This window comes from Cajanus cajan, chromosome 4 (genome assembly GCF_000230855.2).
Source record: "Cajanus cajan strain Asha chromosome 4, NIPB_CcT2T_4, whole genome shotgun sequence".
NCBI classification, from domain to species: Eukaryota; Viridiplantae; Streptophyta; class Magnoliopsida; order Fabales; family Fabaceae; genus Cajanus; species Cajanus cajan.
Window position 1 is genome coordinate 22586750 of NC_138520.1, and position 144179 is coordinate 22730928.

Consider the following 144179-nt stretch of genomic DNA (forward strand, 5'->3'; position numbering starts at 1 on the left):
AGTGTCTCCAATTATTTCCCCTATCCTTATGTAAGATATGTATTTCTTGTCATTAAAAAAAATCCATGTCATTAAAAAAAAAATCCAGGAAAGCTACACAATAGATATGACTAGGTCCTCGATCGATCCTTTTGCAAATCACCCTGGGTCGATCCTTATGCTAAAAAGGGAATTACACAATCAAGTAAGAAAATATAATCCCAATGAAACATGGAGAAATTCATGCCTAGTTCAATTTCTGGATTATAGTACATAATTCAACAAGAAAGTTGGAGTCATGTTAGTCAAATCCCTAACATTAGGCTAGATTTTACTTTTACTTGTATATATTAGCTAGAGAAGAAGGGAAAAAAATGATCTTCCTACAAACCAAGGAAAAAAAAAAACCTTCCTACAAATTAAGGGTGTGCAAAAAATCCAAATTGATCCAAACTGATCCACAACTGATCCGATCCACATTGAAAAATCCGATCCATTTTAAAAAAAAATCCAAACCGATCCACTTTATAAAATCGGTTCAAATATCCGATCCATTTTTACAAAATAGATTGGTTTGGTTCGGCTCGATTTTTTTAAAAAACCGATCCATATATGAGTAAAAAATGGATAACCGCACCGCACCGAACCGATCTAATTTCAAAAAAATCGATCCATATTTTAAAAAAATCAAACTGATCCACTTTATAAAAAATGGATCGGTTAACCAATCCACTTTTATAAAACGATTTGGTTTGATTTAGTTCGGATTTTTCAAAAAAACTGATCCATGAACACCTTTACTACAAATCAATAAAAAAGTTCACAATGACCGAGGTTAAAGTTTAATGATTCCTTAGAGTTCAAGTCTAAACTTACCTCTGGTGGGAGTTTGTAAGAAAAATTATGTATATTGAATATTATAAAAATTATATATTTAAAATGTTTATTTATTAAATAATTTAATTGTATAAAAAATATTTATTATGTACAATATTGTACAAATAAAATACTATTTTTTTTATAAAATTATTTGATTAACAAATATGACACAAGTCCTCAATAAAACTTGGTCAAATTCAAAATAAAAGCATATATCTTTTTATTTATTTATTTATGAATAAGATATCAACGATAATAATATAGATCAAATTCTAACTCTCATTAGTCTAATCAAACACTTAATTACTAAGCAAAACGTATCTCAACAAAAATTACATATATAATAGTTGATCGATTTATTTTAACAAAAACATAAATTATAAATTAAAATAAAAAAAATCACACACATATATATATATATATATATATATATATATATATATATATAACTATTGTACTATCATATATTTACTAATGTAAGAGTTTTAAAGATTTAATCTCTTTTTAATGTTTGAAATATAAAGTTGTTTTTTTTATTTTGATTCGCTGAATTATTTTTACTGACCCCTATTTTTTTCTTCTTTCGTTTCATTTTAGTTGATGTTACCATTTCAATCATTATAATATTATAAATTTTTAATATAAATATCTCATATCGAAAGATTTTATTTAAGTTCACATACTATTTTAGTCATTATATTTTACTTATTTTATCTTTTCTTATAATTTTAAATAGACATTTTTAATTTTTAAACTGATCTTTTTTAATTATATTTAATCCTTGTAATTTAAGATAAGCCTTTTTAATTTTTATGGTTTGTAATTTTATTATTTTTTAATATTTATCATTAATTTTTTTTAAAACATTGTTTTAGACACTTTGTGTCACCTATGATACATATTGCTAAGATACATTTTTTATATTCTCAGAAAATTAGAAACTTCTAAAACATCAACCCAAAATATATTATATTATAAAAAAATATTAACAAAAAGAACTAAAAGAATTAAAAAAAAAACTGTAAATATAGAAACTAAAAAAATTATTTCAAAGTATAGGGACTAAAAAGATTGAAAAAGATATAAAAATTAAAAAAATCTATTTTAAATTATAAAGAAAAAAAGATAAAGTTAATAAAATTATAGAAAATAAAAATATATTTTAAATTTTTCTTTAAATCAATACTATTGGGCATGGAAAAAACTATACTGGTCAATTTAAACTAATTTTAATTAAAATTATGTCATCATAATAAGAATTAATATTATATAAGATGAAATAAATAAAAAAATATGACCTAAAAGAAGAAAGACATTTAAAAGCAAGTAAACCAAAATAATTCTATATATAAATGCATAGAATCTACCTAGAGTTATGTTCCTATACTTTGCAATTGCAAAATAATAGTGGAATTGAGAATCCATCCTTTTAAATATCATCATATCTCTCCTTTCTAAATCAATATCAGCGCCCAAATTTATAAGATGTAATGTCATATAAAATGACAAACTATGATGTTACCATTTTTTTTACCGCTATAAAATTATAAACTTCTAATATATATATATATATGATATTGGATGATTTTTATTTTAAATCAATATTATTTTGAAAACATCAGACTTGTCTTTTTAATTGCTGTTAATTGTATCATCATAAATAAGAACAAAGATTATATAAAATTGAATAAAAGATATATATGAACTAAAACGAGAAAGATATTAAGTGAAACAAAACCAAAGTAATTCAATAAAAAAAAACTATAATGTTATATATTTAAATTATGACCTGAAGCAATTGCAGAGGCGCTGTGCAAAGTGCAAAGTCAAAAGATATATATTTATTAGTGATGGTTCCAATTGAGACCCAATCCCTCAAAACATTTCCATATACCAAATCACGGGTAAATTTAGCAATTTTTGAGAGTTGTTCAAAACCTCAGGTAATACATTAACCATAGACAATTTACTAAGGGAAAGTCCAACTACAGGTAATGCACTTAATGGAGGTTAAAACCTCTGGTAAGGCCAAATATAAACCTCATTAAACCTATTATTTTTCATAGTGTCTCCAATTATTTCCCCTATCCTTATGTAAGATATGTATTTCTTGTCATTAAAAAAAATCCATGTCATTAAAAAAAAATCCAGGAAAGCTACACAATAGATATGACTAGGTCCTCGATCGATCCTTTTGCAAATCACCCTGGGTCGATCTTTATGCTAAACAAGGAATTACACAATCAAGTAAGAAAATATAATCCCAATGAAACATGGAAAAATTCATGCCTAGTTCAATTTCTGGATTATAGTACATAATTCAACAAGAAAGTTGGAGTCATGTTAGTCAAATCCCTAACATTAGGCTAGATTTTACTTTTACTTGTATATATTAGCTAGAGAAGAAGGGAAAAAAATGATCTTCCTACAAACCAAGGAAAAAAAAAACCTTCCTACAAATTAAGGGTTTGCAAAAAATCCAAATTGATCCGAACTGATCCACAACTGATCCGATCCACATTGAAAAATCCGATCCATTTTAAAAAAAAAATCCAAACTGATCCACTTTATAAAACTGGTTCAAATATACGATCCATTTTTACAAAATAGATTGGTTTGGTTCGGCTCGATTTTTTTAAAAAACCGATCCATATATGAGTAAAAAATGGATAACCGCACCACACCGAACCGATCTAATTTCAAAAAAACCGATCCATATTTTAAAAAAATCAAACTGATCCACTTTATAAAAAATGGATCGGTTAACCAATCCACTTTTATAAAACGATTTAGTTTGATTTAATTCGGATTTTTCAAAAAAACTGATCCATGAACATCTTTACTACAAATCAATAAAAAAGTCCACAATGACCCAGGTTAAAGTTTAATGATTCTTTAGAATTCAAGTCTAAACTTACGTCTGGTGGGAGTTTGTAAGAAAAATTATATATATTGAATATTATAAAAATTATATATTTAAAATGTTTATTTATTAAATAATTTAATTGTATAAAAAATATTTATTATGTACAATATTGTACAAATAAAATACTATTTTTTTTATAAAATTATTTGATTAATATGACACAAGTCCTCAATAAAACTTGGTCAAATTCAAAATAAAAGCATATATCTTTTTATTTATTTATGAATAAGATATCAACGATAATAATATAGATCAAATTCTAACTCTCGTTAGTCTAATCAAACACTTAATTACTAAGCAAAACGTATCTCAACAAAAATTACATATATAATAGTTGATCGATTTATTTTAACAAAAACATAAATTATAAATTACAATAAAAAAAATCACATATATATATATATATATATATATATATATATTGTACTATCATATATTTACTGATGTAAGAGTTTTAAAGATTTAATATCTTTTTAATGTTTGAAATATAAAGTTGTTTTTTTGTTTTGATTCGCTGAATTATTTTTACAGACCCCTATTTTTTCTTCTTTCGTTTCATTTTAGCTGATGTTACCATTTCAATCATTATAATATTATAAATTTTTAATATAAATATCTCATATCGAAATATTTTATTTAAGTTCACATATTTTTTAATTAGTCATTATATTTTACTTATTTAATCTTTTCTTATAATTTTAAATAGACATTTTTAATTTTTAAACTGATCTTTTTAATTATATTTAATCCTTGTAATTTAAGATAAGCCTTTTTAATTTTTATAGTTTGTAATTTTTTTTTTTAATATTTATCATTATTTTTTTTTAAAACATTGTTTTAGACACTTTGTGTCTCTTTCCTACTCTCACCTATGATACATATTGCTAAGATACATTTTTTATACTCTTAGAAAATTAAAAACTTCTAAAACATCAACCCAAAATATATTATATTATAAAAAAATATTAACAAAAAGAACTAAAAGAATTAAAAAAAAACTGTAAATATGGAAACTAAAAAAATTATTTCAAAGTACAGGGACTAAAAAGATTGAAAAAGATATAAAAATTAAAAAAATCTATTTTAAATTATAAAGACAAAAAGATAAAGTTAATAAAATTATAGAAAATAAAAATATGTTTTAAATTTTTCTTTAAATCAATACTATTGGGCATGGAAAAAACTATACTTGTCAATTTAAACTAATTTTAATTAAAATTATGTCATCATAATAAGAACTAATATTATATAAGATGAAATAAAAAAAAATATGACCTAAAACAAGAAAGATATTAAAAAGCAAGTAAACCAAAATAATTCTATATATAAATGCATAGAATCTACATAGAGTTATGTTCCTATACTTTGCAATTGCAAAATAATAGTGGAATTGAGAATCCATCCTTTGAATATCATCATATCCCTCCTTTCTAAATCAATATCAGCGCCCAAATTTATAAGATGTAATGTCATATAAAATGACAAACTATGATGTTACCATTTTTTTTTACCGCTATAAAATTATAAACTTCTAATATATATCTATGATATTGGATGATTTTTATTTTAAATCAATATTATTCTTAAAACATCAGACTTGTCTTTTTAATTTCTATTGTATCATCATAAATAAGAACAAAGATTATATAAAATTGAATAAAAAATATATATGAACTAAAACGAGAAAGATATTTAAGAGAAACAAAACCAAAGTAATCCTATATATATAAAAAAAAATAAAAATAAAAATAAAAATAAAAATAAAAATAAATAAATAAATAAATAAATAAAACTATAATGTTATATATTTAAATTATGACCTGAAGCAATTGCAGCAGGGCGCTGTGCAAAGTGCAAAGTCAAAAGATATATATTTATTAGTGATGGTTCCAATTGAGACCCAATCCCTCAAAACATTTCCATATACCAAGGGCTTTGGATGACCATGTTTAATCTTACAACAGTAACAAGAAGCCAATAGAAGATGAGTTACGAAAACAATAAACAATTTAAAAACATTAAACTATTATTGTCAAATCAAGTCTGAAAAATTGGGACAAAGTCTTAATTGAACTTTGACTCAGTTAAGGAGCTTCCCATTATAAAATAATGTTAGGAATGGGTACAAAGTCAAGGTAATATATCAAAACACTTGCCTTTTCATTTTCTTGCGGAACATCTGCTTAATTAGTCTACTCTTTGATCAAGTAGGCATTAGTCGTTAAGGAATGGTTCATCATCAAATAAAGAATTCATGAGGGAAAAGATGAACTGCAAACCAATTCAATGCTTCGTCATTATAAATAGCAAGCTTCACAAGAATCAAAATTCAATTCTCACAAGCGATTACATATATACAGCACAATCAATCATTCAAGACTATTAGGAAAATATGAAGGTTGCTTACTTCATTGTTGCTATCTTGGCTTTGACATCCTCCGTTGTCTCAGCCTATGACCCAAGTCCTCTGCAAGATTTTTGCGTGGCAGTGAAAGAAACTGACGGTGGTATGTACAAATTAACATTCCTTACAACTCAAATTCTAAGAGCTTGTTAATTTCATGATATATATATATATATTATAATTTACTTTTTTAATTAAAACTCTTGCTTGTTAATATGCAGTGTTTGTGAATGGAAAGTTCTGCAAAGATCCCAAACTTGTGAAAGCTGAAGATTTCTTCCAACACGTCGAACCTGGAAAAACTGACAATCCATTGGGTTCACACGTGACTCCTGTATTTGTTGATCAACTTCCAGGGCTAAACACACTTGGCATATCTTTGGCTCGCATAGATTTTGCACCAAAGGGTTTAAACCCTCCTCACACTCACCCTCGTGGCACAGAAATTCTTATAGTCCTTGAGGGAACTCTCTACGTTGGATTTGTGTCATCCAATCAAGATGGAAATCGTCTCTTTACTAAAGTGCTAAATAAGGGCGATGTGTTTGTGTTCCCAATTGGTCTCGTTCATTTTCAATTGAATGTGGGGTATGGAAATGCAGTTGCCATTGCTGCTCTTAGCAGTCAAAATCCAGGAACTATCACTATCGCAAATGCTTTGTTTAAAGCTACTCCACCTATTTCTACAGAGGTTTTAACCAAAGCTTTCCAGGTGGACAAGAAGACAATTGAGTATCTTCTAAAGCAATCTTGGTATGACAACAACAACTAATTTCGAAGTGTCAATTATTTTGATTGGATAAGTGTCTTCAGTGTGTTTTTACCATCTCCAACTAATTATTATTGTAATAAGTATGTTGTTATATATGAGTTATATTGATATATTCTTCCTCTCTAGTGGATATTTTGGTTTAAATAAATTGATCGATATATTGATTTAACATAAGAAATTCTTTGAGGTACTTGTTCAATTTAACTTTTCTAGGTTGTGGGTGTTCTTATTTACCTTGATTTACTAAAAAAACCACGATAATACTCCATGGCCAAATTCGATATCTATTTGGTAGGATTCAAGGTTTTTCAACAAATTCTATTCTTGCAAAAAGATGATTCCTTATCATCATGATTTGAAACAAATAATAATCACTAATTCTTTTGTGATTTTTAAGTCTTTGATTTTTAATCCTTCAAATATTTTAGATTAAAAATAATCAATATTTTTTTTGTTGTTGATAATCTTGATCGTGAGTTTGTGCGTTGTTTTTGAAAATTGATAGAAACGAGTAATTTAATGAGAAAATGACATGAAAAATATTGGAATTGGTTGATACAAGTGATAACAACTTATATCCCTATCCCTTGATCAAATTGTCCTAAGTTTGAATCCCCACCTTGGGTTTTGAATAGAGTATATTGGAAAGGGAATACTCATTTTGTGTATAATCATGAATCTCGATTTAGATCACTACTTCTGATAGCGGATACTTTGTACCAATATCATGGTTAAAAACACAAAAAGAAAATAACATGGAGCATTGAACAAGATTTAGTGTTATGTTATTAATTAATTAAAATATATAACCAAGTTTATATCAAGTCAATAACATCTATCTCCAAAACCAAAAGGTCATCCCCATTTTATCAATCCTCCAACTAAGAATTCTCAATTTTTTTAAGTTGTGGTCCTTACTCGATTCTTCCAACGGCTGGGTGTCCTAATATATCGCATTTTCTTCCAAGGCATTTATAGGGCTAGTGATCAGTACTGCACCCAAGTTTAACTGATTCATTATTGTCGAGTTCGATTGATCACATTTTAAAACCTCTAGGGTCTTTCGAAAAGATTGATCTAGATCCTATATAACCTTTGGATTAAAGAACTCCCCATGTCCTCTGTCTACCAACATGGTGATAGTCTCCAAAGTTTGTTTCATTTTCTTGATGACCTTGTTTGTCGAAGCCTCCTCTTCAAGGTTCAAATTAGACCACTTCTTGGAGTCTTCGATAATAGTTCATTTCTTTTATGGCTTATATGATCCACCTTAGCATATGTGGATGGTTTTGATCGTTTTGCTAATATGAACTTCCTCATTATGAACGGTGATACAAATAGTATTTATCATGTTTTCCACGTGGAATTTAACAACCCGTTTCTTTTGTTAAGGTAAGAGATCATAGGTGACCTTCAAGCCGACTTTTGCTACTTGAATATGTTGTCTTAAGTCCTCAAATTATTAGTAGTCCTCCATGTTTGTCTTAGCTTGCCGCATGGCGATTAACTCTTGGCCAATGATTCTTTTTGGTTTAGGTATCACATCAATAAATGTTACATATAATAAAATATAAAAAAGTGTCACTATAGATACAAAATATATAAGCATAAATTTATTTGACATATAACTTCACAGAATTTTAGTATTAATTTTGAATGAGATTTAACAACATATATTATGTGGCACTATAGTTTATACCTACACTTTTTAATAATATATCAACATATATTGTATCTATAATAGGTAAAAGTAATTTTTAGTGAGAAGTATTATATCATTACAGTTTGTATTACTATATGACAAATTTTTTGTGGTATAAATCTTGTGGTCGATGGAAGCATTGTGTGGAACCCAAATCCCCCTTTTATCCAGCATTTGTATTTGGTAAATACTAATGTTTTTTTTGACTATTTTAAGGAATTTTCGATTTTACCACCTTTTCTCTTCACACATATTTCGCTTTGTCTTTAGAGGTGATCAAAACCATGTTAATGTCCAATTTGGGGAAAGGATCATTATCCACAGCCATGCCAATAGTACCTTTTTCAACTAGCTTGAAGCAACCTTGTTTCAAATCCTTATGTATAGCTTTTCAAAATAGTATGCAATTTGTTGTAAGATGGCTATATGTTGTGCCACTTACAATAATTTTTACCCATCAATTCTTTTGTTGATGGCATTTAATGGTTTTTCTTTATCCAAATTTTGGTGATCTTTTAACAAATGATCAAATATTTGTTCAACCTTCATAATGTCGAAATCGTATTTGGCTTTTTTATCAGTTGATACTCCTGTGCCACTCTGTGCCACTAGCCCTTATTTAAGTTAGGGATACATGTTATCGATTATCATTAAAACACATTCATTTCTAGTAGTTGTATTGAGGGATGACTTCCCATTTTTCAAAATCTCAAAATGAAATTCCCAACCAATTCATCCACCATTTGTATGGTGCTCATTAAGTCGACAGTCATGACTTTTAATTGTGGCTGATAAAATCAATCATGAACACAATATTCACATATTGGAAAGATTTTACACTAAATTGGGGGTAGATTCAGGTATCATGTAAAAGTTACTCCTATAAGTAACAAAGGAAATAGTTGGAGTTTATTTTTGGCTAGCTTCTTTACATTGTTCAATGCAATGGCCTACACTTTCTATAGTGGACTTGCCATCCTCTCCTAAAAAGGTGGCAAAACCTAAGGTATTGAATTCTTTTGCAAGCCATATTATCCTATCCACCCACTTTAGGTACAGTTTCTTGTACATCATCCTCTCTAAAGGTTTGAGTTCGAACTAAATCATTTCCTCACAGTTTCGGCTATGATCTTGATATCAATAAAAGATGTTGACATCACCTTTGTAGGTGGATAGCCAAATTAGCCTATTGTACTTTGTCCAACACATAACTCATTATAGATCCCTTCCCCATTTTTTTTTTGTAACCTCTTTCAACTTTTTGATAAGGAGGCAAACCATTATTTTCAAAAGCATTGGTTCGGCTATGATCTTGATATCAATAAATATGCGATTTTCTTTTGACTTATACAAACCAATCAAAGAGCACTACTAGAAAATTGCAAAATAGCGACCGAAATTAGCGACCAAAATTTATCAGTCGTTATTTAGCGACTGATTTAGCGACCGATTATGAAAAATCAAAATAGCGACCGGTTTAGCGACCAAAATAAGTCGTCACTAGAAAATCGGTCACTATTTCGGTCACTAAATAAATTTTTTTGATTTTTTAGCGATGGAATTAAATTCGGTCGCTAAATTATAAATTTTGATTTTTTTTAGCAACGAAATTAAATTCGGTCTCTATTTCAGTCGCTAAATTATAAATTTTGATTTTTTTAGCGACGGAATTTAATTCGGTCGCTAAATATTAGTTAAAATTAGCGACGAAATTGAATTCGGTCGCTAAATAGTAGTTGAATTTAGCGACAGAATTGAATTCGGTCGCTATTTCGATCGCTAAAGTATAAATTTTTATTTTTTTAGCGACCAAATTTAATTCGGTTGCTAAATAATAGTTAAAATTAGCGACGAAGTTGAATTTCGTCGCTAAAACGTAGTTAAATTTAGCGACGGAATTAAATTTGGTCGTTATTTCGGTCGCTAAATTATAAATTTTGATTTTTTTTAGCGACGAAATTGAATTTGGTTGCTAAATAATAGTTAAAATTAGCGACGGAATTGAATTCAGTCGCTAAATAGTAGTTAAATTTAGTAATGGAATTGAATTCGGTCGCTAAGTATTATTTAAAATTAGCAACCGAATTCAATTCGGTCGCTATTTCGGTCGCTAAATTAGAAATTTTGATTTTTTAGCGACGAAATTTAATTCGGTCCCTAAATCCGAAATTTTGATTTTTTTAGCGACGAAATTAAATTCGGTTGCTAAATATTAGTTAAAATTAGCGACGAAATTGAATTCGGTCTCTAAATAAGAAATTTTGATTTTTTTAGCGACATAATTAAATTCAATCGCTAAATATTAGTTACAATTAGCGATGTAGTTTTATTCGGTTGCTAAATATTAGTTAAAATTAGCAACGGAATTCTATTTGGTACCTAAATATTAGTTAAAGTTAGCGACAAAATTCTATTCGGTCACTATGTAAAACTTAAAAAAAGTATAAATTGCTTAAAAGTGATGATAATATTTTTGTTGAGTATCGATCCCATTTTCTTTTTTTTTTGTAAGAGCAAGACATTAATTTATATTAAACAAAATATTTATATGCACTCCTACATAATTAATACCAATAGTTATTTATGTGAAAAAATATTTAGAGGTTTTTTTTTACGATTGGATTTTTAGGCAGTTTTTTAATTAGAGTATATGAATTTTAAAATTTCTTATTTATTTTGATCCATATTTATAATATATATTTCTAACTTATGATAACGTTATTTTTAAATAAATTTTTATATTTAAATTTTAAATTAGTATTTTATTAATGGTTGATAATTAGAAAATAAAACAAGGATAAATACATTTTTTTGATTTTATATCTTAGATTTAAGATAAATAAATATATTAAGTTAATTAATAATTTATTTAAAATATTAAAATTTAATTTATAAAAATGATATTTTAAAAGAGAAGGGTTATAATAACATTGGTGTAACTTTTACTAAGTATTACATCGCTCAATAACTTTATATTAAATGTGAATTTTATAAATTTATCCGTTAGATTGAAAGTTTTTTACTCTTAGATCATATATACAAAATCTTATATGAATTCAAGATGATTTGATACTTCATTCTTGTAAAACAAAATTGACGTAATATATTCATTTCAAATAAAATATGAGCACTTTGATTACTTTTAAGTTGTTGTTTAATTTTAAAAAAAATTAATATAAACATATAAAGTGATATGAACTTTCAATCTATCAGTTGGATTTACAAAATTCACATTTAATATAAATTTATTGAGCGGTGTAATACTTAGTATAAAAGTTATACCAGTGTTATTATAACCATTCTCATTTTAAAATATATAAATTATTACTTAAACTTTTAAATTTATAATAAATAATTTAAATTGTATCATAAAATTAATTTTAAATAGAAATAAGTAGATTGTTAATTATAAAAGTAAGTATATATATAAATAAAGATTAACTAAGTATAATATAATTATTATTATTAGTAATATAATTATTATATATATTATTATATATTTATAACGGTCCAAATATACCAAAATGATAAGGATCCAAAAATAATATAAATATGAGATTGGATAGTTGAGGATGACTTAAATGAATTAATTTGTACTACTTATACTAACAACATGCATTTGGTTTTCGGTAGCTTATCTCATAAGAACTTCACAGTTAAGCGTGCTTGACTTGGAATAATGTAGGGATGGGTGACCTTCTGAGAAGTTTTCAAAAATTGTGTAATTAAGGACAAAACATGCTAAAAACTTAAGTATTGTGAAATAAAATCCTTAAGAGGCCAAATATGAGTGGTTCATAGCGACCAAATTTGCGACGTCTATAAAATTTAATAAAATAAAAAATAAATATTTAGCGACCGATTTAGCGACTGATTTATTCAGTCACTAATTTGGTCTCATACACTTCAATCATTTCAACCATTTAGCGACCGAAATTTTTGGTCGCTAAATAGCGACCGAAAATTTTTCAGTCGCTAAATAGCTTAGCGACCAGGGTTTTAGCGACTGATTAAATTCGGTCCCTAATTCGGTCGCTAAAGTAAATAGCGACTGATTTTTGCAATTTAGCGACTGATTTTGGTAGTCGCTAAATTGCATATTTTTTGTAGTGAGGTAGATTAGGTCAATGACACTTTATAAATAGATAGGTTAAATTATTCATATTATACACATATTTCTAAGAGAGAATCAAAAAGAGGTCTCTAAGGGTTTTTTGTGGGAGGCACAAAACCCTAACTCTATCCACCCATGGCTAGCACCAAAGTCATGCCCTCTATGTTTCTCATGTGATTTTCGTAGAGTGTCCATACCCTTTGGTGCTTAGTGATGGCATTTTTCCTTCAACCACATAGAGGAATCTTCAAAATCGATATAAATCATGCTACAAAGATAAAATTTTAACCATTAGCATGATTCTAGGCAATGTGTGATCCATGGAAAGGAGGTTTTTCACTCATGGTTTCTTCTTTTAATTAAATTTTATTTTGAAAATTACCTTGAAATCCCAACAGTTTCATGCTATGAAACCAATTAGGCAAAATCAAATTTGGCAAGTTTAAAGGTTTCCATATAACCTAATGAAGCAACCCAAACTTTTGGTACTCAGAGATGTTGTCTTTTGATCCAACTGTGTGAAGCATAGCTTGTTTATAACCTACTAGTAGATCTTAGCTTCCTTGGTGAGTTTGGCATACGTTAGCTCCCTCTTAGAATTGGCACCCATCAAGGCTTCATAGATCGTGTCCTAACCATCATAGTTAGAGGCCTAATCATGGTCGTATATGTTCTCGACCGTTTCACAACCAATCGTCATAGCCATAATAATGCTATGGTGTACTATGTTGCTATGATTAATGAATCTTATTGTAGAAAGTTGAAATAAAGTATGTTAAGATGATTTATGATGAATTGGATAACTTTCCGAGCATTGTATAATTTTTGTTGAATAAGTAAAGATGTTGTGTTAAGCTGAGTTGTGCTAAAATGTTGCATGATGAATGTTGTTGAGTTGTATTGTTATACTTAGGACTAGAGAAGAAAGTATTATTTTTTCAAAGTTAAAATATTTCATTATGTGGATGTGTTGTGATGCTCTAAAAAATCTAATGCTAAAACACCTTTCTTGAGTAAGTTTCCTCTTGAAGTGGAGTGTTGAGTATCCTCTAGATCCTTAGATTATGTAGTATGGGAGCAAGGTTAAGCCATACTGCTAATGAAGTGAACAATTAAGTAATGTGTGAAGTCGAGGGCTAAAATCCTTAATTGATTATTGTAAAGGTGTTCAATATTTGGAGGGTAGTCCATGTGTTAATTCCAATGTTGGCCTTTGCTTGGACTTTATAAAGAAATGTGAAATTTCAACATATGTGTCATTAGAACTTATTGTCCAATAGACAAATAAATCATTCATTCATCATATAGTACAAAATGTGTTTGTCCAACATATGAACAAATCAGGACACATGATAATCATTCTAATGTATTTATTTTCTATGATTTGAATGTTTTATGATGATTATTGAGTTTAATCAAGCTAAATTTTGTCTCTTTAAAAAATCCTTCATTAATGAAACAAATAATAATCACTAAAGAAACCACGATAATACTCCATGGCCAAATTCAATATCTACTTAGTAGGATTCAAGGTTTTTCAAATAATTTTTGTCTTGCAAAAAGATGATTCCTTATCATCATGATTTGAAACAAATAATAATCACTAATTCTTTTGTGATCTTAAGTCTTTGATTTTTAATCTTTCAAATATTTTTGATAAAAAATAATCAATTTTTTTTTATTGTTGATAATCTTGTTCGTGATTTTGTGTGTTGTTTGTGACACCCTCTACCCTACATACCATAATACAAATAACAGAAATTGAATAGCATAATTATTTCAAAATTGAAATACCAAACATGTTTAAATAGAAGGTACTACATTCATAAACTTAACCAATATTTTACTCAGTAGAATTACAAAGGAATAATATAAGGTCTCGCTGAATAATTTAATAAAACATCCTAATCTATCCTATCTATACCCCGATGTCACATGTCCTATCAGGGCAAGTCTCAACAGTGAAGCCTAAACTTCATCACCAACATTCTCAGCCTCATGCTAGTAATCACATGTAAGACAATAAAAAAAAACAACACAAAAAAGGGAGTGAGAAACATCTCACTCTGGCTCATAGTGTAGAAATATATACTAGATAACCAAACACAAACAAAAAAGATATAACATAGATAAATTGATAGTAATATCATCTCTCACTCATCCAAGACATAAAACATCACTTTATCATATAACATTAAAATACATAAGTATGGACACAAACTACATATTATCATGCATGTGGCACCAGTAACATATCACATGACATATTACCGCTATCAATACACGAAGAGTAGTCTAGGAGTACTTGTCGGGTCACACCTTCTACGCACTCTCACTAGAAGGACATACTACCAGAGTCTCGTCAGGATAGCTAAGTCGCGCAAGATACATCCCATGCACACAATGGGCAAGACTGGGACTTATAAACCAAGCTATCCCCAAGGATTGATCCCCAAAGCTTTTACACTAGAGGGCCTTCTCTGGCGGTGTATTCCATATCGTACCCATAAAACATTTATGCAAATGATGCATGTCAATCAAGACTCTATGCATTCTCATATCACATTATCATGTCTCATTATCATCATGTCTTATATTCACATTATCATTTCTCATGGTCATATCACATTATCACATTTCATCATCGTATTTCATTATCACATTTCATTCACAATTTTCACAAAGCACTTTATTCCGTATTAAAAATCATCTATTTGCAAAATTAACTACATATTTATACATCTTATACAATAAGGAATACAACAGAACAATAAGAAGGTAAAATATAAATTATTGAAAATATGCCTATTTCTCATAGGGTTCTCTCAAGAACTCACAGAGCACTCTAATTCATACAATAAGCATCTTATCATATAATTGTCTCTTACAATTACAAATGCATTCCCTTAGGATTTTCCATAGGAACCCATAGAGATATTAAAATTATACATTTATTTTTAAATAACAACAAACATAGGATTGGTGATGGAAAACTTGTTGGAGAATCCGGATTGATGTGAATCCTCTTCAAGTTCCTCCCTAGATCTTTGGCTCCTTGATTCTTCTTAAGCTTTGCTAAGGTCTCTAATGGAGGTAGAGACCTTAGAACCACCACGATTTGGTGGAGAACTCTCCCAAGAGACGCCACTCCTTGATGAAGAGATAAGTCTCTTCAATTCTCACCACACTCTTCTAGTGAAGGGATAAGAGAATTGGATGAATATCAAAGAGATTTAGGGACTTTTAGAAGAGAGAAATCTGAACAATTCTTCAGAAAATAATTTTCAATATCTCAAAAAGTGTTTTACAATGAAGGAAAAACGAAAATATAGGAGTAAGAAGCTTGGAGAACAAGCTAGCCTTAACCATGGTTCACTAGGAACCATGGTAAGGTCTAGCTAACCATCCATGGTCTAGAGGCTTGGAGAGCAAGCTACTCACTTAGCTTGCTTGGTAAGCAAGCTAAGGAGAAGCTTGTGCTTCAAGCTTCTAAGCTTGAGTGTGAACTGTAACAGCCCAATTTTCATTGGGCCGTAGGCCCAATTCGTTGCCCAGAATGGGCCGTTTCAAAAGTGAAATGGGCCGTTCTGGAATAAGTTAAAGGCCCAAATTTTGAGAATCAGAACGGGCCGTTCTGGAGGGAGAACGGGCCATTCAAGTTTGGAGAACGGGCCGTTCCAGAGGGAGAACGGGCCGTTCTGGTTTGGAGAACGGGTCGTTCCGGAGGGAGAACGGGCCGTTCTGCTGGGATTGGGAACGGGCCGTTCTGGTTTTGGAACGGGCCGTTCTGGTTTTGGAACGGGCCGTTCCAGTTCAAAAATTTGCGTAGGTTTGAAGGGCCTAGAACGGGCCGTTCCGATTTTGGAACGGGCCGTAGTGGTAGGTGGGCGAAAAATCCTATAAATAGGCCTCAAATCCTCTCATTTCTACACACCTCTCATTCTCACTCTCTCTTCTCTTCTGTTCTCTCTTTCGTTCCTCTTCCTCTCTCTGAAGACCAAGAGGAACTCACAGGATGAGGTTCTGTCCCAGATTTAGTTCCGATCCTTGTTTAAGGAAAAAAAGGAGGTTCTGGCCGAGTTCCTATTTATCCAGGTACGAGGGAAAAGGAGATTATTTATATGTAGAGTTACATGAGGAAATTGGGTAGAGGAAGAGCCTTTAGGGTTATGAATAATTTTATAATTATTTATGTTTGGAGAATTAATTATCTTATGTGATTCTATATATATTTAGGATTACGAATATATGTTTAACTTGTAAAAATGATGTTCTGGGAGAGAGAACGAAATTATAGAAAAGTTCCTGTAAGTTAGGTTGTGAAAAATTGGATTATTTCTGTTTGAGAAATTGAGGATCCCATTAGATTCTGTATGTGTTGAGGATTATAGATATGCTAATAATTTGTAAGAATGGTGATCTGAGAGGGAGAACGAAATTGTAGAAAAGTGTCTGTGAGTTAGGTTTTGGAACAATTGAGGATTTTACTGTTTACGTTAAAATTATATTAAATTGATAATTCTGTTGTTTGTTATATTAGTTTATGAATGTTATTGTTATATTATTTGATGATCTAGATGATGAATTACTTGAGGGGTATGTGAATCACCATTTTGTGTGGATTGTGTATATATTGTGGAATTGAGATGTGGATGGATTGTGTATATATTGTGGAATTGAGATGTGGATGTGGATGTGGATGTGGATGTGGATGTGAATGTGAATGTGAATGTGAATGTGAATGAGATGTGATTGTGGTTCTTCACACCTATGACCAGGGGTGAGCACGACCCGAGATTGTTACATGAGTATCGTGACCTTGGTTAACATGTCAGGGGTGAGCACGACCCTAGGTTAGGGATAACGTGACCTTGGCACAGTGTTATATCAGGGGTGAACACGGCTCTGGATTGTTACATGAGTATCGTGACCTTGGTTAACATGTCAGGGGTGAGCACGGCCCTGGAATAGGGATAACGTGACCTTGGCACAGTGTTATATCAGGGGTGAGCACGGCTTTGGATTGTTACGTGGGTATCGTGACCTTGGTTAACATGTCAAGGGTGAGCACGGCCCTGGGATAGGGATAACGTGACCTTGGCACAGTGTTATATCAAGGGTGAGCTCGACCTGAGATTGTTAAATGGGTAGCGTGACCTTGGCATAGTGTGAAGTGCAAGATTTGTGATGATTGGTGTGATTGAGAATTATGACGTGATGACGATGTATGATTGATTGAAATACGATATGTTGAAATATTTATGAATATTTAGTTATAATGAGATAATATGTTGTGTTTTCTTATGTGCTATATATATAGATGTTTTCTTTTCTCACCGTGAGATTTGTGGATATTTTAGGTGAGGAAGATCCGGCTACGAGTGACATCTAGAATGCTAACGGTTGAGTTGTGGTTATGCTCTGATATTGTGACATCGGGGCAGAGGATTTTCTTTAGGACATAGATTGTTATATGAAATTAGAATTGTAAATATTATTTTTGAAAATCATTTGTAAACTCTCACGTTTCATTTTTATCGTTGTGGTTATTGAAGAATAATTTTGAAGATTCTCATGTGAACCCTTTTACCGAAATTGAAAATTGTTTTTGTTAAGTTTTCATTATTACAATATATGTGTTGGGGTAGTAAGGGTGTCACATTTAGTGGTATCAGAGCAGGTCGATCCAATCGGCCGTGAGTTGTGAGTCTACTAGGCTTGTTCGATAGATGAATGATGGAATGCATTGAGTGTGAAGCTTATTGATGTGCTAATGTGATGATTGATTAAGTTGTTGTTATTTATTTATGTGCATTATGTTCTCAGGATTTGTCTTTTAGACATGATATAACTTAATGATGCTATTTTTGATTGCTCTTTCTTAATCTCATGATTGCTTAATTATTTTGATACTTCTTGCTTATGTAAGAAGTAGTGGTTGGGTGGCATCGCTCGTGTTGCGAGCATAGGTGCAAGTAGTGGTAGTAGACGAAGTATCTTGCTAACCAACTAGAACTAGTGGAAGCTTGGATGTGGGTAAAAAATTGACTTATCGAATGTATTAAGAGTTTACGATTGGTGGCGTTTCTGAAAGTTATAGTGGTAATGATTGAATCCAAGAGGTTATGTGTCGAGCATTAGAACTTTGAGTGTTCTTGATGAAAGGTCAAAGTGTTGGTGATTTCCTTAAGTTTTGATGCTTGCATATTAATCTTGTTAGGGGTTAGGTTGCATGAGGATTTGATTTCAGCTCTAAGTCTTTTATGGAATAGGTGAATTATTTTCGTTTAGGGATTGTAGTTGGAAGCTTGGATATGAGTTTAAGGTAGAAAGAAGTAAGTTTGGAAGGGTTGAGGTATTCTGTGGGATGTTAGTGCACTATTGTTGTCTAGTGTAGGAGATGTTTTCACTGTAGTTTTGTTATGCTAGTAGGAGTACCGTATTGATAGATTTGGATTCTGTGGTCTTCATGGAAGTTGTAGTCTTGGATGTGATCTTTTCAATGGCAATGGAATGAGGTAAAATGAAGGTTTAGAACTCCAGTTATAGTTGTTTTGGTAATTAGAGGCTAGTTATAAGCGTTAAATATATCTGTTGTGATTTTGAATTGTTAGCTGAGAAGAGGATCTATTCAGAATCTCATGTCTTCATAAGAGTTATAACTTATTCTTTTATCTTTCTTTTGAGATAGGATTGAGATCGTTGGACAAGTGTAACTCTCTAGGTATCATTTTCCTTGACAGTTATTGATGGGATATGTATGCTATCATGATGTTTTTGAGTTACTAGGCAATGCAAGGATAAAAATGATTTTGTTATGATGTTCTGAGGTGTTGTCATGTGGATTGTAAGGTTATTCAAGGTTTTATGATGCTATGTGGTAAAGTTAAGTTCATGCACATGTTATATGGTGTGAAATAGTGATAGATTTATATATATGATTGGGAAGGATGTATATATGAAGGTTTAAATAGGTATTCTAATATGATATCCATGTATGTGGATATGAGGATGGATGACCTTATGGATTAATTAGTGAATGGTTGTGTGTTTAGTGAGATTGACCTTAAGATGTGATATCATCATATTAGAGTTAATTTTGAAGATATATCTAAGATAGATTTAGGCCTTGTAATTTCTTGCGCGGATATAACATAGATCTACCTATGGTAGAAGTTTTGCTTAAGTGGGAGATATCAAAAGTCAATTTGTGAGGTTAGAAGTTTTATTGAGATAGTTTATAGGAAATTTATTGAGTAAATTTTTAAGATAGCCGTTCACGGTTTAGGCTGCTCTCGTTTATCTCGTCGCTACTATAGGAATTGCTTTTGCTTTCTTTTCTTCTAGCTACTAAGATGTTTCAGTTCACTAAGTTGTCTTTTGCCTACCGATGAATTCAACAGTAGTTCAAAAGGTTAACCTATATCGAGGATCCCCGGACCTATGCTTATTTTCAACTCCCCAAAGCATTTCGTCGCTTACTTCTCTAGGTTGCTTACTATTTGACTAGATTGACTAGGAAAGACTTGCCTTTGTATGGGATAATAAATGTGAGAGTATGTTTCAAACTCTTAAGGAAAGATTGGATAATGTTACCGGATTTTAGTAAGTCTTATGTGGTATACCGTGATGCTTCTAAGATGAATTTGGAGGTAGTGTAGATGCAAGGAGGAAGGGTAATAACTTATGTTTCTAAGCAATTGAAAATTTATGAGAGGAATTACCTTACCCATGACATTGAGTAAGCAATCATGATATTTACACTAAGATTTGGAGACACTATCTATATGATTCTAAGTTGGAGGTATTTAGTGATCATTAGAGCCTCAAATTTTGTTTGACCCGAAGGACTTGAATATGGGACAAAAGAGATAGTTGGAATTTTTGTGGACTAGGATTTCAATCTTAGTTGTTATTTGCATAAAGTCAATGTGATGGTTGATGCTTTGAGTAGGAACCCTCTACATTATTTTTTTTTTATGATTAGAGAGATGGATCTTTTTGGCTGAAATTAAAGACTTAAGTTTGACTTATGAGATTACTCTGAGTAGTATGAAACTAGGTAATACTTGAGTAACGAGTAAATTGTTGAAGGAAATTGGAGACGTATAATTAATTGATTAATTTTGGTGACAAGATATGAGACTATAGGATAAGGTGATGAATAAGAGTTTGACTTGGGTGTAGATGGACTGGTGAAATTAGAGATCTGATATGTATACCTAGTGAAATTACGCTTAGGTGCTTAATCTTTAAAGATGATCACAGAAGTAAAACCAATATTGTGGCAGATGCCTTGATTATGATGACCTCTAGTATATCATTTATGATGATTTAAGGGTTGAATTTGATTGAAGAATTTAGAGACTTATGCTTTGTGTGTGAGATTATCCTTAGGAGCATTGAATTGATTGTGTTAAAAGTGACTAGTGAATTAATGGATGAGATTAGAGAAGCCTAGGAGTCAGATCCTTTCTTAGATAACCAAGTGGAGAAGATTGGTAGAAGTATAGATAACCATTTATGAGTAGAAATCGACATTATTTTGAGGTGCAAGAACAAACTTGGGTGCATAGTAACCTTGAATTAAGGAAGATGATTTTAGAGGAAGGACATAACAGTACTCTTAATATATATATTTAGGAGCTAATGAGATGTATCGGGACCTTAGGAGGATGTATCTTAATAGCGCAGCGGAAGTGAAGTGCCCTAAGGTGAAGAAAGGAGTAGAGAAATTGTATACTTGTGTTTAGTATGCTAGAAGTCTTTAGGAATTTTGTAGCTCTCAGACGTCCCATTGTGGAAGTGAGATGATGGGTGGATAGGCCTTCATTGTAGGTTTGTCTGAGATGCTTAAGAAGTTGATTCTATTTGTGTTTTAGTGGATAGACTTGCCAAGTTTACTTGTTTTGCCCTTAGATATCTTTTGATAAAGTTGTATCTCATTAAGGTAGTAAGGTCGCATAATAATTAGAAAGTAAGAAGCGAGGAGTCTACCATTACAAAAATTTCGAGGACGAAATTTCATAAAGGAGGGAAGTATTGTAACAGCCCAATTTTCATTGGGCCGTAGGCCCAATTCGTTGCCCAGAACGAGCCGTTTCAAAAGTGAAACGGGCCGTTCTGGAATAAGTTAAAGGCCCAAATTTTCGAGTTCGGGCAGCAGGTAAAGGTCATACCTTGCAAACTTACTTTGGACCACAGTCATCTTCACATTCATCTGGGTCGGTGGACCAGTTGCTAGAATTGAAGGTCTCTCAGGTTGTAGTAACTTATGAGGATAAATTAAGCCAATTGAAAGAGGAGATGCAAAGGCAACGACAAGATGAGAATAGGCAATTGAAAGATGACATGCAAAGGCAACTTCAAGAGTATATGCAATCACTTAGCCAACAATTTCATCAGAAAACTCCAGCAATTGAACCAGTTGTTGCACATGTGAGTACAAAAGGTTCATGTGCAACTACAAATCCCTCTACTTCTGCCACTGACCATGGTACATCTAATAAGTGTGAGTTATTCGTTGATGGATCACTCGATCTTGTGGGCATAGGGAGGATTCACATGTTGGGGTTTGTTATGCACCATCAGACCATGGGAAATGATATGGTAAGGGTTTCAGTGTTGGATGTTAGAAACCCAAAGGCTAGAGTTCCTGTGCCCACACAAGAGGTTCAGACGATGGAACAAGCCCTAAATACCTTCCTTCAATGGCCTTATAAGTTAGTAAAAGTGATATCTACGGAGGTAAGTTATTTAACTATTTAATTTTAACTTGGTGTTATTTTATTATAATGTAGTATAACATTATTTGTGTACTTTATTTAATAGGATGTTGTTGCCCCACCAAAGGCTATGCTTAACCATTCTAGAAATCTAACTCCGATGAAAAAGCTATGGAGATTGGTTGCAGATATGGAAGATGACAATTGACCCAAACAGGTCCCTTGGGCTCCTGAAGTGTTTGGCTTTTGTAGTAATGTCCCCTTGTATATAAGCCAGAGCGACATATCAGAGATTACAAACGGGCACTGCATGCTGAACATATCAATTTTGCAATTGTGGTTATTGTAAGTATTTGAATTAATTTTAATTATGTTTTGTTGCTTTTTTCTAACTTTATTTCTAACCTTGTAGATTTATCCATAAATTGAGTGTGGATAAAGGAAATGATCACATTTATGGATTTTTGGAACCCGAGTTAATCCAAAAAATTGGGAACAAGACAGAAGAAATTCAAGCTTACATCCAAAATTGGATGTCTGAATCAAATAAAAAAGTTTACTTAGTTCCTTACTTTTCTAAGTAAGTATATTTGTATATAATTGATTATAAATTGTTAAAAAATGTATTGTTTATTACTGATAGTTTCTCAATGCAGTGCTCATTGGCAACTTCTGATTATTTGTCCTATGGACAATATATCTGTATGCATTGGTTCGATGCACAAACCTCCTCCTGTAGATTTTAAACATTTATTAGATAAGTAAGTTGTTTTAAAAAAACTAATTTATTTTATTTATCATTACATTTTATTTTAAAATATAATAATGATGTCCTTTTATTATTAGGGCTATGGAAGGATACCATATGCTTAAAGGTTCAAAGTTGAAGAAAATGCTTTGGGTCTCTCTTAAAGTAAGTTATTTTAGTAATGATATTTTTTCTAAGGTATTTTCTTTTGAATTACCATTACTACTAAAATTGGTTTTTATATTCTTTTTGTAGTCTCATAAGCAAAAAGGAAACTATGAGTGCGGATACTATGTAATGAAGGCAATGCATACTATTGTTGATTCACAAATAGTATCTGGGTGGACTGAAGTACGTTTTAGAATTTTAAAATTTTTTATTTTAAGTTTGCATTTTATCATGTTTTAAGAGTTACTTCTAATTGTTCTAAATTTTCTTAACAGATATTTATAGATCGATCACCATTGTCGCTAGAAGATATAAACACCATTAGGGAGCAATGGGCTACATTTTTCATTGAAACATTGGCTAGCTACGAGTTATGATTATAGTTTTACTCATTTTGTAGTTTAGGATGTACATAATTTGTAAGTTACTTTGATTACATATATGGTTGACATTTACCAACTCTTGTTATTTGTATGTAATTTGGTATATTAAAAATATATGAATTGTCTGGTATTTTATTAATTTGTAGGTTTTGTTCAGAGATCCTCTTAAAATAAGTCAAATATTTAAAAAAAATTAACAACTTTTAAAATCGGTCATGGCATGACCGATTTTAAAAGTGCTAGTTTTCAAAATCGGCTCTTTTAAAATCGGTCACAGAACCGATTTTAAAAGTAAAAAACGACCGATTTTAAAAGTGTTTTTTCCACTAGTGCATCTATACATTTTCCTCCACTTCATCCTCTTGTCGTAGATGAATTTAGTCCATTTTAGCTTCATCTTAATGAATGTGTTGCCATTCCTATTAGTGGTTTACTCTTCTCAAATGCTTATGTTTCTTATAAGGAGCCTTAACTTAATTTTTCTTAGTATGAACCTCATTCAAAGCTTTCAAAAGAGGCACCTGGCCTTTCCAAGTCTGCTTAAAAGAGGTCATCTAACGTGGAGAAGCAAGTTTATCTTGTGAAAAAGAACACCAACTAATCTTCTCCAATCAAGCCAAATTGTAGCACAACAACAATGATTTCCTTAACTTGTTCCTTTTGCTAGAAGAATGGTTGGCCACTCAATTGATTCCCAAGGTCATTCCTAAGGTTCCTCCACGACCTCATACTTCTCCACCACCATTTAGAGAGATGGATTATCACTCCTCAAAATCTTTAGAGAATTCCTCTCTATCCAAGACTATTTGAAAACCTTTTTTTTTATTCTAACAACTAGTTAGAAATCTAGTTTAGTTTAGGAATTGCAAATTATATTTTGATGGATGACTATAATATGACAATTTGTTGCATCAACATTATTTTGATGCCTACTCTATTGTAGGTTGTAATTTGAGAATTCTATTCTCTAAAGCTCGATTTGAATGTCATATATCTTATTCATTTTTTTTTATTGTTTGAATGGGAAATTATTTATCCATCTCTTATAAAATTATGACGAATAAATGAACCGTTGATATGAGTAATATCTACTGTGCTTTATTGTTTGATGCATCTCTAACCTAGATGATATCTACTATGTGTGCATGTTTGACAAGTTAATGCATGTGTTCAGGGGGAGTTATATGATATATGATTCTCAAATTAAGGGTAGTAAATTTGTACAATGTATGATAAATGAATCCATTGAGGGGCATCTAGACACCCAATTTCATTCGGACCAACAAAAGCAATGAAATGGACGTCCATTATCAAAGAAAACGAGCTCCCAAGTATAGAAACAACAGGACATGACATTAGAAGGCCTAAAGCCCAAACAAACTAGTTTTAGTAACCCAGCCATTCCCAACTTGGAATGGGTTGTTCCTAATCTGGAACGGGCCATTCCAAGTTCCTAAAAAAGTCTAAAACCCTAGTTTAGAACAGGCCGTTCCAAAACAGGTTGTTATGAGTAAAATTTGAACCTAGAACGGGCCGTTCCAGATTCATATTTTACCCATAACGAACTGGCCTAGAACGGCCCGTTCTAAATCCAGAACGAGCCATTCTGGTCAACTCTGATGTCTATAAATAAACAACTAGGGCACTGTTCTCTAGGCCGAGAAATTTTGTATAAGACTCCTTTGAGCTCGAAAATTCTCTCTCCCTCCTATTGTATTTCTTGAGATTTGTGAGGCATATTGTAGTGTGAAAGGTTGCCACAAAGCACCAAAAGATCTCTATATTTGAAGATTCAATAGAGCTCGTTTAAGAGGTATTTTCGTCGATTCTCTCTTCTTTTCTCTATTCCCTTATTTCAAATATTGTTATAATAAAAGCAATCATGTAGATGTTTTAGGATTAACCGTGTAATTTAAATTTCAAGCATATAAATAACGATTCATAAAGGGGATTAAATATTTAAATTATTAATTCTTACTATGCTAACTTCATCATAAGGGTACCGATTAAGGACGTTGTAGGGGTGCTTAATACCTTCCATTCATATAATCGATCCTCGAACCCAATTCTGGTTATCAAGGCCATTATTCGATCTTTAAAAACCTTTTCTTTTCCCAATGTTTTGAGTAAAACATTGGTGGCGACTCCATGAACCTATTTTCAAAACCACTAATCAAGGATTAAACTGGTATCCGGACATTCCTTAATTAATGAGATTTTTAAAAGGATGTCTAAACCATAGGCCGCAATATTGGAAATTTTCGGGTTGCGACAGATGGTGACTCCATTGGGAAAGTTTAAAGAGGGCCAAGCCCATATAAATGATGAAGTTGATAAAATAAGAATAATAATTTAAATATTTTTCCCCTTTACTATCTTTGTTTTATTTGTTTGGCTTTAATATCTATTTGCCTATTTAAATTCTGCACCTGTTTGAATAAAAATTGTATACAAACCTTTGCACACAACAGTCCCCCTACACCCGGGGCCATGAGGGTATTAAACATAGAGAGTGGTTGACGTACGACTGGCCCAAGTTTGGCCTTGGAGCCTGCGAGCCTTGTCGAAAGTCACACTCAAGGTGATAACCAGTTACTCTAGCCCGAAATACTACGACAGACCTTAGAGTTTACCAGGTGACGATGACAGAGATTGATACTGGGTCCTTATAATGGGGGCAACTTGGGGACCTTAAGACTAGTGAGATTAGAACTGTTCTATACAATGCAATTTTCTTACAGGGACCACAGACCAAGGATTTGAACGTGACTGTTCGCGGGTGTACATTTGTTTGAGCATATACGTGTTATATTTGTTGTGTTCTCTTTTTGTTCATTTCAAATAAAAAGTAATTATAGACAAACAAACAGATATCAATAAAAAAAAACTAACACTCTTCTGTATACCGTAGCTCTAAAGCATCATATAGGATAGTTTGTTTAGGAAAAAAAACAAAAAATATATAGCAAAAATCATGCATCATAACCTTTAGTAAAAAAAATAAATGATAAAATTTAGGTAGAAAACAATCATGCATCTCATAGGATAGTACATTAGCATACATTCATGACAAATGGGAGGCACACATAATAGTATGCAAAGATGTTCTCTAAACAAGAATCAATGAGAATGATATTCGTTGAAATTCTCAAGTGTCTTTGCATCCTATTTTACGTTTCATATAGATATCACGCCTTTCTTGTAAATAATAAATAAGAATAAAAAGGGAAACCTAATCTGTGTGTGTTAACCAGATAATGGAAATTACTGTAATTAAATGCGAACCCGACACATCAAATCGGGGAACACTTATCAGTACTTGGGGGCATCCCACGCCCAAATCAACGATTTAAACACCGAAACTTTCGCATGCAGAAACGACAATTGTCGGGATAGGAGGAATGATCAAGAATGGACGAATCCTTGCTTATAGGGAATTACAAGACAAAACCCAACTGAAGAATAAATGCATTGCATGATGAGGACCCGCTAGGATGAAAAACCACATGGGGCATTCTAGGGAAAAATTAAGGCAAAGAAAAAAGAATCAAAATCTCGATAGGATACATCTTATGCAAAAGTTAGGGATATAAAAATAAAAAATGTTTGTCTGAGTTGAAAACCGAAAGGCGGCTCAAGTATTCCCTTTAGAAAGCAAGGATTCATAAGGGTTTCACTCCAAATTCAAAACACCGACGTTCAAGTAAGTGGGAATGTGTTCCTAAAGTAGTCCGACTAATCATCAACCATGACTCTCTAGGGGGCAACCTTCGTCTATCTCTCCGTGTACAAATCACGAACTCGGGGCATGCTCGGGCCTTCGAGCTTTGATAAAGGGGAAGTGTAAATTGGAAGTACTATTTTTAATTCCATATCACTCTTTCATTTCTCTTCTCTCTAAATATTCACTCTAGGCCTCATCCACTAACCCCAAATAAACAAAGCTTATTTGCAATAGAAATATTATTTGGACAATAGCATGGAAAGGGTAGGAGAGAAGTAATCACATGAATCCATACATGACTACAGTTTGACAAAATAAAGACATCCCATACCTCACAAGTGCTGCAAAAAATGAAGGCTCGGTAGGAAACCCACTAAGGGGGCTGTGTAAAAGTTAGGGCAAGATCCGTTGGGCAACCCACAAGTAAAAAGGGGGTAATCTAGGCAAAAGTAAGGATCAAAAGAAAAAATGTCCGCTAGAGAACACCCCTCAAGTAACCTAGGAAAAAGTTAGGCGTCAAAGTAGCAACCCAAGTCGAAAACGGAAAGACGGCTCAAGGGGATCATCTAAGCAAAGCACAACCCTAGGTCATCACTCCACTTTCCAAAAACTATTAAAACATAATGATAACTTCCTTGTAGAAAATATGTTTTGTTTAATAGCCATAAATACTAAAGCCCACCTTGGCCAACCATTCTTCTAAAAACCCCTTTTAACAATCTTTTGAAAAAATACAAACATGCCCTTTCTTATTTTCTCTTGACCCTTATGGCATTAAAATGGTACTAAAAAGATACATGGAAAATGCACAGTGAATACTCATAGAGGGAATGTTGAGATGTCCCCGAACGGAGTTTAGAGATGTTTGACTACACACTGATAATTAAGGAGCCACTAAAACCTTGAATTCAAAAGAACATATGTCGGCAATAATCACAAACGACATGGATAGAAAGGAATCGTCAACATTAACCTTAACGCGCACATGTTAATTTCCTGACAAAAAAAAAATTTGAATTGCATGTTTATGAACAAACACATGAGCATAAACTGCATCGTATGCATATGAGGTAGGGGCATATGGAAGGGCATTACATAAAAAAGGGAATAAATAAAAATAATAATTCCTGTATTGCATTTTCATTGCATCCATATATCCATGAGTTATACTCTCTATAGATCAGAGGGAGTCATAGAGGTTAAAACACTCGCAAGCAGCTCAATAGCCCTAGCTAACAAAAATAATAGAGAATGAGAGAAAATCCCCAATCTGGGGATCCATCACAAAAAAAGGGGGGCAGGACCCCCTCATAACAAAGATCAGTTTAGACACTTCAACAAGGCCGATTGAGTTCACACTCGATCATCAAAAAAAGACAGTCATCACAATACTCACATGGTAGGGGCAACACCATAATTCATGTTAGCCATCTACTTCTCTACTCATCAACACAGGGGCACATCAAGCACCTCCTGCCCAACATCCTTGAGGCAACATCTACCACAAATCAAGCAAATCAACGAGGGCACTAACAGTTTCCTCAAATACAACAAAGGTCTGGAGAGACGGTACTCACATCCCAATCTGGTATACGACAAAGCCGTGAGGGAAAGGTCAGGAGGGACGGTACTCACATCCCAATCTAGTATACGACAAAGCAATGAGGGAAAGGTCTGGAGAGACGGTACTCACATCCCAATCCAGTATACGACAAAGCCGTGAGGGAAAGGTCTGGAGAGCTGGTACTCACCTCCCAATCTGGTATATGATAAAGCTGTGAGGGAAAGGTCTGGAGAGACTGTACTCACCTCCCAATCTGGTATACGACAAAGCCGTGAGGGAAAGGTCTGGAGAGACTATACTCACCTTCCAATCCGGTATACGACAAAGCTGTGAAGGAAATGTCTAGAGAGACTGTACTCACCTCTCAATCTAGTATATGACAGAGCCATGAGGGAAAGGTCTGGAGAGACGATACTCACCTCCCAATCTGGTATACAACATAGCCGTGAGGGAAAGGTCTGGAGAGACGATACTCACCTCCCAATCCGATATACAACAAAGCTGTGAGGAAAAGGTCTGGAGAGATAGTACTTGCATCCTAATCCGGTATATGACAAAGTCGTGAGGGAAAGGTCTAGAGAGACGGTACTCATCTCCCAATCTGGTATATGACAGAGCCATGAAGGAAAGGTCTGGAGAGACGGTACTCACCTCCCAATCCGGTATACGACAAAGCCGTGAGGGAAAGGTCTGGAGAGACGTTACTCACCTCCCAATCTAGTATACGATAGAGTCGTGAGGGAAAGGTCTGGATAGACGGTACTCACCTCCCAATTCGGTATATGACAAAGCCGTGAGGGAAAGGTCTAGAGAGACGGTACTCACATCCCAATCCGGTATACGACAAAGCTATGAGGGAAAGGTCTGGAGAGACGGTACTCACCTCCCAATCTAGCATATAGGACAGAGTCGTGAGGGAAAGGTCTGGAGAGACGGTACTCAGTTCCCAATCCGGTATACGATAGAATCGTGAGAGAAAGGTCTGGAGAGACGGTAGTCACCTCCCAATCCGGTATACAACAAAGCTGTGAGGGCAGCTGAGCTACGAAAATACTCCCTCTTCAAAAAGCTACAAATAAAAGAACGCACTATCACAAGAGAAACAATGGAGCATCTACTTGAAGACCGAAGATCAGGTGTACATTTTGTTAGTCTTGTTACCCAATAGAGTACATAACCAACACTCAACTGCTCTAAAGGGAGAGGATACAAGCAAATACACCTATCCAAGGAAAACAACACAGAAGCGCCAGCACCAAAGAGACGAGAAGAAGACTCGAACGAAATGTTTACGTCTTTACTTGGCTTTAGAAAAGCAACACATAGTTATTCCAAAGGACAAGTAAATAGGGGCAACTGTAGAAACCCAATTTCATCCAGACCAATAAAAGCAATGAAATGGACATCCATTATCAAAGAAAAGGAGCTCCCAAGTATAGAAACAACAGGACACGACATCAAAAGGCCTAAAGCCCAAACAAGCTAGTTTTAGCAGCCCAGAACGGGCTGTTCCAAAACCGGAATGGGTCGTTCCCAACTTGGAACGACCTGTTCCTAATATGGAACGGGCTGTTCCAAGCTCCTAAAAAGGCCTAAATTCATAGTTTGGAATGGGTCGTTCTAGAACAGGTTGTTATGAGTAAAATTCGAACCCAGAACGGGCCGTTCTAATTTTGGAATGGGCTGTTCCAGATTCATATTTAACCATAATGAACTGGCCCAGAACGGGCCGTTCCGAATCCAGAACGGGTCATTTTGGTCAGTTTTGACGTCTATAAATAGACAACTCGGTCACTATTCTCTAGGCCGGGAAATTTTGTAGTGTGAAAGGTTGCCACAAAGCACCTAAGGATCTCCATATTTGAAGATTCAATAAAGCTCGTTTAAGAGGTATTTAAGTTGATTCTCTCTTCTTTTCTCTATTTCCTTATTTCAAATATTGTTATAATAAAAGAAATCATGTAGACGTTTTAGGATTAACTGTGTAATTTAAATTTCAAGCATGTAAATAACGATTCATAAAGGGGATTAAATATTTAAATTATTAATTCTTACTATGCTAACTTCATCATAATGGTACCGATTAAGGGCGTTGTAGGGGTACTTAATACCTTTCCTACACGCAATCGACCCCCGAACCCAATTCTGGTTATCAAGGCCATTATTGGATCTTTAAAAACCTTTTCTTTTCCCAATATTTTGAGTAAAACATTGGTGGCGACTCTATGAACCTATTTTCAAAATCATTAATTAAGGTTAGTCTGGTACCCAAACATTCCTTAATTAATGAGATTTTTAAAAGGATATCTAAATCATAGGTCGCAAGATCGAAAATTTTTGAGTTGCGATAGGCCAATAATTCAAAATCTCTATAATTACTTAATAATATAAATTTGAAAAGCTTTTGAGATTACTAAAAGGTATATGCTCTTCTTAAAATTTACATCTAAGTTTTGTCATTATCAAAAAGGGAGATATTATTGAATCCTGCCTAAATTAAAGTTTTAATAATGACTAATTCTTAGTTTCAAAATTTAGAAAAGAAGAGTTCTCACTCGTATGTTAATAAGTTTGTTCAAGTGTTTCAACAATATTCAAATTTGATTAGAATGCTATATGAGCTCATGATTTCTTGAACAATAGAAAAAACTTACAAAGACATCCTTAAATAAGAATTCAATTATGTTGGATTGCCTATTAGCACTAAATACTTGTTTGTCCCAAGCACAAAAGTTAAGTATCCTATAAGTCTTTGATCTGAAAGATTGAAGTTAAACATTTCTTCTAAGGAGAAATGTCTTGAAAACTTTGTTCAAAAGATTATCATTTTGAGTTGATTATCAAAAGACTTTAATTAAAACCAAGCTTCTTAAAAGATTTGTATTGAAGACCTGATTTAAAAGGCTTGAAGTAATGACCAACTTAGAAGGCACCTTATTTATAAAAAAAGTTGACAAAGACTAAAAAAACAAAGTACAGGGATGTCATCATCTACTTAAAAATCAAGCAAGCCATAACAGATCTATTTTCTGTGGTTACAAAGAGAAGATAATGTTTGATTTTGAAATAAGCAAGATTAAAGAGAGAAATCAATTACACAAGCAATCAAACTATAATCCTTGCTAGCTTTATCCTTTGATTTTTTAGATATTTCCACTTCATATTTATATATCAATTTTGTAATAGTAAAAGAAGTGTGAAACATTTCTTAGTGGAATCTCCATCATAATAAAGTTATTAGTGATCTTAGCATTTTGCAAGAACACAAAAAACTTGTTATTGTAAACACTCCCTACCCAGAACTAAATGTGCAATGGTGTAAGAAAGTAGAAAGAAATCACAATAGGTGTTGTGTAGCCTCATAACAGGTGGCTGAGTGAAGAAATCTTAGTAAGTGGTTGAGTGTTTGCTACTAACAACATGTGATTGTAGTAGTGGTTTGTATCAGCATGTGGCTGAGTTTGTTGAATAGTAATCGGGTGTAATTAGTGAAAATCTCATAAATTTTTTTAGTTGACTGGATGTAGCCCAATTGGAGTGAATTGTCGATATTTATTAGGAGCTACTAAATCACGGGTAAATTTAGCAATTTTGGAGGGTTGTTCAAAACCTCAGGTAATACATTAACCACAGACAATTTACTAAGGGAAAGTCCAACTACAGGTAATGCACTTAATGGAGGTTAAAACCTCTGGTAAGGCCAAATATAACCCTCATTAAACCCATTATTTTTCATAGTGTCTCTAATTATTTCCCCTATCTTCTAATGCTTATGTAAGATATGTATTTCTTGTCATAAAAAAAAATCCAGGAAAGCTACACAATAGATATGATTAGGTCCTCGATCGGTCCTTTTGCAAATCACCCTGGGTCGATCCTTATGCTAAACAAGGAATTACACAATCAAGTAAGAAAATATAATCCCAATGAAACATGGAGAAATTCATGCCTAGTTCAATTTCTGGATTATAGTACATAATTCAACAAGAAAGTTGGAGTCATGTTAGTCAAATCCCTAACATTAGGCTAGATTTTACTTTTGCTTGTATATATTAGCTAGAGAAGAAGGGAAAAAAATGATCTTCCTACAAACCAAGGAAAAAAAATCTTCCTACAAACCAATAAAAAAGTCCACAATGGCCCAGGTTAAAGTTTAATGATTCCTTAGAGTTCAAGTCTAAACTTAGGTCTGGTAAGAGTTTGTAAGAAAAATTATGAATATTGAATATTATAAAATTTATATAGTTAAAATGTTTATTTATTAAATAATTTAATTGTATAAAAAATTATTATGTACAATATTGTACAAATAAAATACTATTTTTTCTAAAATTATTTGATTAACAAATATGACACAAGTCCTCAATAAAACTTGGTCAAATTCAAAGTAAAAGCATATCTTTTTATTTATTTATTTATTTTTATTTTTTATAAATAAAATATCAACGATAATAATATAGATCAAATTCTAACTCTTATTAGTCTAATCAAACACTTAATTACTAAGCCAAACGTATCTCAATAAAAATTACATATATAATAGTTGATCGATTTATTTTAACAAAAACATAAATTATAAATTAAAATTAAAAAATCACACATATATATATATATATATATATATAATTTTAAAAAAACATCTAACTATTGTACTATCATATATTTACTAATGTAAGAGTTTTAAAGATTTAATAATCTCTTTTTAATGTTTGAAATATAAAGTTGTTTTTTAGTTTTGATTCGCTGAATTATTTTTACTGACCCCTATTTTTTTCTTCTTTCGTTTCATTTTAGCTTATGATGTTACCATTTCAATCATTATAATATTATAAATTTTTAGTATAAATATCTCATATCGAAAGATTTTATTTAAGTTCACGTACTTTTTTAGTCATTATATTTTACTTATTTTATCTTTTCTTTTATAATTTTAAATAGACATTTTTAATTTTTAAACTGACCTTTTTTAATTATATTTAATCCTTGTAATTTAAGATAAGTCTTTTTAATTTTTATGGTTTGTAATTTTATTATTTTTTTAAATATTTATCATTAATTTTTCTTAAAACATTATTTTAGACACTTTGTGTCTCTTTGGTACTGTCACCTATGATACATATTGTTAAAATATATTTGTTATACTCTCACAAAATTAAAAACTTCTAAAACATCAACACAAAATATACTATATTATAAAAAAAAAATTAACAAAAAAAACTAAAAGAATTTAAAAAAAAACTGTAAATATAGAAACTAAAAAAATTATTTCAAAGTATAAGGACTAAAAAGATTGAAAAAGATATAAAAATTAAAAATCTATTTTAAATTATAAAGATAAAAAGATAAAGTTAATAAAATTATAGAGAATAAAAATAATTTTAAATTTTTCTTTAAATCAATACTATTGGGCATGGAAAAAACTATACTTGTCAATTTAAACTAATTTTAATTAAAATTATGTCATCATAATAAGAATTAATATTATATAAGATGAAATAAAAAAAATATGATCTAAAACAAGAAAGACATTAAAAAGCAAGTAAACCAAAATAATTCTATATATAAATGCATAGAATCTACATACAGTTATGTTCCTATACTTTGCAATTGCAAAATAATAGTGGAATTGAGAATCCATCCTTTGGATATCATCATATCCCTCCTTTCTAAATCAATATCAGCGCCCAAATTTATAAGATGTAATGTCATATAAAATGACAAACTATGATGTTACTATTTTTTTTACCACTATAAAATTATAAACTTCTAATATATATCTATGATACTGGATGATTTTTATTTTAAATCAATATTATTTTGAAAACATCAGACTTGTCTTTTTAATTGCTGTTAATTGTATCATCATAAATAAAAACAAAGATTATATAAAATTGAATAAAAAATATATATGAACTAAAACGAGAAAGATATTTAAGGAAACAAAACCAAAGTAATCCAATATAAAAAAAACTATAATGTTATATATTTAAATTAAGACCCGAAGCAATTGCAGCAGGCGCTGTGCAAAGTGCAAAGTCAAAAGATATATATTTATTAGTGATGGTTCCAATTGAGACCCAATCCCTCAAAACATTTCCATATACCAAATCACGGGTAAATTTAGCAATTTTTGAGGGTTGTTCAAAACCTCAGGTAATACATTAACCATAGACAATTTACTAAGGGAAAGTCCAACTACAGGTAATGCACTTAATGGAGGTTAAAACCTCCGGTAAGGCCAAATATAACCCTCATTAAACCCATTATTTTTCATAGTGTCTCCAATTATTTCCCCTATCTACTAATGTTTATGTAAGATATGTATTTCTTGTCATTAAAAGAAAATCCAGGAAAGCTACGCAATAGATATGACTAGGTCCCGGAACTTCAATCCTCCCAAAACAAGCTTCCTAGTCTGAATTTCAAGAAAAGCCAAAAGGCGTTAGTGATCTAGAGGAGAAAAGGAATCATACAGAGAAATTTGGGAGAGAAAGGAGCTCACAGACCCAGAGTCGTTCTCTCTAAAACTTCTCTCTAAAAACTCATTCTCCTCAACTGCCCCCAACCCCTATTTATAGACATTTTGGAGTGGCCAAAACGGCCTGTACCGAAACTAGAACGGCCCGTTCTTCCCTCCAGAACGGCCCGTTCTCCATCCAGAACGGCCCGTTCTCCAACCAAAATGGCCCGTTCTCAACTACGATTTTCAGTTCAATTTAATAGCTTGGAAAGGCCCGTTCCAGATTGGGAACGACCCGTTCTGGGCTACTAAATCAGCTACATTTTTTTTAAACCCACTACGTTACATAAAGGATTACACTAATGTTATATTCTTGGTATAAATTGCGTTTGTATGGTGGAACTATGAGCTCAAAATAGTTTAAGCAAGAGACAATTGCAAAAATTCTATTAATAAAGTTGCAACACCTTTTAAGATTTGATGTTTCAACGATTGCACTTCATGGTACTTCACACAATGACACTTTACTTAACTTCTTATTGGTTAAAATCCTTCATCAATTAGAATACTCTGTGGGTAGCTTTTTTTGAGTGTCTAACTTCCTTTAGGAACAACAATTGTCCTCACAAATTAACATAAGACTTTTCAACGTGTTATTTTTGTCATCTCTAAATTATTCCAAGTCAAGCACGCTTAATTGTGAAGTACTTAAGTGATGAACTATTGAAAAATATATGCATTTTTTTAATATAGGTAGTACTAATTAATTTATTTAAATCATTCTTAATTTTACATGTACACTCTCACACCTATACAAATCTCTAAATCCCTCTTATTTTAGTATGTTCGGATTGTTACAAAAGCTGAGTATATAGTTGCATTAGTTACAATAGGAGATTTTGTCCAAACCAACAAGTTCATTATTTTGGTTCATTATTTTGGTGTCATTTTTGACATTGTAGACTTAATAGACCTTTATTATGATGACAATAGAGCAATCACGCAAGTTAAGGATGTTAGATCTTACTTAATGATCCCTGATCTATATTAAAATGCTTCCATCTCATACGATACGAGAATCGATAGAGGAGATGTTAAAGATTTGCAAATTACCCACTTAAGGAATAATATTTGGCTTAAATAACTTTTTAACCTATGTAAAATATTTTTTTTTTTATTTTAGTCCTTTCAAAAAAATTACTTTCGTCCCTATAATTTTTTTTTTTGTTTTATTTTTTTCTTGCCATTAGATTGACTGTTAAATTTAGTGGAAAAAAGTTTTAAAAAATTGTAGGGACTTGAGTAGAAAAATGAGAAAATTATAGAGATAAAAAAAAAGGACTAAAATGAAAGCAATTAAAATTTAGAAGGGTTAAAACAAAAATAACTAAAATTAAAATAATTAAAATACAAATAATCTTATTTTAAAAGGAATAAACTTATAATTAAGCTAAAGTTTTAAAGTATTAATTTGCACTTACAAAGAGTACTAAAAATCTTAATTTTTAGTGATCAACTAAAAGCATTAAATCGAAAATATAACAAATAAAGAATAATAAGAAGAAGAAAAATGTCAAAGATGTCACAATGAGTGATAATATACAAGCATGAAATAATAAAAAAAAAATGTAATTTATTAGAGATCTCAATGTCATGTAAAAAAAATGTTATTAATGTAATTTTGTTTATTTCATCTTAAATTTTTTTTATTATTTCTTGATCATATATTATGATCCGTTTTGCTCTCCCATCCTTTATTTATGTTTAGTTATTTATTTATTTATTTGTTATATTTACTTATTATACAATTGTATAGATTGTATCACTATATGACTTTATCTTGATAATTTGTTTTTTTAATCACCAATTGCATTTAATTTTTTAATATTTTGTTAATTTAAACATAAAAAAAATAAGTAATATACATGTAATTAATTCCATGTAGGACTCGGATTAAATCATAAAATGTGATGTCTTAATTAATTTCAGAGGTACTACACGGCTATTTACATTTTCCTTTCTGTTATCGCTCCGGGGAATTATTTAAATTATGGCCTGAAGCAATATTTGCAGCAGACTGCCTAAAGTCAATGGATATATTTTAACCGTTAATTCCGTTGTTCATATCTCGAAAACTTTTAAGAAACCAAGCAACACAAAAATTTTCATATTCTATCAACTACTTTTGATGACCAAGTTTAAACTTACAACAGTATAATAGGAAGCCAATAGAAGATGAGTTAGGATAAGAAGTAACATTTTAATTATAAACTATCATCGTCAACAGAAGTTTGAAAAAATTGATAGAAACTCTTAATTTGAACTTTGATTCAGTGTACGAACTTTACGTTATAAAATAATGTTAGGAATGGGTACAAAGTCAAGGTAATATATCAAAACACTTGCCATTTCTTTTTCTTGCGGAACATCTGCTTAATTAGTCTACTCTTTGATCAAGTACGCATTAGTTGTTAAGGAATGGTTCATCTCATCAAATAAAGAATTCATCAGGGAAAAGATGAACTGCAAACCAATTCAATGCTTCGTCATTATAAATAGCAAGCTTCACAAGAATCAAAATTCAATTCTCACAAGCGATTACATATATACAGCACAATCAATCATTCAAGACTAAGAGGAAAATATGAAAGTTGCTTACCTAATTGTTGCCATCTTGGCTTTGACATCCGTTGTCTCAGCCTATGACCCAAGTCCTCTGCAAGATTTTTGCGTGGCAGTAAAAGAAACTGATGGTGGTATGTACGAATTAACATTCCTCACAACTCATTCTCAGATTGTTAATTTCATGATACATATTATAATTGCTTTTTTAATTAAAACTTTTTCTTGTTAATTTGTAGTATTTGTGAATGGAAAGTTCTGCAAAGATCCCAAGTTTGTGAAAGCTGAAGATTTCTTCAAACACGTCGAACCTGGAAAAACTGACAATCCATTGGGTTCACAAGTGACTCCTGTGTTTGTTGATCAACTTCCAGGGCTAAACACACTTGGCATATCTTTGGCTCGCATAGATTTTGCACCAAAGGGTTTAAACCCTCCTCACACTCACCCTCGTGGCACAGAAATCCTTATAGTCCTTGAGGGAACTCTCTATGTTGGATTTGTGTCATCCAATCAAGATGGAAATCGTCTCTTTACTAAAGTGCTAAACAAGGGTGATGTCTTTGTATTCCCAATTGGTCTCATTCATTTCCAATTGAATGTGGGGTATGGAAATGCAGTTGCCATTGTTGGTCTCAGCAGTCAAAATCCAGGAACTATCACTATTGCAAATGCTTTATTTAAAGCTAACCCACCTATTTCTACAGAGGTTTTAACCAAAGCTTTCCAAGTCGACAAGAACACAATTGATTATCTGCTAAAACAGTCTTGGTATGACAACAACAACTAATTTGGGATTGTCAATCATTTTGATTGGATAAGTGTTTTCATCATCTCCAAATAATTATCATTGTAATAAATATGTTATAAGCGGGTTATATTGATATATTCTTCCTCTTTGTTGGATCTATTTGTTTAATAAATTGATCGATATATTGATTTAACATAAGAAATTCTTTTAGTTCCTTGTTCAATTTAACTTTTATAGGGTGTTGGAGTTCTTATTTATGCTGATTTACTAAAGAAATCGCGATAATAATCCATGGCCAAATTTGATATATGCTTGGTAGGATTCAAGGTTTTTCAAATAATTTGTCTTGTAGAAAGATGATTCCTTATCATGATTTGAAAAAAATAATAATCACTATGTCTTCTATGATCTTAAGTCCTTATTTTTTAGTCCTTCAAATATTTCAAATAAAAAAAATTAGTTTCTTTTTATTTTTGATAATTTTGATCATGAGTTTGTGCGTTGCTTATGAAAATCGATTAAGGTAGTTAATTGAATGAGAAAATAACATGAAAAATATTAAAATTGGTTGACACAAGTGTTAACAACTTATATCTCTTGATTAAATTGTTTAGGGTACGAATCTTGACTTTGGGTTTGGAATAGACTATATTAAAAAAAGAATACTTTATGAATGGTCATAATCTCTGACCGAGATTAATCATCACTTCTGATAGTAGATACTTCGTACTAATATTATGATTTCCTAAAAAACAGACAACATGAAAAATTGAACAAGATTTAATGCTATGTTATAAATAAAAATATGTAATCAAGTTTATATCAAGTCGAAAGCATCTATCTTCAAAACCAAAACCAAAACCAAAGGTCATCCCTATTCAGCCAATCCTCCAACTACGAATTCTCAATTTCTTGAGTTTCGGTCCCTACTCAATTTCTTCCAAGGCGTTTGTAGGGCTAGTACTCAATTCACCCAAATTTAACTAATTCATAGTCGAATTTGATTGATCACATCTTGACACCTCTATGGTCTTTCCAAAAGTTTGATCTAGAGCCTTTGTAAATTATTGATCAAAGAACTCCTTATGTCCTCTATCTCCCAACTTTACGATAGTCCCCAAAGTCTATATTTCATTTTCCTAATGACCCTTGTTGGTCGGAGCCTCCTTTTTAGGATTTGAATTAAACTACTTTTTGGTGTCTTCAACAAAGCTCCCTTCATTTTTGGTATCTATGTCATTGATCCACCCTAGCTAATGTGGATGGTTTTGATCATTTTGCCGATATGTATCTCCTCATTATAAACGATGATAGTATTTATCTTGTTTTTCACGTGAAATTTGACAACCCTTCTTAAAATTAATAATATTAAATTTTATAAAATTATATATTCAAAATATTAATTTATTATAAATGTTAATTATATAAAAAATATTTGTCATGTTTAATATAGTAAAAAAAATTATAATTTTATTATAAACTAATTTGATTAATAAATACATTGCAAGTCCTTGACAAGGATTAACTATATAATACTTTATCAATTTCATAAATTATAAATTAAAACAAAAAAGTTATAAGAAGAATACATTTATTTCAAGAATAAATTTATTTAGACTTATTCTATTCGATAACTCATATTTTACATCAAATTTCAAGGACCGTTGAATTTAAATATATTGATTCTACCCATCCTAATAAATATGCAGTGGCTGCAATAGCTATTTCTGCAAATGTAAATCAGGATCTACTACAGCCAGAAGATGATGCTTTAGTCTAGGTTCAACATCTAAATGCAGCAGGTGCTAATCTAGCTAAGGATCTACAGCCGATTTGCAACCAATTAGTTTGGTTCTGGATAAAACACAAGGTTCTCCTTGTGTTCATTAGATGGAATGCCACCACTTGAAGACATATTTGATGAGTATGTCCAACAAGATCTGGCTGTTTTTGAGTAGGCTGCTGATCCTATAGCTGACCTTCCGTTTCAGCCTATTATTTCTAAAAGCAACAAAAGGAAAAAGGCCTCAATTAGGGTCTGACCTAGAACTACTAGGAATAGCCCAAAAGAGTCTCATCCAACTAATCTACATGAAAACATTGTTATGAAATATTAGGAGCATTGCCTCCAAAGAATCACAAATTGTTCTTAAATCTTTATGCTTTAAGCTCAAACTAGATTTCTTTTTGTTGCACCTATGGCAACGCTTGCTGATACTTCTTCTTTAAGGCAAAATCTTAATCTCAATTTTTTACGGAGAACCATAGTCGACCTAAGAGTTTCATATGGTGCTTTTGTTCTAAATCTGCCAACCCTTTAATCATTTCAGTTACCGATCAATTTATTACCTTATCAGTTTCTCTCGGCATGCACACTACTAATTTTATTGTTTATTATGCTCTGTTTATAAAAAAAACAAAGAATTCTATGGTCTGATTTGGCTTCTGTTTAGGCTACCTATCCGAGTGAATGGATATGTGTAGGAGATTTTAATGAGATCATTAGTTCTAGTGAATATAAGGCCTCTTGTTGGAAATATTTTGTGAAAATATAGAAAAATTAGATCTTGCAGATAAATTAAAATTAAAATTGTAGATGAAAAACTATCATTAAATTAACATTAAAATTCATAGAAGAGGATGCCTATGTATAGGCTTACAATCAATTTAAAATTCCTAACAAATCTCATCTACTAACAACTCTACTTGATGAGATTATATTGAATAACTGAAAATAAAATATAATAAATAAAACTGTAACAATAACAAATATCTTATCTAAAATTTATTCAAAATTCAAAATTTAAATAAAGGAAAATCTCATAAATCTAACACTCCTCCTTGAGATTTGCCATGAATATCACAAATTTTAGTTTCATGAACTCCAAAAATTGAGTTTTGAAATGCCATGTCATCAAGTTGTTGCACATCAATTTCTTGACCCATATCATTGTCTTCATAGTCATTCAATCTAACTCCTCCTCTTGTCTTTGAATACCATTTGTTGGAATTTGTCATATCAAATACATCATGCATAAAAGTGTGACCAAATCTTCCATGCCAAACATTACTCTCATCAATTTTAGCAATAAAATCATGATCTTCAACCAAATCAAATTTCAAATAAAAACTGTTTTTGGTCATCTCAATTTTTGCAATTTCTAAACCATGTTCATCCATAATAAAACAATAATTCTCTTTAAAAGAGACTCCATAACCATTCCTTAGCATTTGTGCAACACTAAGAACATTTTGATCCAATTTTGGTATGTAGAGAACATCTTTAACAATTATCATACCTTTCTTGGTTGCAATAGAAATTGTACCTTTTCCATTGGCTTGTACAATTTCACCATTTCCCATCTTGACTTTTGGCTTAATTGATTTGTCAATGGAGGTAAAAAATGATAAATATTTAATCATGTGACTAGTGCAACCACTGTCAATGAGCCAAGTATTCACTTCATGTGAATTGAATTCTTGAGATGCCATAAATAAATATTCATCTTCATCATCATTTTTTTCTTCAATCACATTTGCCTGTTTTTCTGGTTGTTGTTCAGGCTGATTCTTCTTTAATCTGCAATACTTGTCACTGTGACCATTTTTATTGCAAAAATTACAGTGAAAAAGTGGTTTATCTTTAAACCAACAATCTTCTTTAGAATGGTTGGTTCTTTGGCAATGAAAACAAGGCAAAAAATTTCCTTTTTTTGAAGAACCTTCATCTTTTCCTTTATTCTTATTGAAAGTTCCTGACTTTCCAAAATTCCTTCCATTGTGCTTTGCTCGAAAGGCACCTTCAACAGCTTCATCACTTCTAATGGAGACTCTTTGCTCTTGTGCGTGAAGCTTGCTGGTCAATTCAGTAATTGTGAGAGTTTGCAAATCACAAGACTCTTCAATTGTAGAAATCTTGGCTTCAAATCTTTCGGGTACCGAAACCATGATTTTTTCGACAACCTTTTGATCTGTAAATGATGTTTCACCAAGAAGTCGCATTTGGTTCACAACATCCATTAATCTGCCAGAATAATCTTTAACAGATTCATTATCCTTCATCTTCATCAATTCAAATTCTCTCTTCAATATGAGAAGCCTAACAGATTTAACTCTGCTACTGCCTTCAAATTCATCTTGAATCTTGTCCCACACCTGTTTAGGTGTTTCTAAGTCCATGATTTTAGTAAAAATATGATCTGCAAGTCCTGCATGTAGGCAAGTGATGGCTTTATCTTTCTTCAGCTTCTCCTCCTCATAAGCTTTGATTTGTGCAATGGTTGGATTTTCTCTCAATGGTGGTGGATCAGCTTCAGAAATTACAACATTCCATAAACCTTGAGATCTTAAAACAAATTTCATCTTGACGGCCCAAATATGATAATTTTCACCATTAAACATTGGAATTGCTGGTGAATTGGTGGAAGTAGACATCCTTGCACCAAAAATTGTTTGAACAATAAATCACTCAATTTAGTGTTTGCACTCAACCTCAATGTGTTTAGCGCTCAATAAATTTTTTCCTCACAGCCCGTAAGAAGCAAGCTCTGATACCACTTGTTGGAAATATTTTGTGAAAATATAGAAAAATTGGATCTTGCAGATAAATTAAAATTAAAATTGAAGATGAAAAACTATCATTAAATTAACATTAAAATTCATAGAAGAGGATGCCTATGTATAGGCTTACAATCAATTTAAAATTCCTAACAAATCTCATCTACTAACAACTCTACTTGATGAGATTATATTGAATAACTGAAAATAAAATATAATAAATAAAACTGTAACAATAACAAATATCTTATCTAAAATTTATTCAAAATTCAAAATTTAAATAAAGGAAAATCTCATAAATCTAACAAGGTCAGCCTTATCAGTCATCTATGCATGACTTTGCTGCATAAGATGATTATTGTTAATTGTCAAATCACTCTTGTACCCGTCCTCTTTTTACTTGGAATAACAATAGAATTGGCTCGGATAGGATTGACAAGTGATAAAATAGATTCATGTGTAATCACCTATTCATCTCCCAATGGCAGCATGTCTTTGGTCATGTATTGCCTAGGCTTAGATCTAATCACCAGGTGATACCCATGCACACTCTTTTAAATTTTTGTCTATGTGGTTACAACATCCTGGGTGTAAAGATGTTGTTGTTAATACTTGGAATTTAGATGCTCATCGTAGTCTTATGCAAATTTTAAATCCAAAGCTCAAAAATGTTAAATATCACATTAAGTAATGGAATAGGAATAGCTTTGGAAATATACATGAGGCTGTTAAAGCTGCAACCTCCACCTTAGATAATATCCAAACATTGATTTCCACTTTTGGTTATTTTGACACCTTGACAAAACAAGAACAACAAGCCATGGTAGGTCTAGAATTTGCCTTTTTTGGTGAAGAATCCTTCTGGAAACAGAAACCTAAAGTTAAATGGTTGACTGATGGTGACAGGAATACAATATTCTTTCATAGGAAGGTTAAGTTGAGAGTTGTTATTAATCATATTTCCTTCTTAAGGAAAGGAGATTTAATACTATCTAATCCAACTGATATTCATACTCATGTTTTGGATAATTTTAAATCAATCTTTTTTCTAATAATGTCCATGTTGTTGATTGTTCAAAATTTTTAAAGGTCATTCCTATATCCATTACTCAATTTGATAACTTTAGACTTACTATACTCTCCCATCTATTGTGGAGGTTAAAAGTGTTGTTTTTAATCTCTCTCCCAATAGCTCCCCTAGCCTAGATGGTTTTCCAAGATTTTTTTTTTCAAAATTTTAATTTGGGACACCATTTTATTGGATGTCTATAATTTTGTCCTTCGGGTTTTTTAATATGGTTGGATCATTCCTCATTCCTCATTTTTCCTTTGTAGTAGAGGTGTTAGGTATAGGGTCACCCTTTATCCCTTTTTCTTTTTTGTATTATAGAGGAGGTACTTAGTAGGGCCTTGTCTACCATGACTAACTTTGGTAAATTTCTAGGTTTGAGGGTGCTAATCAGGTCCGTTTTCCAACTCATACTTTATATGTTGATGATATTATGATTCTTTGTAAATGCTCACTTCAAAATCTATCCAATATTATGGACCTAATCCTTTTTTTTTTTATCTTGGGATGCCTATTTTCTAAACCCAAAAAATAGTTTTTATTACCTATTGCTACTAAAATAAAATCAAAACTTGCCATGTGGAAAGGTGTACTTCTTTCATATATGGGATGTGTTTTACATGTGAAATTTATTTTGCATAAAGTCGTATTTCTTTGATTAATAAAATTTAAAAAGTTTATAGATCCCAGGGAGTTTATAGATCCATAATAGACATATAGAAATTATATAGTGTCAAATAACACCAAAAGTATTGGTTTCAGAAGATGAAAATGTCTAATGTTTTTTTCCCGATAAACTAATTGGATTCTTGCAAACCGAACGAGCTAGGCATGCCTTAGAATCTCTTTTTAATAACTATTGTACTATCATATATTGTACTATCATACATTTATTGATATACAAGTTTTAAAGATTAAATCTCTTTTTAATATTTGAAATATAAAGTAATTATTGTTTTAATTTGCTAAATTATTTTTCCTATTCAAATCTCTATATTTTTTATCTTTGTTTCATTTTAGCCTATGATGTTACCATTTCAATCATGATAAAATCATAATTTTTTTAATATAAATCTCTCATTTTGGAAGATTTTATATAAATTAGTATTATTTGAAAAATAGCTTATTTGTCATTTAACCAATTTTAATTAATTATGTCATCAAAATAAGATCTAAACTTATATAAAATGAAATAAAAAAAATGAAGTAAAACAAGAATGAAATCTAATAGCAAGTAAACCAAAATTATCCTATAATATATGTAGCAACCTCATTCGCCATGGGATAACAAAATAATTTTTTTTAATAAATATGGAGTCGTCATCAATGTTTATATTTAAAAAAAATATTAAAAAAACTACAAAATAGAAAATAGTCTATGAAAATCAAATGTTGAGTTCAGGAATCGATTACGTGTAAGGAAGGTATTAGTACCTTATAAACGTTTGTCCTAAGACGAACCTTTAATTAATTAAACAAATTATGTATAACTTATAAAATATTTATAACAATCAAATGTATTTTATTTAACTAGTGTGTTTATTTTATAAAATATTAAAATTATTATTATTATAAAAAGGAAAGATAATATTATGTATATATGTTTTTTTTTTGGCTCGACAGGAGAGACGTCCTACTCCGATGTATTTCCATGCAAAATAGAGAATCAGAATCACTTAGTTCTTTTAAAAAAGTTTTTGATAATAATTTTAAAAAAATTATTTCTTAATTTAATTTAAGATTTCTGAGTTATCTCAACTCATACATCTTAAAATATAAAATTGACAAAAATGTACACCAAAGTCAACATTTAATTTTGATTGTAATTATTGTTATTATATTTACTCGTGGCGTCAAATTATCAATTCTTAATAAATTTGTTACAATGCCTTTTAGTATTTAGTATAATGTTATGACAATATTTTTAACACTTATAAATTGTATTTTGGTTAATTTGGGAAAGGTAATTAATAAGTTGTCGCAACTTATATCTTTAAACTCTAGGATTACAAGAATGTTATATTCAAGTAATTTTTATTCGATGTTATAATTTTGAATTATTTTCTTAATGGATTATAAAATTTGACTTAAAATAAAGAACATAATTTATATCATATATTATTTTTGAGGATCTTAAGACTATCACGTTGTCACAATGTGTGTCTCAATAATTTTAGAGTTCAAAAATACGTCACGTCTAATTAATCTCCTCCTTTTTATCGAAAATAATTAACCTAATAAAGGTGAAAACTAGATATTTTTAATCTGTTGATATATTAAATCTTGTTAAAACAATTAATTAAATACTAATTATTATTAATTTGTATCTTGAATTAATGAATATACAAAATAAATGTATTTTAGTCATTACTATTACCTAATTATCTTAATATGTCATATGTAAGGAGAGAGATAATTTAAATGAGGTCATGCATATGAAGAATGGCAAAATGAAAAGTTGTAATGTACTAGAGACTCACGCTTTCTCTCGGTTAATATTTAAATGTATGACAAGGGGTGATTTTCACTTACTACATCTAATAAGAAGGAAAAGAAAAGATGAGGAACTCTAGGAGGTAATAATACATTGAAGCAAGATTGTGTGTAGAAACATATAAGAAACAGTTTTAAAATAACTTACTACAACCACATATGCTTCAAGCTTTAAATTATTATGTTAAAGAAAAATAAGGAAAATCATTTATGAAAGGAAGGTTACATCCAGAAACAATATTTTATCAAACATAAACTTATAAAAGAAGAAGATAAATATTGCATAGTTTTACTAATTAGCATGAAAAAAAGGGAAAAGTCATACCTGTACCGCGTGAACTTAGTATTTGTGAGAAGATATTGAATGAGTGAGGGATCCTAATCCGTGAAGTGAAGAAATAATGATGTTTTGTCTTTTCACTCTTTCTGCAGTTGTTTTTTGCGGTGGCGGTGGATAATAATGCTTATTGAATCATGTATATAACATATAGAGTGGCGTCGCTAACAATTGCATATAACGGGTAGCAGTAGCACTTTCCAGAGGTTAATAATTTCTTAGAGTTCAAGTCCTAACTTAACATAAGTGTAATGGAGACTTGTAAGAAAAATTATGAATATTGAATGCTATAAAAATTATATATTTTTATTATATAATTGAATTATATATATATATATATAATATTTATCATGTAGAATATTATAAAAAAAAATACTAATTTTGCTATAAATTAATTTCATTAACAAATACAATGCAAGTCCTCAACAAGACTCGGTCAATATTAAAAGTAAAAGTGTACTTCCTTTTTTTTTCTTTGAATAAGACATCAACGGTAATAAAGCTCAAACTCTAAATCTAGCCAAACACTTAATTGCTAGGTCAAACGTAAATCAATAAATATTACCTATATAATACATGATCAATTTTATTTTAACAAAAACATAAATCATAAATTCAAATAAAAAAACAAAAAACCACACACACACACACTATATATATATATAAAGAACATCTAACTATTAAGAGTTTTAAAGATGCAATGTCTTTAATGTTTGAAATATAAAGTTTTTTTTTTGTTTTGATTCGCTGAATTATTTTTTCCTGTATAGATCGATCCCTATATTTTTTTTATTCGTTTCATTTTAGCTTATGATGTTACCATTTCAATAATTATAATATTATAATTTTTTAATATAAATATCTCATATATTGGGAGATTTTATTTAGTTCATATTCTTTTTTAGTCTTATCTTTTACTTATTTTTTTTTAGTTCTTATAATTTTAAATAGAATTTTTAGTTTTTAAATTTATCTTTTATAATTATTTTTAGTTCTTGTAATTTAAGATAAGTATTTTTAATCTTTATGTTTGTAATTTTATTAAATTTTTTTAGTATCTATCATTATTTTTTTTTATAATGTTGTCTCTCGACATTTTGTGTCCTTTTCATACTCTCACCTATTATACTCATTATTAAGTCACATTTTTTATACTCTCACAAAATTAAAGACTTCTAAAACATTAACACAAAATATACTATATTACAATTTTTTTTAACAAAATGGACTAAATCACTAGTACAAAAGAGACATTTTACGTCAAAAAAAAGTCTGACGTCAATGCGGGAGACGTAAATTTACGTCGAGTGTTTTAGCCGACGTAAAATTACGTTAGACATTCTCCACGTCCGACGTAAAATAGTTGACAGACAAAAAAAAATCTCAATCCGTGAACACGTCCAAAAAATACCCAAATACTTCAATACAATCGGAGAGATAGGTTCAAAATTAAAAATGGGTTTTATCATTGTTGTTATCGTCGCTCACCGTGACCGAAAAGCACCCAAAAGTCTCATACCACCATTTTCGGAAATCGCTAGAGAAAAACCCTAACAATGTATCCTCCAACCCAATCCAATCGCTGCCACCGTCGTCATCGTTCATCGTGACCGGAAACACTCAGGTTGCGTACAAACTCTTCGTTCACTGTGACGAATGGATGTCGCTTGAACTTTCTGCACTTAAAAAACCCTCGCGCGTGCGACGAAATGAATTAGGGGAAGGGGATATAACAAGGTTTTTACATTGAACACCATGAGGTCTGACGTAAAATTTGAAATCTACGTCAAGTCTCCTTGTAGTCCGACGTAGATTAGACTTTTTACGTCGAACCTCGTGATATCTGACATAAAAAACTTGGATATAATTTCAAAAATGTCACCGCATTTTTTTTTACGTCTAATTTTTCGTTTTTCAACGAGAATACAGTGACGTAAAAAACATATATTTGTACTAGTGAATGGATTAAAAAAACTGTAAATGTAGAAATTGAAAAATCTATTTTAAAGTATAGAGACTTAAAAAGATTAAAAAAGATATAAAGATTAAAAAATTATTTTAAATTATAAAGATAAAAAGATAAAGTTAATAAAATTAGAGAAAATAAAAATATATTTTAAACTTTTATTTAAATCAATATTATTGGGCATGGAAAACACTATACTTGTCCTTTAAACTAATTTTAATTAAAATTATGTCATCATAATAAGAATTAATATTATATAAGATGAAATTATATATATATATATATATATATATATATATATATATATATATATATATATATATATATATATATATATATATATATATATATATATATGACCTAAAACAAGAAAGGCATTTAAAAGCAAGTAAACCAAAATAATTCTATATATATAAATGCATAGAATCTCCATAGACTTATGTTCCTATATTTTACAATTGCAAAATAATAGCGGAATTGAGAATCCATCCTTTGGATGTCATCATATCCCTCCATTCTAAATCAATATCAGAACCCAAATTCATAATATGTAATGTCATATAAAATCACAAACTATGATGTTACCATTTTTTTTACCGCTATAAAATTATAAACTTCTAATATATATCTATGGTATTGGATGATTTTTATTTTAAATCAATATTATTCTTAAAACATCACACTTGTCTTTTTAATTTCTATTGTATCTGTAGGGCCCGATAGTTCACTTGTTACTCCACCATAGTATGTATCTGTAGGGCCAGATAGTTTTCCACCATAGTATGATATTGTCCGCTTGCGGGCTAGTCTCTACGGGATCTCTTCTCCATCGCGAGGCACAACACTTAGGGTCTTCCCGCATCAAACCCAGCCGAACTGTTGGCTCTGATACCACTTTTAGGGCCCGATAGTTCACCTGTTACTCCACCATAGTATGATATTGTCCGCTTTGGGCTAGGCCCGCACGATTTTGTTTTTGGGCTCCTTCCCAAAAGGCCTCATACTATATGAAATGGTGGACACCTTTATAAACTAGCCAATATTCCTTCATTATACAGATGTGGGACTTGAGATGAATCCCAACAGTATCATCATAAATAAGAACAAAAATTATATAAAATTGAATAAAAAATATATATGAACTAAAACGAGAAAGATATTTAAGAGAAACAAAACCAAAGTAATCCTATATATATATATAATAAAAATAAATAAATAAAATAAAATAAAAATAAAATAAAATAAAATAAAAAACCTATAATGTTATATATTTAAATTAAGACCCGAAGCAATTGCAGCAGGCGCTGTGCAAAGTGCAAAGTGCAAAGTGCAAAGTCAAAAGATATATATTTATTAGTGATGGTTCCAATTGAAACCCAATCCCTCAAAACATTTCCATATACCAAATCACGGGTAAATTTAGAAATTTTTGAGGGTTGTTCAAAACTTCAGGTAATACATTAACCATAGACAATTTACTAAGGGAAAGTTCAACTACAGGTAATGCACTTAATGGAGGTTAAAACCTCTGGTAAGGCCAAATATAACCCTCATTAAACCCATTATTTTTCATAGTGTCTCCAATTATTTCCCCTATCCTTATGTAAGATATGTATTTCTTGTCATTAAAAAAAATCCATGTCATTAAAAAAAAAATCCAGGAAAGCTACACAATAGATATGACTAGGTCCTCGATCGATCCTTTTGCAAATCACCCTGGGTCGATCCTTATGCTAAAAAGGGAATTACACAATCAAGTAAGAAAATATAATCCCAATGAAACATGGAGAAATTCATGCCTAGTTCAATTTCTGGATTATAGTACATAATTCAACAAGAAAGTTGGAGTCATGTTAGTCAAATCCCTAACATTAGGCTAGATTTTACTTTTACTTGTATATATTAGCTAGAGAAGAAGGGAAAAAAATGATCTTCCTACAAACCAAGGAAAAAAAAAAACCTTCCTACAAATTAAGGGTGTGCAAAAAATCCAAATTGATCCAAACTGATCCACAACTGATCCGATCCACATTGAAAAATCCGATCCATTTTAAAAAAAAATCCAAACCGATCCACTTTATAAAATCGGTTCAAATATCCGATCCATTTTTACAAAATAGATTGGTTTGGTTCGGCTCGATTTTTTTAAAAAACCGATCCATATATGAGTAAAAAATGGATAACCGCACCGCACCGAACCGATCTAATTTCAAAAAAATCGATCCATATTTTAAAAAAATCAAACTGATCCACTTTATAAAAAATGGATCGGTTAACCAATCCACTTTTATAAAACGATTTGGTTTGATTTAGTTCGGATTTTTCAAAAAAACTGATCCATGAACACCTTTACTACAAATCAATAAAAAAGTCCACAATGACCGAGGTTAAAGTTTAATGATTCCTTAGAGTTCAAGTCTAAACTTACCTCTGGTGGGAGTTTGTAAGAAAAATTATGTATATTGAATATTATAAAAATTATATATTTAAAATGTTTATTTATTAAATAATTTAATTGTATAAAAAATATTTATTATGTACAATATTGTACAAATAAAATACTATTTTTTTTATAAAATTATTTGATTAACAAATATGACACAAGTCCTCAATAAAACTTGGTCAAATTCAAAATAAAAGCATATATCTTTTTATTTATTTATTTATGAATAAGATATCAACGATAATAATATAGATCAAATTCTAACTCTCATTAGTCTAATCAAACACTTAATTACTAAGCAAAACGTATCTCAACAAAAATTACATATATAATAGTTGATCGATTTATTTTAACAAAAACATAAATTATAAATTAAAATAAAAAAAATCACACATATATATATATATATATATATATATATATATATATATATATATATATATATATAACTATTGTACTATCATATATTTACTAATGTAAGAGTTTTAAAGATTTAATCTCTTTTTAATGTTTGAAATATAAAGTTGTTTTTTTTATTTTGATTCGCTGAATTATTTTTACTGACCCCTATTTTTTTCTTCTTTCGTTTCATTTTAGCTGATGTTACCATTTCAATCATTATAATATTATAAATTTTTAATATAAATATCTCATATCGAAAGATTTTATTTAAGTTCACATACTATTTTAGTCATTATATTTTACTTATTTTATCTTTTCTTATAATTTTAAATAGACATTTTTAATTTTTAAACTGATCTTTTTTAATTATATTTAATCCTTGTAATTTAAGATAAGCCTTTTTAATTTTTATGGTTTGTAATTTTATTATTTTTTAATATTTATCATTAATTTTTTTTAAAACATTGTTTTAGACACTTTGTGTCACCTATGATACATATTGCTAAGATACATTTTTTATATTCTCAGAAAATTAGAAACTTCTAAAACATCAACCCAAAATATATTATATTATAAAAAAATATTAACAAAAAGAACTAAAAGAATTAAAAAAAAAACTGTAAATATAGAAACTAAAAAAATTATTTCAAAGTATAGGGACTAAAAAGATTGAAAAAGATATAAAAATTAAAAAAATCTATTTTAAATTATAAAGAAAAAAAGATAAAGATAATAAAATTATAGAAAATAAAAATATATTTTAAATTTTTCTTTAAATCAATACTATTGGGCATGGAAAAAACTATACTGGTCAATTTAAACTAATTTTAATTAAAATTATGTCATCATAATAAGAATTAATATTATATAAGATGAAATAAATAAAAAAACATGACCTAAAAGAAGAAAGACATTTAAAAGCAAGTAAACCAAAATAATTCTATATATAAATGCATAGAATCTACCTAGAGTTATGTTCCTATACTTTGCAATTGCAAAATAATAGTGGAATTGAGAATCCATCCTTTAAATATCATCATATCTCTCCTTTCTAAATCAATATCAGCGCCCAAATTTATAAGATGTAATGTCATATAAAATGACAAACTATGATGTTACCATTTTTTTTACCGCTATAAAATTATAAACTTCTAATATATATATATATATGATATTGGATGATTTTTATTTTAAATCAATATTATTTTGAAAACATCAGACTTGTCTTTTTAATTGCTGTTAATTGTATCATCATAAATAAGAACAAAGATTATATAAAATTGAATAAAAGATATATATGAACTAAAACGAGAAAGATATTAAGTGAAACAAAACCAAAGTAATTCAATAAAAAAAAACTATAATGTTATATATTTAAATTATGACCTGAAGCAATTGCAGAGGCGCTGTGCAAAGTGCAAAGTCAAAAGATATATATTTATTAGTGATGGTTCCAATTGAGACCCAATCCCTCAAAACATTTCCATATACCAAATCACGGGTAAATTTAGCAATTTTTGAGAGTTGTTCAAAACCTCAGGTAATACATTAACCATAGACAATTTACTAAGGGAAAGTCCAACTACAGGTAATGCACTTAATGGAGGTTAAAACCTCTGGTAAGGCCAAATATAAACCTCATTAAACCTATTATTTTTCATAGTGTCTCCAATTATTTCCCCTATCCTTATGTAAGATATGTATTTCTTGTCATTAAAAAAAATCCATGTCATTAAAAAAAAATCCAGGAAAGCTACACAATAGATATGACTAGGTCCTCGATCGATCCTTTTGCAAATCACCCTGGGTCGATCCTTATGCTAAACAAGGAATTACACAATCAAGTAAGAAAATATAATCCCAATGAAACATGGAAAAATTCATGCCTAGTTCAATTTCTGGATTATAGTACATAATTCAACAAGAAAGTTGGAGTCATGTTAGTCAAATCCCTAACATTAGGCTAGATTTTACTTTTACTTGTATATATTAGCTAGAGAAGAAGGGAAAAAAATGATCTTCCTACAAACCAAGGAAAAAAAAAACCTTCCTACAAATTAAGGGTTTGCAAAAAATCCAAATTGATCCGAACTGATCCACAACTGATCCGATCCACATTGAAAAATCCGATCCATTTTAAAAAAAAATCCAAACTGATCCACTTTATAAAACTGGTTCAAATATACGATCCATTTTTACAAAATAGATTGGTTTGGTTCGGCTCGATTTTTTTAAAAAACCGATCCATATATGAGTAAAAAATGGATAACCGCACCACACCGAACCGATCTAATTTCAAAAAAATCGATCCATATTTTAAAAAAATCAAACTGATCCACTTTATAAAAAATGGATCGGTTAACCAATCCACTTTTATAAAACGATTTAGTTTGATTTAATTCGGATTTTTCAAAAAAACTGATCCATGAACATCTTTACTACAAATCAATAAAAAAGTCCACAATGACCCAGGTTAAAGTTTAATGATTCTTTAGAATTCAAGTCTAAACTTACGTGTGGTGGGAGTTTGTAAGAAAAATTATATATATTGAATATTATAAAAATTATATATTTAAAATGTTTATTTATTAAATAATTTAATTGTATAAAAAATATTTATTATGTACAATATTGTACAAATAAAATACTATTTTTTTTATAAAATTATTTGATTAACAAATATGACACAAGTCCTCAATAAAACTTGGTCAAATTCAAAATAAAAGCATATATCTTTTTATTTATTTATGAATAAGATATCAACGATAATAATATAGATCAAATTCTAACTCTCGTTAGTCTAATCAAACACTTAATTACTAAGCAAAACGTATCTCAACAAAAATTACATATATAATAGTTGATCGATTTATTTTAACAAAAACATAAATTATAAATTACAATAAAAAAAATCACATATATATATATATATATTGTACTATCATATATTTACTGATGTAAGAGTTTTAAAGATTTAATATCTTTTTAATGTTTGAAATATAAAGTTGTTTTTTTGTTTTGATTCGCTGAATTATTTTTACAGACCCCTATTTTTTCTTCTTTCGTTTCATTTTAGCTGATGTTACCATTTCAATCATTATAATATTATAAATTTTTAATATAAATATCTCATATCGAAATATTTTATTTAAGTTCACATATTTTTTAATTAGTCATTATATTTTACTTATTTAATCTTTTCTTATAATTTTAAATAGACATTTTTAATTTTTAAACTGATCTTTTTAATTATATTTAATCCTTGTAATTTAAGATAAGCCTTTTTAATTTTTATAGTTTGTAATTTTTTTTTTAATATTTATCATTAATTTTTTTTAAAACATTGTTTTAGACACTTTGTGTCTCTTTCCTACTCTCACCTATGATACATATTGCTAAGATACATTTTTTATACTCTTAGAAAATTAAAAACTTCTAAAACATCAACCCAAAATATATTATATTATAAAAAAATATTAACAAAAAGAACTAAAAGAATTAAAAAAAAACTGTAAATATGGAAACTAAAAAAATTATTTCAAAGTACAGGGACTAAAAAGATTGAAAAAGATATAAAAATTAAAAAAATCTATTTTAAATTATAAAGACAAAAAGATAAAGTTAATAAAATTATAGAAAATAAAAATATGTTTTAAATTTTTCTTTAAATCAATACTATTGGGCATGGAAAAAACTATACTTGTCAATTTAAACTAATTTTAATTAAAATTATGTCATCATAATAAGAACTAATATTATATAAGATGAAATAAAAAAAAATATGACCTAAAACAAGAAAGATATTAAAAAGCAAGTAAACCAAAATAATTCTATATATAAATGCATAGAATCTACATAGAGTTATGTTCCTATACTTTGCAATTGCAAAATAATAGTGGAATTGAGAATCCATCCTTTGAATATCATCATATCCCTCCTTTCTAAATCAATATCAGCGCCCAAATTTATAAGATGTAATGTCATATAAAATGACAAACTATGATGTTACCATTTTTTTTTACCGCTATAAAATTATAAACTTCTAATATATATCTATGATATTGGATGATTTTTATTTTAAATCAATATTATTCTTAAAACATCAGACTTGTCTTTTTAATTTCTATTGTATCATCATAAATAAGAACAAAGATTATATAAAATTGAATAAAAAATATATATGAACTAAAACGAGAAAGATATTTAAGAGAAACAAAACCAAAGTAATCCTATATATATAAAAAAAAATAAAAATAAAAATAAAAATAAAAATAAATAAATAAATAAATAAATAAAACTATAATGTTATATATTTAAATTATGACCTGAAGCAATTGCAGCAGGGCGCTGTGCAAAGTGCAAAGTCAAAAGATATATATTTATTAGTGATGGTTCCAATTGAGACCCAATCCCTCAAAACATTTCCATATACCAAGGGCTTTGGATGACCATGTTTAATCTTACAACAGTAACAAGAAGCCAATAGAAGATGAGTTACGAAAACAATAAACAATTTAAAAACATTAAACTATTATTGTCAAATCAAGTCTGAAAAATTGGGACAAAGTCTTAATTGAACTTTGACTCAGTTAAGGAGCTTCCCATTATAAAATAATGTTAGGAATGGGTACAAAGTCAAGGTAATATATCAAAACACTTGCCTTTTCATTTTCTTGCGGAACATCTGCTTAATTAGTCTACTCTTTGATCAAGTAGGCATTAGTCGTTAAGGAATGGTTCATCATCAAATAAAGAATTCATGAGGGAAAAGATGAACTGCAAACCAATTCAATGCTTCGTCATTATAAATAGCAAGCTTCACAAGAATCAAAATTCAATTCTCACAAGCGATTACATATATACAGCACAATCAATCATTCAAGACTATTAGGAAAATATGAAGGTTGCTTACTTCATTGTTGCTATCTTGGCTTTGACATCCTCCGTTGTCTCAGCCTATGACCCAAGTCCTCTGCAATATTTTTGCGTGGCAGTGAAAGAAACTGACGGTGGTATGTACAAATTAACATTCCTTACAACTCAAATTCTAAGAGCTTGTTAATTTCATGATATATATATATTATAATTTACTTTTTTAATTAAAACTCTTGCTTGTTAATATGCAGTGTTTGTGAATGGAAAGTTCTGCAAAGATCCCAAACTTGTGAAAGCTGAAGATTTCTTCCAACACGTCGAACCTGGAAAAACTGACAATCCATTGGGTTCACACGTGACTCCTGTATTTGTTGATCAACTTCCAGGGCTAAACACACTTGGCATATCTTTGGCTCGCATAGATTTTGCACCAAAGGGTTTAAACCCTCCTCACACTCACCCTCGTGGCACAGAAATTCTTATAGTCCTTGAGGGAACTCTCTACGTTGGATTTGTGTCATCCAATCAAGATGGAAATCGTCTCTTTACTAAAGTGCTAAATAAGGGCGATGTGTTTGTGTTCCCAATTGGTCTCGTTCATTTTCAATTGAATGTGGGGTATGGAAATGCAGTTGCCATTGCTGCTCTTAGCAGTCAAAATCCAGGAACTATCACTATCGCAAATGCTTTGTTTAAAGCTACTCCACCTATTTCTACAGAGGTTTTAACCAAAGCTTTCCAGGTGGACAAGAAGACAATTGAGTATCTTCTAAAGCAATCTTGGTATGACAACAACAACTAATTTCGAAGTGTCAATTATTTTGATTGGATAAGTGTCTTCAGTGTGTTTTTACCATCTCCAACTAATTATTATTGTAATAAGTATGTTGTTATATATGAGTTATATTGATATATTCTTCCTCTCTAGTGGATATTTTGGTTTAAATAAATTGATCGATATATTGATTTAACATAAGAAATTCTTTAAGGTACTTGTTCAATTTAACTTTTCTAGGTTGTGGGTGTTCTTATTTACCTTGATTTACTAAAAAAACCACGATAATACTCCATGGCCAAATTCGATATCTATTTGGTAGGATTCAAGGTTTTTCAACAAATTCTATTCTTGCAAAAAGATGATTCCTTATCATCATGATTTGAAACAAATAATAATCACTAATTCTTTTGTGATTTTTAAGTCTTTGATTTTTAATCCTTCAAATATTTTAGATTAAAAATAATCAATATTTTTTTTGTTGTTGATAATCTTGATCGTGAGTTTGTGCGTTGTTTTTGAAAATTGATAGAAACGAGTAATTTAATGAGAAAATGACATGAAAAATACTGGAATTGGTTGATACAAGTGATAACAACTTATATCCCTATCCCTTGATCAAATTGTCCTAAGTTTGAATCCCCACCTTGGGTTTTGAATAGAGTATATTGGAAAGGGAATACTCATTTTGTGTATAATCATGAATCTCGATTTAGATCACTACTTCTGATAGCGGATACTTTGTACCAATATCATGGTTAAAAACACAAAAAGAAAATAACATGGAGCATTGAACAAGATTTAGTGTTATGTTATTAATTAATTAAAATATATAACCAAGTTTATATCAAGTCAATAACATCTATCTCCAAAACCAAAAGGTCATCCCCATTTTATCAATCCTCCAACTAAGAATTCTCAATTTTTTTAAGTTGTGGTCCTTACTCGATTCTTCCAACGGCTGGGTGTCCTAATATATCGCATTTTCTTCCAAGGCATTTATAGGGCTAGTGATCAGTACTGCACCCAAGTTTAACTGATTCATTATTGTCGAGTTCGATTGATCACATTTTAAAACCTCTAGGGTCTTTCGAAAAGATTGATCTAGATCCTATATAACCTTTGGATTAAAGAACTCCCCATGTCCTCTGTCTACCAACATGGTGATAGTCTCCAAAGTTTGTTTCATTTTCTTGATGACCTTGTTTGTCGAAGCCTCCTCTTCAAGGTTCAAATTAGACCACTTCTTGGAGTCTTCGATAATAGTTCATTTCTTTTATGGCTTATATGATCCACCTTAGCATATGTGGATGGTTTTGATCGTTTTGCTAATATGAACTTCCTCATTATGAACGGTGATACAAATAGTATTTATCATGTTTTCCACGTGGAATTTAACAACCCGTTTCTTTTGTTAAGGTAAGAGATCATAGGTGACCTTCAAGCCGACTTTTGCTACTTGAATATGTTGTCTTAAGTCCTCAAATTATTAGTAGTCCTCCATGTTTGTCTTAGCTTGCCGCATGGCGATTAACTCTTGGCCAATGATTCTTTTTGGTTTAGGTATCACATCAATAAATGTTACATATAATAAAATATAAAAAAGTGTCACTATAGATACAAAATATATAAGCATAAATTTATTTGACATATAACTTCACAGAATTTTAGTATTAATTTTGAATGAGATTTAACAACATATATTATGTGGCACTATAGTTTATACCTACACTTTTTAATAATATATCAACATATATTGTATCTATAATAGGTAAAAGTAATTTTTAGTGAGAAGTATTATATCATTACAGTTTGTATTACTATATGACAAATTTTTTGTGGTATAAATCTTGTGGTCGATGGAAGCATTGTGTGGAACCCAAATCCCCCTTTTATCCAGCATTTGTATTTGGTAAATACTAATGTTTTTTTTGACTATTTTAAGGAATTTTCGATTTTACCACCTTTTCTCTTCACACATATTTCGCTTTGTCTTTAGAGGTGATCAAAACCATGTTAATGTCCAATTTGGGGAAAGGATCATTATCCACAGCCATGCCAATAGTACCTTTTTCAACTAGCTTGAAGCAACCTTGTTTCAAATCCTTATGTATAGCTTTTCAAAATAGTATGCAATTTGTTGTAAGATGGCTATATGTTGTGCCACTTACAATAATTTTTACCCATCAATTCTTTTGTTGATGGCATTTAATGGTTTTTCTTTATCCAAATTTTGGTGATCTTTTAACAAATGATCAAATATTTGTTCAACCTTCATAATGTCGAAATCGTATTTGGCTTTTTTATCAGTTGATACTCCTGTGCCACTCTGTGCCACTAGCCCTTATTTAAGTTAGGGATACATGTTATCGATTATCATTAAAACACATTCATTTCTAGTAGTTGTATTGAGGGATGACTTCCCATTTTTCAAAATCTCAAAATGAAATTCCCAACCAATTCATCCACCATTTGTATGGTGCTCATTAAGTCGACAGTCATGACTTTTAATTGTGGCTGATAAAATCAATCATGAACACAATATTCACATATTGGAAAGATTTTACACTAAATTGGGGGTAGATTCAGGTATCATGTAAAAGTTACTCCTATAAGTAACAAAGGAAATAGTTGGAGTTTATTTTTGGCTAGCTTCTTTACATTGTTCAATGCAATGGCCTACACTTTCTATAGTGGACTTGCCATCCTCTCCTAAAAAGGTGGCAAAACCTAAGGTATTGAATTCTTTTGCAAGCCATATTATCCTATCCACCCACTTTAGGTACAGTTTCTTGTACATCATCCTCTCTAAAGGTTTGAGTTCGAACTAAATCATTTCCTCACAGTTTCGGCTATGATCTTGATATCAATAAAAGATGTTGACATCACCTTTGTAGGTGGATAGCCAAATTAGCCTATTGTACTTTGTCCAACACATAACTCATTATAGATCCCTTCCCCATTTTTTTTTTGTAACCTCTTTCAACTTTTTGATAAGGAGGCAAACCATTATTTTCAAAAGCATTGGTTCGGCTATGATCTTGATATCAATAAATATGCGATTTTCTTTTGACTTATACAAACCAATCAAAGAGCACTACTAGAAAATTGCAAAATAGCGACCGAAATTAGCGACCAAAATTTATCAGTCGTTATTTAGCGACTGATTTAGCGACCGATTATGAAAAATCAAAATAGCGACCGGTTTAGCGACCAAAATAAGTCGTCACTAGAAAATCGGTCACTATTTCGGTCACTAAATAAATTTTTTTGATTTTTTAGCGATGGAATTAAATTCGGTCGCTAAATTATAAATTTTGATTTTTTTTAGCAACGAAATTAAATTCGGTCTCTATTTCAGTCGCTAAATTATAAATTTTGATTTTTTTAGCGACGGAATTTAATTCGGTCGCTAAATATTAGTTAAAATTAGCGACGAAATTGAATTCGGTCGCTAAATAGTAGTTGAATTTAGCGACAGAATTGAATTCGGTCGCTATTTCGATCGCTAAAGTATAAATTTTTATTTTTTTAGCGACCAAATTTAATTCGGTTGCTAAATAATAGTTAAAATTAGCGACGAAGTTGAATTTCGTCGCTAAAACGTAGTTAAATTTAGCGACGGAATTAAATTTGGTCGTTATTTCAGTCGCTAAATTATAAATTTTGATTTTTTTTAGCGACGAAATTGAATTTGGTCGCTAAATAATAGTTAAAATTAGCGACGGAATTGAATTCAGTCGCTAAATAGTAGTTAAATTTAGTAATGGAATTGAATTCGGTCGCTAAGTATTATTTAAAATTAGCAACCGAATTCAATTCGGTCGCTATTTCGGTCGCTAAATTAGAAATTTTGATTTTTTAGCGACGAAATTTAATTCGGTCCCTAAATCCGAAATTTTGATTTTTTTAGCGACGAAATTAAATTCGGTTGCTAAATATTAGTTAAAATTAGTGACGAAATTGAATTCGGTCTCTAAATAAGAAATTTTGATTTTTTTAGCGACATAATTAAATTCAATCGCTAAATATTAGTTACAATTAGCGATGTAGTTTTATTCGGTTGCTAAATATTAGTTAAAATTAGCAACGGAATTCTATTTGGTACCTAAATATTAGTTAAAGTTAGCGACAAAATTCTATTCGGTCACTATGTAAAACTTAAAAAAAGTATAAATTGCTTAAAAGTGATGATAATATTTTTGTTGAGTATCGATCCCATTTTCTTTTTTTTTTTTGTAAGAGCAAGACATTAATTTATATTAAACAAAATATTTATATGCACTCCTACATAATTAATACCAATAGTTATTTATGTGAAAAAATATTTAGAGGTTTTTTTTTTACGATTGGATTTTTAGGCAGTTTTTTAATTAGAGTATATGAATTTTAAAATTTCTTATTTATTTTGATCCATATTTATAATATATATTTCTAACTTATGATAACGTTATTTTTAAATAAATTTTTATATTTAAATTTTAAATTAGTATTTTATTAATGGTTGATAATTAGAAAATAAAACAAGGATAAATACATTTTTTTGATTTTATATCTTAGATTTAAGATAAATAAATATATTAAGTTAATTAATAATTTATTTAAAATATTAAAATTTAATTTATAAAAATGATATTTTAAAAGAGAAGGGTTATAATAACATTGGTGTAACTTTTACTAAGTATTACATCGCTCAATAACTTTATATTAAATGTGAATTTTATAAATTTATCCGTTAGATTGAAAGTTTTTTACTCTTAGATCATATATACAAAATCTTATATGAATTCAAGATGATTTGATACTTCATTCTTGTAAAACAAAATTGAAGTAATATATTCATTTCAAATAAAATATGAGCACTTTGATTACTTTTAAGTTCTTGTTTAATTTTAAAAAAAATTAATATAAACATATAAAGTGATATGAACTTTCAATCTATCAGTTGGATTTACAAAATTCACATTTAATATAAATTTATTGAGCGGTGTAATACTTAGTATAAAAGTTATACCAGTGTTATTATAACCATTCTCATTTTAAAATATATAAATTATTACTTAAACTTTTAAATTTATAATAAATAATTTAAATTGTATCATAAAATTAATTTTAAATAGAAATAAGTAGATTGTTAATTATAAAAGTAAGTATATATATAAATAAAGATTAACTAAGTATAATATAATTATTATTATTAGTAATATAATTATTATATATATTATTATATATTTATAACGGTCCAAATATACCAAAATGATAAGGATCCAAAAATAATATAAATATGAGATTGGATAGTTGAGGATGACTTAAATGAATTAATTTGTACTACTTATACTAACAACATGCATTTGGTTTTCGGTAGCTTATCTCATAAGAACTTCACAGTTAAGCGTGCTTGACTTGGAATAATGTAGGGATGGGTGACCTTCTGAGAAGTTTTCAAAAATTGTGTAATTAAGGACAAAACATGCTAAAAACTTAAGTATTGTGAAATAAAATCCTTAAGAGGCCAAATATGAGTGGTTCATAGCGACCAAATTTGCGACGTCTATAAAATTTAATAAAATAAAAAATAAATATTTAGCGACCGATTTAGCGACTGATTTATTCAGTCACTAATTTGGTCTCATACACTTCAATCATTTCAACCATTTAGCGACCGAAATTTTTGGTCGCTAAATAGCGACCGAAAATTTTTCAGTCGCTAAATAGCTTAGCGACCAGGGTTTTAGCGACTGATTAAATTCGGTCCCTAATTCGGTCGCTAAAGTAAATAGCGACTGATTTTTGCAATTTAGCGACTGATTTTGGTAGTCGCTAAATTGCATATTTTTTGTAGTGAGGTAGATTAGGTCAATGACACTTTATAAATAGATAGGTTAAATTATTCATATTATACACATATTTCTAAGAGAGAATCAAAAAGAGGTCTCTAAGGGTTTTTTGTGGGAGGCACAAAACCCTAACTCTATCCACCCATGGCTAGCACCAAAGTCATGCCCTCTATGTTTCTCATGTGATTTTCGTAGAGTGTCCATACCCTTTGGTGCTTAGTGATGGCATTTTTCCTTCAACCACATAGAGGAATCTTCAAAATCGATATAAATCATGCTACAAAGATAAAATTTTAACCATTAGCATGATTCTAGGCAATGTGTGATCCATGGAAAGGAGGTTTTTCACTCATGGTTTCTTCTTTTAATTAAATTTTATTTTGAAAATTACCTTGAAATCCCAACAGTTTCATGCTATGAAACCAATTAGGCAAAATCAAATTTGGCAAGTTTAAAGGTTTCCATATAACCTAATGAAGCAACCCAAACTTTTGGTACTCAGAGATGTTGTCTTTTGATCCAACTGTGTGAAGCATAGCTTGTTTATAACCTACTAGTAGATCTTAGCTTCCTTGGTGAGTTTGGCATACGTTAGCTCCCTCTTAGAATTGGCACCCATCAAGGCTTCATAGATCGTGTCCTAACCATCATAGTTAGAGGCCTAATCATGGTCGTATATGTTCTCGACCGTTTCACAACCAATCGTCATAGCCATAATAATGCTATGGTGTACTATGTTGCTATGATTAATGAATCTTATTGTAGAAAGTTGAAATAAAGTATGTTAAGATGATTTATGATGAATTGGATAACTTTCCGAGCATTGTATAATTTTTGTTGAATAAGTAAAGATGTTGTGTTAAGCTGAGTTGTGCTAAAATGTTGCATGATGAATGTTGTTGAGTTGTATTGTTATACTTAGGACTAGAGAAGAAAGTATTATTTTTTCAAAGTTAAAATATTTCATTATGTGGATGTGTTGTGATGCTCTAAAAAATCTAATGCTAAAACACCTTTCTTGAGTAAGTTGCCTCTTGAAGTGGAGTGTTGAGTATCCTCTAGATCCTTAGATTATGTAGTATGGGAGCAAGGTTAAGCCATACTGCTAATGAAGTGAACAATTAAGTAATGTGTGAAGTCGAGGGCTAAAATCCTTAATTGATTATTGTAAAGGTGTTCAATATTTGGAGGGTAGTCCATGTGTTAATTCCAATGTTGGCCTTTGCTTGGACTTTATAAAGGAATGTGAAATTTCAACATATGTGTCATTAGAACTTATTGTCCAATAGACAAATAAATCATTCATTCATCATATAGTACAAAATGTGTTTGTCCAACATATGAACAAATCAGGACACATGATAATCATTCTAATGTATTTATTTTCTATGATTTGAATGTTTTATGATGATTATTGAGTTTAGTCAAGCTAAATTTTGTCTCTTTAAAAAATCCTTCATTAATGAAACAAATAATAATCACTAAAGAAACCACGATAATACTCCATGGCCAAATTCAATATCTACTTAGTAGGATTCAAGGTTTTTCAAATAATTTTTGTCTTGCAAAAAGATGATTCCTTATCATCATGATTTGAAACAAATAATAATCACTAATTCTTTTGTGATCTTAAGTCTTTGATTTTTAATCTTTCAAATATTTTTGATAAAAAATAATCAATTTTTTTTTATTGTTGATAATCTTGTTCGTGATTTTGTGTGTTGTTTGTGACACCCTTTACCCTACATACCATAATACAAATAACAGAAATTGAATAGCATAATTATTTCAAAATTGAAATACCAAACATGTTTAAATAGAAGGTACTACATTCATAAACTTAACCAATATTTTACTCAGTAGAATTACAAAGGAATAATATAAGGTCTCGCTGAATAATTTAATAAAACATCCTAATCTATCCTATCTATACCCCGATGTCACATGTCCTATCAGGGCAAGTCTCAACAGTGAAGCCTAAACTTCATCACCAACATTCTCAGCCTCATGCTAGTAATCACATGTAAGACAATAAAAAAAAACAACACAAAAAAGGGAGTGAGAAACATCTCACTCTGGCTCATAGTGTAGAAATATATACTAGATAACCAAACACAAACAAAAAAGATATAACATAGATAAATTGATAGTAATATCATCTCTCACTCATCCAAGACATAAAACATCACTTTATCATATAACATTAAAATACATAAGTATGGACACAAACTACATATTATCATGCATGTGGCACCAGTAACATATCACATGACATATTACCGCTATCAATACACGAAGAGTAGTCTAGGAGTACTTGTCGGGTCACACCTTCTACGCACTCTCACTAGAAGGACATACTACCAGAGTCTCGTCATGATAGCTAAGTCGCGCAAGATACATCCCATGCACACAATGGGCAAGACTGGGACTTATAAACCAAGCTATCCCCAAGGATTGATCCCCAAAGCTTTTACACTAGAGGGCCTTCTCTGGCGGTGTATTCCATATCGTACCCATAAAACATTTATGCAAATGATGCATGTCAATCAAGACTCTATGCATTCTCATATCACATTATCATGTCTCATTATCATCATGTCTTATATTCACATTATCATTTCTCATGGTCATATCACATTATCACATTTCATCATCGTATTTCATTATCACATTTCATTCACAATTTTCACAAAGCACTTTATTCCGTATTAAAAATCATCTATTTGCAAAATTAACTACATATTTATACATCTTATACAATAAGGAATACAACAGAACAATAAGAAGGTAAAATATAAATTATTGAAAATATGCCTATTTCTCATAGGGTTCTCTCAAGAACTCACAGAGCACTCTAATTCATACAATAAGCATCTTATCATATAATTGTCTCTTACAATTACAAATGCATTCCCTTAGGATTTTCCATAGGAACCCATAGAGATATTAAAATTATACATTTATTTTTAAATAACAACAAACATAGGATTGGTGATGGAAAACTTGTTGGAGAATCCGGATTGATGTGAATCCTCTTCAAGTTCCTCCCTAGATCTTTGGCTCCTTGATTCTTCTTAAGCTTTGCTAAGGTCTCTAATGGAGGTAGAGACCTTAGAACCACCACGATTTGGTGGAGAACTCTCCCAAGAGACGCCACTCCTTGATGAAGAGATAAGTCTCTTCAATTCTCACCACACTCTTCTAGTGAAGGGATAAGAGAATTGGATGAATATCAAAGAGATTTAGGGACTTTTAGAAGAGAGAAATCTGAACAATTCTTCAGAAAAAAAATTTCAATATCTCAAAAAGTGTTTTACAATGAAGGAAAAACGAAAATATAGGAGTAAGAAGCTTGGAGAACAAGCTAGCCTTAACCATGGTTCACTAGGAACCATGGTAAGGTCTAGCTAACCATCCATGGTCTAGAGGCTTGGAGAGCAAGCTACTCACTTAGCTTGCTTGGTAAGAAAGCTAAGGAGAAGCTTGTGCTTCAAGCTTCTAAGCTTGAGTGTGAACTGTAACAGCCCAATTTTCATTGGGCCGTAGGCCCAATTCGTTGCCCAGAATGGGCCGTTTCAAAAGTGAAATGGGCCGTTCTGGAATAAGTTAAAGGCCCAAATTTTGAGAATCAGAACGGGCCGTTCTGGAGGGAGAACGGGTCATTCAAGTTTGGAGAACGGGCCGTTCCAGAGGGAGAACGGGCCGTTCTGGTTTGGAGAACGGGTCGTTCCGGAGGGAGAACGGGCCGTTCTGCTGGGATTGGGAACGGGCCGTTCTGGTTTTGGAACGGGCCGTTCCAGTTCAAAAATTTGCGTAGGTTTGAAGGGCCTAGAACAGGCCGTTCCGATTTTGGAACGGGCCGTAGTGGTAGGTGGGCGAAAAATCCTATAAATAGGCCTCAAATCCTCTCATTTCTACACACCTCTCATTCTCACTCTCTCTTCTCTTCTGTTCTCTCTTTCGTTCCTCTTCCTCTCTCTGAAGACCAAGAGGAACTCACAGGATGAGGTTCTGTCCCAGATTTAGTTCCGATCCTTGTTTAAGGAAAAAAAGGAGGTTCTGGCCGAGTTCCTATTTATCCAGGTACGAGGGAAAAGGAGATTATTTATATGTAGAGTTACATGAGGAAATTGGGTAGAGGAAGAGCCTTTAGGGTTATGAATAATTTTATAATTATTTATGTTTGGAGAATTAATTATCTTATGTGATTCTATATATATTTAGGATTACGAATATATGTTTAACTTGTAAAAATGATGTTCTGGGAGAGAGAACGAAATTATAGAAAAGTTCCTGTAAGTTAGGTTGTGAAAAATTGGATTATTTCTGTTTGAGAAATTGAGGATCCCATTAGATTCTGTATGTGTTGAGGATTATAGATATGCTAATAATTTGTAAGAATGGTGATCTGAGAGGGAGAACGAAATTGTAGAAAAGTGTCTGTGAGTTAGGTTTTGGAACAATTGAGGATTTTACTGTTTACGTTAAAATTATATTAAATTGATAATTCTGTTGTTTGTTATATTAGTTTATGAATGTTATTGTTATATTATTTGATGATCTAGATGATGAATTACTTGAGGGGTATGTGAATCACCATTTTGTGTGGATTGTGTATATATTGTGGCATTGAGATGTGGATGGATTGTGTATATATTGTGGAATTGAGATGTGGATGTGGATGTGGATGTGGATGTGGATGTGGATGTGAATGTGAATGTGAATGTGAATGAGATGTGATTGTGGTTCTTCACACCTATGACCAGGGGTGAGCACGACCCGAGATTGTTACATGAGTATCGTGACCTTGGTTAACATGTCAGGGGTGAGCACGACCCTAGGTTAGGGATAACGTGACCTTGGCACAGTGTTATATCAGGGGTGAACACGGCTCTGGATTGTTACATGAGTATCGTGACCTTGGTTAACATGTCAGGGGTGAGCACGGCCCTGGAATAGGGATAACGTGACCTTGGCACAGTGTTATATCAGGGGTGAGCACGGCTTTGGATTGTTACGTGGGTATCGTGACCTTGGTTAACATGTCAAGGGTGAGCACGGCCCTGGGATAGGGATAACGTGACCTTGGCACAGTGTTATATCAAGGGTGAGCTTGACCTGAGATTGTTAAATGGGTAGCGTGACCTTGGCATAGTGTGAAGTGCAAGATTTGTGATGATTGGTGTGATTGAGAATTATGACGTGATGACGATGTATGATTGATTGAAATACGATATGTTGAAATATTTATGAATATTTAGTTATAATGAGATAATATGTTGTGTTTTCTTATGTGCTATATATATAGATGTTTTCTTTTCTCACCGTGAGATTTGTGGATATTTTAGGTGAGGAAGATCCGGCTACGAGTGACATCTAGAATGCTAACGGTTGAGTTGTGGTTATGCTCTGATATTGTGACATCGGGGCAGAGGATTTTCTTTAGGACATAGATTGTTATATGAAATTAGAATTGTAAATATTATTTTTGAAAATCATTTGTAAACTCTCACGTTTCATTTTTATCGTTGTGGTTATTGAAGAACAATTTTGAAGATTCTCATGTGAACCCTTTTACCGAAATTGAAAATTGTTTTTGTTAAGTTTTCATTATTACAATATATGTGTTGGGGTAGTAAGGGTGTCACATTTAGTGGTATCAGAGCAGGTCGATCCAATCGGCCGTGAGTTGTGAGTCTACTAGGCTTGTTCGATAGATGAATGATGGAATGCATTGAGTGTGAAGCTTATTGATGTGCTAATGTGATGATTGATTAGGTTGTTGTTATTTATTTATGTGCATTATGTTCTCAGGATTTGTCTTTTAGACATGATATAACTTAATGATGCTATTTTTGATTGCTCTTTCTTAATCTCATGATTGCTTAATTATTTTGATACTTCTTGCTTATGTAAGAAGTAGTGGTTGGGTGGCATCGCTCGTGTTGCGAGCATAGGTGCAAGTAGTGGTAGTAGACGAAGTATCTTGCTAACCAACTAGAACTAGTGGAAGCTTGGATGTGGGTAAAAAATTGACTTATCGAATGTATTAAGAGTTTACGATTGGTGGCGTTTCTGAAAGTTATAGTGGTAATGATTGAATCCAAGAGGTTATGTGTCGAGCATTAGAACTTTGAGTGTTCTTGATGAAAGGTCAAAGTGTTGGTGATTTCCTTAAGTTTTGATGCTTGCATATTAATCTTGTTAGGGGTTAGGTTGCATGAGGATTTGATTTCAGCTCTAAGTCTTTTATGGAATAGGTGAATTATTTTCGTTTAGGGATTGTAGTTGGAAGCTTGGATATGAGTTTAAGGTAGAAAGAAGTAAGTTTGGAAGGGTTGAGGTATTCTGTGGGATGTTAGTGCACTATTGTTGTCTAGTGTAGGAGATGTTTTCACTGTAGTTTTGTTATGCTAGTAGGAGTACCGTATTGATAGATTTGGATTCTGTGGTCTTCATGGAAGTTGTAGTCTTGGATGTGATCTTTTCAATGGCAATGGAATGAGGTAAAATGAAGGTTTAGAACTCCAGTTATAGTTGTTTTGGTAATTAGAGGCTAGTTATAAGCGTTAAATATATCTGTTGTGATTTTGAATTGTTAGCTGAGAAGAGGATCTATTCAGAATCTCATGTCTTCATAAAAGTTATAACTTATTCTTTTATCTTTCTTTTGAGATAGGATTGAGATCGTTGGACAAGTGTAACTCTCTAGGTATCATTTTCCTTGACAGTTATTGATGGGATATGTATGCTATCATGATGTTTTTGAGTTACTAGGCAATGCAAGGATAAAAATGATTTTGTTATGATGTTCTGAGGTGTTGTCATGTGGATTGTAAGGTTATTCAAGGTTTTATGATGCTATGTGGTAAAGTTAAGTTCATGCACATGTTATATGGTGTGAAATAGTGATAGATTTATATATATGATTGGGAAGGATGTATATATGAAGGTTTAAATAGGTATTCTAATATGATATCCATGTATGTGGATATGAGGATGGATGACCTTATGGATTAATTAGTGAATGGTTGTGTGTTTAGTGAGATTGACCTTAAGATGTGATATCATCATATTAGAGTTAATTTTGAAGATATATCTAAGATAGATTTAGGCCTTGTAATTTCTTGGGCGGATATAACATAGATCTACCTATGGTAGAAGTTTTGCTTAAGTGGGAGATATCAAAAGTCAATTTGTGAGGTTAGAAGTTTTATTGAGATAGTTTATAGGAAATTTATTGAGTAAATTTTTAAGATAGCCGTTCACGGTTTAGGCTGCTCTCGTTTATCTCGTCGCTACTATAGGAATTGCTTTTGCTTTCTTTTCTTCTAGCTACTAAGATGTTTCAGTTCACTAAGTTGTCTTTTGCCTACCGATGAATTCAACAGTAGTTCAAAAGGTTAACCTATATCGAGGATCCCCGGACCTATGCTTATTTTCAACTCCCCAAAGCATTTCGTCGCTTACTTCTCTAGGTTGCTTACTATTTGACTAGATTGACTAGGAAAGACTTGCCTTTGTATGGGATAATAAATGTGAGAGTATGTTTCAAACTCTTAAGGAAAGATTGGATAATGTTACCGGATTTTAGTAAGTCTTATGTGGTATACCGTGATGCTTCTAAGATGAATTTGGAGGTAGTGTAGATGCAAGGAGGAAGGGTAATAACTTATGTTTCTAAGCAATTGAAAATTTATGAGAGGAATTACCTTACCCATGACATTGAGTAAGCAATCGTGATATTTACACTAAGATTTGGAGACACTATCTATATGATTCTAAGTTGGAGGTATTTAGTGATCATTAGAGCCTCAAATTTTGTTTGACCCGAAGGACTTGAATATGGGACAAAAGAGATAGTTGGAATTTTTGTGGACTAGGATTTCAATCTTAGTTGTTATTTGCATAAAGTCAATGTGATGGTTGATGCTTTGAGTAGGAACCCTCTACATTATTTTTTTTTTATGATTAGAGAGATGGATCTTTTTGGCTGAAATTAAAGACTTAAGTTTGACTTATGAGATTACTCTGAGTAGTATGAAACTAGGTAATACTTGAGTAACGAGTAAATTGTTGAAGGAAATTGGAGACGTATAATTAATTGATTAATTTTGGTGACAAGATATGAGACTATAGGATAAGGTGATGAATAAGAGTTTGACTTGGGTGTAGATGGACTGGTGAAATTAGAGATCTGATATGTATACCTAGTGAAATTACGCTTAGGTGCTTAATCTTTAAAGATGATCACAGAAGTAAAACCAATATTGTGGCAGATGCCTTGATTATGATGACCTCTAGTATATCATTTATGATGATTTAAGGGTTGGATTTGATTGAAGAATTTAGAGACTTATGCTTTGTGTGTGAGATTATCCTTAGGAGCATTGAATTGATTGTGTTAAAAGTGACTAGTGAATTAATGGATGAGATTAGAGAAGCCTAGGAGTCAGATCCTTTCTTAGAGAACCAAGTGGAGAAGATTGGTAGAAGTATAGATAACCATTTATGAGTAGAAATCGACATTATTTTGAGGTGCAAGAACAAACTTGGGTGCATAGTAACCTTGAATTAAGGAAGATGATTTTAGAGGAAGGACATAACAGTACTCTTAATATATATATTTAGGAGCTAATGAGATGTATCGGGACCTTAGGAGGATGTATCTTAATAGCGCAGCGGAAGTGAAGTGCCCTAAGGTGAAGAAAGGAGTAGAGAAATTGTATACTTGTGTTTAGTATGCTAGAAGTCTTTAGGAATTTTGTAGCACTCAGACGTCCCATTGTGGAAGTGAGATGATGGGTGGATAGGCCTTCATTGTAGGTTTGTCTGAGATGCTTAAGAAGTTGATTCTATTTGTGTTTTAGTGGATAGACTTGCCAAGTTTACTTGTTTTGCCCTTAGATATCTTTTGATAAAGTTGTATCTCATTAAGGTAGTAAGGTCGCATAATAATTAGAAAGTAAGAAGCGAGGAGTCTACCATTACAAAAATTTCGAGGACGAAATTTCATAAAGGAGGGAAGTATTGTAACAGCCCAATTTTCATTGGGCCGTAGGCCCAATTCGTTGCCCAGAACGAGTCGTTTCAAAAGTGAAACGGGCCGTTCTGGAATAAGTTAAAGGCCCAAATTTTGAGAATCAGAAAGGGCCGTTCTGGAGGGAGAACGGGCCGTTCCGGTTTGGAGAACGGGCCGTTCCAGAGGGAGAACGGGCCATTCTGGTTTGGAGAACGGGTCGTTCCGGAGGGAGAACGGGCCGTTCTGCTGGGATTGGGAACGGGCCGTTCTGGTTTTGGAACGGGCCGTTCCAGTTCAAAAATTTGCGTAGGTTTGAAGGGCCTAGAACGGGCCGTTCCGATTTTGGAACGGGCCGTAGTGGTAGGTGGGTGAAAAATCCTATAAATAGGCCTCAAATCCTCTCATTTCTACACACCTCTCATTCTCACTCTCTCTTCTCTTCTGTTCTCTCTTTCGTTCCTCTTCTTCTCTCTGAAGACCAAGAGGAACTCACAGGATGAGGTTCTGTCCCAGATTTAGTTTCGATCCTTGTTTAAGGAAAAAGAGGAGGTTCTGGCCGAGTTCCTATTTATCCAGGTACGGGGGAAAAGGAGATTATTTATATGTAGAGTTACATGAGGAAATTGGGTAGAGGAAGAGCCCTTAGGGTTATGAATAATTTTATAATTATTTATGTTTGGAGAATTAATTATCTTATGTGATTCTATATATATTTAGGATTACGAATATATGTTTAACTTGTAAAAATGATGTTCTGGGAGAGAGAACGAAATTATAGAAAAGTGCCTGTAAGTTAGGTTGTGAAAAATTGGACTATTTCTGTTTGAGAAATTGAGGATCCCATTAGATTCTGTATGTGTTGAGGATTATAGATATGCTAATAATTTGTAAGAATGGTGATCTGAGAGGGAGAACGAAATTGTAGAAAAGTGCCTGTGAGTTAGGTTTTGGAACAATTGAGGATTTTACTGTTTACGTTAAAATTATATTAAATTGATAATTCTGTTGTTTGTTATATTAGTTTATGAATGTTATTGTTATATTATTTGATGATCTAGATGATGAATTACTTGAGGGGTATGTGAATCACCATTTTGTGTGGATTGTGTATATATTGTGGAATTGAGATGTGGATGGATTGTGTATATATTGTGGAATTGAGATGTGGATGTGGATGTGGATGTGGATGTGGATGTGGATATGAATGTGAATGTGAATGTGAATGTGAATGTGAATGTGAATGAGATGTGATTGTGGTTCTTCACACCTATGACCAGGGGTGAGCACGACCCGAGATTGTTACATGAGTATCGTGACCTTGGTTAACATGTCAGGGGTGAGCACGACCCTAGGTTAGGGATAACGTGACCTTGGAACAGTGTTATATCAGGGGTGAGCACGGCTCTGGATTGTTACATGAGTATCGTGACCTTGGTTAACATGTCAGGGGTGAGCACGGCCCTGGAATAGGGATAACGTGACCTTGGCACAGTGTTATATCAGGGGTGAGCACGGCTCTGGATTGTTACGTGGGTATCGTGACCTTGGTTAACATGTCAAGGGTGAGCACGGCCCTGGGATAGGGATAACGTGACCTTGGCACAGTGTTATATCAGGGGTGAGCACGGCCTGAGATTGTTAAATGGGTAGCGTGACCTTGGCATAGTGTGAAGTGCAAGATTTGTGATGATTGGTGTGATTGAGAATTATGACGTGATGACGATGTATGATTGATTGAAATACGATATGTTGAAATATTTATGAATATTTAGTTATAATGAGATAATATGTTGTGTTTTCTTATGTGCTATATATATAGATGTTTTCTTTTCTCACCGTGCGATTTGTGGATATTTTAGGTGAGGAAGATCCGGCTACGAGTGACATCTAGAATGCTAACGGTTGAGTTGTGGTTATGCTCTGATATTGTGACATCGGGGCAGAGGATTTTCTTTAGGACATAGATTGTTATATGAAATTAGAATTGTAAATATTATTTTTGAAAATCATTTGTAAACTCTCACGTTTCATTTTTATCGTTGTGGTTATTGAAGAACAATTTTGAAGATTCTCATGTGAACCCTTTTACCGAAATTGAAAATTGTTTTTGTTAAGTTTTCATTATTACAATATATATGTTGGGGTAGTAAGGGTGTCACATGAACAAGCAATGTGAACACAAATCAAGATGGGCGGCTCATGGACTTTATTTTACTCCAACCGGTTTTGAAAAATGATGATTTGGTTTAGTTAGGTACATCCAATGTGAATGAAACCTAGCTAAATCAAATCTATGAAAAATTAGGAGTAAAATGAGTCTAATATGTAAAATTTTTCCTAGGCCCATCTCTAGGCCCAATTGCTAGTAACACTCTCTAGCTTGCTAGTTACACTTTCTAGCTTGCTAATGCCACTCCCAATCCTACTACTAGAAAAATAAGGAAAGAGTGTATTTCTAGATTAGGTTAAATGGAGTCAAAGTGCCCAAGTAACCTACCCTAGAAACAATATACAATAGTTACTAAAAGGAAATAAAGTGCCTCACAAATACAAAGGTAAAAATAAACCTATACAAGTATCTACTATATACAAGGTACAAGAAATCAAACTATACAATGTATGTACAATAGAGACTATGAGACTAAAAAAGAGGAATCATACTCAATACTCATATTGAGAATAGTTCTAAGAAGCACCTCTTTTCTAGAAGGCTCCTCTAGCCTCCTAACCATGGACCTAGTTAAAGGCCCAATGGTCTTCAAGTGTTAGCCTCCTTGGATCAACCTTCACCCTTCTTGGTCTTACCTCTTCCAAAGGGATCCTTGGGGATTATATTTCTATCATACCCTCCCCCTTCGAAAGAATTTGTCCTCAAATCCCGTGGTCCTTCCACAAGGATAGCATTACCTACAAAAATAAGAAACAAAGTTTTAGTGATGATATATGCATATAATACATGTGGAAAGTGCACCCTATGAGGAATCCCTTCTACAATCCTAACAAGAGTTCTTAGACTAGGAAGGATGGGTTCTCTAAGTATAAGAATAGGATCCTCACTATAGTGTACTCTAAGTGTAAAACTAAATCCTATAAATGTTAAAGTACTAAAACTATAAGAAACTAGTGAAGTACTCCTATATACTAAGGTATCTTCCCTAAAGTACCCTATGTAGTAACCTAGGCTTCTATAAGAAAACAAAGTGAATATAATAAGGAAACCACCTAGACAATCATTGATCATATTATTTGTTAGATACAACATGGAAGAGGGTGTAAAGAGTTTAGAAAAGTCATAGAATCTAATTTGGTCTTGAAGGGAAGTAGTAAAGTTAAGTTCAAAGAAGTTTGAACTTCCCTTAAGATCAAAAATAGAAAATATGACACCATGAGATGTATCTAATAAACAATATAAACCAAAGGTTGGGTGCTTTATTAGAACAACTAAAGTAAGAGAAGTCCTAAATAGACAATGGCTGTCTACTTTGGGCACCACCAAAGTAGTAGCATAAGAAGTAGAACTAGGTGAAGTCCACTTCTTCTTCACAAGACTAAGAACTTGAGATCCTTTCTTTTCAAAAATATTTAGGTTGTGGATCTTAAGCTCTAAGTTTGTGGCAGCAATAGAAAAAGAGCTAAAATCTTTGTGAAGAATAAAAGTCTTTTTGCAATCATTTTTAATAGAAAAGTGACTTTCCTTTATCACAAGATTTTTGGAGGAGACACCATCCTCCTTACTCTTTTCCAAGAGTAGTGTCTTTTTAGCATTGAGAAGGTAAAAAGGTTGTTCAACTAGAAGACATTTTTTAATAGAATGTTCTATTAAAAATTGACTTCTAGGAACAACTTCCTTGGAGGAGACACTACCCTCCAACTCTAAAACCTTCTTCTTTTTTTCCTCTTTTCTTTTTTTTTGATTTCATAAATACTTGATCCCCAACACTTGTGAAGGTGAAAGAGGAGTCAAGGTGTGTTTCTTGCCTAGGTGGACAAGGCAAATTTTGTTTGTAACACCATCATGAATGGCCTTCCTATCATGTTGCCAAGGCCTTCCAAGTAAAATGTGGCTTGCATCCATTGAAATTATATCACATAAAATTTCATCTTTATATTTTCCAATGGAGAAAGGAACATTTACTTGATCCTTAACTTCTATAGGTCCATCTTCATTAAGCCATTGAAGTTTATAAGATTTAGGATGGGCTATAGTAGTTAGGTTAAGCTTATCAACCAACCTTTGGCTTACAAAGTTATTACAAGATCCACTATCAACAATGAGAGAACAAGTTTTCTTAAAAGTTTTGCATCTAGAATGGAAAAGGTTCTCTCTTTGTGATTGATCATTGGGTTGGTTGGTAAGTAACCTATGAGCAATGAATAGGTCACCTTCACATGGTGCTTCCTCACTAGAACTAAGGCTTTCATCTTCTTCATTTGAGGAGGATGAAGAAGATGAAGTGCTTTCCTCACTTAGTATCTCATTGCCCCTAATGATCATGGTCTTTTTTGTGGGGCATTGGGAAGCTATGTGTCCCCTCCCTAAGCACTTAAAACACTTTATAGAACTAGTCCTAGTTTCATTAGAAGGTTTTTCTTTTTCTTTTTCTTTTTCTTTTAGTGGCCTTTCTTTTGAATAGGAGGGTTGACCCTCCTTCTTGAAGTCCTTTCTAGGGTATGAGGTAGATTCCTTCCTAAGGCTAGGATTTCTCCTAAGTTTTTGTTCTACCCTCACACAAAGTTGAACTAGTTCATTTAGGTCTCTATAGGGTAATAGTTCAACCTTGTCCCTAATCTCTAGGTTTAAACCACTTTGAAACCTAGCAATGGTGGTTCTCTCCTCTTCCCTAATTCCAGCCCTCATCATAAGCAACTCCATTTGTTGCCTATATTCCTCAACACTAAGGTTTCTTTGTTGGAGTCTTTGGAGCTTGTCCATCAACTCTCTCTCAAAATATGGAGGAATGTGCCTTCTCCTTAAGGCACTTCTAAGCTCATTCCAATATTGAATTGGAGGCTCATGATGAGTTCTTCTTTCCCTTTCAAGGGAAGTCCACCAATACATGGCATACCCTTGAAAGCTTAGGGTAACCATGGGAACCTTTCTTTCTTCACTCACATTGTGGCAAGTGAAGAGTTGTTCAACCTTCATCTCCCAATCTAGATAATCATCAACATTGTCTTTTCCATAGAAGGGAGGAAGGTCAAACCTAGATTCTTTAGAAGAGGTTGTTTCATGCCTAGGCCTATGTTGCCTAGGGGGTCTTTGATAGTAGCCATCATCATGATGACTACTATAAAACCCTTCACTTGAGGATGAGTGAGTGTGTGAATGGTGACTATTGGACCTAGATGGTTCTTCTTCATGTTTATGTCTATGGGACCTAGAAGGCCCTTCACCATCATGTCTTTTGGGCTTAGTAGGCCCATGACCTTCATTGGCATGGGGTTTGCTAGCCTCACCCCCCACCACAAGCTTATTCAACAACTCTCTTATAGTTTCATTATTTTTTTCATTTTCTATCTCTTTTTTCCTAATATAATTCCTAAGTTCTCTAAGTTCATCTTTAGTGCTTTTATGACTCCTAGGAGAATGATGACCATTTTCATGAGAATGATCACTCATTTTTGCAAGGGAAAGGTTTTCACAAATCTTAAAGAATTTTGCAAATTGAGTGATAAAGAGTTTCACAAAAGATTTTCTCTTTTTGGTGCAATACTAAGTACTTGGAGGTCTAAGTATACAAGTTGCACTATCAAGGGAGGTGAGCTACAAGGAGCCACTTAATAGCCAAGCCTTTTCAAGTGGAAATTACTAAACCCCCTTATACCTTTCTTACAAAACAAATTTTTCACACAAGCATGTAAAGTAGTTGTGTGTGTGTGCACGAAACCCCTAGTAGGCAAAGGACGCCTTCTAAACGAACTTAGAAATTAAACAAGTAGAAAGAAAGCAAGTAAAGCATACACTAGTCGTAGGGTCCTAGGGTGGAAGTCCAAGTGACACTTGAAACCTTTTGGGACACTTCCACAAGTCCTAAACGTATTATGAAAGCAAGTAAACTAGGTGTATCCTAGTGAAAGCCCAAATGGCACTTGAAGCCTTTGGGGACCCTTCCACAAGTACTAAACGTATCTAGGAATCTTTATTTAGAACTATTTAGGAAGTGGTGGGACTTAATCAAAAGTTTTCCCAAACAACCACTCCTAAATGTGACTTTAACAAAAGGAAACTAATAGTTAACCCAAGGTAGGGTTAGAGAGTTACAAACAAGGAAACATTCAATTCAAGAATACTTGAAGAACTTCCACCAAGGGTGCTTGGAAGCAAGCTTGGACAACCTTGGAGTCAGTGAAACGTCCCAAATTGGTCTCAACCAATCCGTCTCTAAGTGTCCAAATCCGTCACTAAGTTCTTCAAATCCGTCTCTAAATTGCTTCCAAAATCTATCTCTAACTTTGACCTAAAATTTAAAACAAGTCTTGGCTGCAAAAAAGAAAAAACAAGTGAGCCTTTCCAAGGTGTTTCACTCAAGTAATCTGTACCTCAATCTCCTTCAAGTGTTGACCCCTTTGAGATTAACTTAACATGTCTCAATTAGCCCTTCCTTCCAAGTGTAATGGCTTGAAAAAGAATTATATCTCACCAAGGATTAACAATCAATCAAGAGAGAGTAGAGGCCAAGAAATTAAAATTGAAAAGCACAATTAGAAAAGGCTACACTCTTATAGGAATTAATGTGACAAAACAAAGAGAGCCATGAAGACACAAAGCAACAATTAAAGGCTAATTTCAAAAGCTAGCACACAAATGAATAATCCTAGGAATGGCTCTAGAATTGATTACAAAAACCAAAACAAAATTTGTGCAATTTTTTTGAGTGTTTAAAAGTATTTTTCCAACCACTGGACAGCAAGCAAACCTCAAGAAAAATCACACAAAAATTTCAAGGCCAAGTGCTACTAGTGATGTTTTGTTTTCACCTTTCTTTTTCTATGTTTTTTTCTTTTGTTTTCTTTTCTTTTTCTTGTATTTTTGTCTCTTTATTTTCTTTATTTTCTTTTAATACAGAGAATTAGCACTTAAAAACAGAGGCCACACAATTAATAAAGAGGTTTCCAAGTGGTGGAGAAAAGAGAAGTAAGAAGAGTAGAAGTGTAAGTGTACTAGTCAAAAATTTCAACACAAATTGTTACTAGTTTTGGTACTAGTTTGTTCTCATCTTTTGTACACTTTGATTTTCGTTTTTAATACACTTATAACTATTTTATTTTTTCAAAACAAGCACAAGACACACAAGGAATTGATGGTCACAAATTGCTAAGAAACAAATAGCAATTGAAGTTCACAAAAATTGACTCTAGAACATGTTAGGTCTAACAACATGCATTAGAATCATTTTATGAGCACTCTAAGAATTATTAATGTTCAACCAACAATGACACCATATATGAACAGAGGTTAACACATTTAGATTCAAAAATGAAAAGGCACAACAAGGATTTAATGACAAGTAAAACAACTACACATGACTCTAAGACAAAACTAGTAGATTAAGAAATGTAAAATGCTTGTATTCTTGTTTCTTTTTGGGAATTTCTTTTTAGTCCGAAATTAATAGGAGTCCAATGGAAGATAAAAGCAATCCTAAAACATTTAAAAAGACATACAAAGAATACCTAAGGCACACACAAAGATTGATTCACAAGAATTTAGAACATGAACCAAAAACAAACAAGACAAAGTGAGTGTGTTCTATAGATTTATAGATGTGACACAAGAACCACTCAAGGGACACAAGCACAAGACAATAAAAGGAAATACATGGAGGAACAGTATAGACACATTTTTATATGTTTTTGGACGAACAAGAATGAAAGACAAAAGCTCAAGAACGAATTTACCAAGGAGACCTAGCTCTTGATACCAAATGATGGAAAACTTGTTGAAGAATCCAGATTGATGTGAATCCTCTTCAAGTTCCTCCCTAGATATTTGGCTCCTTGATTCTTCTTAAGCTTTGCTAAGGTCTCTAATGGATGTAGAGACCTTAGAACCACCACGGTTTGGTGGAGAACTCTCCCAAGAGACGCCACTCCTTGATGAAGAGATAAGTCTCTTCAATTCTCACCACACTCTTCTAGTGAAGGGATAAGAGGATTGGATGAATATCAAAGAGATTTAGGAACTTTTAGAAGAGAGAAATCTGAACAATTCTTCAGAAAATAATTCTCAATATCTCAAAAAATGTTTTACAATGAAGGAAAAACGAAAATATAGGAGTAGGAAGCTTGGAGAGCAAGCTAGCCTTAACCATGGTTCACTAGGAACCATGGTAAGGTCTAGCTAACCATCCATGGTCTAGAGGCTTGGAGAGCAAGCTACTCACTTAGCTTGCTTGGTAAGCTTTTGAGTTATACAAACCAATCAAAGAGGAAGATTAGTTCAACAACACTCTATAAATAGATAGATTAACCTAATCATACTATACACATATTTTTAAGTGAGAAAATCATAAAGGAGTCTCTAAGGAGTTTTTTGTGTGAGGCATAAAACCTCAACTCTCTTCACATAAAGGAATCTTCAAAATCCTTATAAAGCGTGCTACAAAGGTGAAACCTTAATCCTTAGCATGGTTTTAGACAATGTATGATCCATGGGAAAAGTTTGTTTTGCTCATGGGTTCTTTTTTATTTATTTTTTTAAAATTACCCATGAAATCCCAATAGTTCCATGTTGTGAACTAGTAAGGAAAAATCAAATTTGGAAAGTTGAAAGGTTGCCCTATAACCTAATGAAATAACCCAAACTTGTGGTACTTAAAGATATTGTCTTTTGATCCAATTGTGTGAAGGATAACTTGTTTAGAATCTACTAGTAGATCTTGGCTTTCTTGGTGAGTTTGGCGTATGTTAGTTCCCCTTTAGACTTAACACCCATCAAGGCTTCATAACCGTGTCCAACCATCATAGTTAGAGAACCAATCTTAGTCGTATATGTTCTCAACCCTTTCACATCTAATTGCCATAGACACAATTGCAATGTCTACCTAGAAATCCATACCCAGAACACGCATTGTGATGCACATTTTATGGAAGACAACTTTCCTGTAGAACTTCCATATCAACTTTAGAGTAGTTCTAAGGCGCAAAACGGTCGTTCTAGTATTGGGAACGGCTGTTCCCCTTCCTTGGATGCCTATAAAAGCATGCCATGGGCTCATTCTTCCAGACACAGGATTCCTTCCCCTCTCCTTGAGAATTTTGAGTGATAGTGAGGTTCTTGTAGAGTGAAGAGGCTGTCAAAAAGTTCCTCTATGTTGATTTACAAGAAAGGTTATAAAATCTTGCTTTGGAGGTTCCCAAATTCTTCTCTTTTATTTACCGCTTTATTTATCATTCTTCTTGTATGCAATAAGATAGCCATCATGTAGATAATAAAGTAGAATGTATGCTATAAATTGGGAATAATGTAGACAATTAAATCATTTTATGCTTAATAAGTAAAAGGGGTAGAGTTTAATTATACTATTATTATGCTAAATTTGCCATAGGGTATCGAATTTGGATGTTGTGGGGTGCTTAACACCTTCCTCACACGTAATCGACCCCTGAACCCGACTCTGGCTATGAAGGCTAAAATCGACTTTTTCAAAAAACCTTTTCTTTTTTCTATATTTTGTGTAAAATATTGGTGGCGACTCCTTCAAACTCTTTTCAAAACCATTAGATGGAGGATTAGTCCAATTTCTTGGCACTCCAAAGCTAGTGAGATTTTAAAACCGGAGGTGCAAACCATTTGTTGGTAAGGTCAGAATTTTTCGAGTTTTGACACCCCTTATAGACTTAGCGTCCATCAAGGCTTCATAAACTGTGTCTAACCATCTTAGTTAGAGAACCAATCTTAGTCATATATGTTCTCAACCCTTTTACATCCAATTTCCATAGACACAATTGCAATGTCTACCTAGACATCCACACCCAGAACATGCCTTATGATGCGCATTTTATGGAAGACAACTTTCATGTAGAACTTTCGTATCAATTTTAGGTAGATAACCTCATTTAGGTTGAAGTTACCTAAAATTCCACACATGTTGATGTTTGCTAGGGTAGGAATGTTGATCCAGTCTATGTACGTGATGTTGAAGTGATACTCTATGTATAAGTTCCCCTCATTCTCGGTGTGCCATGAATGTTGCTAGTGTGCCAACTGATATTCTTGGTCAAACACCATTGTCGAGAGTTTGAGTTATAGGGTTTTGTAAGAAGTTGAGACTTTGAGGGTGAGAACAGAAAGATAAAATTTATGTGTGAGGAAAGGTTGAGAGGTTTTTAGGTGAAGTGTGGAACATTGAGTATTTAGGTTGATATAATGAGTTTAGTGCTTGTCGACGTCGAGGAGAGAGAGAAGAGGGAATCTTGTGGGGTTTTGCTTTTTCTGATAAGTGTACAATGCTCAGTAATGAAGGATTTTTTAAAGAGACAAAATTTAGCTTGATTAAACTCAATAATCATCATAAAACATTCAAATCATAGAAAATAAATACATTAGAATGATTATCATGTGTCCTGATTTGTTCATATGTTGGACAAACACATTTTGTACTATATGATGAATGAATGATTTATTTGTCTATTGGAAAATAAGTTCTAATGACACATACGTTGAAATTTCACATTCCTTTATAAAGTCCAAGCAAAGGCCAACATTGGAATTAACCCATGGACTACCCTCCAAATACTGAACACCTTTACAATAATCAATTAAGGATTTTTAGCCCTCGACTTCACACCTTACTCAATTGGTCACTTCATTAGTAGTATGGCTTAACCTTGCTCCCATACTACATAATCTAAGGATCTAGAGGATACTCGAAACTCCACTTCAAGAGGCAACTTACTCAAGAAAGGTGTTTTAGCATTAGATTTTTTAGAGCATCACAACACATCCACATAATGGAATATTTTAACTTTAAAAAAAATAATACTTTCTTCTCTAGTCCTAAGTATAACAATACAACTCAAAAACATTCATCATGCAACATTTTAGCACAACTCAGCTTAACACAACATCTTTACTTATTCAACAAAAATTATACAATGCTCAGAAAGTTATCCAATTCATCATAAATCATCTTAACATACTTTATTTCAACTTTCTACAATAAGATTCATTAATCATAGCAACATAGTACACCATAGCATTATTATGGCTATTACGATTGGTTATGAAAGGGTCGAGAACATATACGACCATGATTAGGCCTCTATGATGGTTAGGACACGATCTATGAAGCCTTGATGGGTGCCAATTCTAAGAGGGAGCTAACCTATGCCAAACTCACCAAGGAAGCTAAGATCTACTAGTAGATTATAAACAAGCTATGCTTCACACAGTTGGATCAAAAGACAACATCTCTGAGTACCAAAAGTTTGGGTTGCTTCATTAGGTTATATGGAAACCTTTAAACTTGCCAAATTTGATTTTGCCTAATTGGTTTCATAGCATGAAATTGTTGGGATTTCAAGGTAATTTTCAAAATAAAATTTAATTAAAAGAAGAAACCATGAGTGAAAAACCTCATTTCCATGGATCACACATTGCCTAGAATCATGCTAACGGTTAAAATTTTTTCTTTGTAGCATGATTTATATCGATTTTGAAGATTCCTCTATGTGGTTGAAGGAAAAATGCCATCACTAAGCACCAAAGGGTATGGTCATTCTACGAAATTCACATGAGCAACATAGAGGGCATGACTTTGGTGCTAGCCATGGGTGGATAGAGTTAGGGTTTTGTGCCTCCCACAAAAAAATCCTTAGAGACCTCTTTTTGATTCTCTCTTAGAAATATGTGTATAATATGAATAATTTAACCTATCTATTTATAAAGTGTCTTTGACCTAATCTACCTCTTTGATTGGTTTGTATAAGTCAAAAGAAAATCGCATATTTATTGATATCAAGATCATAGCCGAACAAATGCTTTTGAACATAATGGTTTGCCTCCTTATCAAAAAGTTGAAAGAGGTTACAAAAAAGAAATGGGGAATGGATCTATAATGAGTTATGTGTTGGACAAAGTACAATAGGCTAATTTGGCTATCCACCTACAAAGGTGATGTCAACATCTTTTATTGATATCAAGATCATAGCCGAAACTGTGAGGAAATGATTTAGTTCGAACTCAAACCTTTAGAGAGGCCGATGTACAAGAAACTGTACCTAAAGTGGGTGGATAGGATAATATGGCTTGCAAAAGAATTCAATACCTTAGGTTTTGCCACCTTTTTAGGAGAGGATGGCAAGTCCACTATAGAAAGTGTAGGCCATTGCATTGAACAATGAAAAAAAGCTAGCCAAAAATAAACTCCAACTATTTCCTTTGTTACTTATAGGAGTAAGTTTTACATGATACCTGAATCTACCCCCAATTTAGTGTAAAATCTTGCCAATATGTGAATATTGTGTTCATGATTGATTTTATCAGCCATAATTAAAAGTCATGACTATCGACTTAATGAGCACCATACAAATGGTGGATGAATTGGTTGGGAATTTCATTTTGAGGTTTTGAAAAATGGGAAGTCATCCCTCAATACAACTACTAGAAATGAATGTGTTTTAATGATAATCAACAACATGTATCCCTAACTTAAATAAGGGCTAGTGGCACAAGAGTATCAACTGATAAAAAAGCCAAATACGATTTTCACATTACGAAGGCTGAACAAATATTTGATCATTTGTTAAAAGATCACCAAAATTTGGATAAAGAAAGACCATTAAATGCCATCAACAAAAGAATTGATGGGTAAAAATTATTGTAAGTGGCACAACTCATATAGCCATCTTACAACAAATTGCATACTATTTTGAAAAGCTATACATAAGGATTTTTGAAACAAGGTTGCTTCAAGCTAGTTGAAAAAGGTACTATTCGCATGGCTGGGGATGATGATCCTTTCCCCAAATTGGACATTAACATGGTTTTGATCACGTCTAAAGGCAAAGCAAAATATGTGTGAAGAAAAAAGGTGGCAAAGTCGAAAAATCCTCAAAATAGTCAAAAAAACATTAGTATTTACCAAATACAAATGCTGGATAAAAGGGGGATTTGGGTCCCACACAATGCTTCCATCGACCACAAGATTTATACCACAAAAAAATTGTCATATAGTAATACAAACTATAATGATATAATACTTCTCACTAAAAATTACTTTTACCTATTATAGATACAATATATGTTGATATATTAATAAAAAGTGTAGGTATAAACTATAGTGCCACATAATATATGTTGTTGAATCTCATTCAAAATTAATACTAAAATTTTGTGTAGTTATATGTCAAATAAATTTATGCTTATATATTTTATATCTATAGTGATACTTTTTATATTTTACTATATGTAACATTTATTGATGTGATACCTAAACCAAAAAGAATCATTGGCCAAGAGTTAATCGCCATGCGGCAAGCTAAGACAAACATGGAGGACTACTAATAATTTGAGGACTTAAGACAACATATTCAAGTAGCAAAAGTCGGCTTGAAGGTCACCTATGATCTCTTACCTTAACAAAAGAAACGGGTTGTTAAATTCCACGTGGAAAACATGATAAATACTATTTGTATCACCGTTCATAATGAGGAAGTTCATATTAGCAAAACGATCAAAACCATCCACATATGCTAAGGTGGATCATATAAGCCATAAAAGAAATGAACTATTATCGAAGACTCCAAGAAGTGGTCTAATTTGAACCTTGAAGAGGAGGCTTCGACAAACAAGGTCATCAAGAAAATGAAACAAACTTTGGAGACTATCACCATGTTGGGAGACAGAGGACATGGGGAGTTCTTTAATCCAAAGGTTATATAAGATCTAGATCAATCTTTTGGAAAGACCCTAGAGGTTTTAAGATGTGATGAATCGAACTCGACAATGAATCAGTTAAACTTGGGTGCACTAATCACTAGCCCTATAAATGCCTTGGAAGAAAATGCGATATATTAGGACACGTAGCCGTTGGAAGAATCGAGTAAGGACCACAACTTAAGAAAATTGATAATTCTTAGTTGGAGGATTGATAAAATAGGGATGACCTTTTGGTTTTGGAGATAGACGTTATTGACTTGACATAAACTTGGTTATATATTTTAATTAATTAATAACATAGCACTAAATCTTGTTCAATGCTCCATGTTATTTTTTTTGTTTTTTTAACCATGATATTGGTACGACGTATCCGTTATCAGAAGTAGTGATCTAAATCGAGATTCATGATTATACACAAAATGAGTATTCCCTTTCCAATATACTTTATTCAAAACCCAAGGTCGGGATTCAAACTTAGGACAATTTGATCAAGGGATATAAGTTGTTATCACTTGTATCAACCAATTTCAGTATTTTTCATGTCATTTTCTCATTAAATTACTCGTTTCTATCAATTTTCAAAAACAAAACACAAAATCACAAACAAGATTATCAACAATAAAAAAAATTGATTATTTTTTATCAAAAATATTTGAAAGATTAAAAATCAAAGACTTAAGATCACAAAAGAATTAGTGATTATTATTTGTTTCAAATCATGCTGATAAGGAATCATCTTTTTGCAAGACAAAAATTTGTTAAAAATCCTTGAATCCTACTAAGTAGATATTGAATTTGGCCATGGAGTATTATCGTGGTTTCTTTAGTAAATCAACGTAAATAAGAACACCCACAACCTAGAAAAGTTAAATTGAACAAGTACCTCAAAGAATTTCTTATGTTAAATCAATATATCGATCAATTTATTAAACCAAAATATCCGCTAGAGAGGAAGAATATATCAATATAACTCATATATAACAATATACTTATTAGTTATTACAATAATAATTAGTTGGAGATGGTAAAAACACACTGAAGACACTTATCCAATCAAAATAATTGACACTTCGAAATTAGTTGTTGTTGTCATACCAAGATTGCTTTAGAAGATACTCAATTGTCTTCTTGTCCACCTGGAAAGCTTTGGTTAAAACCTCTGTAGAAATAGGTGGAGTAGCTTTAAACAAAGCATTTGCGATAGTGATAGTTCCTGGATTTTGACTGCTAAGAGCAGCAATGGCAACTGCATTTCCATAGCCCAGATTCAATTGGAAATGAATGAGACCAATTGGGAACACAAACACATCACCCTTGTTTAGCACTTTAGTAAAGAGACGATTTCCATCTTGATTGGATGACACAAATCCAACGTAGAGAGTTCCCTCAAGGACTATAAGAATTTCTGTGCCACGAGGGTGAGTGTGAGGAGGGTTTAAACCCTTTGGTGCAAAATCTATGCGAGCCAAAGATATGCCAAGTGTGTTTAGCCCTGGAAGTTGATCAACAAATACAGGAGTCACGTGTGAACCCAATGGATTGTCAGTTTTTCCAGGTTCAACGTGTTGGAAGAAATCTTCAGCTTTCACAAGTTTGGGATCTTTGCAGAACTTTCCATTCACAAACACTGCATATTAACAAGCAAGAGTTTTAATTAAAAAAGTAAATTATAATATATATATATATCATGAAATTAACAAGCTCTTAGAATTTGAGTTGTAAGGAATGTTAATTTGTACATACCACCGTCAGTTTCTTTCACTGCCACGCAAAAATCTTGCAGAGGACTTGGGTCATAGGCTGAGACAACGGAGGATGTCAAAGCCAAGATGGCAACAATGAAGTAAGCAACCTTCATATTTTCCTAATAGTCTTGAATGATTGATTGTGCTGTATATATGTAATCGCTTGTGAGAATTGAATTTTGATTCTTGTGAAGCTTGCTATTTATAATGACGAAGCATTGAATTGGTTTGCAGTTCATCTTTTCCCTCATGAATTCTTTATTTAGATGAACCATTCCTTAACAACTAATGCGTACTTGATCAAAGAGTAGACTAATTAAGCAGATGTTCCGCAAGAAAAAGAAAAGGCAAGTGTTTTGATATATTACCTTCACTTTGTACCCATTCCTAACATTATTTTATAATGGGAAGCTCCTTAACTGTATCAAAGTTCAATTAAGAATTTGTCTCAATTTTTCAGACTTGATTTAACAATAATAGTTTAATGTTTTATAAATGTTTATTGTTTTCGTAAATCATCTTCTATTGGCTTCTTGTTACTGTTGTAAGATTAAACATGGTCATCCAAAGCCGTTGCTATATGGAAATGTTTTGAGGGATTGGGTCTCAATTGGAACCATCACTAATAAATATATATCTTTTGACTTTGCACTTTGCACAGCGCCTGTTGCAATTGCTTCGGGTCATAATTTAAATATATAACATTATAGTTTTTTTTTATAGGATTACTTTGGTTTTGTTTCTCTTAAATATCTTTCTCGTTTTAGTTCATATATATTTTTTATTCAATTTTATATAAACTTTGTTCTTATTTTTGATGATACAATAGAAATTAAAAAAAGTCTGATGTTTTAAGAATAATATTGATTTAAAATAAAAATCATCCAATATCATAGATATATATTAGAAGTTTATAATTTTATAGCGGTAACATCATAGTTTATCATTTTATATGACATTACATCTTATGAATTTGGGTTCTGATATTGATTTAGAAAGGAGGTATATGATGATATCCAAAGGATGGATTCTCAATTCCACTATTATTTTGCAATTGCAAAGTATAGGAACATAACTCTATGTAGATTCTATGCTATATATAGAATTATTTTGGTTTACTTGCTTTTAAATGTCTTTCTTGTTTTAGGTCACACACACACACACATATATATATATATATATATATATATATATATATATATATATATATATATATATATATATAGATATATATATATAATTTCATCTTATATAATATTAATTCTTATTATGATGACATAATTTTAATTAAAATTAGTTTAAAGGACAAGTATAGTGTTTTCCATGCCGAATAATATTGATTTAAATAAAAGTTTAAAATATATTTTTATTCTCTCTAATTTTATTAACTTTATCTTTTTATATTTATAATTTAAAATAATTTTTTAATCTTTATATCTTTTTTTAATCTTTTAAGTCTCTATATTTTAAAATAGATTTTTTAGTTTCTACATTTACAGTTTTTTTAATCCATTCACTAGTACAAATATATGGTTTTTACGTCATTGTATTCTGGTCGAAAAATGAAAAATTAGACATAAAAAAAATGCGGTGCTATTTTTGAAATTATATCCAAGTTTTTTACGTCGGATACCACGAGGTCCAACATAAAAAGTCTAATCTACGTCGGACTACAAGGAGACCCGACGTAGATTTCAAATTTTACGTCGGACCTCATGTGTTCGACGTAAAAACCTTGTTATATCCCCTTCCCCTGATTCATTTCGTCGCGCACGAGGGTGTTTTAAGTGCAGAAAGTTCAAGCGACATCCATTTGTCAAGGTGAACGAAGAGTTTGTACGCAACCTGAGTGTTTCCGGTCATGATGAATGATGACGACGGTGGCGGCGACATCCATTCGTCATTGCAGATTGTTTTATCCGATTGGATTGAAGCTTTTGGTGCGCGTCTTGCTTAGGTTAGCACTTAAGGCTACTCGAAGCTTTTGGGATTTAAGGTTAGTGCAAATACATTGTTTTACATTGTTTTGGTGGCAGCGATTGGATTGGATTGGATGATACATTGTTAGGGTTTTTCTCTAGTGATTTCTGGCAACGGTGGTATGAGACTTTTGAGTGTTTTTCGGTCATGGTGAGCGGCGATAACAACAGTGACAAAACCCATTTTTGATTCTGAACCTATCTCTCCAATTGGATTGAAGCATTTGGGTATTTTTTGGACGTGTTCACGGATTGAGATTTTTTTTGTCTGTCAACTATTTTATGTCGGACATGGAGGATGTCTAATGTAATTTTACGTCAGTTAAAACAACTGACGTAAATTTACGTCTCCCGCATTGATGTCAGACTTTTTTTTGACGTAAAATATCTTTTTTGTATTAGTGATTTAGTCCATTTTGTTAAATTTTTTTGTAATATAGTATATTTTGTGTTAATGTTTTAGAAGTCTTTAATTTTGTGAGTATAAAAAATGTGTTTTAATAATGGGTATAATAGGTGAGAGTACGAAAGGGACACAAAATGTCGAGAGACAACATTATAAAAAAAATTAATGATATATACTAAATTTTTTTTTTAATAAAATTACAAACATAAAGATTAAAAATACTTATCTTAAATTACAAGAACTAAAAATAATTATAAAAGATAAATTTAAAAACTAAAAATGTCTATTTAAAATTATAAGAACTAAAAAAATAAAATAAGTAAAAGATAAGACTAAAAAAGAATATGAACTAAATAAAATCTCCCAATATATGAGATATTTATATTAAAAAATTATAATATTATAATTATTGAAATGGTAACATCATAAGCTAAAATGAAACGAATAAAAATAATATAGGGATCTATACAGGAAAAAATAATTCAGCGAATCAAAACAAAAAAAAAAAAACCTTTATATTTCAAACATTAAAGACATTGTATCTTTAAAACTCTTACAATAGTTAGATGTTCTTTTTATATATATATATATAGTGTGTGTGGTTTTTTTATTTATTTGAATTTATGATTTATGTTTTTGTTAAAATAAAATTGATAAAGTATTATATAGGTGTTCTTACCGGAATTTGGTCGTAGAGGTGACCCGTCCAGTAAGATCGGTGAGCCTCCTTTGCTTGGTGTATTGGTGCTCCAAGATGGGGGAGGTACCTGCAAAAGAGACTCTGATGCCAAAGTTAGGGTTTGCATGAATAATAGTCTCATATATAACGCACGTACCTTGAAGCGGTTTTGGGGTTGCCTTGGGCCTTGGGTCTGAGATTAGATATATCATGATATGATATGATATAATTGAAGGGCGGATTTGGTCCGAGACGAGATCCTCGGAAACAGGTATGATTTGCTCAAGTACCGGGCTGACATCGTGCAACGCGTGCCCGAGGTCACCTATTTGCATTACTAATCCGGGCTAGGAGCCCGGGTGCGAAGTACGGTTAGTACACTAGCTCCCCGAGCTCCGAAAGTCGTAGGTCGAGGAGTTAAGACCGGGCTCATTGGAGGGGAGCGGCTTTTCGCTATGCATTGTCTGAAGGTTTGCCACGTGTCACAACTGTTCATTTCCCAAGGGCGTTCGAGCGACGCGTTAAGGGAAGTGACGGTTGTGCAATGATGGTTTTGCAATAAATGTGTCGTCAGTTGTGCTTTCCAGCCGACACGTGTCGCGTCGGTTTTGAATTTTGGGGGAGAGTTTTTTCTCTTCTTCCACTCGCGCCTCTTCGTTTTCACTTTTTGTCTTCCTTCTGACTTCTCGAGTACGGGAGCTTTTCTTGCTTTCTTGTTTCCTTTCGTCTCCTTTTTCTTTTGCGCTTCCGTCGTCGTTTCCGGTAGCCCCTTCTTTGTTAGGGTTGCTTTCTGAGGAGTAGTACCAGGTACTTCTTTTTTATTTGTTTCATCTCTCTTTTCATGGCTGGTGGAAGTGGTACCGGACCCTCTTCGTCTGCCGGGGGCAAGGCGCGTGGCAAGGTGGTGGCTGCCGGAAGGGTCTCTGTTGAGAAGAAGGACCCGCCGCCGCCTAGGGGCCCGGAGCCAGGCGTTCCTGGTTATGACTGAGTCAAACGCGAGGTGGCTGAGGCTCAGAGCATTTTTCGCTATTTCCTCGAAGTGAATGCATTTCGGAGAGCGCATAGGGTTTGTGATTCCTCCATCTCCCACATGATTCGGCTTGAGCCCTGTCAGGCCGATGAGGGCGTGTATATGGGGAGGTCTACTGATCCCCCCATTTCTATGTATATCAATGCTTTTTTAGGGATTTGGGTGTCTGTCTTCCCTTTACTCAGTTTGAGTGCGATTTTTTGAATTTCATCAACGCGGCTCCTTGCCAATTGCATCCCAATAGTTGGGGCTTTTTGAGGGCTTTTCAGGTCCTGTGTACAGTTCTAGGTATAGAGGTGTCTCTTCGGGTCTTTCTTCATTTTTATCAATTGAAGATGGGCACTCCGCCTTACGGCATTTTGTCTTTGAGCGGGAGTAGGGATGGGGGTTTGTTTACCCCCTACTCCCAATCGTATAAAAATTTCAAGCAGGAGTTTTTCCGGGTCGCCCTCGTGGGTGTTGACCCTTTGGAAGATGAGGTGTTCTACTTCGGCAGTTTGCCGAGGTTTCCGTTCTATTGGTGTCCCAAACCGTCTAGGTTTCATGGTTTAGGGGATCAGAAGGCGATAGCCACGGAGGCGGACGCCATTAAAAATCTTGCCACGCTCCCTTTTCGACTGGATTGCAAGCTCGTTCTGTCGCTTGCAAATTCGCCTTATAGGGAGAGGGGCCTAGAGAGTGAGTTTTACACGTTTTAATAAATTGCTAGGGCTTGTGTAGTTGCCTTTTACTGATGTGCTTTTGTTCCTTGCCTGCAGGCATTATGGGAAAGAACTTGTGGCGTGAGCTTAAGCACCGCTACAATGTGGCTGAGTTCGAGGTTCCCGAGTTCCCGGAGGAGGATGTCGCCCCCCTGAGGACACATCGAAAAAGAAAAAGGGAAGAGAAGGAGGTCGGGGGGACCTCCGCCCTCGTAGCACCGAAGAGGTGACCTCCAGGGCCGCTGATGTTGATGCGGTGGACCTTACTGAGAGTCCGCCACCCAAAGAGGTTCCCTCAGTGGTTGCTGAGGATGTGGCTCGGGCTGCTGAGCAAGTTGCTCGAGTTGCCGAGGTGGTGAGTATGTTTCTTCTCTTTTTTGATTGTCTTCTGTTACACTTTTTGGTCGTTTGACCTGGGACCGCTCTTTGCAGGCAGGAAACGCCGCCGAGGTGGCGACGCAGGCTGTTGGGCTGGTCGCACAAGTTGCTGAGGAGGGGGTTCCGGACACCGAGCATGTTGTTCATGCTGCCGAGGTAAGTAGTGTTTGTTTATTTGTTTCTGTGATTCCCCGTATGTCGTCTTGTTTATTTTTGACATGGGGCTGATCTTTGCAGGCGGGGCCGGAGGTCCCTAAAGAGGATTCAGCGCCATCGGCGGGCTCGTCGCAGGGGCCTGCCCGGACCCAATACCTATCTCATCGCTTTGGGAAGGGTATAAATAAGGTGCGACTGGATCATGTGAGCGCCTCCGCCGACATGGATTCATTGTGGAGCGCGGGGGTGACCGCGGAGAGGTTCTTCCCTCAGGGTTCGCTGAGCTCCGAGGACCCGGGATTGATTGACGGGGTCGGTCTCGAGGACAGCCTTGATGCTGCCCAGGTCATGCTGCAGAGGGTGATGGGCATAGTTAGCCACTGGAAGCCTAAATGGGGCCAGCAGTGAGAAGACCTGGCCAAGCAGCGAGAGGAGCTGGTTAAGGTGAGGGGTTGCCTTCAACTGTGGAAGGAGGCGAACAAGATCCTGAGGGAGGACAACAAGGCTCTGAGCGCGGCCCTCGATGAGGCGAAGCGGCGGGAGGCCGAGCTCCGGACTGCTCGTGGCGACCTTGCTCGGGTGTAGAAATCTCTTGAGATTGCGTTGCGATCTAATGAGACTTATGCTTCTCAAGTGGGGGAGCTGTAGGAGCTCGCTGCCTTCTCCCGGGCGCGCGCGCGCTCTCTGGAGGATGAGGTGACGTCTTCCCGAGGCCAGGTGCGGGCCCTGGAGGACGTTGTAACTTCTCTCAAGGGAGAGTTGGCGGCAGCGGCCGAGGAGCGCCTCCGAGGCAAGGTCATACTTGGTGGCCGTGAGGACGAAATTGCCACCTTGAAGGCGGAGCTCGCAGAGTTGGCGGCGGGGAAGGCGGCCACGAAGGAGAGCCTCGCGGAGGTCGAACGCTCCGTCGTGGTTGAGCATAAGAGGGGCTTCCGAAAGGCTCCTCGTCAGGCTCGGCTTCTTGCTCCCGGATTCGACTTTTCTTCTATGCATGTGGAGAAAGTCGTCCGCTTTGGGAGGCTAGTCAAGGAGGACGATGCCGATGACAGTTCCAGCGGGGGTGTTTCAGCCTAGGCCGCCTTTGTAATTAGCTTTGTTTATTTTTCTCTGGCTTGAATTGATGTATTGAACTTTGAGAACCTTGTTCATATATATATACATTGTGCTCTATTTTGTCCGCATTCGCGTTCAATTTTGGCTATTCGCGCTGTTTGAGGCACATGTCTGGCGTCTGTTAGACACTTTAGTATATGGTAATGCTTCTACCTTGAGTTGGCGAAGTCGGGGTTCGAGGTCGGCCTTAGTTTTCTTGTTTAGTAAGTTTTCTCATGGGAGTTCGAATTCGGCCTTAAATGAATGTGTCGAGGGTCGTATTCGCCTTTACGCTTCGATTGCGGGTAACTGATTTTGTTGTGGTTCGAATTTGATCGATTTTATTAAGGTTCGGACTCGACCTTAGGTGAGACTTCGCATAAAACATCTTATTTGAGTAAGGCGACTTAATCAGGGGTCCGCGCCTGACTTTTAGCGAGGTTCGTACTTGATCTCAAGTTTGATTGGAATGGTTTGACCGGGGTTTGGGCTCGATCCCAAACTCGAGTGAAACGGTTTGGTTAAGGTTTGAATTCGACCTTTTACTTAGAGTACCGAGGTTCGTATTCGACCCCGGCTTTACGTGGGCGAGGTTCGTACTCGACCTCGCTTCTTAATAATCGAGATAATTAAGGTTCGAATTCGACCTTTTACTTAGAGTACCGAGGTTCGTATTCGACCCCGGCTTTACGTGGGCGAGGTTCGTACTCGACCTCGCTTCTTAATAATCGAGATAATTAAGGTTCGAATTCGACCTTTTACTTAGAGTACCGAGGTTCGTATTCGACCCCGACTTTATGTGGGCGAGGTTCGTACTCGACCTCGCTTTAAAATAATCGGGATAATTAAGGTTTGAATTCGACCTTTTACTTAGAGTACCGAGGTTCGTATTCGACCCCGGCTTTACGTGGGCGAGGTTCGTACTCGACCTCGCTTCTTAATAATCGAGATAATTAAGGTTCGAATTCGACCTTTTACTTAGAGTACCGAGGTTCGTATTCGACCCCGACTTTACGTGGGCGAGGTTCGTACTCGACGTCGCTTTAAAATAATCGGGATAATTAAGGTTCGAATTCGACCTTTTACTTAGAGTACCGAGGTTCGTATTCGACCCCGGCTTTACGTGGGCGAGGTTCGTACTCGTCCTCACTTTAAAATAATCGAGATAATTAAGGTTCGAATTCGACCTTTTACTTAGAGTACCGAGGTTCGTATTCGACCCCAGCTTTACGTGGGCGAGGTTCGTACTCGACCTCGCTTCTTAAGGTTCAAATTTGACCTTTTACTTAGAGTACCGAGGTTCGTATTCGACCCCGGCTTTACGTGAAAGAGGCTAGTTTAACTTTGAGTTTTACAAAAGCGTGACGTTGGAGGAAATGGATTGAGCCAAACTTATAATTTTATTGATTTGTTCTTGTGTGCCTCGTTAAAAACCCTCTCAGTCGAGGACTGAGGCGGGAAAAGAGTGCACAGCTTGTTCGTACTAAAAGTAAAAGAAGACTAAAAAGCTTAAGGAGCTATAGTGGGGGGATTCCCCTCGCTTTGCTTGCTTGGCGAGGAGATCTTCAGGCTCTCGGCGTAGCATTGCCGAGCTGTCTTCTGATTAGCTCTGACAGAGATGACCTTACCGTCCTTGCCCGGGAACTTCATAGTGAGGTGTGGGGTTGACACTACCGCTCCGAGTTGGTTCAAGGTTGGCCTCCCGATGATAATGTTGTAGGAAGTGTTGGCTTCCACGAGGAGGTACCGGACCATGACCCGCCTTGTATCTGGTGGCGTTCTGAAAGTTGTCAGCAAGTCTACATATCCCCGAGTGTGAACTCGCTCTCCCGCGAAGCCGACTAGGGGCTCCGTGTGAGGTTGAATGAGAGAGTGGGGGACGTCAAGTTTGAGGAACGTCGGCCAGTACAGGACGTCAGCCGAGCTTCCCTAGTCGATGAGTGTTTTCTGTACTTTCCAGTTGGCTATCTCCACAACGATGACCATGGGGTCATCCTGATTAGGGCTGACACCGGCGTAATCTTCATCGGAGAAGGAGATCGGCGACGAACTTTGGTGCGGGGTAGCGGTGGTAGAGTGGACGCAGTTGATGTTCCGCAAGTGTCTTTTTCGGGCCGAGCTGCTGGCGCCTCCTCCAGCAAAACCACCTGCTATTGTGTTGATTACTCCCCGTAAAGGGGCCGACTCTGTTTCTTGGCTTATCTCGGCTTGTACTGCGCCGCTAGCATTTTGTTGGGGACCCGGATGTGTGTCAGTACGGGCTCCTGCACCCCGACCTCTGTCGCGTCCTCGGCCTCCATAGCCGCCTCTGTTGCCCTGTTGTCGTTGTACATACTAGCCGAGTTGACCCGCTTGAATGAGCTCTTCGATGCGGTCTCGGAGCGAGCGACATTCCTCCGTGGTGTGACCATGGTTCCTGTGGTACCGGCAGTGCTTGGACTTGTCGGCGCTGCTGGGAGTGTGGCCCGGTGGCGGAAGGGCGAGCAAGTTATTGTTGTTAGCTTCCTCCAGGATGTGTACCCTAGGTGCGTTCAGAGGGGTGTAAAAGTCGTATCTCCCCCCTCTGCTCGCCCTAGTTGACTTCTTGAATTGGCTGTCATTGTTGACTTTGACTTTGTCCTTGTGGCCCTGTTCCGGTTTTACAGGACCTTTCCCGCGGACTTGGTCGCGGAAGGCCGAGTGCTCCTCCATCTGAATGTAGCCGGCGGCGCGGGCGCGCAGTTCGTCCATGTCGCGGGGGGCGTCACGGGCATAGACTGTCAATGAATGGTCCGGGTTTCAGCGCCATGAGCATGGCGTGCAGGGCGACCTCCAGGTTGAGGTTTCGGATACGAACCAAGACGTTGGAGAAGCGCTCCATAAAAGCTCGCAGAGGTTCGTCGTCGTTCTGCCTGAGATTGGCCAAGGCTGCCGAGGTTGTGTGGTGAGGTCGGCTGGTGGCGTATTGCGCAATGAATCGCCGCACTAGGGTGGCAAAGTTGTCGATGGACCCGGCTGGTAGTTGGGTGTACCAATGGAGCGCGGGTCCTTTGAGCGAGGTCGGGAAAACCCTACACAATATAGCATCGCTGTTAGTGTAGAGATTTACCTGAGTCGTGTACGAGTCGATGTGCTCGTCAGGATCCGTGGTGCCGTCATAGCGGTCAAGATGGAGGGGCTTCCACCCACGGGGTAGCGGGGTCTCCATGACGCCGTCGACGAAGGGATGACGGCGGAAAGGTTCCTGGCCCTCGGAGACATGGGTGGGGGCCTTGCTGGTTCCCTGCCCTGATCTGTGCGTCGATGCATGAGACCGGTGCGTGGCAGGTCGTGAGGTTGGTGCTTTGGTCGTCGCTCGGGACTGGGAGGCTGAATGTGCTTCCCCCTCATGATCGTCGCTGTCGTGCGGAGGTTGATTGGAGTGATGTCGGGGGAGTTGGGCGCGGATGCGCTCGTTCTCGGCGTGTAACGCTGCGAGGTCCGCTTCGTTAGCGGTTCGCATTGCTGCGAGGTCATTCTCATGCTGGGCACGCATGTTCTGGAGGTCGGTGTCATGCTGTCGTCGCATCTGCTCGACTTGGTCGATCAACCGCCTTAGGATTGCAGCGTCGCTGTCCATGGTGGTCGAATTGCTTGTGTTGTCTGTTGCTCGTCTAACTGGTAGAAACCATGCAGGTGGCCGATAAGAGCTGTTCTGATTGGCCCCACGGTGGGTGCCAAATATTCTTACCGGAATTTGGTCGTAGAGGTGACCCGTCCAGTAAGATCGGTGAGTCTCCTTTGCTTGGTGGATTGGTGCTCCAAGATGGGGGAGGTACCTGCAAAAGAGACTCCGATGCCAAAGTTAGGATTTGCATGAATAATAGTCTCATATATAACGCACGTACCTTGAAGCAGTTTTGGGGTTGCCTTGGGCCTTGGACCTGAGATCAGATATATCATTATATGATATGATATAATTGAAGGGCGGATTTGGTCCGAGATGAGATCCTCGGAAACAGGTATGATATTTACTCAAGTACCGGGCTGACATCGTGCAACGCGTGCCCGGGATCACCTATTTGCATTACTAATCCGGGCTAGGAGTCCGGGTGCGAAGTACGGTTAGTACAATAGGTAATATTTATTGATTTATGTTTGACCTAGCAATTAAGTGTTTGGCTAGATTAATTAGAGTTTGAGCTTTATTACCGTTGCTATCTTATTCAAAGAAAAAAAGGAAGTACACTTTTACTTTTAATATTGACCGAGTCTTGTTAAGGACATGCATTGTATTTGTTAATCAAATTAATTTATAGCAAAATTAGTATTTTTTTTTAATAATATTCTACATGATAAATATTATATATATATATATATATATATATATATAATTCAATTATATAATAAATTAATATTTTGAATATATAATTTTTATAGCATTCAGTATTCATAATTTTTCTTACAAGTCTCCATTACACTTATGTTAAGTTAGGACTTAAACTCTAAGAAATTATTAACCTCTAGAAAGTGCTACTGCTACCCGTTATATGCAATTGTTAGCGACACCACTCTATATGTTATATACTGATTCAATAAGCATTATTATCCACCGCCACCGCAAAAAACAACTGCAGAAAGAATAAAAAGACAAAATATTAGGATCCCTCACACTCAATATCTTCTCACAAATACTAAGTTCACGCGGTACAGGTATGACTTTTCCTTCTTTTCTTTTTTTTTTTATTTTTTTATTTTTTTTATGCTAATTAGTAAAACTATTCAATATTTATCTTCTTCTTTTATAAGTTTATGTTTGATAAAATATTGTTTCTGGATGTAACCTTACTTTCATAAATGATTTTCCTTATTTTTCTTTAACATAATAATTTAAAGCTTGAAGCATATGTGGTTGTAGTAAGTTATTTTAAAACTGTTTCTTATATGTTTCTACACACAATCTTGCTTCAATGTATTATTACCTCCTAGAGTTCCTCATCTTTTCTTTTCCTTCTTATTAGATATAGTAAGTGAAAATCACCCCTTGTCATACATTTAAATATTAACTGAGAGAAAGCGTGAGTATCTAGTACATAACAACTTTTCATTTTGTCATGCATGACCTCTTTTAAATTATCTCTCTCCTTACATATGACATATTAAGATAATTAGGTAATAGTAATGACTAAAATACATTTATTTTGTATATTCATTAATTCAAGATACAAATTAATAATTAGTATTTAATTAGTTGTTTTAACAAGATTTAATATATCAACAGATTAAAAATATCTAGTTTTCACTTTTATTAGGTTAATTATTTTCGATAAAAAGGAGGAGATTAATTAGACGTGACATCTTTTTGAACTTTAAAATTATTGAGATACTCATTGTGACAATGTGATAGTCTTAAGATCCTCGAAAATAATATATGATATAAATTGTGTTCTCCATTTTAAGTCAAATTTTATAATCTATTAAGAAAATAATTCAAAATTATAACATCGAATAAAAATTACTTGAATATGACATTCTTGTAATCCTAGAGTTTAAAGATATAAGTTGCGACAACTTATTAATTATCTTTCCCAAATTAACCAAAATACAATTTATAAGTGTTAAAAATATTGTCATAACATTATACTAAATAGGCTTAATTGTGTTTTTAATCCCATAAGTATTATAATTGTACAATTTTGATCTCCAAGATTTTAATTAAGTAATTTTAGTCCTTAAAAAATTGCAATTGTGAGATTTTAGTCCCTCAATTTTTAATTGAACAATTTTAGTCCATCAAATATCATAATTGTGCGATTTTAGTCTTTTTCATTAAAAATTTAATAATTTTAAAATTTTAATATATATATATATAATGTTTTAAAATTATACAATTGTTTGCTTATTTAAATTAATGTATATTATAATTTTTGTTAATGTATCAAATGATATATATTTATTATTACTAAATAAATAAAATTTATATATTATTAGTATTTTAATATTACACATAAATTAATATCAATAATATTTTTAGTATATTTATAGATAAACTAATAATTTAATAAATATAGCTTATTAATATACTTTTACAAAAATATAAATATATAAGATGAGATACATATTTCTAATTAATATACTTATATTTTTGTAAAAGTATATTAATATATAATAAGTTATATTTATCAAATTATTAGTTTATCTATAAATATACAATAATATTATTGATATTAATTTATCAATAATATTATAAAAATCATAATATATAAATTTTATTTATTTAATAATAGTAAATATATATTATTTGATACAATAATGAAAATTATTATATACGTTAACTTCAATAGATAAATAATTGTTTAATTTTAAAACATTGTATATATATATATTAAAATTATTAAATTTTTAATGAGAGAGACTAAAATCGCACAATTATGATATTCGAGGGACTAAAATTGTTCAATTAAAAATTGAAGGACCAAAATCCCACAATTGCAATTTTTTAGGGACTAAAATTATCCAATTAAAACCTTGGGAATCAAAACTGCACAATAGCAATACTTGAGGGATCAAAAACGCAATTAAGCCTACTAAATACTAAAAGGCATGGTAACAAATTTATTAAGAATTGATTTGACGCCACGAGTAAATATGATAACAATAATTACATTCAAAACTAAATATTGACTTTGGTTTACATTTTTGTCAATTTTATATTTTAAGATGTATGAGTTGAGACAACTCAGAAATCTTAAATTAAATTAAGAAATAATTTTTTTAAAATTATTATTATGCAAAAACTTTTTAAAAAGAACTAAGTGATTATGATTCTCCATTTTGCATGGAAATACATCGGAGTAGGACGTCTCTCCTGTTGAGCCAAAAAAAACATATATACATAATATTATCTTTCCTTTTTATAATAATAATAATTTTAATATTTTATAAAATAAAAACACTAGTTAAATAAAATACATTTGATTGTTATAAATATTTTATAATAGTTATACATAATTTTTTTAATTAATTAAAGGTTCGTCTTAGGACGAACGTTTATAAGGTGGTAATACCTTCCTTCAGTGATTTAAAAACCGGACCGACCCGGCCGGTTGGACCGGTTGGACCGGGAACCGGTGGTCCAGCCGGTCTGAATCTTAAGTTGGATCGGTTATGCAGTCGACCCGTTTCAAACTGGATTGAGCCGGTCAATTTTCTGGTGAACCGGTGGGTCAAACCGGTTCAACCACTTTTTTTAATTTTTTTTTTAATTTTTTAAGGGACCATAAATCACAAAAATAATAATGAAAATTGAATCTCTTAATGGAAAAGCAAGGAGTCTTATTAAATATAACAATGACTACTTGTTCTAATATATTTGTTTGCAATATATACAACTTAAATAACTTTTATAGTATATTATTAATTTTAAATTATATATTTAATAATATAATATTTATGTAAATATTACATATATTATCTTGTGATATTAATTGCACGCATATTATATATGTACATATTATTTATATTTTTAATTTGTATTAATATACCGTTTAACATATAATTTTTTATGTATTTTTTTACAAAATAAAAATAAAAATAATTTTAAATAAGATAGAAAAATTGAAATTTAAAATAAGATATGAATTTATTAAAATTTATAAGTATAAAATATATTTAATATGAATTTTTTTTAATAAAAATAAATAAAAATCGTGTCATGCGGTTCAACTAGTGATCCACCGGTTCAACCTTTGACCCACTGACCCAGTACCTTAACCGGTTCGTGACCGGTCCGGTTTTTAAAACTATGGCTTCCTTACACGTAATCGACTCCCGAACTCAACATTTAATTTTCATAGACTATTTTCTATTTTATAATTTTTTTAATATTTTTTTTTAAATATAAACATTGATGACGACTCCATATTTATTAAAAAAATTATTTTGTTATCCCATGGCGAATGAGTTGCTACATATATTATAGGATAATTTTGGTTTACTTGCTATTAGATTTCTTTCTTGTTTTACTTCATATTTTTTTATTTCATTTTATATAATTTTAGATCTTATTTTGATGACATGATTAATTAAAATTGGTTAAATGACAAATAAGCTATTTTTCAAATAATACTAATTTATATAAAATCTTCCAATATGAGAGATTTATATTAAAAAATTATGATTTTATCATGATTGAAATGGTAACATCATATGCTAAAATGAAACAAAGGAAAAAAAATATAGAGATTTGAATAGGAAAAATAATTTAGCAAATTAAAACAATAATTACTTTATATTTCAAATATTAAAAAGAGATTTAATCTTTAAAACTTTTATATCAATAAATGTATGATAGTACAATGTATGATAGTACAATAGTTATTAAAAAGAGATTCTAAGGCATGCCTAACTCATTCGGTTCGCAACAATCCAATTAGTTCATCAGGAAAAAAATATTAGACATTTCCATCTTCTAAAACCAATACTTTTGATGTTATTTGACATTATATAATTTCTATATGTCTATTATGGATCTATAAACTTCCTGGGATCTATAAACTTTTTGAATTTTATTAACAAAAAAAATACAACTTTATGTTTTGAAGAATAGATTTTACATGTAAAACACGTCGCATATATGAAAGAAGTACACCTTTCCATATGAAAGAAGTACACCTTTCCACATGGCAAGTTTTGATTTGATTTTAGTAGCAATAGGTAATAGAAACTATTTTTTGGGTTTAGAAAATAGGCATCCCAAGATAAGAAAAAGGATCAGGTCCATAATATTGGATAGATTTTGAGCATTTACAAAGAATCATAATATCATCAACATATAAAGTATGAGTTGGAAAACAGACCTGATTAGCACCCTCAAACCTAGAAATTTACCAAAATTAGTCATGGTAGACAAGGCCCTACTAAGGACCTCCTCTATAATACAAAAAAGAAAAAGAGATAAAGGGTGACCCTACCTAACACCTCTACTACAAAGGAAAAATGAGGAATGAGGAATGATCCAACCATATTAAAAAACCTGAAGGCCATGGACAAAATTATAGACATCCAATAAAATGGTGTCCCAAATTAAAATTTTGAAAAAAAATCTAGGAAAACCATCTAGGCTAGGGGAGCTATTGGGAGCAAGGTTGTCAAACTCGAGAGTCTACACAAAATCGTGGAGCTCTCGTAGACTCGACTCGTAGACTCGACTCGTAGACTCGACTCGTAGACTCGTAAGAGTCTACCTAATATTAAAATATATTAAAAAACATGAACACACACAATATGATATCACTATTTCAACATTCTAAGTCTAAAATAAGTCAAATAACAATAATAAAATGTCATAATACAAATCTTAACCATACATAAACAACTAAAAGTCGAAAACACATAAGTCCACAAATCAAAAACATAAAACAAGATCTAAATTAATCAATCAAAGTCCAATCCTCCAACAAATGCATGTGCATCATCATCATCTTCATTTTCTTCAAAGCCCTCATCTCCATCTCTTTCTCTATGTCATCTTCCTCATCAATATCAACCAATCTCTTTTTCCTCATTGATGTCTCTTTAGCCTCCGCAACAATTTTCATCATTAGAATTTTAACTTCTTCCGGTACCATTGCACATGGTTCAGAATCTTCTCTAGTACCAGCAAGGTGACGCTTAAATCTAAAAATCCCCCCACTGACAGTTTTTGTGCAATAGTTGCACTTCACCTTTTTTCCATTGCCTAGAACATCTGTCCCATGTTTCCAACCCATGTCAGTCCTATTTCCAGGGGCATTTTTCCTTGCTCTGGAAGAAGAAACTGCATTGCTTGAAGACTTTGAGCCACCACCGGTTTCAGACATCTTGCAATTATAGGAGTAAGAGACTAAGTATGTAAATTGTGAATAACACCAACAAACCAAAAAATCGAAAAATGTTAGAGTGAGAACTGAGAACTAACACTCACGATGACACTGGAAGCTGCAATGAGGCGTTCGTATGCGGCAGAAGATGCGGCGGAGGGAGAGAAACAGACTCGCGTCCTTCCCAGACGCACGTCCGTATGCGACGGCGTTCGATTGCGGCACCGTTCGTAGCGGCGGAGACGCGCGTTCGTAGCGGAGGAGATGCGCGCTCGTAGCGGCGGAGATGCGCGCGTTCGTTGAGGCGGAGCTGCGCGTTTGTTGCTGCGGAGATGGGTGTTCCAATGGTGCGGAGGGAGACTCAAAAACGTGAGAATGGTGGAGGAAGCTCGCGTGCAGGGAAAATGGTTTTCTCACTAACTAACCCTAGGCAAAAACGACGTCGTTTTGGGCCATTTATGGGTAAAAAAAAACGTAACCAGACTCGTGGACTCGGGCTCAGACTCGCGATTCTGACCGAGTCTACCCGAGTCTACCCGAGTCTACCCAAAAACGATTCTATTCGCGAGTCAACTCGTTTTGCTACCCTGGACTCGTAGACTTGTACGAGTTTACGAGTTGACTCGCGAGTTTGACAACCATGATTGGGAGAGAGATTAAAAACAACACTTTTAACCTCCACAATAGATGGGAGAGTATAGTAAGTCTAAAGTTATCAAATTGAGTAATGAATATAGGAATGACCTTTAAAAATTTTGAACAATGAACAACATGGACATTATTAGAAAAAAGATTAATTTAAAATGATCCAAAACATGAGTATGAATATCAGTTGGATTAGATAGTATTAAATCTCCTTTCCTTAAGAAGGAAATATGATTAATAACAACTCTCAACTTAACCTTCCTATGAAAGAATATTGTATTCCTGTCACCATCAGTCAACCATTTAACTTTAGGTTTCTGTTTCCAAAAGGATTCTTCACCAAAAAAGGCAAATTCTAGACCTACCATGGCTTGTTGTTCTTGTTTTGTCAAGGTGTCAAAATAACCAAAAGTGGAAATCAATGTTTGGATATTATCTAAGGTGGAGGTTGCAGCTTTAACAGCCTCATGTATATTTCCAAAGCTATTCCTATTCCATTCCTTAATGTGATATTTAACATTTTTGAGCTTTGGATTTAAAATTTGCATAAGACTACGATGAGCATCTAAATATTCCAAGTATTAATAACAACATCTTTACACCCAGGATGTTGTAACCACATAGACAAAAATTTAAAAGAGTGTGCATGGGTATCACCTGGTGATTAGATCTAAGCCTAGGCAATACATGACCAAAGACATGCTGCCATTGGGAGATGAATAGGTGATTACACATGAATCTATTTTATCACTTGTCAATCCTATCCGAGCCAATTCTATTGTTATTCCAAGTAAAAAGAGGACCGGTACAAGAGTGATTTGACAATTAACAATAATCATCTTATGCAGCAAAGTCATGCATAGATGACTGATAAGGCTGACCTAGGCCTTATATTCACTAGAACTAATGATCTCATTAAAATCTCCTACACATATCCATTCACTCGGATAGGTAGCCTAAACAGAAGCCAAATCAGACCATAGAATTCTTTGTTTTTTTTATAAACAGAGCATAATAAACAATAAAATTAGTAGTGTGCATGCCGAGAGAAACTGATAAGGTAATAAATTGATCGGTAACTGAAATGATTAAAGGGTTGGCAGATTTAGAACAAAAGCACCATATGAAACTCTTAGGTCGACTATGGTTCTCCGTAAAAAATTGAGATTAAGATTTTGCCTTAAAGAAGAAGTATCAGCAAGCGTTGCCATAGGTGCAACAAAAAGAAATCTAGTTTGAGCTTAAAGCATAAAGATTTAAGAACAATTTGTGATTCTTTGGAGGCAATGCTCCTAATATTTCATAACAATGTTTTCATGTAGATTAGTTGGATGAGACTCTTTTGGGCTATTCCTAGTAGTTCTAGGTCAGACCCTAATTGAGGCCTTTTTCCTTTTGTTGCTTTTAGAAATAATAGGCTGAAACGGAAGGTCAGCTATAGGATCAGCAGCCTACTCAAAAACAGCCAGATCTTGTTGGACATACTCATCAAATATGTCTTCAAGTGGTGGCATTCCATCTAATGAACACAAGGAGAACCTTGTGTTTTATCCAGAACCAAACTAATTGGTTGCAAATCAGCTGTAGATCTTTAGCTAGATTAGCAACTGCTGCATTTAGATGTTGAACCTAGACTAAAGCATCATCTTCTGGCCGTAGTAGATCTTGATTTACATTTGCAAAAATAGCTATTGCAGCAACTGCATATTTATTAGGATTGATAGCATCAATATATATATTTAACAACAGTTGTTGAAATTTGATGTAAAATTTGAGTTATCGAATAGAATAAGTTTAAGTAAATTTATTCTTGAAATAAATGTATCCCTCTTATAACTTTTTTGTTTTAATTTATGATTTATGAAATTGATAAAGTATTATATAGTTAATCCTTGTCAAGGACTTGCAATGTATTTATTAATCAAATTAATTTATAATAAAATTAGTATTTTTTTTACTATATTAAACATGACAAATATTTTTTATATAATTAAAATTTATAATAAATTAATATTTTGAATATATAATTTTATAACATTTAATATTATTAATTTTAAGAAGGGTTGTCAAATTTCACATGGAAAACAAGATAAATACTATCATCGTTTATAATGAGGAGATACATATTGGCAAAATGATCAAAACCATCCACATAAGCTAGGGTGGATCAATGACATAAATACCAAAAAAGAAGGGAGCTATTGTTGAAGACACCAAAAAGTAGTTTAATTCGAATCCTAAAAAGGAGGCTCCGACCAACAAGGGTCATTAGGAAAATGAAATGTAGACTTTGGGGACTATCGTAAAGTTGGGAGATAGGGACATAAGGAGTTCTTTAATCAATAATTTACAAAGGCTCTAGATCAAACTTTTGGAAAGACCATAGAGGTGTCAAGATGTGATCAATCAAATTCGACTATGAATTAGTTAAATTTGGGTGAATTGAGTACTAGCCCTACAAACGCCTCGGATCGAAGAAATCGAGTAGGGACCAAAACTAAAGAAATTGAGAATTCGTAGTTGGAGGATTTGCTAAATAGGGATGACCATTGGTTTTGGTTTTGAAGATAAATGCTTTCGACTTGATATAAACTTGGTTACATATTTTCATGTATAACATAGCATTAAATCTTGTTCAATTTTTCATGTTGTTTGTGTTTTAGGAAACCATAATATTAGTACGAAGTATCTACTATCAGAAGTGGTGATTAATCTAAGTCAGAGACTGTGACCATGCATAAAGTATTCTTTTTTTAATATAGTCTATTCCAAACCCAAAGTCGAGATTCGAACCCTAGACAATTTAATCAAGAGATATAAGTTGTTAACACTTGTGTCAACCAATTTTAGTATTCTTCATGTTATTTTCTCATTCAATTAACTACCTTAATCGATTTTCATAAACAACGCACAAACTCATGATCAAAATTATCAAAAATAAAAAGAAACTAATTATTTTTTATTTGAAATATTTGAAGGACAAAAAATAAGGACTTAAGATCATAGAAGACATAATGATTATTATTTCTTTTCAAATCATGATAAGGAATCATCTTTCTACAAGACAAAAATAATTTGAAAAACCTTGAATCCTACCAAGCAGATATCAAATTTGGCCATGGATTATTATCGCGGTTTCTTTAGTAAATCAACATAAATAAGAACTCCCACACCCTAGAAAAGTTAAATTGAACAAGGAACTAAGAGTTTCTTATGTTAAATCAATATATCCATCAATTTATTAAACAAATAGATCCAACAAAGAGGAAGAATATATCAATATAACCCGATTATAACATATTTATTACAATAATAATTATTTGGAGATGATGAAAACACTTATTCAATCAAAATGATTGACACTCCCAAATTAGTTGTTGTCATACCAAGACTGTTTTAGCAGGTAATCAATTGTTTTCTGGTCGACTTGGAAAGCTTTGGTTAAAACCTCTGTAGAAATAGGTGGGGTAGCTTTAAACAAAGCATTTGCAATAGTGATAGTTCCTGGATTTTGACTGCTGAGAGCAGCAATGGCAACTGCATTTCCATACCCCACATTCAATTGGAAATGAATGAGACCAATCGGGAACACAAATACATCACCCTTGTTTAGCACTTTAGTAAAGAGACGATTTCCATCTTGATTGGATGATACAAATCCAACATAGAGAGTTCCCTCAAGGACTATAAGGATTTCTGTGCCACGGGGGTGAGTGTGAGGAGGGTTTAAACCCTTTGGTGCAAAATCTATGCGAGCCAAAGATATGCCAAGTGTGTTTAGCCCTGGAAGTTGATCAACAAACACAGGAGTCACTTGTGAACCCAATGGATTGTCAGTTTTTCCAGGTTCGACGTGTTTGAAGAAATCTTCAGCTTTCACAAGCTTGGGATCTTTGCAGAACTTTCCATTCACAAATACTACAAATTATCAAGAAAAAGTTTTAATTAAAAAAGCAATTATAATATGTATCATGAAATTAACATGCTCCGAGAATGAATTGTGAGGAATGTTAATTCGTACATACCACCATCAGTTTCTTTTACTGCCACGCAAAAATCTTGCAGAGGACTTGGGTCATAGGCTGAGACAACGGATGTCAAAGCCAAGATGGCAACAATTAGGTAAGTAACTTTCATATTTTCCTAATATTCTTGAATGATTGATTGTGCTGTATATATGTAATCGCTTGTGAGAATTGAATTTTGATTCTTGTGAAGCTTGCTATTTATAATGACGAAGCATTGAATTGGTTTGCAGTTCATCTTTTCCCCGATGAATTCTTTATTTAGATGAACCATTCCTTAACAACTAATGCGTACTTGATCAAAGAGTAGACTAATTAATCAGATGTTCCGCAAGAAAAAGAAAAGGCAAGTGTTTTGATATATATATTACCTTGACTTTGTACCCATTCCTAACATTATTTTATAATGGGAAGCTCCTTAACTGAATCAAAGTTCAATTAAGACTTCGTCTCAATTTTTCAGACTTGATACAATAATAGTTTAATGTTTTTAAAATGTTTATTGTTTTCGTAACTCATCTTCTATTGGCTTCTTGTTACTGTTGTAAGATTAAACATGGTCATCCAAAGCCGTTGCTATATGGAAATGTTTTGAGGGATTGGGTCTCAATTGGAACCATCACTAATAAATATATATCTTTTGACTTTGCACTTTGCACAGCGCCTGTTGCAATTGCTTCGGGTCATAATTTAAATATATAACATTATAGTTTTTTTTATAGGATTACTTTGGTTTTGTTTGTCTTAAATATCTTTCTCGTTTTAGTTCATATATATTTTTTATTCAATTTTATATAATCTTTGTTCTTATTTATGATGATACAATAGAAATTAAAAAGACAAGTCTGATGTTTTAAGAATAATATTGATTTAAAATAAAAATCATCCAATATCATAGATACATATTAGAAGTTTATAATTTTATAGCGGTAACATCATAGTTTATCATTTTATATGACATTACATCTTATGAATTTGGGTTCTGATATTGATTTAGAAAGGAGGTATATGATGATATCCAAAGGATGGATTCTCAATTCCACTATTATTTTGCAATTGCAAAGTACGTATAGGAACATAACTCTATGTAGATTCTATGCATTTATATATAGAATTATTTTGGTTTACTTACTTTTAAATGTCTTTCTTGTTTTAGGTCATATTTTTTTTATTTCATCTTATATAATATTAATTCTTATTATGATGACATAATTTTAATTAAAATTAGTTTAAATTGACAAGTATAGTTTTTTCCATGCCCAATAGTATTGATTTAAAGAAAAATTTAAAATATATTTTTATTCTCTATAATTTTATTAACTTTATCTTTTTGTCTTTATAATTTAAAATAGATTTTTTAATCTTTATATCTTTTTCAATCTTTTTAGTCCCTATACTTTGAAATAATTTTTTTAGTTTCTATATTTCCAGTTTTTTTTAAATTCTTTTAATTCTTTTTGTTAATTTTTTTTATATAATATAGTATATTTTGTGTTGATATTTTAGAAGTTTTTAATTTTGTGAGAGTATAAAAAATGTATCTTAGCAATATGTATCATAAGTGAGAGTACGAAAGAGACACAAAATGTCTAAAACAATGTTTTAAAAAAAATTAATGATAAATATAAAAAAAAAAAAAATTACAAACCATAAAAATTAAAATGGCTTATCTTACAAGGATTAAATATAATTGAAAAAGATCAGTTTAAAAATTAAAAATATCTATTTAAAATTATAAGAAAAGATAAAATAAGTAAAATATAATGACTAAAAAAGTATGTGAACTTAAATAAAATCTTTCGATACGAGATATTTATATTAAAAATTTATAATATTATAATGATTGAAATGGTAATATCATAAACTAAAATGAAACGAAAGAAGGAAAAAAATAGGGGTCTGTAAAAGTAATTCAGCGAATCAAAATAAAAAAACAACTTTATATTTCAAACATTTAAAAGAGATTAAATCTTTAAAACTCTTACATTAGTAAATATATGATAGTACAATAGTTAGATATTTTTTTTAAAATATATATATATATATATATATATATATATATGTGTGTGATTTTTTTATTTTAATTTATAATTTATGTTTTTGTTAAAATAAATCGATCAACTATTATATATGTAATTTTTATTGAGATACGTTTGGCTTAGTAATTAAGTGTTTGATTAGACTAATGAGAGTTAGAATTTGATCTATATTATTATCGTTGATATCTTATTCATAAAAAAGATAAAAAAAAATAAAAAAAGAGATATGTTTTTACTTTGAATTTGACCAAGTTTTATTCAGGACTTGTGTCATATTTGTTAATCAAATAATTTTATAGAAAAATAGTATTTTATTTGTACAATATTGTACATAATAAATATTTTTTATACACTTAAATTATTTAATAAATAAACATTTTAAATATATAATTTTTATAATATTCAATATTCATAATTTTTCTTACAAACTCCCACTAGACCTAAGTTTAGACTTGAGCTCTAAGGAATCATTAAACTTTAACTTGGGCCATTGTGGACTTTTTTATTGGTTTGTAGGAAGACCATTTTTTTTCCCTTCTTCTCTGGCTAATATATACAAGTAAAAGTAAAATCTAGCCTAATGTTAGGGATTTGACTAACATGACTCCATATTTCTTGTTGAATTATGTACTATAATCCAGAAATTGAACTAAGCATGAATTTCTCCATGTTTCATTGGGATTATATTTTCTTACTTGATTGTGTAATTCCTTGTTTAGCATAAGGATCGACCCAGGGTGATTTGCAAAAGGACCGATCGAGGACCTAGAGTCATATCTATTGTGTAGCTTTCCTGGATTTTTTTTTATGACAGGAAATACATATCTTACATAAGCATTAGAAGATAGGGGAAATAATTGGAGATCACTACGAAAAATAATGGGTTTAATGAGGGTTATATTTGGCCTTACCAGAGGTTTTAACCTCCATTAAGTGCATTACCTGTAGTTGGACTTTCCCTTAGTAAATTGTCTACGGTTAATGTATTACCTGAGGTTTTGAACAACCCTCAAAAATTGCAAAATTTACCCGTGATTTAGTAGCTCCTAATAAATATCAACAATTCACTCCAATTGGGCTACATCTAGTCAACCAAAAAAACTTGTGGGATTTTCACTAATCACACCCAATTACTATTCAACAAACTCGGCCACATGCTGATACAAACCACTACTACACAATCACATGTTGTTAGTAGCAAACACTCAACTACTTACTAAGATTTCTTCACTCAGCCACCTGTTATGAGGCTACACAACACCTATTGTGATTTCTTTCTACTTTCTTACACCATTGCACATTTAGTTCTGGGTAGGGAGTGTTTACAATAACATGTTTTTTGTGTTCTTGCAAAATGCTAAGATCACTAATAACTCTATTATGATGGAGATTCCACTAAGGAATGTTTCACACTTCTTTTAATATTACAAAATTGATATATAAATATGAAGTGGAAATATCTGAAAAATCAAAGGATAAAGCTAGCAAGGATTATAGTTTGATTGCTTGTGTAATTGATTTATCTCTTTAATCTTGCTTATTTCAAAATCAGACATTATCTTCCCTTTATAATCACAGAAAATAGATATGTTGTGGCTTGCTTAATTTTTAAGTAGATGATGACATCCCTATACTTTGTTTTTTTAGTCTTTGTCAACTTTTTCTATAAATAAGGTGCCTTCTAAGTTGGTCATTACTTCAAGCCTTCTAAATCGGGTATTCAATACAAATCTTCTAAGAAGCTTGGTTTTAATTAAAGTCTTTTGATAATCAACTCAAAATGCTAATCTTTTGAACAAAGTTTTCAAGACATTTCTCCTTAAAAGAAATGTTTAACTTGAATCTTTCAGTTCAAAGACTTATAGGATACTTAACTTTTGTGCTTGGGATAGACATGTATTTAGTTTTAATAGGCAATCCAACATAATTGAATTCTTATTTAAGGATGTCTTTGTAAGTCTTTTCTATTGTTCAAGGAATCATGAGCTCATATAGCCTTCTAATCAAATTTGAATATTATTGAAACACTTGAACAAACTTATTAACATACGAGTGAGAACTCTTCTTTTCTAAATTTTGGAACTAAGAATTAGTCATTATTAAAACTTTAATTTAGGTAGGATTCAATAATATCTCCCTTTTTGATAATGACAAAACTTAGATGTAAATTTTAAAAAGAGCATATACCTTTTAGTAATCTCAAAAACTTTTCAAATTTATATTATTAAGTGATTATAGAGATTTTGAATTATTGGCCTATCGTAACCCAAAAATTTCTGATCTTGCGACCTATGATTTAGACATCCTTTTAAAAATCTCATTAATTAAAGAATGTCCGGATACTAGACTAACCCTTGATTAATGGTTTTGAAAATAGGTTCATGGAGTCGCCACCAATGTTTTACTCAAAACATTGGGAAAAGAAAAGGTTTTTAAAGATCCAATAATGGCCTTGATAACCAGAATTGAGTTCAGGGGTTGATTACGTATGGGAAAGGTATTAAGCACCCCTAAAACACCCTTAATCGGTACCCTTATGATGAAGTTAGCATAGTAAGAATTAATAATTTAAATATTTAATCCCCTTTATGAATTGCTATTTACATGCTTGAAATTTAAATTACACGGTTAATCCTAAAATGTCTACATGATTGCTTTTATTATAACAATATTTGAAATAAGGAAATAGAGAAAGAAGAGAGAATCAACTGAAATACCTCTTAAACGAGCTCTATTGAATCTTCAAATATGGAGATCTTTAGGTGCTTTGTGGAAACCTTTCACACTACAATATGCCTCACAAATCTCAAGAAATACAATAGGAGGGAGAGAGAGAGAATTTTCAAGCTCAAAGGAGTCTTATACAAAATTTCCCGGCCTGGAGAATAGTTACCGAGTTGTCTATTTATAGACGTCAAAACTGACCAGAACGGCCCGTTCCAGATTCGGAATGGCCCATTTTAGGCCAGTCCTTTATGGTTAAATATGCATCTGGAACGACCTATTTCAAAATTAGAACAGTCCTTTCTGGGTTCGAATTTTACTCATAATAACCTGTTCTAGAACGGTCCATTCCAAACTATGGTTTTAGGCCTTTTTAGGAACTTGGAACGGCCCATTCCATATTAGGATTGAGCCGTTCCGATTTTGGAACAGTCCGTTCTAGGCTACTAAAACTAGCTTGTTTGGGATTTAGACCTTTTGATGTCGTGTCCTGTTGTTTCTATACTTGGGAGCTCTTTTTCTTTGATAATGGACGTCCATTTCATTGCTTTTGTTGGTCCGGACGAAATTGGGTGTCTACAGCTGCCCCTCTTTACTTGTCCTTTAGAATAACTATGTGTTGTTTTTCTAAAGGCAAGTAAAGACGTAGACATTTCGTTCGGGTCTTCTCCTCGTCTCTTTGGTGTTAGCGCTTCTGTGTTGTTTTCCTTGGATAGGTGTATTTGCTTGTATTCTCTCCCTTTAGAGAAGTTGAGTGTTGGTTGCATACTCTATTGGGTAACAAGGCTGACAAACTGTACACCTGATCTTCGATCTTCAAGTAGATGCTCCATTGTTTCTCTTGTGATAGTGCATTCTTTTATTTATAGCTTGTTGAAGAGGGAGTATTTTCGTAGCTCAACTGCCCTCACGGCTTTGTTGTATACCAAATTGGGAAGTGACTATCGTCTCTCCAGACCTTTCTCTCACGATTTTGTCATATACCAGATTAGGAGGTGAGTACTGTCTCTCCAGACCTTTCCCTCATGGCTTTCTCCTATACCAGATTGGGATGTGAGTATCGTCTCTCTAGACCTTTCCCTCACGGCTTTGTCATATACCAAATTAGGAGGTGAGTACTGTCTCTCCAGACCTTTCCCTCACGGCTCTATCGTATACTAGATTGGGAGGTGAGTAACATCTCTCCAGACCTTTCCCTCATGGCTTTGTTGTATACTTCATTGGGAGATGAGTACTGTCTCTCTAGACCTTTCCCTCACGGCTCTGTTGTATACTAGATTGGGAGGTGAGTATCGTCTCTCTAGACCTTTCCCTCATGACTTTGTCATATACTGGATTAGGATGCAAGTACCATCTCTCCAGACCTTTTCCTCACAGCTTTGTTGTATATCGGATTGGGAGGTGAGTATCGTCTCTCCAAACCTTTCCCTCACGGCTCTATCATATACCAGATTGGGAGGTGAGTACCGTCTTTCCAGATCTTTCCCTCACGACTTTGTCGTATACTAGATTGGGAGGTGAGTACAGTCTCTCCAGACCTTTCCCTCACAGCTTTGTCATATACCAGATTAGGAGGTGAGTACCGTCTCTCCAGACCTTTCCCTCACGGCTTTGTCGTATACTGGATTGGGATGTGAGTACCGTTTCTCTAGACCTTTCCCTCACAGCTTTGTCGTATACCAGATTGGGATGTGAGTACCGTTCCTCTAGACCTTTTCCTCACGACTTTATCGTATACTGGATTGAGATGTGAGTACTGTCTCTCCAGACCTTTGTTGTATTTGAGGAAATTGTTGGTGCTCTCGTTGATTTGCTTGATTTGTGGTAGATGTTGCCCCAATGATGTTGGGCAGGAAGTTCTTGATGTGCCCCTGTGTTGATGGGTAGAGAAGTAGATGGCTAACAAGGATTCTGGAAACATTAAAAAAAAAATACAAACAAGATTATCAACAATAAAAAAAAAATTGATTATTTTTTATCAAAAATATTTGAAAGATTAAAAATCAAAGACTTAAGGTCACAAAAGAATTAGTGATTATTATTTGTTTCAAATCATGATGATAAGGAATCATCTTTTTGCAAGACAAAAATTATTTGAAAAACCTTGAATCCTACTAAGTAGATATTGAATTTGGCCATGGAGTATTATCGTGGTTTCTTTAGTAAATCAAAGTAAATAAGAACACCCACAACCTAGAAAAGTTAAATTGAACAAGTACCTCAAAGAATTTCTTATGTTAAATCAATATATCGATCAATTTATTAAACCAAAATATCCGCTAGAGAGGAAAAATATATAAACATAACTCATATATAACAACATACTTATTACAATAATAATTAGTTGGAGATGGTAAAAACACACTGAAGACACTTATCCAATCAAAATAATTGACACTTCGAAATTAGTTGTTGTTGTCATACCAAGATTGCTTTAGAAGAAACTCAATTGTCTTCTTGTCCACCTGGAAAGCTTTGGTTAAAACCTCTGTAGAAATAGGTGGAGTAGCTTTAAACAAAGCATTTGCGATAGTGATAGTTCCTGGATTTTGACTGCTAAGAGCAGCAATGGCAACTGCATTTCCATACCCCACATTCAATTGAAAATGAACGAGACCAATTGGGAACACAAACACATCGCCCTTATTTAGCACTTTAGTAAAGAGACGATTTCCATCTTGATTGGATGACACAAATCCAACGTAGAGAGTTCCCTCAAGGACTATAAGAATTTCTGTGCCACGAGGGTGAGTGTGAGGAGGGTTTAAACCCTTTGGTGCAAAATCTATGCGAGCCAAAGATATGCCAAGTGTGTTTAGCCCTGGAAGTTGATCAACAAATACAGGAGTCACGTGTGAACCCAATGGATTGTCAGTTTTTCCAGGTTCAACGTGTTGGAAGAAATCTTCAGCTTTCACAAGTTTGGGATCTTTGCAGAACTTTCCATTCACAAACACTGCATATTAACAATGAAGAGTTTTAATTAAAAAAGTAAATTATAATATATATCATGAAATTAACAAGCTCTTAGAATTTGAGTTGTAAGGAATGTTAATTTGTACATACCACCGTCAGTTTCTTTCACTGCCACGCAAAAATCTTGCAGAGGACTTGGGTCATAGGCTGAGACAAGGGAGGATGTCAAAGCCAAGATGGCAACAATGAAGTAAGCAACCTTCATATTTTCCTAATAGTCTTGAATGATTGATTGTGCTGTATATATGTAATCGCTTGTGAGAATTGAATTTTGATTCTTGTGAAGCTTGCTATTTATAATGACGAAGCATTGAATTGGTTTGCAGTTCATCTTTTCCCTGATGAATTCTTTATTTGATGAGATGAACCATTCCTTAACAACTAATGCGTACTTGATCAAAGAGTAGACTAATTAAGCAGATGTTCCGCAAGAAAAAGAAATGGCAAGTGTTTTGATATATTACCTTGACTTTGTACCCATTCCTAACATTATTTTATAACGTAAAGTTCGTTCACTGAATCAAAGTTCAAATTAAGAGTTTCTATCAATTTTTTCAAACTTCTGTTGACGATGATAGTTTATAATTAAAATGTTACTTCTTATCCTAACTCATGATCTTCTATTGGCTTCCTATTATACTGTTGTAAGTTTAAACTTGGTCATCAAAAGTAGTTGATAGAATATGAAAATTTTTGTGTTGCTTGGTTTCTTAAAAGTTTTCGAGATATGAACAACGGAATTAACGGTTAAAATATATCCATTGACTTTAGGGTTTAGGGTATAATTTAAATAATTCCCCGGAGCGATAACAGAAAGGAAAATGTAAATAGCCGTGTAGTACCTCTGAAATTAATTAAGACATCACATTTTATGATTTAATCCGAGTCCTACATGGAATTAATTACATGTATTACTTATTTTTTTTATGTTTAAATTAACAAAATATTAAAAAATTAAATGCATTGGTGATTAAAAAAACAAATTATCAAGATAAAGTCATATAGTGATACAATCTATACAATTGTATAATAAGTAAATATACAAATAAATAAATAAAAAACTAAACATAAATAAAGGATGGGATAGCAAAACGGATCATAATATATGATCAAGAAATAACAAAAAAATTTAAGATGAAATAAACAAAATTATATTAATAACATTTTTTTTTACATGACATTGATATCTCTAATAAATTACATTAGGAAGAATTTTTTTTTAATTATTTCATGCTTGTATATTATCACTCATTGTGACATCTCTTTGACATTTTTTTTCTTCTTATTATTCTTTATTTGTTATATTTTTGATTTAATGCTTTTAGTTGATCACTAAAAATTAAGATTTTTAGTACTCTTTGTAAGTGCAAATTAATATTTAAAGTTTAAGCTTTAAAACTTTAGCTTAATTATAAGTTTATTCCTTTTAAAATAAGATTATTTGTATTTTAATTCTTTTAATTTTAGTTATTTTTGTTTTAACCCTTCTAAATTTTAATTGCTTTCATTTTAGTCCTTTTCTTTTTTGATCTCTATAATTTTCTCATTTTTCTACTCAAGTCCCTACAATTTTTTTAAACTTTTTTCCTCTAAATTTAACAGTCAATCTAATGGCAAGAAAAAAATAAAACAAAAAAAAAATTTATATATAGGGACGAAAGTAATTTTTTTGAAAGGACTAAAATAAAAAAAATATTTTACATAGGTTAAAAAGTTATTTAAGCCAAATATTATTCCTTAAGTGGGTAATTTGCAAATCTTTAACATCTCTTCTATCTATTCTCGTATCGAATGAGATGGAAGCATTTTAATATAGATCACGGATCATTAAGTAAGACCTAAATTCCTTAACTTGCGTGATTGCTCTATTGTCATCATAATAAAGGTCTATTAAGTCTACAATGTCAAAAATGACACCAAAATAATGAACTTGTTCGTTTGGACAAAATCTCCTATTGTAACTAATGCAACTATATACTCAACTTTTGTAACAATCCGAACATACTAAAATGAGAGGGATTTAGAGATTTGTATAGTGTGAGACCCTAAAATTAAGAATGATTTAAATAAATTAATTAGTACTACCTATATTAAAAAAATGCATATATTTTTCAATAGTTCATCACTTAAATACTTCACAATTAAGCGTGCTTGACTTGAAATAATTTAGAGATAGTAAAAATAACACGTTGAAAAGTCTTATGTTAATTTGTGGGGATAATTGTTGTTCCTAAAGGAAGTTAGACACTCAAAAAAGGCTACCCACAGAGTATTCTAATTGATGAAGGATTTTAACCAATAAGAAGTTAAGTGAAGTGTCATTGTGTGAAGTACCATGAAGTGCAATCGTTGAAACATCAAATCTAAAAGGTGTTGCAACTTTATTAATAGAATTTTTGCAGTTGTCTCTTGCTTAAACTATTTTGAGCTCATAGTTCCACCATACAAACACAATTTATACCAAGAATATAACATTAGTGTAATCCTTTACAACAAGCTCTTCCACACTTCCATGTACCAAGAATCAATCCTTAGTTCTTTTAAGGATATTCTTCACATGTATCCAATGACTCTCACTAGGAGTAGATTGGTAACTACTTTTCATGCTTTAAGAATACAAAGCATTTGGTTAAATAAACTTCACAAAGTACATGATAAATATGATTGTCAAGGCATGTGGCATTTTACTCAAGCATTCCCTCTTATCCGATTAAGTAAGGGATTGTCCCTTGAACCATATGCGATGAGACATGCAAGAAGCCATTCTTGGAATCATGCAAACTAAAGTGCCTAAGCATTATGTCAATATATGTATTTTAAATTTGAGCAATTTCAGCAATCTATCTTCATTGAAAAATAGTTTTTCCCAACCATGTCTTCACGTGTTGGAATGTCATTTTCAATGGGTAGTATGTCATCTACATACAAAACCAAAAAAAATGGTTGTGCTCCTACTAATATTCTTGTAGACACAAGGTTCATCTTCATTTTGGATTAATCCAAATTGTCCAACAGTTTCATCAAAATGGATATTGTAGCTTTTGGAAGCATGTTTTGATCTATGAATTGATCTTTGCAACTTGCACACCTTTCCAACTTCTTTTGGATTGACAAAAACTTTAGGTTGTGTTATGTACACATTCTCGACAATTTTCTTGCTTTAGGAATGCAATCTTGACATCCATATGTTAGATTTCATGGCATGCTACAATAACAAGTAGGATAAACATGGATTTAAGCATCACTTATAGAGAAAAGGTCTCATCACAATCTATAACATGAATTTGCTTCAAAACCTTTTTACAACCAATGATGCCTTAAGGATTTTTACCTTACCATTTGTTGTGAATGTTGAACAAAATAAAACACAGCCAAGGCAAAGGGAAGCAGAAACAAAGTAAAGAGAAATAGTAAAAGAGAAGAAGGAAAAACACACAGAGAATTTTACGTGGTTCACCCAATTCCAATGGGCTACGTCCACGGATGGCAACAGACTCTCTTTTCTTTATTCAGTATTTAGAATTGTGTGTATGTCACTCACTTTGCACTCTAAGGTTTATATGTATATATAAACTAAAGAGTACCCAACAGACAAAATTACACAAGTACCCAACTGACAAAATTACAGCTAAGATAGGTACAAATGCATATCTAACAATTCTCCACCTTGCATTTGGACCTTCTTAGTACAGAAAACATCAAATTTTATATCATAAAAAAAAATTTGTTGCCACCTATCTTAGAAAGCTATTTCCAACAATCAGCATTGAGTAAGTCCAAACAGTGAAAGAATTTGCTCTGAGGGACAGATTTTGTGAACATGTCAGCTGGGTTGTGAAGAGTGTCAATCTTCTGAACCTTGATTCTTCTTTCTGATCTGATGAAGTGGTACCTTACATCTATGTGCTTGGTTCTTTCATGATGCACTTGATCTTTAGCAAGACAGATAGCACTTAAGCTATCACAAAAAATCAGTGCATAATCCTATTTAACACCTAAATCAGATATCAAACCTTTTAGCCATATCCCTTTTTTTGCAGCTTCAGTTAAATTCAGCTTCGGTTGTAGATAGCGCAACTAAAGATTGAAGAGTTGCTTTCCAGCTTACTAGACAGCTCCGAGTGTGAAAGTATATCCAGTGATAGATTTTCTTCCATCTAAGTCAGCTACATAATCTGCATCAGAATATCCAGCTAGGCAGCAATTTGTGGTTGCTCCATAGATCAAACCTATATCAGATGTTCCTCTCAGATATCTGAATATCCTTTTAACTGCTTGCCAATGCTCCTTCTGTGGTTGATTCAAGTATCTACTTACAACACTAACTACATAAGCAAGATCAGGCCTAGTACATATCATAGTATACATTAAGCTTCCAACAGCACTGGCATAGGGAACTTGTAATGTGTTGTTCTTTTCAATTTGGCTTAAAGACTGAGCAACATTTTTCAATTTTTCTTTGACTGACATAGGTGTACTCAATGGCTTTGCATTATGCATTCTGAACCTATGTAGGATTTTTTGAATATAATCTTTCTGATAGAGAAAGAGTTTCTTCTGGGATTTGTCTCTGTAGATTTCCATTCCTAATATCCTTTTGGCAACACCTAAATTCTTCATGTCAAATTATTCACTCAAGAGAGCCTTCAGATTCTGAATTTCAGATTTGTTCTTGGCAGCTATGAGTATATCATCTACATACAGTAGAAGATAAATCATAGAGCCATCCTCCACCTTCTTGTGGTAAACATAACAGTCATAGGGACTTTTGTTGAACCCTTTGCTGATCATGAAAGTGTCAAATCTCTTGTACCATTTCCTAGGTGATTGTTTTAGTCCATAGAGAGACTTTTGTAGTTGACACACATAGTCTTCTTTCCCTAGTTTCACAAAGCCTTCTGGTTGCTTCATTAAGATATCCTCTTCTAGTCTTCCATGTAAAAAGGTTGTCTTTACATCCAATTGTTCAAGTTCTAAGTCTTGACATGCTAAAAGAGCTAGAAGAACCCTTATAGAAGTGTGCCTCACAATGGGTGAGAAGATTTCATTAAAATCCACACCTTCCTTCTAAATGAACCCCTTTGCAAGTAAACGGGCTTTGTATCTCAAGGGTTCAACTCCAGGGATTCCAAGTTTCCTTTTGAAGATCCATTTGCATCCTACTACATGTCTTCCTTTTGGAAATTTTACTAACTTCCAGGTCTGGTTTTTCTGAAGTGATTCCATTTCTTCCTTCATAGCAAGGATCCATTTTTCAGCTTCTACATGATCCATTGCTTCCTTGTATGTGACTGGTTTAGTTGTATCAACTTCTTCTGCTACATGCAATGCATAAGTCAGCATGTCTTCAAAACCATACCTGACAGGAGGGTTAGTTATGCTTTTTGGCTTTTGATAGGCTTTTGTATCAGATTGAGTTTGAAGGTTTGATCCTTGAGGACTTGAAGGATCACTATCATTAACTCTGGATTGTTGTTGTTGTGACTCTTTATTAAGATCTTCTAATTTTTCCTCATCTTGTGTGGTTCCTGAAGCGTTACCATCCTCCACCTGTTTGAGAACTTTTTGATTTTTACCTGGAACAGTAAACTCCAAACTCGGTTAAAACATGTGAGATTCATCAAATATAACATCTCTACTTAGAATAACCTTTCTTTCAGAAGGTGACCAGATTCTATACCCTTTAACTGCATCACCGTATCCCATGAACAGACCCTTCTTAGATCTAGGTTCTAGCTTACCCTCATTAACATGATAGTATGCATTACAACCAAAAAATCTAAGTAAGGAATAGTTTGCAGGTTTATTTGACCATACCTCACTAGGTGTTTTACAATCTATAACAGTGGATGGTGATCTGTTTATCAAGTAACAAGTTGTGCTTACTACTTCTGCCCAAAAACTTCTACTCAATCTAGCATTTGATAAAAGACATCTGGCTCTCTCCAACAGGGTCCTGTTCATTCTCTTGGCCACTCCATTTTGTTGTGGAGTGTTTCTCACAATGTATTGTCTAGCAATACCTTCAGCTTTGCAAAAATCATTGAATTTTTTTAGCAGAATTCTAGACCATTATCAATCCTCAATCTTTTGACCCTTTTACTTGTTTGTTATTCCATCAAAACCTTCCATTCCATAAAGCATATAAAAGCTTGATTTTTGTGCTTCATAATGAATATCCAAGTCATCCTTGAGTATTCGTCTATGATTGAGAGAAAATACCTGCCTCCTCCAAGCGAAGGTACTTGAGAAGGTCCCCAACAGTCTGAGTGAATGTAATCCAAAGTAGATTTGGTTGAATGTTGAGCTTTTGGAAACTTGATTCTATGTTCTTTACCAAAAATACAATGGTCATAGAATCTGAGTTCTTTGACAGTATGATTTCCAAGCAATTGTTGCTTGCTTAGAATCATCATTCCCCTTTCACTCATGTGACCAAGTCTCATGTGCCATAGGTAGGTGAGATCAGGTATGTTCTTTTCAGCAACAGAAATAGATTCTGATATAGAACTAGTTGATCCTTGAAGCATATAGAGATTTCCCTTCTTAAAACCTCTCATCACAAGTGTAGACCCCCTCTTGATCTCCATTACCCCATTTTTAACATTGCACTTAAAGCTTTTAGAATCTAGAACTCCAACAGAGATAAGATTATTTTTTAGATCTGGTACATGTCTTACTTCTGTAAGAGTTCTGATTACTCCATCATGCATTCTGAGTTGGATTGTACCTATACCAACTATTTTGCAAGGCATATCATTTCCCATGAAAACTCTTCCTCCTAATCTCTCTTCATATGTGAGAAACTAGCTCCTATTAGGACACATATGATAAGAGCAACCTAAATCAAGTACCCATTGATCAGCTAATTGTTGGTGATTATCAACAATCGAGAGTACAAGCTCATTATCTGATGAGGTAGTAGATTCTTGGACAGTTGCAATAGTTGGTTTCTGATTTTTCTTCTTTGGACAGTCATTCTTCCAGTGGTCGGGTTCTTTAAAGTAATTGCATATATCTTTTGGGTTTATGTGACTACCCTTTGACTTTTTCTTTCCATTGTCTTTCTTCTTCTTGCTATTCTTTGAAGGATTAGTAACAACAAGTCCTATGCCATTTGGTTCCTCAGTACTTGCAGAAGCTTTGTGTCATAGGACTCTCAAGTGTAGACTTGCTTTCACTTCCTCTAGAGCGATGAAATCCTTTCCAACACTTAGGGAGTTCACAAAACTCTCATATGAAGGTGGTAACAAAGCTAGAAAGATCATTGCAGAATCTTCATCTTCAATCTTGAGATCAATGTCTCTGAGTTCCATTAAAATTGAATTGAATTCATCTAAATGCTCCTTTAGTGAAGTACTTTCCTTCAGGTGCAAGCCAAACAAGTGACGCTTTAGTAGTAGCTTGTTACAGACGAACTTTGTCATGTAGAGCTTCTCAAGCTTTAACCATAGACCACAAGCTGTTTCTTGATCTGCAACTTCATAAAACAATTCATCTGATAGAGAAAGTAGAATCAAGGAATGTGTTTTATCTTCTTGTTCTGCAAGATCTTCCTTCTTTATGGAGGTTGATTTGTTGGACGATTCAGTTTTGCTATCTTTCTTTACGGAAGTCATAGCCAAGGGACCCCAAACTCTTTGTTCCTTTAGCAGTGCACGCATCTTGATACGCCAGAGGTTAAAGTTGTTCTTACCATTGAATTTTTCAATCCTAATGGTGTTCGTCATGGTTCTTGATTGTTTTCTTTTTCACAATAGCAACAAAAGCCAAAAAATATCAGATCAGAGTTACCTTTTGAAAATGAAATTTGGCCCCTTCTTAATTGCAACCTGTGCTCTGGTGCCAGTTTGTTGTGAATCTATTGAACAAAATAAAACACAGCCAAGGCAAAGGGAAGCAGAAGCAGAGTAAAGAGAAATAGTAAAAGAGAAGAAAGAAAAACACATAGAGAATTTTACGTGGTTCACCCAATTCCAATGGGCTACGTCCACGGATGGCAACAAATTCTCTTTTTTCTTTATTAAGTATTCAGAGTTGTGTGTATGTCACTCACATTGCTCTCTAAGGTTTATATGTATATATAAACCAAAGAGTACCTAACAAACAAAATTACACGAGTACCCAACAAACAAAATTACAGCTAAGATAGGTACAAACACATATCTAACACCATCCATGTCATTCTTCCTATTAAAGTCCCACTTACACCCTATGGGTTTTACCACTTTACATGAATCAACCAAGGTTTATACCTAGTTAGTGTACATGGATGCCATCTTGGATCCTATGGCTTCAAGCCACTTCTCAAATTCAAGCCCAATAATGGCCTCTCGATAAGTCACTTACTTGAGTCAAGAGAAGCCCATATCTCTCAGATTATCGACCTGTCCTATTAAACCAGGCTTTGATACTATATTGGGGGGGTTTCTTAGAAAGTCTTCAAAAAGTATTCTAATAAAATAATCTCATGAGTTGAATAACCATTTCCTATGAATAGAACATTTCCTAGAACTACGCTAACGGTTTGAAGCTTTTACCTTTGTAGTATACTTTATGCCTTTTGGAGAGTCTTCTATGTGGTTAAAGAAACAAAACCTTTTTCCTTTTCAATCCCCAAGAACTAAAAAGTATGGTGCCTTTACTGAATTCATACAAGCAACATAGATGGTGGGGTTTAGGGGCTAGCCATGGGTGGATAGGGTTACGATTTTGTGTCTCTCATAAAACACTCAAAGACTCCTCTATATTTTTCTCTCTTAGAAAGATATGCATAGGTATGATTAGGTTAACTTATTTATTAATGAATTGTCATTGGCCTAATCTGCCTTTTCGTTGGGCTTGTCCAATACAAGTCCAATACCTTGTTTATTTAATTAAATCATATTTAATTAAATATGTTTCCAATTAATTATATCAAATCATATTTAATTTAATGACTTTTCCCCAAATGTTTTTTCTATGTGTGTAACCTTATATTTTCTCACTTAATTGACAATAATATTAATATTTTTATATTAAATATTATAGACAAATATTAGCTTCTAGTAATGCGACATTGCAACCAAACTAAAGAGAATAAATCGGTGATTCAATTTCAACCTTTCCTTAACCATAATTACTTTAGGGTAATCTGTTCCTTCATTCGTATGTCTTTAATTAATCACAAGACATAAATGTTTCATTCTCGTTAAGTTCAATCATACGTTTCTCGATACTCAAGGAGATGCTTAAACATGAAAAAACCCAATATCCAGTATTGGTCAATTCTTGCGTGGTATTTTGACGTTTCACTTTATTAAGAGGCCCAAAGCACATATGCTATTATGTAGGACGGACTAATATTCTTTTCATCACTCACATCCCTCACATAGTTCATTATAGACCCAATTAAGTACCTTTATAATCATCTTTTTACGGATAAGATTTGGTAGCATCAAAGCCTATACAATTCATACATGAAGGAATCATAGTGACTTCAGGTCCAAGAATTACTCTACAATGGTTTCCATGATAAGTGTTTATGACATATGTGTAACATATTATGAAGCCTTCTCATAATGAGTCCATCTAGTATAAATATATATCTACCTTGACTTTATATCTTCATATCCATGACCTATAAGATGCGATGATCAATGAGCTCACACAATAATCTTAATGTGTTATTGTTGTCCTAGTTAGCAATAATGCTTGATTATGGATACTTTTAAGAATAGCATTTTTTGTACAAAGAATCTCACAATCAACTATCCCTAACACATCATTGAATAAAGCAATTATTTTAAGAATGTTATTATGCTTAATTAATACACTAACATTAACAATTAAGATAATAATTGAAATGTCTTTACCGCAATCATGATAGAAATCAAGATTGGCGACTTGGGTTAACTCCAACATACATAATCACAAAAATTTTATATTAAAACAAATTGTCCAACCTTTATCCAACAAATGAACAACTATTAAAATTTTTTAATTAATTCCAAGAACATATAAAACATCAATCAGATAATAATTTCAAATTAAACTAGATTTTAATAACAATTGTTCATTTTCTTTTAATTGAAACATGTATTCCCATTTCTAAATTAAGAAATATTATTTTTTTAAGCTATTTTAAGAGCTCTTAGCCATAAGTCATATTGTTTGTATAACCACCACTAATAAGTCAAGTTTTTTTTTTAATGAGTTTGTTGATTGTAAAAAAGGACATTGAAAGTAGTTGTTCCTCTTCTAGTTGCTCTTTAGTGGTGTCAACCTCTCCTTATTGTGGATAAAAGTTTCTTATTTTCTCCTCGTGTCATAATTGATTATGTTGATCAATTTCAAGATGAAGACATGATCCTAATCAATTTTGATGATTACAAATAAATCTCTTTAGAGATAAGAGTGTAACTTGTAGTTTATTTTGTGTTTTAAGCCTCTTGATAGATAAAAGTGCAAGTTGTATCTTGTTTTGTGTGTTTTAAGCTTTGTTGCTTGTGTGCTTTGTGCTTGATAAATAACTTAACCTTTTGTCTCTATCTAGATGATGAAATGGTATAAAAAAATTGAGATATTAAGTTTTTACTTAAAATAATCAATTATTTGCTCTATTTTTCAGATACTTGAGGAGCAGTTGTTGTAATAATCGATTATTCAGTAAAATAATTGATTATTTCATAAATAAGGTTTTGGAATAATTGATTGTTGCTCAAAATAATCGATTAATTTTTTCTTGATTGATTTCGAGAATTGCTAAGAACAAAATAATCGATTATCCATGTAATAATCAATTATTTCAGTTAGATAACTTATATATCATTTTTCTCACCTTGAAAAAGAGATACTTTATTCTTTGTAATATCTTTTATGAAAATACTCTCTAAAATACATTTTTCTCTACAAGAAGAAGTTCTTTAACCTTTGTGGTAACCTCAAAAAAGTTTTCAAGAATTGAATTGATCATCATCTTCATGGAGTGAGAGGTTAAGCTACACAGTTGATTTACCTACTTTGATATGTTTTGTACATCAAATGAATTTGTTCCCTAAAATTTTGTATTGATTTTTTTCTTAAGTAGGTTTCTTAAGAAAGGATAATCTTTTAGTGGGGTGCTACAAGTAGGTGCTTCTTGAAATTCAAGAAATGGTTTCTTTAATATTGGAGAAATGTATTGATTGTAAAACTTTTGATATTAAATATTATTGAAAAATCTTAATCGAATTGATTAGGGACTGGATGTAAGTCACAAGTAGATTTGCCTGAACCAGTACTAGTATAAATTGGTTGTACATTTTTTTATTTCCCTATACTTGACTTTACATTCTTGCATTTCTATTTTCATGTTTATTGTTGTGTGTTGTGAGGTATGTACATTGCGTTAAGAATTGAGTGAATATGAACTTGCATTGAATTTGAACTAAGTATTCTATATACAAGCTATAGATCAACACACTTCTTTGGGAAGATATAAAAAAGTTTTTTAAAACAGATAGTTGTACAAGAAATTTTAATAAACCAATTCACCCCATTTTGGTTAGGCCATCTTTTCTAATAGATTGCACTTGTATCATCTTGTATCTAACCTCCCACCAACATTTATTTTGTGAATAATCACTTTGGTTGTCATGTGGGGACAATACCTTATAGATTTTTCCACCATTGTTCTACCATTTGGCCAAATATATACCATTTGTAGTTCTTTTTTGTCTCATAAGTTTATTCTAATGCATGTAATTGTTGAGTCAAGCGAAGAAATTCCCAGCAAATTTTTTAATGAGACAAATATAATACATGTTATTTCTAACAAGCGTGTAAGTGTTCCAGAAAATAAGTACAAGAAAACTGAAGAATAGAGCATGTGCATATGCCACTTCCTACTCCAGAATTATATAAAGAAGAAAGCTTCAAGTGACAGATGAAGATGTGCCAAGAACAATCCAAAGCGCAATCTAAGAAATCAGAAACTAGAGCAAATTAAGACCAAGACAAAAATTGGCCCAGCATCAAATGAAGCTCAATGGTCAACCACACTTAGGTCAACAAAACAATCATCATTCGTTGGATAGCACAAGACGAAGAAGTATATTCCAGATGAAATAAAATTCATTCACCTTCTAGACTGATCAGACGAGATGGCAAAGTCAAAGCTTTAAAAGGCTTAGACGAAGATCATGACCTGAGACGCACATGGACCAACACACGAAAACGAAAATTACCACAAAGGCACTTAAAGAATCAAGTCTTAAAGGACTACTCAGGCATCACCTATGAATATAAAAGAGCTCTCAACATGATCAAGTGAGTAAAATGAGAATAGAAAAAGAGAAACCAAGCGCAGAAGCAAAAACATGTGTGTGTTAGAAAAGGTACATTACTTTTTTAGATAAGGACAATGCTCAACGACTACGCGACCAATAAAGGACAAAAAGGCTCCTAGGCCACTGCAAAATACAGAAAATACTGCCAACAAAACGAATAAGACTTCATGCAATATCCATGGACAGGAAGCAACATTTAATGCAAGATCCTAAGCATTAAATGAAAGATCAAGCTAGTCATAAATGACTATAACCGTTTCAATGAACACTTGCAACGAGCAGATTCTACAAGACAATATATATATCACTATCTCAAACCTTGAAAGGTAGGCTTTAGAGTAGATGGACGAAGAGTGATATCAAGCCCACAAAGCAACAAAACCAGAGATAGAGCGTATAGAGTCAAATGTACCATAGTGTATTCATCTTTGTAAACTAAAGAGTTCCAAGCATGTGCATCTTAGGAATGAAGACCTTGCGAGTGTACAAATTTATGTATCCTCTCTGTGAGAGTAGACCAAACACTCAATCGTTGTAACAACTAAGGTTGCATACCTTAGTGAGTGTGTATTTTTATGTATCCTCTCTATGAGAGTAACCCAAACACTCAAACCAAACCTGTCTAGTTGACATGTGTAAAGTGAAGAGGCTAGGGAAAGAATACTTGTAAAGCCTGGAGAAGCTTGTCAAAGAATACTCACTATGAGCTAGAAATGGTTGAGTAAAGAATACTAGCATTGATGAGTGAAGTCAACGGGCTAGGAGTTGGTCGAGAATACTCATTGCGAGCCAGAAATGGCTGAGTAAAGAATACTAGCGTTGATGAGTGAAGTCAACGGCCCAGGAGTTGGTCGAGAATACTCACTAGGAGCCAAAAGGGGTTGATTAAAGAATACCAGCATTAGTGAGTGAAGTTGGCAGGCCAAGAGTTGGTCGATAATACTCATTGAGATCTAGAAGTGGCTGAGTAAAGAATACTAGCGTCTACGAGTGAAGCTGACGAGCCAGGAGTGGTTGAGAATACTTGGGAGCAGGAGTGGTCATGACCTGGGTGGTCTATAATACTCACTACGAGCCTGAAGAGGCTGAACAAACAATACTTGTACTTCATTGATTATCTGGTGGAATCCTTCGTTTGAAGGATACTGGACGTAGCTTAGTTTGAGTGAACTAGTATAAAGATATTTGCTCTACGGTTTAATGTTTTAGATGAACTTTAATTGATTGATTTTATATATTGAAAACTTCATCTAATGCTTATCTTCTATTAAAGCCATCTTCAGACGAAAACTATATTTTCTCAACTGATTATCCTAAAATAACAGTTCTCGTTTATGGAGTATTTTTCTCTTAGCAGACAATGAAACTCCCAGACGCACAATGATTTTATTAAACCAATCCTGCTGGGTAGTTTCTATTCAGGACTCACTAATATTATTTTACTCGACAAAAGAGAGCCTTATTGCAAAAATATTTTAAAATTTCTTTGTTCACACAAACACATATTCAAAGTTATACCGGTGTTATTATAACTCTCAATCTAATGGTTGATTTACAAAATTCACATTTAATATAAACTTATTGAGCGGTGTAATACTTAGTAAAAGTTATACCGGTGTTATTATAACTCTCCTCTCTCTCTCTCTCTCTATATATATATATATATAATTTTATTGATCTTTTTTAATATATGATTGTCAATTTTCATAAAAAATTCTTACTTTTTCGAGAAATATAAATTTGTCAGAAATATTCCATCAGTAATATAACCTTTTCTACAAATTTTTTTTCCATCAAAAATATAAATTTTCCGACGGAAATATAAATTTTCCAACAGATTTGTATTCATCAGAAATTATCCGTCAAAAATAGACATCAACCACTCTACATTGTCACCACCCAACAAAAATTGACATAATTATTTAGAAATAACTACCAACTTATTCTTATGGATGCAGACCACCTATGTTTCTTCTTTAGTAACCACTTATCTAATAAATTTCAATTTAACTTTCCCACCCAACTCACCTCACATTACAAGATAGGATCTTCATCATGCAACATTTGTTTCATCCTTTTGTTCACTTGTACTAACTTATCACGTTCCCCTAGTTTCATCAATTTCTCAATAATTTCTCCCTCTTCCCCCTCATAAGACACTCACAATGACTTCCCCACTTCCAAGATTTTATTAGCCTTCATAACGTCTTTTTATAACCAAAAGATCTTGTTACAAATGAAACATAGACCATCACTACTACAAAAAAGATCTTTAACAACATTTAAATAAGGGGTCAATGTCCATGCTATTAAAGGGGTCTACCTTTAATAGCACACTAAAAGTGCTATTATAGGACATAAATAGATAACATTTGTAATAAACAAGTGTTATTGTACGACCCTTTTAGACAACACTTATTTTACAAAAGTGTAATTATAAGCCCTTTTTAAACAACACTTGTTTTAAATAAATGTTTTCATAGGACCCATTTAGATAGAACTTGTAATAAATAAATGTTGTCATATAATCTCTTATTGGTCAAAACCCTTCATGAGTAGCCCTTTCTGAGACGTCCGTCCACCTTTAGGATCAACAACTGACCGCACAAATAATACAAGACTTTTCAATATGTTTTGTCCTCAGTTGCACACATTTTGGGAAACTTTCCAAAAGGTCACTCATCCCTAAATTACTCCAAATCAAGCATGCTTAATTCTGGTGTTCTTATGAGATAATCTACTAAAAGTAGATGCATCTTGTCGATATAGATAGTACAAATTAATTCTTTTAAGTCATCCTACTATACAAATCTTATACTTATACAATCTCTAGATAAATATTTCTAATTAACTTTTTTCTAATATATTTATCTTATTTATTATATTTTTGTATTTGTAAAAATATATTAATATATAACTAATTATATTTATGAAATATTTAATTTATCTATAGATATGTTAATAATAATATTGATATTAATTTATGGATAACATATGTCTATAACAATAATAATATTTATAAACTTTATTTATTTAGTAATGAAAATTATATATCATTTGACATGTAATATAAATATGTCAACAATTGAATAATTTTAAAATATTATATATATATATATATATAATAACAATAATAATAATAATAATATTTGAATTATTAGAATTTTAATGGGAGTTGAAGACTTAAATCTTACAATAACAATATTTGATAGATTAAATATTAGGAAACTCAAATCATACGATTACAATATTTAAAAAACTAAAATTACTCAATTAAAACTTTAGTTATTAAAATTAAATAATCATAATATTTAAGGAAAAAAAATATAATTAAACCTTTTTAAAAATTGAACATTATTAATTATTAAAAATAATATAAAAAATTCATGTCATATTATGAATGACATTTTCATTTGCCCTAATATCCATATCATCACCCATATACTTCGCTTTGATCTCCTCGATATCATGTAGGACAAAAGCTTCCTATAGCTTATCAAACATAGATAAGTCCTGCAATTTTCCCATCCAACTTTTTGTAACCGCTTCAAGTTTTTTTTTCTTGGATAATAATTTTTGGACCCTTCCACCCATCCTCCCCACCCGATATATCATATAATCATTTCTTCTTTTTAACTTGCCAGTTTTGTATTTGTGCCCCTTCGACATAATGCACTGCTCGGGCATATGCAGGATATCTACCAGATTGCTCCCCTATCTCATAGAGTTTTCTTTCCACCATGAGATTTGTATTTTCCAGCCATTCAATATATATTTTCTATATTATCTGTACCGCGAAGCCGAGCTCGAGCTCGGCATCACAGCGCAGATTGACGTTGGACACGCGCTAGGCAACACCAGCTAAGACAAAGGCCTGTTATCTGAGGATCGTAATTGATCTCGGGCCCAAGGCCCAGAGAAACCCTAATTCACACTAAGGTACGTGCATTACTTATACGAAACCCATACATCCGCAAATACTAACTTTAGCATCGGAGTCTCTTTTGTAGGTACCACCCCCACTTCGAACAACAATCGTACCCAGCGAAGGAGGCTCAACAATCTTGCCCAGTAGATTGTCCCTACGACCGATCTTCGGTAAGAACATTTCGGCCGATCAAGACATTTCTTATCGGCCACGCTTATGGTTTTCACCCGAAGCCATAGTAGACGAGCAACAGCGACCTAGATCGCACAACAAGAATTGATGGCGAAGCAACATTAAGAAGACTGATCGAACAGGTCGAGCAAATGCGGCAACAACACGCCGTCGACCTGAAGACCATTCATGCTCGACACGAAACTGACATAGCGGCGCTGCGTGCCGAGAACGAGCGCATCCGTGCTCAGCTTCCGAGGCGCCCTTCTGATCAACCCCCTCAACCGAGTAATCTGCACGAAGAAGAGGGACACTCGGTTTCCCAACCACCGACGGCGCCCAAGGCACCGACCCACAGGTATACCATACATCGTTCACACGTGCCGACGAATAGGTCAGACCATGAAGTTAGCAATGCGCCTGCCCAAGCCCCATGGAATAGGGCGGCCATCTGCCGTCATCCTTTGGTTGACGGCATTATGGAGACGCCCTTGCCCTTTGGATGGAAGCCTCTCAACATCGACCGTTACGATGGCACTGTCGACCCGGATGAGCACGTTGATCTGTATGTCACACAGGTAAACCTATACACTAATGAGGATGCCATCTTGTGTAGGGTTTTTCTGACTTCGCTCAAGGGAACAGCACTCGCTTGGTACACTCAATTGCCAGCAGGGTCAATCGACAACTTCGACACTCTGGTGAAACGATTCACGGCACAGTATGCAATGAGTCGACCTCACCACGTCACATCAGCCGCCTTGGTCAATCTCAGACAGGGTGACGACGAACCACCGAGGGCATTCATGGAGCGCTTTGCCAGCATCTCGGTCAAGATTTGAAACTTGAACCCCGAGGTCTCCCTACACGCCATGCTCATGGCGCTCAAGCCAGGACCTTTCATGGACAGCCTGTGTCGACGATCTCCCCTTGATATGGACGAACTCCGTGCCCGAGATGCAGTGTACATTCAGATGGAAGAGCACTCAGCTTTTCATGACCAGGCTCGCAGAAAATCACAGGTAAAGCCGGACCACGACCATAAAGACAAGATGAAGGTCACCAATGACAGCTAGTTCAAGAAGGCTGCTAGGGCAAACAAAGGGGAGAGGTACGACTTCTACACCCCCTTGAATGCGCCCCGAGTACACATCCTGGAGGAAGCCAACAACAATAATCTGCTCACTCTGCTACCACCCGGACACAGTCCTAACAGTGCAGACAAATCCAAGCATTGTCGGTACCATAGAAACTATGGTCACACAACCGAGGAGTGCGACACACTCAAAGATCGTATCGAGGAACTCGTCCAGGGGGGACACCTCGGACAATACGTCCAATGGCAGCAAGGTCACAGAGGAGGCTACAACGAACGAGGACGAGGTCGCGGCCTAGGTTCGGGGACTCGCACGAACTAACCCTTTGGCTCTCAGCAAAATACTGGTAGAGCGGTGCAGGCCAAGGTAAGTCAAGACACAGGGTCAGCTCCCTTGCGCAGAGTTATCAACACAATTGCAGGTGGCTTCGCAGGGGGAGGCTCCAGCAGCTTGACACACAAGCAACATTTGCGCAGCATCAATAATGTCCATTTTTCCACCTCGGCCTCGCACCACAACACACCACCCATCACCTTTACAGATGATGACTACAATGGCATCTGCCCAAACCAGGATGATCCCATGGTCATCGCGGTGGAAGTCTCCAACTAGGAGGTCCACAAGACGATGATCGACCAAGGAAGCTTGGCTGACATCCTGTACTGGCTGACGTTCCTAAGGTTAGACATCCCCCACTTCCTTATTCAACCTCACACAGAACCCCTAATCGATTTTGCAGGCGAGCGAGTTCACACTCGAGGGTACGTGGATCTGCTGACAACCTTCGAGACCCCTCCTGAATCAAGGAGAATCATGGTCAGATATCTCCTCGTGGAGGCCAACACATCCTACAACATCATCATCGGCAGACCTACACTGAACCAGCTCGGAGCCGTAGTGTCTACCCCACATCTGACAATGAAGTTCCCAAGGAACAGTGGCAAGATCGTCTCCGTCTGAGCAAATCAAAAGACAGCTTGACAATGTTATGCTGAGAGATTGAAGGTCTCGCCATCCGAGGAGCGCCACAAAAGTGACCTTCCTACAGTAGCCCACATAGCCCAGGTTGACATCACTGACCTGGATCCAAGGTCAGAATCCCATGACGAACGACCAAGTCCCGTTGATGAGCTTGATGAACTCCAGATCGGTAAACTCCCTGGACAGTATACAAAGATAAGCCGACAGCTAAACCTGGAACTACGATAGCAAATTGATGCCAGGTATAGATGCTAACTTCATCTATCACAGGTTGGCGATCCATAGAGAGGCAAGAGAAAACGAAAGGTCAGCGGTGAAAGGCGAGAAACTATCATAGTCGAGACACAAAAATTGTTGAACGCGGGCTTCATCCGCGATGTGAGGTACACCACGTGGCTGGCAAACGTGGTACTAGTCAAGAAGAACTCGGGAAAGTGGCGTATGTGCGTCGATTATACCGACCTTAACAAGGCATGCCCCAAGGACTCATACCCCCTTCCGAGCATCGATAGGTTGGTTGACGGAGCTTCCGGCCATGCCCTCCTCAGCTTCCTGGATGCTTACTCCGGATACAACCAAATCATGATGCACCCACCAGGCGAGGAGTATACAGCTTTCATCACCGACCATGCAAATTTTTGCTATTGCGTGATGCCCTTCGGCCTTAAGAACGCCGGAGCCACTTACCAACGTCTGATGGACAAGGTATTCCAGTAGCAAATTGGAAAGAACATGGAGGTATACGTGGACGACATGGTCGTCAAGACATTATCAGCCGAGGCTCATGCCACCGACCTAGCCGAGGTCTTCAGCCAGATCAGAAAACACAACATGCGCCTCAACCCAGAGAAGTGTGTCTTCGGCATCCAGGGAGGTAAATTTCTTGGTTTCATGATCACCAGCAGGGGCATTGAAGCCAACTCGGAGAAGTGCAAAGCCATTATCGAGATGCGGAGCCCTCAAACCGTGAAGTACGTCCAACGCCTGGCAAGAAGGTTATTTTCCCTTTCTCGCTTCATCCCCAGGTTAGCGGAGAAAGAAGGGCCCATCTTCACCCTGCTGCGAAAGCCAAAAAACTTCGAGTGGACCGACCAATGCGAAGAGGCTTTCAAGAGCTTCAAATTCTTCCTCACGACTCCACCAGTCCTTCAGAGGCCGGATCACCACGCTAACCTCCTCCTCTACCTGACCGTGGCAGAAGGCGCGATCAGTGTAGTCATAGTACAATAGCACCAGAAAGTGAAAACACCGATCTACTTCACCAGCCGAGTCCTTCAAGACACGGAAAAACGGTATCAGATGATCGAGAAGCTTGCACTAGCACTCGTCACCGCAACTCGGTGCCTCTGACCTTACTTTCAGAGTCACCAGGTGGTTATCAAAACTGACTACCCGATCAAGCAGATCTTGAGAAAACTGGAGCTCGCTGGACGAATGATAGCATGGTCAGTAGAGTTGTCTGAGTATGGCATCAAATATGAAAGTCGCGGCCCCTTGAAAGCTCAATACCTGGCAGATTTCGTGGCCGAACTCACCCCAACCTCGGCTGAGGAACAACAAATATGGACTTTACACGTCAATGGATCCTCTAACTCTAAGGGTGGTGGTGCAGGTATCATTTTGGAGGGACCAAATAAGGTCACCATAGAGCAATCTCTCAAATTTGGCTTCAAGGTGACCAACAACCAAGCAGAATATGAAGCGCTTCTAGCAGGGCTGAGGTTGGCTCACGACCTCAGAGCGTAGAGAGTGAGTTGCAACAGCGACTCAAAACTCATGGTGGAGCAACTCAGCGGGGCATACCAGACCAAGGACACCCTCTTGCAGAGGTACTTCCATATAGCATCCTAGAAGATCTCGTCCTTCGATGAATTCACAATACACCATGTACCCCGGGAGCAGAACGCCAGAGCCGACCTCCTATCTAAGCTCGCCAACACAAAACGCCTCGGGTAACATCGGACCATCATACAGGAAACCCTGAATTCACCCAGCTTGGACAACAAGGCCGTCAACGCTAATGACAACGAAGACCAGGGATGGATGACCGTTATTTGGAACTACCTAAAGGACGGAGCCCTACCCGAAGACAAAGATGAAGCTCAGAAGAGGAGAGTGAGGTCAGCTAAGTTCGTCATCGTCAGAGATGAACTGTTTAAACGCGACATCTCTACTCCTTTGTTGAAATGTTTAGCGGGGTCCGAAGCCACCTATGTCATTGAGGAGATCCACAGCGAGATATGTAGTATGCACTCTAGGGCCCGCTCGATGGTGACCAGAGTACTCTGGGCTGGGTACTACTGGCTCATAATGAAGTCAGATTGCCAAGCTTACGTACAAAAATGTAAGGAATGCCAACAGTTCGATAACATACATCGAAAGCCGCCCGAACAGCTCCACTAGATGATGTCACCAGGGCCTTTTGCCCAGTGGGGAATGGACATCCTCGAACCATTTCCCCCCGCAAAAGGTCAGCTTAAATTTCTCCTAGTGGCAATCTACTACTTTACTAAGTGGATCGAGGCATGTCCACTTGCCAAGATCACTGCCGAGAATGTCCAAAAATTCACTTGGAAAAGCATCATCTGCAGGTTTGGCATCCCGCATTCTCTCGTCACTGATAATGGCAGATAGTTCATCGCACAGAGCTTCAAAGACTTTCTTCGAGAGCTCGGAATTAAACATCACCCAACCTCGGTGGAGCATCCCCAAACTAATGGCCAAGCCGAAGCCGCGAACAAGGTAATAATCCGAGAACTCAAGAAGCGGCTAGGAAGCACCAAGGGATAATGGGTCGACGAGCTCCCTAGCATCCTCTGGGCATACCATTGTACCCCCCAGTCAACAACGTAGGAAATGCCTTACAGGCTGACTTTTGAAGCTGATGCCATGATCCAAGTGGAGGTCGGCGAGACGTCCCATCGACATCGTGTCTTTGACAATGAGCGAAACGCTCAAGAAGCAGCGGTCAACCTTGACCTAATTGACGAGCTTAGAGAGGAAGCTCGGATCCATGAGGAAGCCTGCAAACTTCGGGCTTCCAGAAGATATAACACGCGGATCCGACCTCGCTCTTTCTGGGTCCGCGACCTGGTATGGCGACTACTAGGAGAAGCACGAAGAGACTCGTCAGAAGGGAAGCTCGCGCCTAACTGGGATGGCCCATTTCGGGTCACAGAAGACTTAAAAAATGGAGCGTACCAACTAGAAGAGCTCAGCGACAAAGTCATCCCACAAACTTAGAATGCCACACATCTCAAGTTTTACTTTAGCTGAAAATGTACAAATGGGTCGTGCACTCTTTTCCTGACTTAGTCTTTTGTCCCAAAAAATAGAAAAATGGGTTTTGGCTGAGAGGGTTTTTAACGAAGCACACCCACAGTATCAATAAAAGTGATTCATTCCACTCATATTCTCTTAATTTTACACCGTATTGGCAAAAATCATTTTATCTTAAGCCAAGGTCGAATTCGAACCTTGGTACGAATCACTTCACGCTAAACTAAGGTCGAATTCGAACCTCAGTACGAATTACTTTATGTTAAGCGAAGGTCGAATTCGAACCTTGGTACGACTTACTTCATTTTAAGCCAAGGTCGAATTCGAACCTTGGTACAAATTACTTTATGTTAAGCCAAGGTCGAATTCGAACCTTGGTACGAATTACTTCATTTTAAGCCAAGGTCGAATTCAAACCTTGGTACAAATTACTTTATGTTAAGCCAAGGTCGAATTCGAACCTTGGTACGAATTACTTTATGTTAAGCCAAGGTCGAATTCAAACCTTGGTACGACTTACTTCATTTTAAGCCAAGGTCGAATTCGAACCTTGGTACAAATTACTTTATGTTACACCAAAGTCGAATTCGAATCTCGGTACAAATTACTTTATGTTAGGCCAAGGTCAAATTCGAACCCTGGTACAAATTACTTTATGTTAGGCCAAGGTCGAATTTGAACCCTGGTACAAATTACTTCATGTTAAGCCAAGGTCGAATTCGAACCTTGGTACGAATTACTTCATTTTAAGCCAAGGTCGAATTCGAACCTTGGTACAAATTACTTTATGCTAAACCAAGGTCGAATTCGAACCTCGGTACAAATTACTTTATGTTAAGCCAAGGTCGAATTCAAACCTTGGTACAAATTACTTTATGTTAAGCCAAGGTCGAATTCAAACCTTAGAACAAATTAATCTATCCTATACCAAGGTCGAATTCGAATCTTACTAAAACAAGGATCATCAGAAAAGCAAGACAAAAATCGTAAATGAACAAAGCAAATTATATACATAACCGAGTTCATCAATACAAAACACAAGTTCAGGAAGCGAGAAAAATAGAAAAACTAAACTATTACAAGAAGCAACGGCCTAGGCGGTGGTATTCTCGCTCGAGTTGTCAAGGAGGTCGTCTTCCTTCACCAGCCACCCTGCTCGCACCTCTTTCTCCACATGCATGGCAGAGAGGTCGACCCCAGGTGCAAGCAACCTCGCCTGACGAGCTTCCTTGACAAAACCCTTATTGTGCTCCATCAGGACAGCCTGCTCGGTCTCAACAAGCTTCCTTTCCAACTCTGCCTTCGCCTCAGCCATCTTATCAAGGTCGGCCCTCAGAGCTGCGACCTCCTCTTCCTTACCACCAAGAAGCACCTCGTCACAAAGGCACTTCTCGGCCGCCTCTGCCAGGTCAGCCTTCAGCAATGACACCTCGTCCTCCAAGGAGCACACTCGACCTCGAGACGAACTGGAAAGCTCCTGCATCTCGCCCACTTAGGCAGCATAGACCTCATTAGCCTTTAGAGCAATCTCCAAAGACTTCTGAGCTTTCACCAAATCCCTCCTGGTGGCTTGCAGCTCGGCCTCATTCTGTCTCTTGGCCTCGCCCAGTGCGGCCCCCAAGGCCTTGTTCTCCTCCTCCAAAGGCTGAACTCGGATTTTGGCCTTCTCGAGCTCCCCCTGCAGCTTCGACCACTTGTGCTTCCAATGGTCCACAATAGTGATCGACCTCTACATGAAGACCTCCACCGAGTCTAGGCTCTCCACTGGCCCGACCTTCTCGATCATCGCCTTATCAGCCGAGCGGATCGACCCCCTCGGATAGAAGGTCTAAGCAGTCACCTTCGAACTCCACAATGAGTCCACATCCGATGACGCGCTCACGTGGTCCAACCTCGTCAAGGGGCGACCAACCTCGAATTGTTGAGCGAGGAATTTTGCCTTGGGAGCCCCCGTCAGAGGACGAGGCGGCGGTGCAGTGGCTGCAGGATGTGACGTTGGGACCTTGGAGCTCGACCCCTCTTCGCGTACCTCGGCGGGAGTTGAGGCAGGAGCCATCTGCACGGCAGCAGAGGCATTCAGCCCTGGCACCTCTGAGCTCGGCTCCACTCGGGCCTCGACGGAAGTTGGCTCAGGACCCGCATACACACAATACAAAACAAAATTTTCCCTAAGTTACAAGGCAAAGAAACCACGCAACAGGGAAAATAATAAGCAACAAGAAAGATACCAACCTGCGCCTCGTGAGCGACCTCCTCCACTACAACTCGAGATGATCCCTCATGAGGAGGACTTTTGGTTAGGTCAACAGCGTCGGCATCAACAGCCTTCGACGTCACCTCTTCAGCATCTTGAGGGGGCAGTGGTCTCCCCGACCTCCTTCTCTCCCCTCTTTCTTTTTCGGCGGGTTTCCAAGGGGGCGACCTCCTCCTCGAGGGGCTCGGGGACCTCGATCTTAGCAACATTGTAGCGGGCCTTCAGCTCGCGCCACTTGCTTTTCCCCATGATTCCTACAAGCACAAAAATCCAACACATAAGAAAATGAAGAAAAGTCAGAAAGCCCAACAACTAAGGGTGCTGAGGTACTCACTCTCTAAGCCCCTCTCCTTGTACACAGAATCGGCAAGCAACAGGACGAGCTTGCAATCCAAAGGACGAGGAAGCGCGGTTAAAGCAGTAATGGCAACAGTATCTGAGGCCATCAACTGAAGATTGGTTCACCCGTTGAACTTGACCTGATCCTGCTACCAATAAAAGGGGAACCTTAGCAACCTGCCGAAGTGGAATACTTCATCTTTCAACGGGTCGACCTCTTTGGGAAGGACCCGGAAGAACTCCTTCTTGAAACTCTTGTATGACTGGGAGTAAAGAGAAAATAACCCCCCAGCCTTACTTCCGTTCAAAGATACCCAACCCAGGGGAGGCTCGCCCAACTTGAGTTGGTAGAAATGAAGAAAAATAGGCAGAGACAACCCTATCCCCAGGGTCGAGCACAGGACTTGAAAAGCCCTTAAAAAATCCCAGCTATTGGGGTGCAGTTGGCAAGGATCCGCGTTGATAAAATTCAAAAAATTCACATTCAAACTGAGTAAAGGGAAGGCATACACCCGAATCCCTAAAAAAACATTGGTACATATAGAAAAAAGGGGGATTACAAGTACCCCCCATATATACACGCTCACCGGGCTGACAAGGTTCAAGTCGGATAAGCTTAGAAATGGACGCTTGGAATATCTTGTGTGATTTCCACATCGCATTGACCTCTAGAAAGGACTTAAAGACGCTCTGGAACTCTCTGACGTCACCTCTGACCCATTCGTAGCCAGTGATGACGGGGAAGGCATCCCTAGAGTGATTCCCACCCTTTTTCTTTTCGGCGGCGGCCGTCTCGTTGACCACCGCCTTGCCGCGCACCTTGCCTTTATCTTTGGCCAGCACGGAAGGTGCGAAACCACTATTACTAGCCATTGAGAACAGGAAGGATTTGAGAAAGGGGAAAGACGAAGAAGACTGGTAGGGAGAAAGAGCAAGAAGAGAAGACAGAGAAAATGAAGTACCTGGTACTCCTTTGGTAATGACAGAATAGTGATGAAATACGGGGACCTAATTGCCGTCGGAGACCCGATTTCTGGCAACGGCGATGACGGAGACAAGAGAGGTAGAAGACGAAGGTAAGTGATGGAGAGAAGAGCGTACGAAAAAAGCTAGAGAAAAGAAAGTGAAATGTGTGTATAGAGGAGAGGGAAAAGGGTTTTCAGACGAAAACGTGGGCGGACGTGGCACGGGCAAGGAAACGACAAAAATAATAGGCATTAAATGAAGCCCATTATGATGGGCACAACCATCATTACAAAACCGTCAGTGCCCATTAACGCGCTGCTCGCACGTTTCGGAGAACGAGGTGACGATTATGACACATGGCACCAAGACAGCAGAGCGTATGCGAAAAGTCACGACCCTTCATCGAGCTCAGTATTAACTCTTTGACCCACGATCTTCAGAGCTCGGGGGGCTAGTGTACTATCCGTACTGCGAAGCCGAGCTTGAGCTCGACATCACAGCACAAATTGACATTGGACACCCGCTATGCAACACCGGCTCCGTTATCTGAGCAGACCGTAATTGATCTCGGGCCCAAGGCCCAGAGAAATCCTAATTCACACTAAGGTACGTGCATTACTTATACGAGACCCATACATCCGCAAACACTAACTTTACCATCGGAGTCTCTTTTGCAGGTACCACCCCCACTTGGAACAGCAATCGTACCCGACAAAGGAGGCTCACCAATCTTGCCCAGTAGATCGTCCCTACGACCGATCTCCGGTAAGAACATTTTCCATTCATCCCTCTAATACTTTGGAATATTGACGTGCATCGTTACAATGCCAATAAAGTGTATTTTGTCAAGTTGTTGTGCCAAAGTCCTACCATCTTGTATGTTAAGAAACCTGACAAATTCATATCTTTCACCCCATATGTTCCTTCTATTAACAACGTAACCTCCATACCTTACCCCACCTCTGAATGACTTTCCACAGATCAAGCTCCGTGTATTAATTCCTATGGAAACCTTGCAAAGAAGAACGTTGAGATCCTACCAATGGTTTTATTTTCGGAAGCCACCTACCTCCTTCTTCCCTCTCATTCCTAACAGCCATGTATGAAGTGAACCTACAAAATGTTAGAGTAATCAAGTAACAAACTAAAGTTTGGAGAGAATAAGGGCTTGTTTGGGAAGTTTCTTTAAAAGTACTTCTAAGAAAGAATAATATGAAGAAAAAGAAAACTAAAAATAAGTTTCCCCATAAAGTAAAATTAGCTTATGTAAAACAAGGTATGCAAATAGTCTTTCATGCTAGGCCATACTTTTACAAGATCAAATAAGGCCTCAAAAAGAAAAATATGATTGATTCAAGTTTAGTGTATATGTTGTAGGCCAAACTCCATTCACCAAAGTTTGGCTTGACCGACCTATTATTTCCATCCTTACTAATGACAAGGTTACATGATTAGAATTTTATATTTCTAATGTTATTTGATTATGAGTTATGAGTATGTTTGAATGATTTAAAGTTATATTTAAATAATTAAATAGTGAGTTTTCCTTTTTCTTGTATCAATTTTTTAATTAATATTTTTTTATATATTGATTTTACACATAAGTAAAGTGCGAGTAGTTGATCCGAGAAACAATTTATAGAGGATTACAGTTGCTACATACACAAATATGAAAATGGATACTGATATTTGTTTTTCAAACGTGAATACCAGAACAATTATTATAAAACCTTATTCATTAGCATCTCTACTAATGCTAAAGTATTTTTTATTTATAGATAAATTAAGTTTTATTTAAAAAAACTGTAAAAATAATAAATAAATTACTACACTAAATAAATATTAATATGTTAATAAATTTTATTTCAAAATTGGAAAGTAATA

General features: G+C 33.8%; 7 protein-coding genes across 10 annotated transcripts; 4 read left to right on the forward strand and 3 right to left on the reverse strand.

Annotated features, from left to right (window-relative positions):
* Positions 1-3984: 3984 nt before the first annotated feature.
* Positions 3985-10566, forward strand: LOC145956760 (germin-like protein subfamily 1 member 7). Its single transcript, XM_083072404.1, has 2 exons — positions 3985-6291; positions 6410-10566. The coding sequence occupies exons 1-2, from the start codon at positions 6177-6179 to the stop codon at positions 6958-6960; spliced, it is 666 nt and encodes a 221-aa protein (XP_082928530.1). The 5' UTR covers positions 3985-6176; the 3' UTR covers positions 6961-10566.
* A 27496-nt stretch (positions 10567-38062) lies between these two features.
* LOC145956761 (germin-like protein subfamily 1 member 7) lies at positions 38063-39123 on the forward strand. Its single transcript, XM_083072405.1, has 2 exons — positions 38063-38304; positions 38410-39123. The coding sequence occupies exons 1-2, from the start codon at positions 38193-38195 to the stop codon at positions 38958-38960; spliced, it is 663 nt and encodes a 220-aa protein (XP_082928531.1). The 5' UTR covers positions 38063-38192; the 3' UTR covers positions 38961-39123.
* Positions 39124-55066: 15943 nt separating this feature from the next.
* Positions 55067-64746, forward strand: LOC145956762 (germin-like protein subfamily 1 member 7). Its single transcript, XM_083072406.1, has 2 exons — positions 55067-57200; positions 57315-64746. The coding sequence occupies exons 1-2, from the start codon at positions 57086-57088 to the stop codon at positions 57863-57865; spliced, it is 666 nt and encodes a 221-aa protein (XP_082928532.1). The 5' UTR covers positions 55067-57085; the 3' UTR covers positions 57866-64746.
* A 22541-nt stretch (positions 64747-87287) lies between these two features.
* Positions 87288-88645, reverse strand: LOC109787919 (germin-like protein subfamily 1 member 7). 3 transcript variants are annotated; one of them, XM_020346516.3, is made up of 2 exons: positions 88323-88645; positions 87288-88206 (listed from the first exon to the last, which is right to left on the reverse strand). In XM_020346516.3, exons 1-2 carry the CDS (start codon positions 88435-88437, stop codon positions 87656-87658), a joined length of 666 nt encoding a protein of 221 aa, XP_020202105.2. In that variant the 5' UTR covers positions 88438-88645; the 3' UTR covers positions 87288-87655. The 3 variants fall into 3 exon arrangements, with proteins under 3 accessions (XP_020202105.2, XP_082929398.1, XP_082929397.1); XM_083073272.1 differs by having other exon boundaries at positions 87288-88141; positions 88321-88645; XM_083073271.1 differs by having other exon boundaries at positions 87288-88137; positions 88314-88645.
* A 19199-nt stretch (positions 88646-107844) lies between these two features.
* On the reverse strand, positions 107845-110013 carry LOC109787916 (germin-like protein subfamily 1 member 7). Its single transcript, XM_029269137.2, has 2 exons — positions 109234-110013; positions 107845-109126 (listed from the first exon to the last, which is right to left on the reverse strand). Exons 1-2 carry the CDS (start codon positions 109343-109345, stop codon positions 108579-108581), a joined length of 660 nt encoding a protein of 219 aa, XP_029124970.1. The 5' UTR covers positions 109346-110013; the 3' UTR covers positions 107845-108578.
* A 3479-nt stretch (positions 110014-113492) lies between these two features.
* LOC145956763 (germin-like protein subfamily 1 member 7) lies at positions 113493-117473 on the reverse strand. 2 transcript variants are annotated; one of them, XM_083072408.1, is made up of 3 exons: positions 117063-117473; positions 116421-116952; positions 113493-115907 (listed from the first exon to the last, which is right to left on the reverse strand). In XM_083072408.1, coding segments are annotated over exons 1-3 (648 nt in total). In that variant the 5' UTR covers positions 117178-117473; the 3' UTR covers positions 113493-115906. The 2 variants fall into 2 exon arrangements, with proteins under 2 accessions (XP_082928534.1, XP_082928533.1); XM_083072407.1 differs by lacking the exon at positions 113493-115907 and having other exon boundaries at positions 116251-116952; positions 117063-117471.
* Positions 117474-138313: 20840 nt separating this feature from the next.
* On the forward strand, positions 138314-138700 carry LOC145957242 (uncharacterized). Its single transcript, XM_083073464.1, has one exon. It carries the CDS (start codon positions 138314-138316, stop codon positions 138698-138700), a length of 387 nt encoding a protein of 128 aa, XP_082929590.1.
* Positions 138701-144179: the final 5479 nt, after the last annotated feature.

Bases quoted from the DNA above. Each gene is read 5' to 3' on its own strand.
- LOC145956763 (XM_083072407.1), bottom strand. From the start codon at position 117,177: ATGAAGGTTGCTTACTTCATTGTTGCCATCTTGGCTTTGACATCCTCC. The intron at 116,953-117,062 runs GTATGTACAAAT...GTTAATATGCAG, and splicing joins AGTGAAAGAAACTGACGGTG to TGTTTGTGAATGGAAAGTTC.
- LOC145956761 (XM_083072405.1), top strand. From the start codon at position 38,193: ATGAAAGTTGCTTACCTAATTGTTGCCATCTTGGCTTTGACATCCGTT. The intron at 38,305-38,409 runs GTATGTACGAAT...GTTAATTTGTAG, and splicing joins AGTAAAAGAAACTGATGGTG to TATTTGTGAATGGAAAGTTC.
- LOC109787919 (XM_020346516.3), bottom strand. From the start codon at position 88,437: ATGAAGGTTGCTTACTTCATTGTTGCCATCTTGGCTTTGACATCCTCC. The intron at 88,207-88,322 runs GTATGTACAAAT...GTTAATATGCAG, and splicing joins AGTGAAAGAAACTGACGGTG to TGTTTGTGAATGGAAAGTTC.
- LOC109787916 (XM_029269137.2), bottom strand. From the start codon at position 109,345: ATGAAAGTTACTTACCTAATTGTTGCCATCTTGGCTTTGACATCCGTT. The intron at 109,127-109,233 runs GTATGTACGAAT...GATAATTTGTAG, and splicing joins AGTAAAAGAAACTGATGGTG to TATTTGTGAATGGAAAGTTC.
- LOC145956760 (XM_083072404.1), top strand. From the start codon at position 6,177: ATGAAGGTTGCTTACTTCATTGTTGCTATCTTGGCTTTGACATCCTCC. The intron at 6,292-6,409 runs GTATGTACAAAT...GTTAATATGCAG, and splicing joins AGTGAAAGAAACTGACGGTG to TGTTTGTGAATGGAAAGTTC.
- LOC145956762 (XM_083072406.1), top strand. From the start codon at position 57,086: ATGAAGGTTGCTTACTTCATTGTTGCTATCTTGGCTTTGACATCCTCC. The intron at 57,201-57,314 runs GTATGTACAAAT...GTTAATATGCAG, and splicing joins AGTGAAAGAAACTGACGGTG to TGTTTGTGAATGGAAAGTTC.
- LOC145957242 (XM_083073464.1), top strand. From the start codon at position 138,314: ATGCCTTACAGGCTGACTTTTGAAGCTGATGCCATGATCCAAGTGGAG.